Consider the following 144,179-nt stretch of genomic DNA (forward strand, 5'->3'; position numbering starts at 1 on the left):
AAAGGGAAAATGACAGGACAGATCCTGACACTCCAGCCAGAGACCTGTGCTTGTGAAACAAACAGGAAGAGATGGGACTGTGCTGACATCAGAAGGTTGCCGCAGCACACTATGTCACTTGAGATGATTGACTATCCTTGCTGTCCTCTGGTAAAAAAGATTGCAGCAGATCCCTTTTTTCAACCTAACATTAGCACTCAGCCTGATATCCCCTCTCACCATCTTCTCTAGCTCCTCTGCACCAATAAATACCTCTGTTTCTGTGGAAGAGCTACATCTGTGTGCCTACAGTCAAAGGCATCTTTACTGTACTTCACTTTACAGTACATCTTTATTCCTGACCTGGATAGCTACACAAGCAGTTGCACAAACTATTCAAGCACTGATGTTTCTATATGTGTGTTTACTACAGGTCACCTGCCTTTTTATTAAAGAATACCACTGCGCAATGTTGCTTGCTCCAAGTATCCAGAACACTCTGATACCCTGTATCTTGACAGCCCATGACCAAATATGGGACTCTTCAAACTTTCCTGATGACTTTGCTCCACACTTTTCAAGCTGGGCTCTAATCCTTAAGCAAGAGTACTTGCCAAACTACAATCACCAGGAAAACCAAGCCAGAGGTGCAACAGAGCAGAGAAGAGATGCCATCGATTTACAGGGATGCACGCAAAAAGGAGAATTGCCGTTGGCTGGAGGTGGAGATGTCAGAGCACACACCATCTCTCTATGCAGCCAAAGCAATACCTTTGGCAAAGTCACTTCTCTCCTCTCTGTCTTGCTTGTCCTAACACTAGCTGCCCTAGCCTATTTATCTATACTGGGACTATACCAGTTCTTATCATGTGTCTCTACACCACAGTGAAATAGCAAAATAAGGTCCTGTGTATCACAGGATAATAGTGCAGATGCAATGATCACGTGCTGAAAACTGAATTGGATGCACTCATCATTCCTTTAACTGCGACTTCCAGAGGTCCGCCCAACTTTAAATCTAGCATCTAAGGAAAAACAGCCTCGAAGGAGTGGGAGGCTCAGACGTCTGGTACATATAAATTCCCACAAGAACTACTCACTTTACAAAACATAGTTTCCTGCAGACAGTGATTACCCTTGACCTTTCTGAGAGCAGGGAGAGGAGCCTAGTACTCCTCTGCACCATGGTGCAAATCAATTCACCTGCCATTGAACAAATCCAGCTCCATCTTCTCCCAGCTTGGTCCGGAGATGTCTCTGCCCCAGAGACCTGCAGGAGAAAGAGTTTAATCCAATTCACTCACACAGACCAATACTGAGGAGCCCTTTGAACACTTTACAATGCTCCCTTTGAAGCAGGAGAGGGAAATGTTGCAATCAAGCATTAGGTAAAGAAAATTCAGCTACAAACAGCTTTTATCCATGCTTGTACATCGGCTGCAGGATGAACAAAAGCTTTTTCCATTATGGTCAGGTCACACCTGGACACAGCTGGCTCCGTGGCAAAACAGGGACCAAGCCTGCATTTGAGACCAACAGCATGGCTGCTTTCAGGGTTGAGAAGGGAACTGGAGAGGATCTGGGCTGTTCTCAAGCGTATTTGTATTTTTCAATAGTCGTATGGATGGAAACAGCTGAAATGGGACGATGCAGAAATGTAATACTAATGGACATGTTAATGAGCCTCATTAATGAGGGATAATGATATTTTTAAAAGGGAAGCGAACCAAACCTGCACAGTGTAGGGGAGAGCTTCCAGTGAAGATGAATGTATCAACAACTCTGAGAGTTGTTGATGTCAGTAGAGATCATGAGTAGAGAAACTCCTCTAAGAAAGAAACATCTCCAGAGTGGAGACTTTTGACACAAAGTGGGAAGGCTTCTTGGAGAAAGGACCTCTCCATACTTCTGTTTCTTTGTATAAGTGTCTGCAGCCCTTGTTTGGGAGAAGATAACCAACTAACAGACCTCCAGGCTAATCTGGAATGAACTCTTCATCAGAATCCTTGCCTTCCAGGTGCAGTGTTTTTTCACCTTTTTTTCAGTGTTGTATCTGATGACAGATAGAAATCCTGCTGCCTCCTTTCCAGACTTCTGAAAGAACCTTTTCTATCAACCTATCAAATTAGGAGCTCTGCCTAAAGATTGGAGTACAGCACACTCAACACTGCACGTAGGCAATGGAAAACACCCAGGCTATCGTCTTACCTGCAGTCAAGCCAATAGTAAACATGCCTTAGAGCACAGTGAAGACAAGACCAATTCTAAAGTGGAAGAGGCAACGATTCACAATTTATGCATTTATCATAGATACTTCATGCCTAACTGAATTAGTATCTTTCCTTAATCACTTATTTTCAAGACAAAGGAAATGCACTAGTGTTCCTTTGTCTGGATTTCAGTGAAACATTAATCAGCTGCCAGATACAAAACTTTTACTTAGGATGGGGAGAATGAGAATTACCAAAAAAAGCTGGAGTTCTGGAGACAACTGGCAAAAATAAGACAAGAGCAAATAGCACTGAAAGAAATGAGCTTGAGGGATACTGAACACCTGAAGTAATTTCAGGGAAATGACATCCACCACACTGATGCTGCTGTGTGACACAAGGTTTCCAGTACAAAAAAGTTTGTTCCATGGCTGGGAAAAGACAGTGTGGGGAGAATAAGTTTCTTGAATGTGTTTCTGGTGTCTAATCAAGGGCTGAGTATAAAATATTTTTTTTCTATTGGCAGTGACTTGCCACTCTCTCTAACTGAGACAGACATTTTACTAAAACTTTACAGCAATCTTTACTTGAGACTTCTGTCCTTTTATAAACTTGGCTGAAATCAGCTGACAGGTTCAAAATTTTGGAAGGGAATAGAAAAACTGGTATCTTTTTTCTGCACACCCACACTCATTATTCCATAGCCTTTTCCTTCTAGAAAGTCTTGTTTAAAATATTCGTCTATATATAAATAATGTCTTAAATTATTTATAATGTAGCACATTTAATTATAATTAAATATTAATTATAATACTAAAAAGAAGCAGGCTAAAAAGAACATTCGAAGCACCAGAAGTGTAAAGCATTAAACAAGGTTGTCACAAAGTGATGTTCTGCATTGCTACTAGGTGTTCAGATCTCCCACATATCAACTCTTTCAGCTTCCAAGCCTATTGTTTGATACTAAATTTGCAAACTCCCTTCTCTGAAGGACAGTGGAAAAAAAGACCAGGTGAGCTGGCCTGGAGATGTTGTCTGCTGTTATTGCTTACAGTGTTGAATCTGCTTTGAAGATAGAATAAGACAAACATACGAAGGGACAAGGAAAGCCAAAGTACAACAGAAAATACAGCTTCTGTGGCTTAGCACCAAGTGTCCAATGTTGCAGATCCTCTGTGCTGGTGGAGGACAAAACCAGTACCTGTGCAGTCTCAGGCTCTGCATAAGATTGCTATCCTCACATGCAGTCCTAAAGATAATTAAATTAACTACAAACTTAGCCAGGAACAAGCTGTGTTGATTGCACAGCCTCTGTCAAGCAGAGGACAGATATTAAACAGTGTTTTGATAGCAGAAGCAAGCCCTCTGTACCTGTACTTTGTGGAAGATGCAGAACAACTTTTACCCCAAAGGTATCTAATCACGTGGGCAAACCTAAGCCCAAATCAGTATGATCTACAGCAGGGTACATCATCTACAGCTTAGGTACCATTGAGAGTAAAGAGGGAAAATGGAGGTGGAGAGAAAGGTAGCGAAGCCAGGTGGCTCGAAGTAATTTCTCACTTTCCCCAGTTACTAGTCCAGGCTATCTAATCTACTGCATCTTCTGTAGTCAGAAATTATTATTTTAGGACAAGGAAAAAAAAAGGAGAGAAAAAAAGATAAAGCCTTAGTTGTGTTTCTTCTGCTGAAAGATTGGACTCCTAACAACAAATTCTGTAATCCTGGGGGTTCAGTAGTTTCCCTGGTTCAGTGAGATAACTAGAGGACCTCATTGTCCATGTGAGGAGGAGGGTACTCTATTCAACTAAAATGTTTCATGAGTTTGGTAGCATATTTTGGCAAGGATGAAACCACACTTTATGACGGGAATCAAATGGTGCAGAATGTACCTGTCTTGCTTTTGAAACAACTGACAACATGCTCAGATACAGAGAAAGTATACCTCTTGTAGGGCTTTCAGCTTCACCTAGAGATTTAATTTATCTTCCTGGTCTACTCTCCTGCTCCCTTGGTAGTATATTCACTCTCATCTCACAGTCCCTCTCCTGTCCTGTTCCTTTTCAGGAGAGGAACTAGGTTTTAATCCAGCTGAATGGAATCCTCTTCTTAACAGGAACTTCTAGGGGCTTGCATAAAGCCAATAATTAATAAATAATAATTATGCCCACAGCACACAACCATGGTGGCAAGGTTCACCTTCGCATTTCCTGTCTTTCAAGTGCCCACCCATGCAACATTTATACCCTTTTAACACAGGTTTTCTGGGGAAGTTTGAAATTGTTTGTGAAGCACTTTATGCATGAAAAGCCTCTCTTTAAATGACACATATTTATTATTAATAGTAATAATGCATGTGTAGCAGCAGGCAAGACCAATTGCCTTTTTGAGGAGCACAGATGCTTCCCACCAATAAGAACAAAAAAGCCTTTCAAGCTCTAGCTTCAACAGAAATATACATAACCCCTTAGGTACCAAATTCTTGGATTAACATTAAATAAAGTACAAGGAAGCCAGAGTGGCATGAAGGACAGTTAAGCAGTGACAAGATGCTGGCTAATGTCCTGTACACTTGGGACACTCAGTGATCCATGACAAAGAAAGCCTCCTAGCACTTAAATGGGAAACAGATTTTCTAGGTCCCTGCGCACTGTGAAATAAAAGAGACTCTAGGATGTATGTTATTTCAGCTGGCACAAATAAAAGCAGCAACAGCCTCTAGCACAAGCTAACAAGCAGCATGTCAGTCCCCTGTCTGTTAATCCAGTCAAGATCTACACTTCTTCCCTTTGTCCCAGGAAGCAACATGTGAGAGGCACCTATACTAGAGACATGTCAACAAGGTCTCCCTCTTCTTATCCTGCTCAACAGGGAAAACAGTGTAATCTCCTGAATTTTTCCTGTACTTCTGCACAGCCTCAGCCAACTGCTGAAGTAAGCAGACAAAGAAGAGTCCAGGTATCTATACAATCCCTCACCCCATGCTGGTCCAGTGAAGGGCAAAGTTGGCTTCTGTTCCCCTTCCTGGTCCTTGTATCTCACCTGAGCAACCTTAGGAAAAATAATGCAAAGGCAGCAAATGTCATCAGTGCTTAACTTCCAGGCAAGGCAGTGGCATTAGTCCCTCCTCTGAAGAGTCTGAAAGGAAACAAACAGGGACCACCATGTACCACACAGCCACTGGAGCAGCAGGGCTCAGGGCTAGGACTGGACCATCGGATTACTCAGCTAGCCATGTTACTGGTCAACTGGCATCAGATAGCCTCCTTCCCTTCCAGAGGGCTACAGATCAAATCTTTGACTTAATGGCTTAATTTGGCAAGCCACAGCTAGACAAGCTCTGACAGACTAGAGGGGAGTTTGTTTCATCAAGTCCTATTTTAGTTTCAAGCCCTGTTCTGTCCTGGCATACCACCCTCCTTCAGAAATTGCTCCCGCAGAAGCTCTTGCTCAAGACTCCAGTTACATGGAGGGTAGTTGCATGCATGTGGGTAGTTCCTGAAGACAATAGAGTGAATATTAAACAGTGTTCATCCCTGTATTACTGATTAGTTTTCCACTCCTGTGCTTGTCTAAATTAGACTTCAAATTATACGCAGACATTCACACTTTCCTGCCTTCCCCTCCCCTGGATATCTAAATTCAGACTCATGGGCATATCCCTCCTCCTCTCTGCATTGGTAAAGATGCCAATGTGACTGCTGCCTGCTTGATGGCAAGTTGCATAGTGCATCTACACCTGCCTCAAGCCAAAAATCACCAGCAGTATTTGATATAGCTCCAGATTGTTCTGGGGCTGCCAAGTTAAAAACTGACTGGCATCTGCAAAAAAATGCATGACAAAACTCCTTCCAGGACTTTGCATAACAACTTCTCTTGGTGCCCTGGCAGGAAAAGCTAGCCAGCAACCACGCTTGAGGAGAATGGCACTCAGAGAAGGAAAGTGGTCTCAGTTATGCACCATCTTCCACCTGCTCCCCACTCTGAAGTTCTGTGGGGATGCAAGGAAATAAAAAACCTGCAGGTCCAACGCTGTTCCCACAAGCCAAATGGGTACAGGAGATGCTGGCAAAGCTACAGCACTGCTCACTTACTCCTGCTTTACCAAGGACTAATAGAAAGCTGTGACTGGACAAAATGCGAAAGGACAGGTCTCCTCCCATTTCAAGAAGACTCCATCTCCACCTCACCCTAGAGAGCTTGTACAGGCTCTGTCTGAAGAGTGAAACACCTGAACACTGACAGGCTGGTATTGATTACTTACATGGGATCCAGAGTCCCACTGGGGAGCAATCACAGATCACCACAACCATTAAGGGCATAAACACAGTATTAGAGGTCTGAACCGCAACGACTCCAACTCCAAGCCCATAGAAGTCAGCCAGAATTTTTCTAATGACTTCCACACACTCTGAAATTTGAAAGAATAAACAATTCTGATCACTATTTTGTTAACAGAGTTAGCCATAGCTAAATATGTAACAGCCATGTAGTTAAATAGATAACACAGTAATAGCTATATAGCTACTACTTGAATCTATATCAGCTGTTAGTTATGCTCATAAGCCCTGATATATTCTCCTTAAGGTGGACTTAAGTGATGAAGCTTCTTTCTGGTTTTGGAACCAAAACCTGCAATTTTTTTACCCAAGAACGCTAATTCAGATTGTCTTAGTTGTGAACACTGTTGCATAAATTTCAGCAGCATGAAGGCATTAGCATACAAAGGGCAGCATTAAACAGCGGTGAATTAAGTCTGATGGCAATACTAGTCAAAAGAACCAGGTTGCGAGTCAGATATCTTGTATCATTTTATTAATGAGCTGGAAGACGAGGATCAACAGCACGCTAGTTAAATTCACAGAAACACTAAATTTGGAAGTGTTATTACCATCCCTGGGGTCTCAGAAGTGGTATGAAACACAGACAGGAAAAATAAATGCATGGTTCACTTGGAAAATACCACATTCCTGCGTCTGAGAAAAAGATACAACTCTTCTGTGGAGAGAGAAGATATTTCCTTGAGGGCACATAATTAATAAATAATAGCTTGTCTTCTTTACAAAATGAGCTTTAGTGGGGTTTGAACATAATTATTGTGCTTAATTTGCACCCTGAGAAATGCTTAGGGGTTTTATGTCTTTGTTTTGGGTGTTGGATTTTTTTTAGTTAATTTTGCTTTGTTTTGCTTTTAAAGCTGTAACTAACCTTTCTTACAACAGCCAAAAGCCAGGTCACATTCTTTGTTAGGGGGGAACAATCCAGAGCTCAGTGAATTCCGCCTTACACTGAAAGCAAAAGCAGACACAAGGATGAAAAAACAATTTTAAACTTCAAATTTTCAATTTTGTGTCATTATAAACACTTGGCCTCCCTGTCATTCCCGTGGTAACTTTTATGACACCTCCTGCTTACTAAACAAAAAGTCAGAAATACCATTAAGGCCCCACTTTCACAAAAAATCTGAAAATCAAGATCAGGTGAGCTTTTACCCTTCTGCTCCGCAGGAGATTTCCATCTTCCCTAGACTCACCCTCAGAGACTGTATTTTGGTTTGACAGGTATACTGCCCTAGCGTGATTCCCCACCTGACACTGTCCTCTGGCACTTGGAGCTGTAAGTCCTGCACTACTGCGGGTCACACTTTCATGTAAGCCGAGTGGCCTGGCAGGGAACAATTTTGGCTTGTGCTGTCAAGAGTTAGCTGGGCCGTTCTTTAAAGTATAAGCAAACTAAAAGGAATCAAGTGACAGTGACTTTCTGTTGGCTTTTGGAGTCCCATCCTTCCTTGGCCTGCTCTCCTGGAATTATATGGGGAATTGCTGCAGAGCAGATCTGCCAGCACACCATCAAAATGACATCCCTCAGAGGTCTGGTGTCACATCAAAACACAGCAGAGCCTGTATGGACATAATAGACCAGGGTAACCTGCTCCTTTCTTTCATTAATTCTCAGGAGGTCAGCCCAGAATACACAGCTAATGGTAACCTTTGGCAGAAGACACAGTGTTTAGTGAAGCTCTTTCCTTTGCAGACTTCCCTTTGCAAGACTGCTGCAAGTATTCTTAGATGGACAGCCAGGACCATGATAGTCCCTTCCACCAGAGATTTGCCTTCAGGGTCTTCAGAGCTGTTAGCCTGCAGGAGGATTCCTCACCTGTCTCTGACATGCTGCAGCCTCCACATCCTTTGACCTTCAGCCATAGCTTCCCAAGAGCAGAACAAAGAAATAGACACTATGCATATGTCTTGCACAGCTTTTTCTCTCATTAGGACCTTTCTTGCTGCAGCAGCCCCATTCTCTTGGTCTGCCTTCATTTCTTCTTCCACTCACTGAAGAAAGGTTTTCTCCTTCTCCTTTGGCACTCAGACATGTTCTCCAGTCCTAGGGACAGCTTCACTGTTCCACAGGAGTCTCCCAGTACTTCTCTTTCACGTTTTCCTGATAACAGGCTCCTCCACAACTTGGCCTGCCCTGCAGTACCCTCTCAGAGATTGGTTCCCACCAGATAGGCTTTGCATCCAAGCATTTTTCACAAAGTCTCCATCAACCTCTTTCTTTTCCAACCTAGGGATCTCCTCTTGTATACAATCTCGTGATTCTTCCAACTGCCTTCACTGTTCTGCGCTTCTCCTCCAAGTTCTTTTTTCGGCAAGTGTCTGTCTGTTCCTAGTCGTCCTCTTGGCAATTAACAACTCCTTCACTCATTTTGATCCCACCTCCCTTATGACACTCATGACTAGGCAAAAAATTCACTCTGGAGTTGCACATCCTGCATCAGAAATATGGTGTGCACTCAACAGCACACACATATATACCATATGAAACAAGTCAAACTTGTGGGGATTGCCTATACTGTGTCTTAATATATTTACAATACAAAATCATCAAAGCTCCACCCGGGAAAAACATGACTCAGTTGCTGACATGAACAGTACATGAATTATATTTACAAACCAGTGGGTCATAAAATCATAGAATCACCTAGGTTGGAGGGGACTTTTCAGATCTTCTAGTCCAACCATCAGTGTAACTCTGACAGAAACCATCACTAAACCATATCACTAAGCACTATGCCTACCCATCTTATAAATGCCTCCAGGGATGGTGCCTCAACCACTTTCCTGGGCAGCCTGTTCCAATGCTTAATAACCCTTTCCGTGTAAAAGTTGTTCCTAATATCCAGTCTACGCCTCCCCTGTTGCAACTTGAGGCCATTTCCCACACTTGGGAGACAAGACCGACCCCCACCTGGCTACAACCTCCTTTCAGGTAGTTGTAGAGAGCCATAAGGTCTCCCCTCAGCCTCCTTTTCTCCAGGCTAAACAATCCCAGCTCCCTCAGCTGCTCCTCATAAGACTCATTCTCCAGACCCCCCACCAGCTTCGTTGCCATCTCTGGACCTGCTCCAGCACCTCAATGTCTTTTTTGTAGTGAGGGGCCCAAAACTGGACACAGTACTCGAGGTGGGGCCTCACCAGTGCTGAGTACAGGGGGACGATCACTTCCCTAGTCCTACTCACCACACTGTTCCTGATACAGACCAGGATGCTGCTGGCCTTCTTGGCCACCTGGGCACACTGCTGGCTCATATTCATCCGGCTGTTGACCAACACCCCCAGGTCCTTTTCTGCCAGGCAGCTCTATAGCCACTCTGCCCCAAGCTTGTAATGCTGCATGGGGTTGTTGTGACATGCGGTAGACAGAATTTTAGGGTAAATTTCAGTGTCTAGAGTTAGACATTAACAGTGCTGAATCAGCACTGCAATAACCATGAACAGCAAGTGCCACAACACTGGACATCTCCTAAAAACACCATTTATAGAAATTCCCATTCGCCACATGGGGAACCAGAAGATATCTTTCTCCCTGGGCATAAGTTGACAGATCTGTTGTAGTAAACATTTCAGTTTGCTTGCAGTTCATGAACATTCAGGCTTGTCAATCAGCAACAGGAGCAACCATCTACCTGCCCGCCCAGCATAGCAAATACTGAAAACACCATCCACAGGAATGCATTCAGACAAGCAGACACAGTGGGCAGGTAACTTTGTGCTTTGTACTTGGAGAATGAGGTGGTGACGTGGGCATTGATCTAGTGAAACAGGGAGCTAGATTCTGCTTTCTCCCACCACTGCACAGCCTCAAGAACTTTCTTTTATAGGCTCAACTTCTAACTATTCCCCCGCACAGTATACCCCCACTATACCAAAATGGTCAGCTGGAAGCAGGGACAAACTGCCTTCACTCTTGTGTTGAAGTTGACATAAGCCACCTCCAGCAGTTCGGGAACCATGTAGCCACATCAGTACAGGTTTATTAGCTGACGAGGTTGTCTTATTTCAAAGTCTGATGGTATACTGTTAAACCGAGTGAAGTTAGCTTGTATCTCTTTGACTAATGCTCCCAGCAGAGGTCTGACGATATTTTCTCACTGTTTGTTCAGTTACTATAGCCTCACAGCAGACAAAGTATTTGCCTTTTCCCTCTGCTTTTGCTTTGCCTGGAAACGGACTCTTCAAGGATGAACACATAAGCCAACAGCACAGCAGAAAAGCTTCTCTAGGCACCTCAGAATTACAAGGCGCACACATTTCTGCACAGCAAGGAAATTTGTAACCTGTGGAAGTAACTGCACTGTGGGGAAAAATAAAACCTCCCAATTGGTTCAGTGCAGGTTTGCCTGAAGTACAAGGGGACCTGACAGAAGAACAACCACGGGAAACAAGACCTGTAGGCTCAGTTTGTTGTGTGTGATTTACAGAGTAATATCTGAAAGTTAAAGCAAGTTCAAGCATCAGCTTTCTGGTACTGAAATGTTTGTCTTCACAAACTTTTTTAGTATAACAGCCAGAATCCAACGGTCAGATTTTCCATATATATTTTATCTGCTAATCATAAATAAGGGCCTCTTTTCTGCTCCAGACTAAGTTTATCAGAGTATTTTTCATTTGAACTTGGCAATGACATTTAATTTCCCCCAGTCACATGGCAATTATTAAAAATCTTACAATTGTAAGTTGATGTATCATGATTAGAGCAGGACTTCTGTCTCACCACAGAGACCTGTAATCCACGTATCCATACATTTTTCTTCGTACTGATCTCTCAGCAGCAGCAAAAAGCTCAATTACTGCTAAGATCTACTTGCAGCTTCTACATGCAGGGGTGAAATTCAGACCAACTAACGTTGTTCCACTCCCTCCTCTGTTTCAAGCACAATGAAGACGTGCAATCAGAGGACAAACCCCCTTTCAGCCACGCAGCTGCCATGCTGGAGAGTAGAAATGGGCCACAACTCTAAAGGTGTGCTGCCTGTGCTGCCTAAGGGAAAGGGAATTGGGGTCATGTGGAAAAGGGACAGCAGTATCTGCTGCCAGTATGCAAAGCAGGAATTTATAATTCTAAGGCTGAGAGGGTAGGAAAGAGGCACTCCACACCAAGATGAAAGAGCTAGCAGCAGAATATATAGATGTTGGCAGACATTATTTTCATAAGCCAGTCCAGGAAGCAGACAATTCTCCTGAACTACCTGTTACAACTACCCTAAGCAGAGCTCATCAAAATGCGCCTGACTGAAAAACACTGTTGATCCAGGACAGAAACAAAAAGCAATTGTACAGGCATGAGTCATTTGGCAGTGCTCTCTGCAAAATAAAAAACTGTGCTAGATTCTCTCCCTTCCTTCTATCAGCAGAGGATCCACTTGCGGAACTCTCTGCAGACAGAGATCTTACTTGGTTTGCTTTGGAGAAATAAATTCAGCCCTTGGTGGGGGTGACCCAGCTTTCTTTTCTGAGAGCAAAAGAGCTAAATGCAGGTTTTCGTTACTCAGTTCAGCCCGAAGCTATCTTCAGGCTCAGAATAGATTTCAGAAAAAAAGGCAGAGTTAATCTCTTCCCCACCCTCCCTTATCTCCTCTGTTCAAAACTGTCTCTTCTCTTTGTTACCCAAAACAGGGCCATATTATGTTGAAGGCTTTGGTACCCCTTGTGGCCTAGGTACAGAATTGTCACTTGCCATCAGCATTGACTACTGTGACTTGCTCAGCAGCTGTTCATGCCTGTTGCCCTCCTGAAGAGACTGAACCCTGCACAACCATCCTGTGTTGTCTACAATCAAAATTTCCCACTATCTCTAAAGGTAGGATGAGGAATAAGTACATTAAGAGAAAGGGCTTGCCCACATCAGAACTAACTCAGAAGACAGCATTTCAGTCCTAACTCCCAGTCCCATTCTCATCTGCTTGCATCCAAACTGCTCTTATCATGGGTGTTTTAGTGGTTCAGCCTTAGCCAGCAACAAAGAACCACTAAGCTGTTCTCTCGCCTCCCCCGCCAGCCATGGAGGGGAATCGAAGAAAAAGGCAAAAGTCGTGGGTTGAGACAAAGGCGGTTTAACAGAACAGCAAAGGGAACAGGAAAATACCAACAATAACACTGACAGAGGAATATACAAACACGATTACAGAACCACCGCTCACCCACCGGACCTGGGAAGTCCCAGCCAGCTCCCAGCGGAGACTTCCCGCCCCCTCCCCTGGCAGCTCCAGGCTCCTGCCTGGGCATGGCTCCATGGGATGGAATACCTGTGTCCCTGCCGGAGCCTGGGGAGAACTAACCCTATCCCCGCCAGAACCAGGCCAAGAAATTATCTTTGTGGGTTTAAGTGGATTGTGCTGATCACACAGCAAACTCAAATGGGAAACCCCAGTTAGCCAGGAATTCTGGAAGTGATCATGGACTGGCCAGAAGGCAAAAATTTAGGAATATCACCAGAGGAGGAGGTGACACATGTGAAAGAGGCCCCGCCATATAATAATCTACCAGTATATGACAAGAAATATGCTCTGATGGGTCCTGCTGGACTGTGGGAAAGCATTGAAAGTGGAAGGCTCCTGTGTGGAGGCCTAAACGACGAGTTGCAGAAGCCACTGAAGGATAAGGAGAATCAAGTCAGTTTGCGGAGCTGAAAGCCATCCAGCTGGCTCTAGACATTGCCAAAAGAGGAAAATGGCCAGTACTTTATCCCTATACTGGTTCATGGATGGCGACAAATGCTCTGTGGGGGTGGTTAAAGCAATGGAAATAGAGCACCTGGCCATGCAGAGGTGAATCCATCTGGCCTGCCGAACTGTGTCAAGACATTGCTGCCCAGATAGATAATCTGATTGTGAAAGTATGCCTTGTAGATGCCCATATACCCAAGAGTCAGGACACTGCGGAACAATAAAACAATCAGCAGGTGGATCGGGCCGCAGGATCACAATTCCCTGCAGTGTAGCCTTGCTTTCTGGTGAGTTCTGCCCAGACTCAATGCAGAGAAACATCATAGTGACAGACAACATGGCTTCACTAAGGGCAAATTGTACCTGAAAAAATTTGGTGGCCGTCTGTTATGGAGTTACAGCAATGCTGGATAAGGGAAGAGCAACTGACATCATCTATCTGGACTTGGCAAAGCATTTGACACTGTCCTGTAAAACATCCTTGTCTCTAAATTGGAGAGACATGGATGTGATGGATGGACCATTCGGTGGATAAGAAATTGTCTGGATGTACACGCCCAAAGAGTTATGGTCAATGGCTTGATGTTCAAGTGGTGACCAGTGACGAGTGCCATTCCTCAGCGGTCAGTACTGCAACCAGTGTTGTTTAACACCTTTGTCGGTGGGATTAAATGCACCCTCAGCAAGTTTGCTGATGACACCACACTGCATGGCACAGTTGACACAGTGGACGGGAGGCATATCATCCAGAGGGTCCTGGACAGGCTTGAGAGGTGAGCCTGTGTAAACCTCAGGAAGTTCCACAAGGCCAAATGCAAACTCCTGCACATGAGTCAGGGCAATCCCAAGCACAAATACAGGCTATGTGGAGAATGGATTGAGAGCAGCCCTGTGGAGAAGGACTTGGGGTTGTTGGTTGAAGAGAAGCTCAACTTGAGCCGGCAATGCGTGCTTGCAGCCCAGAAAGCCAGGGACAGGTTGTCCAGGGAAGTTGTGGATGCCCCATCCCTGGAAGTGTTCAAGGCCAGGTTGGTCGAGGCTTTGGGCAACCTGGTCTAGTGGAGGTGTCCCTGCCCATGGCAGGAGGGTTGGAATTAGAGATCTTGAAAGTCCTTTCCAACTCTAACCATTCTATCATTTTATGTGAGCATTGGCACAAGAATAAGCACAACAAGCACTTTATGGCAGTCACATAACTCAAAGTGGGAATGGGAAAGGAGGTTAAGTCATTGCTTAATTTAATTTATTTCTGAAGTACGTCAACAAAATTTCAAATTCGCTGGATCTTTTTCCATTCAGAATCATGGTTTTGTTACCAACAGTCAGTCTCAGTGAGCAAAACATAGGAATTTTCAATCACTCACTATAAAACACAAAGAACTATTTAAAGGCATTTGAAAATAAGTTATTGGGAGAATTAGATCTGCACTGCAACTTTTTAGACTGTCTTCTCAAATCAAAAAGCTAGCAGAGAGACCTGTGTTTCATCTCATTGTTATTCAAAAGAGTTCAAATCAATGAAGCTATCAAAAATTAGAATGGGTTCCCCGTATTAAAATTATCAGTCAAGTGTTGATTTTTAGTGCTTCATTACATTGTATAAGCACTTCACGTTGCTTAACTGATTCAATATAAAGTCATAGAACTGGTGAAATGCCGAGAATAACACATCATCTAACAACAGATTCCAGGCTCTGAATGCAAAATACCTGTAACCAAGAGCTGCAGTTGTGGATCTGTCATTTGGTAGAGAGGTTTCCACAGGTCATACAGTAATTTGGATCAAATCTCTTTTTCAAGAGATAGAGATACATATGGAAATTCATTCAAATCCTACCAATTCCTCATCTGATTTAAGCCAAGAGATTTGAGGTCCCGTTTGATTTTCTCTGGTGCATTTTTCCACTGATTTATTTATATACTACTTCTCCTCTGGTCTTCAGATTGTCAGTTCAACAAATCAGGCAGCCCCTGCTAATAACAAGATGGTTTGGATGCATTAGTCAATTAGGTGGTAAAGTGCAAATATCCAGCATTTCCAGAGGGTCATACACACCACTTGTTCTCTGAATTTACTGTTGATTTCATAAATATAAAAGTATTTATTAAGCCAAGAGAGAAGATGTACAATTGTATCAACACTTGATTAACACTAAAAAATAAAGCTGGTCACTGTAGAGGTCTATTTTCCCGTTCCCAGCCCAATTTGTTTTTCACAGCTCTGCCAGTGGCATTGCCCCACCTATAAACAACTGCTAAAGTCAAGAATTATGTATGAAGAAAACTCCCCGATGCAGTATCGTAATGAGACCACAATGATTAAGACAGATCCTGAACGGTGGCAAAGAAAATCCTATGAATAGTGGTTTACCTAGAATCTTTTGTCTTCCAACTTCATATTCATTCATTTTCACACACCTTATTGTGTAGAAAGATCTCTGGGAAGCAAGCCATTTTGTGTGGATATTTGTAACTCTGTGGCAGACTTTCAGCAAAGTACGTATGTGGTAGTCAATGATCTCACCTGGAGCACCCCAGCATCCTCCAGAGCTGCACTCTGTCACCACTCTGCACGTGCTGACTCACACACAGGGCTTTGGGAAAATTATTGTGAGCAGAAAATATTATTTTGCCATTATTTCAAGCTGCTGTTTCCTGATGTTCCTAGCCTTGTTGGCAAATTACACAGTGTTGGTAAGTGATCCAGTTGACGTATCAGTTTCTTTACCCATGAAGCAGGTGCAGTACTATTCAGCCTTGTGTTATGACTGCAGTGGGCAGAAGACAATGCCAAAGTTTGACCAATTATTTTCCCCATGGTGCTTTATCCACCTTGGGATGTACTGAGTTTTCAGAGCATTAAATATATGCCTATACCGGAAATGGAGTTAGGGATGTGTTTCTGGAGCAAGGCTCCCACAGCACCGTAACGCTGCATTTCAGGATCCCATCCACCGTTTGCACACCACACCATTAAGATACTGAACATATCTCTCAGACTGCCCTGACCACACCTCCTGCATGTCCCATCCCTTCTAATCAATGCATATTTTCACTCCTGCTGTCCCACTCTTTCTCTCATCTCTGTGAGTACATCTATCCTCTCTGTCTGTGCACATCTCTAGACCTTAAAGGAGCAGGAATATGCTTTCCTCTAAATTGGTATAGCACTTAATACCTTACAGAAATTGCCAGGAATAAGTCAACATCAGTTAGGAGGAAAAAAATAGCAATGTTAGCTGAAAAGGCAGGACCACACGGTTTGCTGCTGCATATTTGGGGAGGTACAACAAATTCCTTGTTAAGGTTGAAGGAGTACCTGTGCACAGCAATGACCAAGGTCCCTTTTTTCACCAGTCCTTACTTTCTTTCATAGGCCTGGAAAAGTCAAGTAACATATTGAAGTAGCTGTTCATGCTGAACCTTTGGCTTCCTATTTCATCAATGTTCTGCTTAGTTTGTCCTGGTACCTTCCCTAAATTTCAACAGGCACACAAATCTCCGATGCTGGAGAAGAAACATGAAGTGAATTTGGATTATTTTATATTTTTGGAGCACTACATTAAAAGAAGCCTCAAAACAAGCATTGTTGGGACCTGTGGTCTCACTCTGGCAAAAATTTAGCCAATTACAGCATTAGTTAAAGTAGTTCATATAAAGTGAAGACCTATGTCCCATTAGCAAAACAAACCTCCACGTTCATTTTTCTTCTTAATGGGAAACTAGGCAAAGCATATGATCATATCGCTAGTTATGTTGGGACTTTCAGTCGATAAAATAAAATTTCACTAACAATCCTAATTAACACAGTTTTATGGCTATTTTGTCACTAGGCAATGTATAAAAATCTCCTGTTTGAATTTCTAGAATCGTATGACTGATTTACATCCCACTAAACATAGAACACACTGGAACTAGAAACACCTGAAATAACCTGGAAATTCCAGTTTCTCAGCCTCTCTCCCTGAGTAGTCCTGGACTCAAATGTATTCAGGTAGGAAGCTGTGGGGTTATTCTGTAGATTAAACTGGGAAACTGAGTACCCATATCACTTGTATGTTGCCAAATTCGTGGATATATTCAGGGCAAAACTGCAAGAAACCGTCAAATCTCACTTAAGTACACCAGAAAATTTGGGTCCTATGCTTTGTTCTGTAGTTGAAGTACACCATCAAATTCAAGCACAGACAATTTCAGCTGGAAAAGAGATTTTTGAAGAGAGCATGGATTCAGAGGACTCAGCTCTGATTTCTTGTAGCAGACTGACAGTGAAGTGAATCTTCATGAGCAAAACTATAATGGCTTACCTCCTGGATGTTGTGCAAGGATTAATCAAATAAATCTCCTGGCTTTTAGGAGCATGTGCAGAATTTAAGTTTGCATTAGCTATATCATACAGACACTAGTGCACACAATTTTTTCGTGTAGTCTAAGAAGGCAATGGAAGGCAACAGGTTACACTTAGAACATGTCTGGAAAAGGAAGTAACAAATTGATAATAGCCGATAACCATATTCTTTTATGTTTTTTTATTTCTATTGCATTTAGTCAGCAGTAAAGTTGAGACTGGGCACTAGAGATCAGAGGCCAAGAAGCAGCAAGCCGTGAAATCATGCAATGTAAACTGAAAACAGATAGAACTTTCTTTTTAGTTTCGAGACTCTAATACTTGTTTAAACTTTTTTTTAGAAGACACACAAAACAAAACCAACAAAGAAACCCCAAAATATACAACCAAAACTACAGGCCCACATCCACTGAATCTCTTTGGTGAGAGAAGGATTTTACAAGTAAAGCTATCAATTTGGAAAACTAGGGTATTCACTTTAGCATCTAAATGGAGTCAAGCACACGTGAAAATGGGAAACTACTTTGTAAGAGGATATGGTAGGAGACAGCATCTGCTCCTTTAAGGGTACCTGATAAAGGACCTTTTCAATGCAAAGCACGATAATAAGAAAAAGGAGAAGTCATAAACAAGAACATTTAGAGACACAAATTTGACCAACAAATCGTAAGAGAGAGAGTAACAAGAAACAAACCTGTTCAGTCACAAATTGATAAAGGTGTGTGGAATGTGGGAATGATTATTTCTGTGAGATAGTCTGACTGAGAACCTTGTCAAACGGGATCATAAGGAAAAGGGGAAAACAAAAAGTGAAACATACAGAGACACAAACCTGCAAGACAAACTTAATTGCGACAAAGACAAGAAACAAACCTGGTCAGTCACACCAGCTGATGGGCTATCAAGAAACTGCAGGCAAATTTGGAACTTTGTAATGGGTAAGGATGCAAACCTCAGGGTCCAGGATGTTGGAGCAGGAAAGTGGGACTATGCCAGCCAAGGAGGAAACGTGCAGGGGAAGAGGGAGCGGGGATGAACAAAGAGGTGGGGTAGACAGACAAGGGTACAATGAGGCCAGTGTCCTGTAAACTGTGGCTGGTCAGTGTGCTTGTCCAGCTGAGCCCTGCGCCTGGTCACTGCAGTCTGTCCTGTCTGTTCTTAACTATTTTGTGTAATCTCACTCTCTATCCCAAGTGTGTGAGTGCTGTGAGGAATCAGTGCCAGCTGCTGGGGGACTGGTGTGAGAGGAATGATCCTGGCCTAGTAGAACCAGCTTTTAAGGTTCAAATTTCTTCCTGTCTTGCTGTCTTTTCTCATCTGCTATGAAGCCCAAGCTTGGCTTTTCCTCCTATTTCCAGTGTCTCAGATCAGAACTACCTCCTTTTAACGTGCCATCTCTACCACCTGTCTAAGGCATTTCTTTCACCTTTTACGTACCTTCATCAGCACGGAGTTAAGCTAGAAGCTATAATATACATGCAGGGGAGAAATCCACATACTAAAATCTTGATCCTTGAACTTGGATGCATTCCCTTAGGACCCAGATGTGTCTGAAGAAGCTGGTGTAAAATGCAGGTACCTCAGGGCACAGTAAGGTCCAGGGCCACTGTGTCTTGAGGTGCTTTCTGAAAAGAAAACAGTTCACAGTGCGGAGCTGCTCTCCACTTCATGACTCAGGACAGAGTCCTTCTGTCACCATCAGCCTCACAACGGCTCTTCACATTCACCCAGCAACATTGGTAAGAGGGGACCACTCCAAATGACTCCCCAGAAACTTTGGCATCTCTAAAGGATACAAATTATATTGTGTGCTTAAGACAGACCCAGAACTATTAAAACTTAACAGGACTTCACACACAGGGTGACAGCCAGGAGGTGTCCTGCCAATCTTCTTCTTTCCAGTCCGTTCCTGGGGACTCTGCTCAGTGTTCAAGACAGTTTCCGGAGTTTGGTGGTTGTGACTTTGTCCCCGCTGTCTGGAGAAGACAACCAGCTGAATAACCTGGTGCCTCAGTACCAGATAATTCCACCATGGTGCACAATCAGAAAGCCAAGGAATATCAGTATGAAACCATTACCGGGGCTGGGACCCTGATTTGCTTTGAGAGTCATAACATAAGTTCACCTAGCAGGTCAGACACACAGATCCATGACAGTTCTGTCTGTGCTCCCTTACTTGAGTCACTTTACATCCAAAAAAAGTTCTTATCTGAGAACAATAATAAATTTATCTTTGCTAGGATGCCGAAAGGGGTGGGGGTTGGGGGGGGAAGTCTGTTTATTCCATAAAAATCTTCTCTGCTGAACCTTTAAAATTCAAGTTCTTCAAGTCTAAACTAGGAATAGTTCTACAGCTCTCCATTCATATTCCAGAGGTCTTCCCATGAAAGAGGGGGAGGCAGGGGAAGAGTTGACTTCCAGAAGCATGAGGAGCACCAACACCCAGGTGTTAGCTGCTAATAACTGGGGCTGACAAAGCCTGAAACATGGAAACCTGTGGTTAGGAGACTGCTCCAAGTTTTCACATAATCTATCACAGTGCACAGTCAGTGCAGCCCTGGGCAGAAGGTGGCAGTGGTAACCACATTGCATCTGTACACAACTCCCATGGGACTCTCCCAAAAGCATGCATTCCATTTTGTCTCACTGCTGGCAGTCTTTGACAGAAAAGCCAGAAAGATCCATTTAGAGTTGAAAGTAATGAACTGTGACAAGGTTACAGCACAAGTGAACAAGGACTACAGTGCTCTACAACACATATCTAAAGTACTAATTACCTCATAGGAAGGGGAAAGTATTCAGAGTAGCACAAAGAAATGGAAAAAAAGGAGAGAAAGGATCCAGGGAAAGATTCAGGGTGTTATCAGGAACTTCACCTTGTCAGTACCAAGTCTGCGAGTCAATTTTAGTTGGAAGTAGGAAAGACTGCACAGAGACATCAGACACACCAATAAACTGGACCCTGAAATACAGCGCAATTAATTGTTGTACCTAAAGCAAGCAGAGAAGTAGAGGATTAACTCATCATATCTTACATGTACACTCCTTGTCATCCCTGAGCCTTTCCTGTCTGTCAGATGACCAAGAGACACCCACTGACCTTTAGCAGAAAGCTACTCAATGTAGCAAGTGCTTCCCAAAAAATACCTCTTGCCCCAACTCTCCGGAGAGCTTTTCCAAGGAAAGGTGAGCAGACTTCTCAGATAACAGTATTTGCTGGACCTTGCAGGAAGTTTATCATCAAACTTTACTTCTTTTTTTCTTTTTTTTTTTGGACACAGTTCAAGCACAGACACCTCAGGAACTAGCTTGTCTCACAAGGCATTGCCAAAACCACCTCAGAATGAGAAGACCAGACCTCATAAGCCCTTCAATAACTTTATTTTTCACTGTCATCAGTGAGAAAACAAGACTTTATAACAAAATAATAAACCCCCTAAATATCTAAAATGTTTATTATAATAATTAAATAAATATATACATACCGGTTTTTTTTAATAACAAGAAATGTCTAAATACCTAAATACCTCTGAAGGCACAACTGAAACTAGAATCTCAGCCCATTATACACTGCCTACTTGTACCTCCTATTTCAGCACCCCAGAGCAGAAAAAGGGTCTCGCCACCTCTCCCACGTGTCACCTAACGTGCAGTGCTTGTATCATACAACTGAGCTGGTTGCTGCCTCCAGGTGACCTAAGGGTGTGGGATCGAAACTACAGTAGCACACACAAAAATGCCAGGGGAAGTTTCTGATAATCTGAAAAAGCAGTCACCTACTCCATGGTGTGAACTTGCCAGAAGCCTCCTTTAATTGGTGTATTGCATGTAACAGGCATTTGACTCCATGCACTGTCAGGTGCAAGGAAATCCTATAGACAGACATAACTGGAATTGCTAATCTGCAGCCATAGCAACTGGTATGTTCCTGCTGAAACACAACAGGCTTGGGACTGGCCCCAGTGGGGGACGATGGCTTCTCCGAGAAACTCCCCTTATCCTTTGGTTGGCAGCCACATGAGAATTTCTGAGATATATTCAGTTCTATTTAAAAAGCAAAAATCTTCTGCATCAATTAGGAGTTTTTGTTTTTGTTTTTGTTTTTTTTACCACATTGTCAGCAGGTCTTAATGGATCTTCTTTTCAAGAAAGAGGGCTTCTCTGAAGGACATCTACACAATATGTAAAAAAACACCAAAGCCCTCTGATAAGAATCCCTTTGTCTTAAACCTGGTAGCTTAGGAAAGGATGGAGGCCTTGGAGTTGACTGCTACCTCCCAGCTCATCACAAAAGATGATTAACTCAGGTAGGAGAGACTCCTGCTCTGGGATCACAGCACACTTTGTTTCAACTGTGCCAGGACTCCCATTACAGGACTTTATCCCACACACTAGGAAGGGCTCGCAAAGCTGCGTCAAGAAAAATCGGTGCTGCAGAAGATGCAGGGGGTCTCCAGGTCCCTCTGGGGAGGGTGGCCTTCACAAGGTGGAGGAAATGCATATACCTGCCTCGGCTCTGTCAAGTCAGAGTGAGGGTGCTGGAGGGAGAAGACAAGACCAATGACAGGACTAGAAAAATCACAGTAGCCTCCCACCTTGAGAACTAACAGCTTGGGGTCTACCTCTATCTTACCATTTCCATCACCCCATCCTCCTGAGAGGAACTGTCAGATCAGGTTACCCTAAAATGTTCAGCAATGTCCCTGAAGCCAGCTAAACCAGAGGAAAAAAATGTCTTGTTTGGAAAAAAGCATTCTTCTTTTTCTCCTCCATGACTATTTAAAAATCTGCTTTGTAATTTCAGCTTGACAAAGTGCTATGAATCATCACTTGTTGACAATTAATTTCTGAGGAGTGTGGAAAACAGACACTTCCTGTTAGCTAAGGAATTAGGAAATCCTTGGTCCTTTTGCCAGTTGAAGTACAGAGCTCTTGACTCAAGATGCAGTGGACAGTATTCCCTAAGTACACTTTGTATTTTAAGAAGCTAAGGAACAAAGCATAGATTGGAACTAGAACGCATTGTGTCTGCCCTGAGTATTTTTAGTTAGATCATGATCCAAACACAAATGGAAAGACTTGTGTTTAATGTAAACTGTGCCCTGAACGAATACGTAAGAATAGTTCTTTCCTCTTCCTAAACTTTTCAAAGACTGTGGTTTTATTTGACCCAACCACCAACAAGAGAATAGCACCATCAGAAACTACTTTGTAAACCCCAAAGCTACTATAGAGGCATCCTTCTCTTGTCAAAGGATGGTGATTAAGATAGCAAAAAGGAAAGTTATAAAAGAACTGTATTAAACTAACAATAAAAAAAAAATATGTAGTATCACTGGCAAGTGATATCACAATAAACAAGACCACTGGCAAAAGCAAAATATCTCAGTCCCTGGGAAAGAAGGACTCAAGCATTAGCATTTTCTTCTTTCTGCTTTCAATGCCATTCCATGCTTAAACACACAAGCTTAAAAGCACTCGAACAGGCATAAATTGATGCTCAATGAAATAACAAAGTTATCCAGAAAGCCGTTCCTGGAGGGGATGTTTTGGTGGTTCTGACAAGAGATTAATTTCCACTTGATAATCAACAATCACTTCTCTCAGTGCTGGCTGCTGTGCAGGCCTTTGGACAAGAGATTCTCTTCCCTTCAGAAGAGAAGCATTTTTCTCCTCTTCTTGCAGAGCTGATATGATAAGGCCCACTGGGCTTGTTAGTTATTTCTTTGCATTTAAGAAATAACTATCTTTCACCTGTTTCCAAACACAACGAAGTTCCTACATCTTTCAAGCAAAACCTGTAAGATCTTTCTCAAAATCTCTTGCAACAGTCAGTCACAGGGAAAAGGGACTCTTTCAGGGTAATCTTCTCCCAAAAGGAAACTCCTTCTAAAGCACACATGCTGAAGAAACAACTCTCTCACAGAGCAGGTGCAGAGGAGACCAAGAAGATGCAGGTACACCGGAACATAAACTGCACATCAGGCTACTTGAGAACCAAGTGAATCACAGAAAAATTAAAGTTGGAAGAGACCTCTGGAAGTCTATAGTCCCACTATCTTGTCAAATCAAGGTTGATTTCAAAGCTAGATCAGGTTGCCCAAGCGTTTTGTCTAGATGAGGGTTGATGTCCCCTGTCTCTACAGCCCCTGCCCTGTTGCCGCACCATTCTTATGGGGAAGTAGTTTTTACTTACACACAAACAGAATTTATACTTTTGCAACTTGTGTCTTTTGCCTCTTTTCCTTTCACTGTGAAGAGCTTGACTCTGTCATCTCTGTAGGTCACTGCAGGTAGTGGAAGACACAATTAAATCCTTCCAAGCCTTCTTTTCTTCAGGCTAAAAGAAACACATTTCCCTCAGTCTCGTCTTGAACATGAAGTGCACATGCTCTCTAATCATTTGATGACAGATTGCGCTGGACCCACTCCATTTTCCCAATATCTGTCTTGTAACGGGGAGACCAAACCTGGACACGTTTCTCCAAATGCAGCCTCAGAAATGCTTAATACAGGGAAATAGTCATCCACCTCAGCCAGCTGCTTATACTTCACTAATACAGCCCACCACAGGATGGGCCTTCCTTGCTGTAAGGATATACTGCTTACTTGGGCATTATCAGTGATTGGAGCTCCAAAGAAGACCAGAGGTAAGACCTGCACAGCTGAGCTAAAGTAAAATACCTTTTTTGTGAACGGGAAACCTGGAGCTTAGATTAAAAGCAGACTGGGCTTTTTCTGCCCTGAGAAACACACATTTTGTGAATCATTCAGAGAAAGCGCTCTACTGCATCATACACTTGCAGCCCGTGCATGGGAAGGCCAACAACAAACATCTGATGGCACCTGTATTTCAGCAAGATTTCCTGCTAGGCTCATTCTCACTGAAGTCCACAAGACCTACCCAGCCTGTACCTGTACACAGGTAAACCTGTGCTGCTGCTCTTCCAAAAGCCAAATAAAAGATACTTGCTTTACAGTCACTTCACCTAAGATTCCGGTGCAGGAGAAGAAGGACGAGGCAAAATGAGACATCACCTCTGCTACATGGTGATGCACAGACTACAACAGGGTCAGAATCACCCTTTCCAGGTGACTTTTCATTCTGAACTAGGAAAAGAATGAACTCCAACATGAGACCAGACCAAATGAGCAAAGGTTCTCAATTCTTGATCATCAAGGGAGAACCAAAGTTGCCCCACAAGCAGAGGAAACCAAACTAGCCAAAAAGAAATTCTCTTAGAGCGAGATACCAATCTTTCCTTGTGTTTATACTCATCATAGGGCAAATATCCATTTTTGGAGAAAGGAGAGCACCTGTCCTAAGGCCAGAGAGAAATATCAAAATAAACAGTACCTTAAAAAGAAATATTCTATAAGGGACCACTTCTCCAGTCTACTGCTGTTATCTGTGACAACAAAAAACCAAAAACTTATTCTGCTCACCACTCTGATTCACACAACACCAAGTGGATGGCCACTCTGAACAGGTTTCTCCATTTGGCCAGGCAGGTATAAACTCTCTTACTGATGTGGACACCTGAGTAGTGAGTACAATGAACACACATATGTCCCTCACACATCTGCAAATGTGTAAGAAGCCAAAAGAAAACACCAGAAAATGGTGAGGTTTTGTCTTATTGTGATGCATCCAGGAAAGGGTAGCAAGACCACATGCATGGAGAAAAAGTCGAGCAAGATTCCCGCACATTCCTATAATTCCCTTAAGACATCCCATAGTATGTTTGCACGGTTCCACAAGCTCACTCAAACATCTCGTAATAAGTTTTCTCATTCCTAGGAGACCCTAGATAGTCTTGTTTCCCCCTCTTTCATTAATTGGAAAGTTCTAGTTGAAGGTCTGCTGGACCTAACAGCTCTGGCCAACATATGAAGGCTTGTGTATCCACCTATTTATTAATTTTCCTACCTCTTGAATTTGTCTCTTATGCTGAATAGTCCTTAAATGGATATCACTATAAACCAGATATCCTTATGTTCCACACATGTTAATTAGAGTGCTGTGTGCTGATAGTGCTGTTGTAATACTGTGAATCATGCAGATAATCGTGTAGACCTTGTACCCATGGCAAGAAGCAAAATTCTGCACCAAGAGAGGTTGGTAGTTCAATTGTGGATAACAGGTATAATAGTATGGCAATTGGTTTCTGCTCATGAGTGTTTCCCCAGGATCACTGCTATGAAAACGGCCCAAACTGCCAGAAGGCTTCTGAAGACAGAGCCTGCTGCTAGAAACAGCTCTGTATTGATGAAGAGCCAGTTTTTCTCTGCTTCTTTCATCTCAATTCATAATTTCATTATACAAAGTTACAAAAAATTAAATACATCCAATTACAGAATTTCAAAATGCATTCAGAAATAGGAAGGGGGCAAGCCCACAATTAGCACAGTCCTTAATGCAGTTTCGTAAAGCTTATAGCAATTAAGTTGCAAAGTACTGTAATTTACATAAACAAACAAAAACAGGGGTGGGTGTAGAAATGTTTGCTTCAGAAACAAAATAGATGTCACAAACAGCTCTAATACAAGACTTTACAACAGGCTACAGCATGGATAACATTGCCTAGTGATTCTGGCTGCTGCCTGCACAGACTCAGCTTCCTTCCAGATGGGACAGCATTTGAGAAAGAGAGGCTGGAAAAGGATGCAGTGTTTCTATCAGAGGTTCCCACTCCAGGCACAACAGCTAAAATATGCCAAGAGCTACAGGACAGCTAAGAAAAATCTCTTCTACATCAGTGTCTGGCTCCAGAAAGAGCATCAAAGAACCAAGATGCAAAACGGGAACATCACCCCTTATTTTAAGTGACAGCCTGTGACCACACTCCTGAAACTTCAGCAGGAATATTAAAAATCTCAGCATTTTCACTTTTTGCTGGACAGCAAATCACTACATTGAAAGGGTGCTCACAGGAGCCCTACAAATGCCAGCCCTCCCCTGTACCCACCGCCGTGGTAAGAGGTGTCTGGACCCCATAAGAAGAGGGAAGCATAAATCACTTTCTGAAGCCCTTTTTCGGGAATAACAACCCTTAACTTAATTGGGAAAAGCTACTCTGCGCCGTCATCAAATAGATTGTCAAACGCCCGATTAGCATTTTGGCTGCTCAAGACAATGGGACCAGTTAATCTCAAAGCTCCCTTACAGCCTGTGGGCCATGCTGTCTAATTTGAGTGCGTAGAGGTCAGTCCTGGCCCCAGTGGCCAGTTTTCCTATGAACAACTGGTCTTTCAGGAGATAAAGAGAACATGCCAGTCCTGCAGACTCCTTTTCAGCTAACTACCTGACAGGCAGGGGCTCTGGGGCTTCCAGTTTACTTAAGGCATGCTGCTGAAAACTAGGAGAAACTTGTCTCAAAAGTATATTCATAGGCTGCAAGAGAAAAGTGTCAGTTCCCCTCTGCGTAAGAGTGAAAAATCAGTGGAAATGTCACAATATCCCCAAAGGACAGAAATCGCAGTTTTAACCAGCTCACCACTGAAATTTGTCAGCATTCTGGTGCCCTTGCTGCCACTCCAGAGAAAACAAGCGCATCTCATCTTTCCCATCTGTGCATGCAAGCCACAAGAGGCTGGAGAGGGGAATTACAAAGTGGTTCCATCTCCTATCTCTTCAGCCTCCTCTCATTAAAACTTTAGCAGATCACAGAAAGAGTACAACAGCATCAACCGCAAGGAAGGCTTTTACTGGTTAAAAAGTGTGAATATTGGTATTTAAGAATAGTAAATGGCCTTTAGAAGAATTAAATTCCCCAACAATTTCACTGCTTAAAAATCATAAAAAATTCAGTTCTGCTATAATTCTGTAAATGTCACATCAGCAATTTCAAAAATGTATTCCAGCTGTTTTCCTCACAGAACTGTAAATACCCTACATTTTAAGTAATATTATGCAATCAAAGGCCTGAAACACTTGCAGATGTCATGCTTCCTCAAAAGGGTCAAAATATTCCAGGGAAATGGTTTAATTATTTTAAGTCCTGTATAATTTCTCAACAGTTTTCAAAAACATGCATTGTGAGTGGTGAATGACACAGGACATGCCTGACCAGCTTCCCTATTCTGCTGGTCCCATGCATTTCGTACAGGAATCATCCACCACTGCTAAGCAGCCCTTCTGAGCAGAGGAAAAGGCATGGTGGCACTGAGGAGCACTGTCACTTTTCACGCACAGAAAAACTGCTTCAGTTTAGGATGAAAAAGGGGCTCTACTTTAAACTACAGATAGTTTTTAGGGTAACATCAAGAAAATACCAAGCAATTTTGCCAAGGTGTTTTATGCTCAATGTCTTCTCTGCACTTAATTCTGCTGCTGCGCTCTTCAAGAAGTTGGATGTGTACATGCAGCGAGTCTAATATTTCTGCTTGCATCCACAGCCGGAAATATCTATACCTTATGCACACTAATACCTGCTTCCATTAAATTCTATCAAAAACCTTTCTGTTGGGGAAAAGGTTCCTTTCTAACTTTCATGGATGCAAAGAAATGTGGGTGCCCTATTTGGTCTTCCTGGGGTTGCAAGAAAACCTTCACACTTCCATAGGTTTTGCAACTTGAAGACCATTGCTTTAGGCTTACCACCACCACTTACAGCAGTGCTGGTCCCACAGGGATAGTCTGTCCAGGGGTTGAACACTGGGCCCACAGTATGACTGGAGATGACTGGACCATAGAAAACAGTTGTTACGGTATGGCTAAAAATCCCTAAATGCACACATATACACTCATTCATTCTTCTAAAAGGGAATGTTGGGAGTCACCTATATTTATCACTCACAGCGTCTTCTGGAAGAGACTATGAATAGCCAAAACACAGACCTGCTTTGCTGAGTCTGATCTGTCAGGTCATTTGAACTCTGTTGTTTTTAGCTCCCTTACCGCAGCCTTTGTGGGAGGCACATCTGTTGACCTAAATCATAAAAGCCAGCAGCAACCAAGTTCCTCCACCCCTGCCTTGCTAGTGCAGCTGTTAATCTGCTGTAGGTCAGGACAAACCTGCCTTTACACTACCATTATTGCATTGTCAAACAAACAAAAGGCAAATCAACCGTGTACCTTCTCCCCATCTAAGACAACAGCTAGCTGTGCACTTCTTCTCCTGTTGTGTGCCAGAGGACCATCCAACAGGACTTCAGCCAGTCAATCTCTAAACAAGAAAAACTTATCCTAACTGGGATTACCACAGCATGTTCAACATGTTCCCAGTTGCTCTATATGTTAGCCATGGTCACTGTCAAGGGAGACAGCATAGGTGTTCTCTCTGTGCTCTGAGTCACCAGGCCCACGGCCTGAGTGGTGCCTGTCCTCCAGTGGTGTATCCGACCATCACTGTCCTGACCGCATGGCTCCCTCAGCAGCTATCACATTCCCTTGGGGGATGTCCACCATAGTGCATTCACAACTCACTCTTAAATCTGAGGAGCAACATGGGGGCCTCACTGCCAAATCCTACTGGGAGCACCCAAGAGCTGGTCCCAAAGGAGAGTTTGCCTGGTAACACACTTCTCTGGAAGACAGCTTACAATTAGAAAGTTAGAAGCCATTTGGAATCTAGCTGGAGGTGTCTCCCTCACAGCTCTTCACACATCAACACCTTCATACATCCTCTCAGAGAAGCAGCTGGGTCCCAGCTGACATTAACGGGCACAAATTTCCATCCTGTTCCTGGCACTGCCATCTGCTGAGTAGAAGTACCATGCCAGCACATGCCAACCCAGCTCAACCAAAACCAGAGTACCAGTAAGGATCTTATAAATCCTTAGAATTATTCTCGTCTCCTTCCCTTCCCTTCCCTTCCCTTCCCTTCCCTTCCCTTCCCTTCCCTTCCCTTCCCTTCCCTTCCCTTCCCTTCCCTTCCCTTCCCTTCCCTTCCCTTCCCTTCCCTTCCCTTCCCTTCCCTTCCCTTCCCTTCCCTTCCCTTCCCTTCCCTTCCCTTCCCTTCCCTTCCCTTCCCTTCCCCCCGTGCACTGGTTGGAAGTCATTGTAAAAATGTAATGCTCTGAAAGGTTAGAAAAGGTCAAAATAATTTAAAAGGAAATCACAGACTTAGAACAGGCTACAAAGCCCTGTGGACTGACATCTCTGGCAGGAAACACAGCTATGGAAATCACAGTTGTACTGGCCATGGAAACAACTGAAAACTAAGACAAATATTTGGGATTTTTATCTTTAAAACACTTCAGGGGCATTAAAACAGTCAGAAAAGTAAATTTCCTGGGCAGGCCTGTACCTCCTTACTGCATAGTCAGTGCAAATCCAGTGGCAAAAGAACTGACCTCCTCCCTGATAGCATTTTGACTCCTTGCGAGAGGTAGAATTCCTGGCAACTTAGGCAGTGGATGGACATTGCTGTAGGATTTGATGTGCCATTGGCATGCATGGAGTACATTGTTGTATCCACTGGCATGTTTAAGCAGTTCTGCTGAGGCAGTTGTGTATCAGCCTGTATCTCACTCCTGCAAGATTTCACACATCTGCTGAGTGTGGCAGCTCGAAAGACACTCCACAGCACCTCCTATCAACGAATCAGCTGCATTCACACTTGGTGCCTGTGAACCTTCCCTCCTCAGTGTGGAATAGAACTTTTTTAATCTAGAGTTACTAATCTTGAGAAAATTCATAGCCCTCAATGGACTGAGTATCTACAGTTTCAAACCTGACGTCCTTGGCACTGCACTACTTTCAGGTAGTTACCAGTTTGCTAGCAAGATTCCTATTTATGGAAACTTTTCCTGGGCACAAATCAGGTAAGAGGCTACTAAGCCTTTCACAATCTTTAAAAGCATGGTTACATGTGAATGTAGTTGTTCATACAGTCTGGCGCTCCTGCTGTACTGGTTAATTTGAGTTATTTGGGAATTTTGTTTTGCATTTAGCCACAAGACTTGGGATTGTGCAATGTTGTATCTAAACTACTAGTAGTACCACATGCTGGTTTGATTGGATTTTTTAAACTTCTCAGATTTATTTGTCTCATTTGGGGCTGAAGTTTTCTGTGATTCATTTCATTCCCAAGGTGGTCTGAGAAAAGAAAAGAAATCTGATTATGGTTGTTTCTGAATTCTGCTTCCATAAAAGCTATAGCTTTTCTTCATGGGTTTCAACCGCAAACTGGTAACTCAATAGCTAAAACACTACAAACTATTTACTTTTTAGTTCTCCTGTATGCCACGGACCAAGCTAAGACCCCTCCATTAAACACTGGAGGTTATTAGAGAGCATAACGAATATGCTTTTCACTATTTTCAATTGACTGAACAGCAAGTTTGCTAAACTGCTCCAGTACCACCTATCCATACACTATCTGGGGCCAATAGCAACACCTCCGTATGAAAATTTTGAGGTCTGTGTTGCTGTTTAACCTCTAGCTTGCTCTGACTGCAGATTCTGTGGTCCTTAGGATACACTAGAAAGTTTGTAACAGCTCGTATGGGAGAAGCTGGGGACTTGGGTCTCCGTGGGTATGAGGCGCCTTGGATATGAATACTTATGTTTCACCAGCTGAGGAAGGAGAGACTTCACAGGCTCCTAGTTCTGTTCCTTTTAGGGAATTTCTATCCAAAACTCTTCTCTGAATTATTTTGTTAAATCTAGAGTTAAAAATCAGGAAATGCATCATTAGAAGAGAAAGATATGGATTAAATCAACACATGTACAATGTATCTACAACCTACTTTATTCACTGCCTCAAAATTTGATAGAGTCTTCAGAAAAGAGGCACGGAGAAGGTTCCACAGTCCTGAGGCTGCTGGGTTAAACAAAAATTCTCTTCTAATGTCTCTGAAACAGAAACTGTACCTTCACACATAATAGAAGACCAATGAAGAACAAAGCCACAAGCCAAGCATCTTTTTTCCACTCCAGTGCACTTTTGGATAAAAGGAAATCAACAGTAGCTGTGAGATTCACAAGAAATCAGCTTATTGAGGTGTGAGCACAGCTCCCCAACACCCTGAGGATGTCTGTGACATCCCTAGGAGCAGGTCAGCCTGGCCCGAGGGCAAGTGACACCAGCCTTTGATCTCTGATAAATTGAAGTCTTGGCGAAAGCAGGGGAAAGGGATGCATATAGCTTTGTTATTTGCTATAACTAAGGAACCTGCTTTTAAATTCCTTTCTGTGCAGCAAAACTCAGAGAAGATTTTCTTTTTCTAGCTTTCTTTGAATTGCAAAATTCATTTTTCTGCTTGAGAGATTTTCCTTCTTACAGTAGAATGGGGATATCTTCCTTAGGAGACGTGTCTCAGTATATTTATGTACACTGAGCAATATAGTATAATTATGTTTACCAAGGTACTCTAAATTGCTGAATCACGCATATTTGGATTTCTGTCCTGCAGTGAAGTCCCAAAGCAGAGGCCAGACCTTTGCAGCAAACACGGGCAGCTCTGCAAGGCACCTGCTGACATGTGGATGTCACTGTTGGCCTGCTGCCACAGCACCCACGGACATGCCCACTGAGAAACTCGCTAGAAGGTGGAGCCTGGGAACCAAGATGACATGTCTGACACATGAGGTGTCAGACTTCGAGAAGGTACTCTGTCCTTCACAAGACTGCACTAAATTGCAAAGATAAGGAACTGGAACACACCTTGCCCAACTGTGCATGAGAGCTAGAGACACAAATGCTGCTCATATTACGCATACCAAACTGGGACCATCCTTTCTCAAAGATTTGACTGCTTAGAAGAATATTTTACACTATAGAGCCAGACAGACTGTCATCTTCACTCACTTTACTGGCACAAGCATTGCCAACTGCCAGCAGCTCTTCCTTGTCATACTTCTGGGTTAGAAAAAATGCCAATTCACTTCAAAAATCTATTTTCAGATCCAAACATAATATGAATCCAAGCTCAACTCCATCTCTGATCCACGGATACCAAATGCTGCCTAAGATACTTGGCATACCAAACTAGGAGACTGAACTGGAGGGAGACTGAGACATCTTCCTGTCCCCAGACTGCCTGAATTTTCTTTCAGAAAAGGAAGTACTTCCAATTTTACAGTGGAATTGCTCACAAACAGAGACTGTGAAACACAAACACCTGGGCAGGGCTTTGAACAGAGTATACACAGCCATTAATATCTGTTACTTTTCTCTCCCTTCAGTTTCCAGAGTTCTCTCCCTGAACAAATGGTGCACATCCTGAAGATGTTCTCCCCATGACCAATTTAGCTGTGACAGCAGTGTTGATTCTGTCAAGCTTTTTTACATTTTATTTGGAAATTTATCTCATAGACTGTAAAGTTGCAAGCACAAGCACTGACATAAATTTTGCTGCAATATAAAATAGATTGCATAAGAAATAAACAGAAGCTTAAAAAAGTAGTACTGAAGCTTAAAAAGCTTTTTTTAAGCTACTGAAGCTTAAAAAGCTTCAGTAGCTTAAAAAAAGAGTACTGAGTACTTAGTACTGAGAGACTCACATCAGCATTAAGGCACGCTAACTGCATTGGTAAACACTGTAATAAGCAAGAGACAGTATAATTATTTTTACCAAGGTACTCTAAATTGCTGAAATCTTCACTGTCTGTCCATAAAATGTTGCAGCCTTTGCTTTAGGTTATAGAAATATCACCTAGAAGAAACTGACTGAGACTATTCATAAACAACCTGTCGGAAAGCAGGCAGAGGAACATTCTTCTATTCCCTTATGTCTAGGAATCAAAGATTCCTATTGATTGATTCAATCCCAAAAATTCCCCCGAAATCTGGGGAATTACAGTATTTTTTCAAATGTTCATTAACAGAGAAATTGCAAGACAAAAGAAACATCCCTTACCAAGTACATAATGAATGGATTTAGAAAAACATGTGTTGTTCACAATGCTCTTGTATAAAATTTGACCTGCTGGGGCACAAGAATAGTCTTTAGTTATAAGTGTATGTCTACACCTATTCTCTGCCAAATACCAGACACCAGAACTTCAACCGAATGAGAATGGGAAAACTTTACACATGCTCTAACCTCCCTCTAACCCTTTAAAATCCTGGAGGCTCTGAAGAAAACATTTCCAGAATGATACACACATTTCCTGGGGAAATCTCTGTACAACCCCTCATAGGCCTTTTATGCCTTTTTTGTGTGTAGTACATGACGAAAGACACACCAGTTCAGAGGTGCTGTCTTGTCTCAGCATACATCTAATAGGTAAACTAAAATATTTTTTAAAATAAAGTGAGAGAAGAATGTACAATTTGGGGTTAGGATGGACCACTTCTTAGCAGAGATCTTTGTCCTTTGGTACAGGAGGGATAGAGTTTACTGGTAAAGGCAGGAATAACTTCACCAGTGTAAGCTATCTCAGAAATCTAGATGTGGAAACAGGGACCACATAACTGAGCGTAACGCCTCTCTCACAGCTTCATACCCTAAAGCCATCTGCTTGCTTAAGAGTGCACTGTTGTGGTTTGGGCCGGGTTGGTCAATGACAAGACGGTAGATGCTCTCCCCCACCTCTCACTCCAAATAAAGGAAGAAGAGAGATGAAGAGATTTCTGAGTTTAGAAAAAAACTAAACTATATTAATGACATATTAATAATAATAATATAAAAAATGAAATAGTGAAATAGACACAATATATACAAATATACACAAAACTGTACCAAGCTCACAAGGGAGATATCACTGGCAGGCACTGGGGAAGTTCCAGACTGGATTCAGTGAAAAATGGGAACTGGAACGCACTGACCGGGATCAAAAGGCAGATTAGCTGACAGGGTCCTCCTCAGACATCAGTCACTGAAGAAAGAGAGACATTGAAGAAGCAGTCCATTGAAGAAGAGCCACTGGAGAACAGCCAGTGAAGAAGAACCCACATGGCACAAGGCAGACCCATCCAAAACATAAAATTCAGGGAAAAAGTAAACACCAAATAATTGCAAATGATGATGGTGAGGAATCTCCTCAGATCCTGATGAGGAAATTGGTGCAAGTCTCAAAGACCAATGACAGATTAATGGACAACTGCATCAACTAGCCAAAGGGTAAATACCAAAGAACTAGTCTCATAGGATCAGTCAACCAAACACAAGGGTTGGAATGAACAATGGATCCTGAAGAAGGATAAATAAACCCAAGAATAGTCATCAGACTGCACCCTGTAGAAAAAGATTCATTTCTGCCAATGGTCCCCACAAAGACTTGTTAAGAAAACAGGAGGTTTAACATTTTTCTTTGTTTTAAAAATGTTTGTAGCTCAGTTTTGGTACCAAATTCACTTCTTTTGAAATGCATGTGTGCAGAGGCTGATGGTTTCTTTCTTTTCTATTTTCAGTCCACAGTTTATTTTTAGACCTAACCTTTTGTTCTGATCCAGCAGGGGAAAAGAAATAAAGCAGTGAAAAATCCCACAAGGCAGAAAAAAAAAAAAAGGTGTTGCAGAATACCAATTTTTGAGGAAGACCTAGAGTGACCTCAGCCCTTCATCAAGCCCGCATGAGATTATCCCTCTGACTTTGCCTGTGGCACTATTTTAGCCCCGTCTCCTTCCCCGTGGAGTGCTATAGCCCTGCCCTTCAGAAGACTTCCTCTTGACCACATCACACACGATTTCTATCTGTTCCCAAGACCATTGCAGGTTGCTGCAATGTGCAAAAGCTCTATAGCAGGCAGGCCAGCTCAAACATTGCCTACCTAAAATCACCATAATTTCATAGATCAGTGGAGACTGGCACAGTACATTAGAAAATTGAATTGTGTAGAAAACACTGTAATCTCAAAACATCACTTTAGTGACATAGAGAAAGGGGGAAATATTTGACAGAAATAATACCAAATAAAGAAATCTGCTTTACACAAAATCCACTCAAGCACTTCTGTGTACAATTGATGTCACTGCTGACAAGTTAATCTGTTTATACTACATGGGGAAAAAATGAAAGCAGGTTTTCACTTGCAACTGGAGTTCAGCTTGATTCCAGGATAGTATGGACACAACAAGTTTTTCATTTTTGCTTCCTTAGTCTCATTGCATAAAACATTTTTCACAAGCAGACTGATGTGAAAAGTCTTAGTCACTCTTCGTTCACAGTGCAACAGGCATGTATAAATTTTGCAGGGCAACAGGTGCTGGCATTAGAAAGCTAGACTTTGGGTTTTATCAAAATTTGAATATGCATAACTGCTCTAAATCACAACCTGCTTTGGCCTTCCAGTTTCCCTTCAAACCCAGAAACTGCACCAAGAGCCACTTACTGCCACACAGTTGAGAAACAAAATTGACTCTGAAGCACTTACCCAGCATGGTTTGAAGGAAGCAACATTGGCTAGGGATGGACAAAAGCACGCACTGCACATGGACTGTGATTATTCAAGTCCTTTCACTTGAAAAAACAGCATTTTTAACAGTCTCAGCTCTTTCACAAAGGTCCTGCCTAGCTGATAAGGTCAGTAAACTCATTTATTGCTTTGTACAGGCTGACTTAAAGCCTTCATAAACACGGGGGTTTGGCAGAGCAGCAAATGCTGGTTGCTAAACAGCATGTCTTTCCTCTAACACACTAACAGGGGAAACAGCTGCGTGAGTGGAGCAGCCCATTGCTCTCCCTCCTCTCCAAAAGATCTCACACAGTCCTCACAGGCAGCCAGCATGGGAAGGTACCCTCTCAAGGGCAGCTCCCAGGGAATACTGTATTGCAGGCCATAATGTGATCCCAAAAGATCAAAAACCTGATGAGAAGCAGCATCCGTTTTCTTGATAGTGAGCAGCCTAAGATGACAGGTTCCACTGCTGTGCTACCAGAACAGCAAAACAACCAACTAAGTCATCTTCTAAGTGAGGAAAATTCGTCCAGCAGAGACAGACTGAAGAAAAGTGTTTGCAAACACTGTTTTTCTAGCAGAGGGACAGCCATGTCTCCAGCCATGTTCCCAACCACTTTCAGTGGCTTTCCCAGCTGAAAGAGTCCTACAGGGTCTCCAGAAACATCTATCTCTGTCCCTGGCCCTCTTAAGGTTGTCCAGTTTCCTCAACCAGCTGCACACTGAAACTCTCCGCACAGTCAAATGGAGCCCTTACTGCCCATCTGCTGGAAAAGCACCGTTTTAATGTAGGAACACCCATGCTGAATTTTGCAAATACTTTTTTCTTCTCACATATAATCAAGCAAGCTGAGCATATGGACAAGGCAGTTTAAGTGTGTTGCAGTCAGGGCCAGGAGATGGCATTTGTTTCCATTCTGTGCAAAGTTCTGTCAACAGAGAGCCAGGAGATTTTGTTACTAGAAAGCACCATGTCTGTGGGCTGTTTCTCCTATGGCACAACCTGACAGCTCCTGGTTCACAGTTTTCAGACATATTAGGAGACATTCCAGCTCCTGGCATCTAGACACAATGAAGCTTCTGAAGAAGGATTTCTCAGTGTGTTGCTGAAACTTGCTGCCTGTTATCCATCATCATCTGTTTTTTCATCTACACTAGAAGTAGGCTCCGAATCCTTTTACCAGTTCTTTCATATGGTTTATATGAATTTCAGAAAGCTTTGGGAAATGCATAATTTTTTTTCCATTGATACATACACAGCTGAAAAGTTGTTTTCCAAACAACTCCAATTATTTTTTTTCAAGTGGCATAAGACACAGGATGGCTCAAAAGACCAGACTCATTCTCCATGGTGACTCCTACTCTATAACACTCTTGTGCAGATACAGGTTTTGCACTTTGGTTGGCTTTCTTCCTATGGTTTCAAAGATTCCCAGTTTCCATTTGATTAAAGCATGGAAGAGGCCAGAGGCGGGTTTTTTTCTAAGTATTAGATGGTGTATCTTTGAAAGGACTTATAATCTTCTCCCAATTTACAGACTCCATTGGCTGGGTGCATGCACCACAACAGTTTTTCTTTATAATCTCTTCTCACCTCTGCAGCATTTGCCCTTTTCTTTGTGTCAAAACAACAGAGGATGATTTATACTGCTCATGTGAGCACTGCAAGAAGAGCAATAAGGCCATTCGGAATCACATGCCTGGTAATTCAAATCAAAACTAGAGCACAGTGCAATACAGTTCTTAAAACAAGGGAGATGAAGAGGCATGCCAAATCCAGTGCATTTCTACATCTGTTTCCAGGATGTCATAGGGCTTTGTCATGAGGAGAGTAATGGAAACTGTGAACCTGACTACTGTAGAGGTCCCTAGGAAGAATTGTGGTTCAGCTTATTAACTCTCAGAGGCTTGGGAATTGCAAAAGAGCGGATACTGTCATGAAAAGGCTGTGACTGTGAATTCATCATAGCAGTACCACTACCCATCCAACAACTTTAGAGAAAGCCAATTCTACTCTATGGATAAGAACAATGTGGTGCCTAAAAATTCATATGTTGAGCTCTAAGTATGAGTTTTGGGGGAGGGAAGGAAATCTTAATATATCTGTACATGTACACTGTTCATTTAATGAATATGCAAAGGAAAGATTTACATCTCTTTTTCAGTCACCTAAAGGAAAATGCCTTTGTTACTATCAGACAAGCACTGCTGAAAACTGAGCAGAAAAGTACGGAATCAGCAATAACAGCTTTGGAGAGGGTTGAAATCACAGCATTACATTTTAGAACTTTGGAAGCCTTTACGATCTGGATAGAAGGTTGCCATTTTTCTATTATATCAACACAGAAATGATCACAAGATATTGAACACTAAATGCATCTCTAGGCCATAAGGTTTTCAAAGTAGCAATCATTACTTTTTTCCTGTCTCTTATAGCCTCTAGAATAATGAAGCCTTCGCTCTATTAGTCACACCTAAAATTATAACTTTCTGCTATTACTACTGATGATTGTACTAGGCTTTTGGCCAAGTTCTGTACTATGAGAAAAGTTTAATGTCATATTCTTGGGGCAAGAATGTTACAGGAAGTTTTCACACAAGATGTACTGTTTCCTGAACAGCAGCTGCTGGAAGCTACCCTGGAGGCCAATAACAACCCAGGCAGTCTTAGGGCAGATGGGACATGCCCTCATGATGAGCAAAGGTGAATGCAAAAACTGCTCTTGATGCAACTCTGCAATTAATAGCCAAGTCACATCTCCTAAGCATGTGTTTGCTTATGCACAGGGAGACAATTAGCTATACAAACAAAAGCTTGCACTGCCATGAATCTTTTTTTTTTTTTTAATTTGCCACAGTAGTTCTTCACCTATAAAACACCACCACAACTTGGGATAAATATCCCTACCACTGTGAGTCTATCGTCAATGGTCCTTTGCCAAAGCCACTAACTTTGCTATGTGACTTTATGCTGCTGCTTCTCTTATTTATAAATCATTAACAAGGAGGTGGAAATTTTCCTAGTTTTTCCACTTTCTGCATTAATTTAGCCAAATGTCAGGCTATGGATACCTGTGTGCCCTTCCCAAAAAACCAGCATTCTCTCACTAGTTCTCCTATTATCCCTAAACATCTTCACCTAAGTTCCTCCATGTAACATTTGTCTTTGCTCTTCTGCCATTCCTAGCAGAGAGCTGAAAGGTACTCTGTTCCTTTTTGCCAAAAGCTCTAATAGACAATGAAGAGCCTACGTGGCTGCTTCTCCCTCTTTTATTTTCCAGCGTGTGCACAGATAAATCTGTATTTACCTGATGTAGTTAACATGTCCAGACTCTGCTGCTGACTAGCAACCTCTCTAGAGACCACCAGGTCACCAACAGACAGAGTCATGAGATCTGGGGAGCCACAGACCTCCAAGCATGCTGTCTGTATCAGGTAAATTAGCAGAAAGCCTTCTAGTGAGCAGAGCTGGTAGGCACATGTAAAAATCAGAGATACTGATGGTGGGTCATAGTGGTGTTTGTGAAAGAAAGCGGTACCTTACAAACCTTGAAACAGTTTTGATGGCTCTCAACACAGCCCTTAAGAGACTTGAATCTACCATGGGATAACAGGTTAAAGTCCTCATACAGCCTTAAACACATGGTTAAAATTGAAGAGATGGAGAGTAGGAGAAAGCAGTAATTTCTTTCCAACAGAAGAAAATCCCCAGAGAGGTGCGCGTTAGTGACCTTTGCTGTTCAGCACAGCCTCAAATAAGCTGTAAAAGGTCAGGAGAGAAGTAGGAAGGCCAGAGACTTCACTAGCCTCATCAGAGTTATCCAGACAAGAGCTGGCTTTGCATAAGTTGTTAATATTGAGTGACTAGGCAATAAAACTGCAGATCAAATTCCATGTAGATAAGCATAAAGTGATGCACATGGGTGGGGGAAAAAACACCATCAATTTTATGTATAACATTAGGGCATCTGAGCTAATCATGACTGCACAGGAATGAGATCTTGGGTGCTGATACATCAAAAACTCCAGCTCTGTGCTCAGCAGTAGTCAAAAACATCACATATTCAGAATTATTACAAAAGGAGTAGAAGACCCTGTAGAGAACATCATAATTATCTTCCTGTATAAGTGAATAAAGCTTGAATGCTCTGTGCAAAGTTTTTTTCACTCAAGAAAATATATTGGATTTACAAAAGGTGCCAAGAGAGCAAGAGCAATGATCAAGTGTCCAAGACAGCTTCTGCCTCAGGAATGTCATCCAAAAATGGTCGGAACAGAGGGAGGGGTGTAAGACATTGGTTACAGAGTGTTACGATACTGAACCAAGAAAGGGGAAGCTACATGAAATGACAAGAAGCTCAGAGAGAGTGAAGTTCAGCTGTGTCCTCTGGTAAGAAGTTGGGAACATCAGATGAATCTATCTGTCATAAGTTCAAAACAAATGAAAGGAAGTTACTTTTGAAACATGTAGTTCATCTATGTGACTCCCTGCTGCAGGATGCTAGAGTTTTACGCAAGTTCCAAGAGAAACCTGGAGAAATTTACTGATAAAAGTTAGTCCAGGACAGCTAACTTAGATGTGCCATCTGCAAGAGAGTGCTAGGAAAGGATCATGCTTGATCCATTCTTATACATGTCTCTTAGCATCAGCTGCTGACGAGGATACTGGGTCAGGGCCAGACATTTGGTCTAATTTAGGTCAGTTGAAATTACCTTCTTAGGTTCTTATGCTGACAAAACTGTAAAGCTTCTATGAGAAGAAAAGCATTACCATCCTTAGCAACAGGACAAGGGCTTTGGGTCTGCCAGAGCTTGTTAGCAAGTTCCAAATGGTTCTCTCTGTTCTTATGTCCCATCTAAAGCTGAAGTTGAAATTGTTTTAACTGGTGGATAAGCACAAGTTGCAATGGTAACTCACTACAGCTATAAACCTGTAGTTTATAAGTATATAACTATATAACTATAGATAAGTATATAACTATAAAACTATAGTCTAACTATAGACAATAACTTGCTTCCCTGACCTGTTAAATGTTGTCATTGCATTTATTCGTTATGCATCAGCATAGCACAGTATCTTAGAGAAGGGGTTACAGAACATAAAGGAAGTAGTTAATAGCTGCGGGAAAGTGGAGTTTACAGGGTTAAATAACTTTGGTAACACTGAAGTCATTCTTTGCAGCATGTTTTCTAGGCCGTGTGCAAACCTATCTAATTATAGATTATAATTATAAAGCCTACCACTCTGGAATACTAGCACCTGCCAAAATCAATAATGTCAAAAGGTGCACATAATTAAAAACAATATAATTGTGATCCTGCCAAGAATCAGCGCTGGCACACTATTCTAAACAACTCGGAACAGACCTGTTCCACTGGGTTCATCAACATCCTAACTAAGTTATAGCCATTTTCTAAGGTTTGTAATTACTGCAATCAAGTAATGCTCTTTTCCTCTTATTCATGCTTTCCTCTAAAGAAAAAAGTGTTCAATTCCATTTAACCTCAAAGTGCTCATGTTCCATGTCTTATGAGTAATTTCTGGCTGTAGTCTGACCACAAATCACACTGTCTTCCCCCTTGCCCTGCACCTCATTTCCACTAAAAGTTTCAAGGTCTTCCATTTGGATTGTTTCAACTTGTTCCAGAGGCAGGCCTAAAGCAGAAGTGGATGCTGTGAGCAGCTCTCTTGAGCTGTCTCTCCATCTCTTTTATTTCTGTTTTCAGGTGCCTTTAGTGCTGCCTTGTGTTAGTAGTGATGGACCAATCATAGCATATGTTATCCTATTGTGAGGGAGGCTGAAATCTTTACTTCTTCCATCTGAACCAGAGAAATTTCCTTTTCTCCTTCTCAGAGTTTCTACCTTCCAGAGGTGGGAGGGAAGCAGAGCTCATCAGCATGATGGCAAACTAAATTCACTTGCCAAAAAGAAGAATCACAAAGCTGCACAGGCTAAATGACAAGGCATCTTCTGAAGCCCCTCTGCAGAGTAACCAGTGAAATCTGTAATTATTTGCCCTCATCCATAACACGTGTGCCTTGCACACACACATTGTTCGATGAACCTGAGAGATCAGACTGCTGCATTAGGGTCCTTGTGTAGGGAGGGGAAAAAGTTTGCTTATTGAAGTTCTTTCCTGTTGATATGGCTATCAAGATTTCCAACTAGCCTTCTGTCCACCTCCCCTTGCCGCGTTCCAGGAAATCCATCCCAGGCAGCCCTCTCCAACTTCTTGGTCCTAGGAGCATTACACATGCAGAATAGAGCTACTGGTGACTAACCAAAACGTTTGCAAGACGGATCATACAGCTTATGGCTCCAACTGTTAGGCTGCATACCAAGCATCTTTCCAGGTTACGTTCTTATGAACTGTTCTTTTGGACCATGATGTAATCTGTTACCCATTGAGGCAGGGAAGCAAACAGCCAGAGCCCTGCAACAGCTTCCTCAGAAACATCTTCCCAGCTTCTGGCTCCAAGACTGGTCTGCAGACCTGAAGAATACTAATGGCAGCCATGTCTCCATAAGGCTGCTTCTGTAGAAGATGTAAGCTAACAGCTTACAACAACATCAGCATGGCGAGGGGAGGAGTGGCGGGGGAGGGGAGGTGAAATTTTAAACCAATGAGAACTTAGTGCAGTGTTAGTGTCCGACACTTTGTCCCCCAGCCTGCAGACCTTGGAAGGATTTAATTCTGTACCAGCCCAAAGGGACACAGCTTGCTTACTGTGTGTGACAAATCTTCTATGGATTCAGAGCAAAGAAGCAACTCATGTTTTAGCACAGCTAGACCCAAAGGATGTTCCTCCTCGGCTCTCCCCCAAATGACCCCACTGGGATCAATTTCCCTAGCCAGAGTTTGTGACATGCCCAGCTATTCCTGCAGCAAGGCTTTTCCGTGATGTGAAAACAACCTTGCTGTCTTTCTGGAGATGGAGTAAGAGGATGCTGGCATGCCCCACTGCAGATTGCTGCGGGTTTGGCCACAATGATCAGCCAAGGCTGAGATCACTGAATTGCTCTCTTAGCCAAAAGCCATGTCAGGACTTCAGCTGCTCCAAGCCAAGGATCCATTGGGCAATAGCCAATGAAGTGTGAAATACAGTATTTTGCTCAGAGCCAGCCCATATGATAAGACGCAACCGTAAAATTCATGCACTGTTGAAGGAAATTTGCAGATGTGTGACAGGGCTATCACTTCCCCGTAACTTCTGAATTTAGTCTGTCATAATGATACTCTCTCACTCTTCCCCCAGCAGAGAGCTGTCAACAGCTCAAACACTCGTCCCCCATAAATCCTCCCTGGGACCAATCTTTTTACTCATTTCTCTGGTGAGGAAAGGAAACAGGGCTCCGAACAAAAGCTTGTAAAACTCTTCATCACTATTTACTGAGTTTGCAAACTTAGTAAATAGTGGTTACTTCTGTCCCAAATCAGCCTAAGGAGAAAAGGAGAGAAGATATTTCCTTCCCATCTCTGAGCTTCTTTCTTTGTCCAGGCTGAGATCAAGACAAGCTCCACAGACAATGTGAGGATCCCATCCACTCTATTGCAAATTCCCTGCAAGAACACAGAATTGAAGACAAACACTATTCCTAGCCAGAGAACAATGTATTTTATCTGTAAGTCTGCAAACAGTATGTTTTAGTTCAAAGTCTAGTGTAATTTTTTGTAAAAAACAGATATTTCCATTCATTTTCTAGAGCTTGGCAGTACATTAAAAAATTACCTATTCTGATACTCAGTTTTTCCAAGGCATATAACAGCAACAAATCACAGACAAATACGAAAAAAAATAAATATGTAGTGGTACTGTCCCCTGTACAAAATCATTTGCATGACTTCCTTAGTCTTGATAGGTTAAAAAGTTTAATTAAAGAAGAGCAGACTTATCAGACCACTTGCAGAAAACTCATTTAGCATAAATTTCAAGGTAGAACCTGGCTCTCCTGGGGCAACTCTAATTCACTTTTTTGACCTGACTTCTGGAAGTCGACTACGCAAAGCAAAGGTATAAAGGAGTTACGCTGAAGAAGATAGCTGGAAAATGTGCAGTGACATTCTCTGCATTAATAAAGCAATGAGACAAAGACTCGCACTCTCAAAAAAAAAAAAAAAGATAAATACACAACAAGTTTGCAGGAATGCAAATTAAGTCTAGATTAAGACATTTTATTCTGCGTTGAATTAACAGATATTTTAGTACATTCCATAGCACTACTCTGAACAAATGTTTTTGGAATATTTATAAGGGTGAGGGGTTTTTATTATTATTATTATTATTATTATGTTATTGTTATTGTTGTTCTTGCTGTTGTTATTATTACTATTACTATTATTATCACCCACCCCAATGACATTACTGCAGTTTGACTTTCAGCCTGCGGTCTGCAAAATTAAGTAACGGAATTGGAGCGCGGAACAGAGCCTCGGATCGATGCCGAGCCAGTTTTCGCTGAAGTACTTGCGGCAGTTTCGCCAGCTGGACGGCCTCTCGGTGTAAATCAGCGGCAACCGGCGGCAGCCATCCGGCAGGCGAGCTGGAGTTTCCCCCCAGCCGACGGGCGAGCGGGGGCTGGCAGGGCGGCGGCGGACCCGCGGGCTGCCGGCTCTCCGCACGGGGGCGCGCTGGCGGCCGCGGCGGCGCCTGGTGTCGCCGTTGGGGCTGTCGGGCAGCCGGGATCAGGCAGGGTCTGACCTTCCCTCTCGGAAGGCGCTCGCTTCCAACCTTCTCGGTGGGAAGGGGCTGGCTGGGGGTGCTAAAATTCCAATCAAGCGCCGGGATTTTGTCAAACCTTGAAGTTGTCAATTTTGCGGTGGTGCAGGGTGGTTGCCGGGGGCGGGTTGGAGAAGGAGGCGGGGGGGTCTTGTGAGAAAGTAGACTTGTTCCAGCGTGGCGGAGAAAGTCCGAGATTGCGGGATTCCCCCAGAACTGGGCGAGGTGATTCCTGTAAAACAACTTTGCTTTGTGCCAACGTTGCCTTAAACGCCTCGTGCGCCGAAAATGCGTCATCCGAAGTAGGTTGTATGGAAGTGAAAAGTTAAGTGTGAGTCACTGCACTGCCATTATACACGTATTTAATTAAATAAACCACTCTCCCAAGAGGAGGTATGAGGGTTCTTATGAGAACTGTAAGGGATGGATATGTAGCAAGAAAGACCAAAGTTTTTGAAAAAGCTAAAAGCTAAGCTAATAGCTAAAAGCTAAGCTAATAACTAAAAGCTAAATTATTAACTTTCTCTTTTGCACCACCTTTTTGCTTAACGAAAGGTGTTTTATTTAATAAGAATGTGATCCAAAAGAGGAGGATCGTTTTTTGGAGACTCAATATGTTACCCAGAAATGCTTATGTCATTTGCTTTGTCTTAATTTAAAAGCTTAATTTAAAAGCTGTTTGGTTGGTGACCTATCAGTTTCAGTTGCCTTTCTAAAAGAAATCTAATATGATTTTTTTTGTTCAAATAACCCATGACAATACTACAGCAGATCTGAATCAATGAAATGGCCCAGAAACCAAGATCAAAAAAAGGTGCTCATGCCAATGATACATCAGAGTTATTAGGACTGATTTACCTGTCCACCTCTACACACTCGGAGAGAAACGCTAGCCAGCATGCGCAGGGACACAGTCTGAAAAACACAGACAGTCTGCAGGGAATGAAGAAGGTGCAAATCTGTAGTGACAGAGGAGGGGTTTTATTCAGCTTTCCACCAGCAGCACCTGCCTGCTGGCCAGGCCCTGGAGGTCCCTGCACGGTGACATTGGCTGCTGATAGCACCAAGCTGCTGGGCAACTGCACAGACACTCAAGTCAAAGGCCTGTTTTCTGCTGAAAAACTAAAATAGCCACATGCCAGTCAGCTTATCAAAGCACGGTATTGCCTAGAGCATAGCTGTCTAAAAGACAAGGCAAAGGATGGAAAAGTAAAAAAGACAATTATTTCTGCAATTTAGCAAACTTCGGTTACCTCAAAAAAGTGCTGCCGTAAGTGTCCTCTGAAACACTAAGAAATACAGTAGGTGACTTCACAGTTCAAAAGCTGTGCTGTGGTCAAGCTACTGTGTGCCTTCCCTCTGGAGGCATGTGTTGGTTGTTTACCATCAAGCTACAGGGCAAGATCAAACAGGTAGTGGTCAGAGCTGACATGGAAATGCCTGTTTGGTGTTTGATCACTCTGGGGAAAGCTAAGTCTCCTCTCAGTGGCCCACAGTAGGAGAAGCTGTGAAATAAACGTTCCCTGGGGCTGAAGCAGAATATCACTCTCTCTCTCTGAGAGAATCTAAGTCAATGTCCGATGCCTTGCAAATTTTGCTGTGCCATGTTGCATCTCTCGTATAGTAGTACTGGACAGCACCACCAGATCACCATGCAAAAAAATAAATACATCTTTAATTTTGCAGGTGTCAGTCCCTTGAAAGCATTCCTGATGTTTTTGTAAAGATGAAAAGGCTTTCCGGAAGATCTGAAGCCTTAAGAGAAAAACCTGGGATGTTCATATGCCATCTCTGTGTTCTAGGTTCTGAAACAGGAAAAGCCTTTCAAAGGCACGGCAGGAAGGAATATTCTGAATTATCTGAGCTTTGGAAGAGGTTCTGAAGGGCAAGAAGTGGGTGAAAACTGTGATTCATTCTTTCTGCAATTTTTACATGCCTTTTGCTAAAGCTTGTATAGAAGTCACACACATCCCTCCAGAGCATTCTGGTTCAGAGTTTGTGTAGTGACACATAAAGGTAACTCGCAGCCTTGGCGGTTAGGACTCCATCCCTGTCCCATCAGATTATCTGTCTGTGAATTTGCCTTTTTGGGCGCTGCACAGCAGACTTGACTTCTCATTGCTTTCAAACAGTGCCACTTCCCGGTTTAGTTGAACCACTGCACTTCTGCAACCACTCATTTGTAAGAAAAGCTGGGATGTGGACTAGACCTGTTGTCCTAGGCAGGAATCGGACCAGGAACCCAGCTTGCATTACTGTAACAGGCTAAAGTCCTAGGTCTGGAAGTGAAGGTGCTTGACCCAGAAGAAAGTCTGATATTCTCCTTTCAAAGTTTGCTCATATCCCGAGGAAAGTTTCAGTAACTTCTGGGAGTACCCCAACCAGTCCCAAATTCTCCATTTACTCTTCCTAACTAAATTTGCTTAATGATCACCAAGCTACAGCATGCTTCAAATGTCCCCAGCCAGCTCCCCAGGACAGATGGGAGAATCTCTACTCATTACAGAGCTAATTACAAAGCCTGCTGAATTTTACACCCTTTTACTATCTTCTCATCACTTCAAATATTCCTCTGGAAAGTTAAATAAAATTCACAACTATGAAATACCCAGGAATTGCTGCTGGCTTCCCATAGCTGAGTGCACTGCAGACATCTGAATTGAATGTTTCCTGGTGCCAACAGCTAATATGCTTCAGATATTAACTATGAAATCTCACAGAATCCAGCAGTCCTCCAATGTCTCTTTCAGGCAGGCAGTGGTCAAGCTTAAAAAAGAAATATTTGAATGTGAAGGGACACAGAGAATATTTAATCACTTGCATGCAGTGCTTCTTAGGGTACTACAAATATTTGGAGAACGTAATCTCTGTCTTTCTCCAAATGTAAGATAGATGGTTGTAATGAAACTGCAGTGGGTGGGTATTAAAAATACCTCCCTGAAGAGATTTTTAGAAGTAGTTTATGTGACTTTCATGCAGCTTCCTCTAGTAGTGTTTATAACCAGCCCAGCCATCTGAGGTGCCCTTGAAATATTTCATTATGTCAGCATGTAGCATTCTGCAGACACTGCTGGTTCCCACAGGCACAATGCACTTAAAAGACATCTTCCTGCAAAGAATGCATATTTTTCAGCTTATGGCTATGTTCCAGGAAGCCCATGAAAGCCTGGAAGGAGCTCCAAAATTATCCAGAACTCCAGGACTAACCTGACTTAGACCTACAATCAGTTTCTATTGTGGAGTTGGATAAGCTCAGCTTCACTTTACCTCCAAGCTTACTGCCAAGTATCAGACCACGAGAGCTCTGCTTGTTCTGGCCTCAGTCCCATTCATTCTGTCCAATACTGTAATCGGTGAGCCAAGCTCATTGAAGTACCTTCATGCTCACACGCTGCACGAAAATAGCATGGCTGGATGAGGGACGTTTTACAAAATGGTAAGCATAATGCAAGGCTGACCGGCCTGAAGGGAAGACATCAAACACCACATTAAACGGAGCTCAGCTTTTGTTGCACTCCCTGCACTGGGATGTGTCCCACTGAACCTACAATTAGCTCAAGAAAATTGGCTTTTGAGAGCCCCAGAATGAAACTGAGTATGACCTCACCTCAAAGGGAGGGGGGAAGGAATGAGCATGTGCAACACATCGGGAAGATCAGCTGTTATATTAAAAACGGATGTGATCTGCAGTGTACTAGTCTCTGATTCTGATGACAACCAGGAGCTGAACTGATGAGGTATTTCTATCGTACGTCAGTTGACACCAAGCGGGGCAAGTACACGTCAGAGTCCGATGGAGGTACAGCATAAAAACAGCCATTAGTTTGAGTGCTCTCTAAACGACAACCCTACCTGCTGCCACACAACACAAACAGTCCACCCCTGACTGTCACCCCACTTCCAGGCCGTCTAAAAAGCCTGCCACTTTGAAAAGCCATCAGGTAGCTGCCACGCTGCTGTTAGTGCACTCAGGGCCTGTGGGCAGCTCAGCATGTGCTTACTTTGCCAGCTATAATCCATTATTCTTGCTATGGAGAAATAGATTCCACACCCAGCAAAGCCGAACACATGAGGAGAGGAATCTGTGCAAAGCACTTATGAAACGTCAGGATGATAACCTATAGAGGCTTTCCAGAAAGTATTATTCTTCCTGCAGCAGTGAGCACCACCACCACATTATAGAGAATTAAGCCATCACAGTACCTCTCACTGGTGCACCTGTATCACCCCACTTCACTGTATATCCTCCTGGCAAGACACTTACAACCAACCCAGAAGCATTCAAGTTTTTTTTTCTTTTTCCAAGACTTAAAACACAGTCTTTTGTTTCTATTTTGAGGAACGCTCCCTCTGCTGGAGGCCTGCAAGTTACAGAGCTGAGGAGCACAGAAACCCTGACCTCAGATACTTAACAAGTGAGGAGGAAGGTGTCAAAAACCTAAGGGAGTCCCAGGCAGCATCATTGGGGTTCAGTGATCCAAACAGGTATCCAGAGTAATTTGATAGAAAAGATGGATGGGACAAACACAGACAAAAGGCCAGCCATCCCACCTAAGCCCTCAGCTCTGCTTGAGCCATTCAGCTCAGATTGTGCCAGTCACGGTCCTCTGGTGAGGACCAGTTTGAGATCTCTCCATTGGAGGGTATGACTTTAGCCGTAGGAGAGACACCTCTGGCAGCAAGCCAACAAGCTTCACTCCAGTATTTAAAGGGCAGGGGAATACGGCAGGTCGACAGCTAGGATTCTTGTATTTAGAGTTCACAGGTCTCCAGAGCAATATTTTATTGAGCTATTTCCAAAATGCTGTTACATTAACACAGAAAAGGCAACTTAGTAGAGAAAGAGAGATGAGGAAAATATCCTTCTACTGCACTGCACCACATGAAAAGACAGCAGTGGTTTGTCCAAGGTGCCTGGATCTGAGCTCTGTTTTAGCAGGTTTAATCCAGAGTTACACATATGTGAACTTTCTTGATGCTTTTTACAACCTTTAATGTTGCTTCTGCTACAATATCTGTCCCAGTTCACTGGAGCTGTATTAAACCCTCGTGAATAAAAGCTTACATGCTTTTCCTCCTGGGTATTTGTCCACTTACTCCTCTGCTAAAGACCTATTCCCACCATGAGTAAAGCAGACTGGCCGGAGGAGAGTGTTTTCCAGACTGGATTCCCTATCAGGTTTTCATTCAGGTCATAAAAACTTTACATCCACTACCCACCCCAGCCCCTGCCAGTAAAATGTCACCTACACTCTTCTAGCTGTGGCCATCAGGGTTTCATCTTTGCAGAACAGCTAAAATGGGTAGGGATGCAGAGTGGAGTTCACAGTACTGGCAATGAAAGTGATACTTACCGCGTATGTTTGTTTTCCCGGTAGAGCTCAGCTGCATCAACAGGCCTCCTCAGTGAGACCGAGGGAAACACTGATGGAGTATTTGGAAAACTACAACAGTCACTTGTTTGGGGGAAAGAATCTTTAACACTGACTAGTCTGTGATAGGTGGAAATAAATTTAATCTACAGGTTCCTGAGGAGCTAAAAAGAAATGTTGCATGCCAATCGAGACTGGAACCAGAAAAGCCATTAATACCCTAAAACCTGAATGCCACAGAAATGCACCACAGAAGGAAGTGCCAGGTAAACCGAGAAACAGCACCCCTCGTCCCGCCACCAGGCAGTTTACTCAGCTGTGAGCTCCTCTGAGCAGCTGTGTTCCAGTGCCCAGTGTCCCGCACACAGCCTTGCCGTTATGAAGCATTATCCACAGCTTTCTCTCCAAGGCTTTTCTTGCCTTGCAAGAAAGAAGAATTGCATTTAGGTGACGGCAAATAGATTTCTTCAAAGTGCTTCAGGACCTCAAAAGCAGGCAGGCACCCTGCCAAATTATTTCACAGGAAGTATTTAACACAGGCATGCCCAGGAGAGTTTCATTCTCTTGTGTGAACAAAAAGAAGTAAAAAAGTGGTGTACTTCCCATTCCCTGCAAAGTAGGTGGGGGCTTTAAACAGAGTTCATTCAAAATGTCTTGGAAATCTCATAATCTAGTTCCAAAATAAATAACTTTTTTAAGCGGGGGGAAAAAAAGCTACTTGATTTAAGGATTAGTGATAAAAACAATACTAAAGCTGAGGGAACTTGGTGGTGCTTGAGCCGTTAGACAAAATACATGTTCCCATAGGGCCAGCAGCATGTTTGTGACGCAGCGCCTCCCTGCCCAGACCTCACTTCTCTGCCAAATTTATAAGCGTCAGGGTCACAGGTGCAAAACAAGACGATAGTTTATTCAAAATGGCATCAGGCAGCACAAAAAAACAGGTGGTGGTGTGTTCCTAGCACCATGACAAATGGTGACAGTAAAGTAATTGTCCAATTGACAAAGGAAATGGGCTCCATCCCTGGCTCTGGCGCTTCCTGTCTGTGGTCACCTAGCTGATTGTCCTCAGATACAAGCCAGGCAAGTGCCTTGTTCACAAAACACAAAGATGTGTGACAGGTGGTTAATCCCATGTTGGCAGACATCACCTCTGCAGAATAACCACCAAGTCTGACTGCCACACATGAAGCTGAGCTGAGAACGTGCTTCATCATCATCCACGTGAGTATGACTTGGCAGCAGTGAGCATCCTGTCTGATCTTTCCAACGTGAGAAGTGGGCGAGGCCTGCAACCATCTCTCCTCTCCTGCTATTCTGTATGTGCACAACAGCAAAACTGAATCACTTTTGCACCAGGAGGATTTTTTTTTCATCTCTATTTCATTCTGAACAGAGCCAAGCAAATACCCCTTGGAGGATATTTACTTGCTGTTGGATGTATGGATTCATCCATCCAAGTCCTATGGATGCCTGCAGGCAAAGGAACTCATTAGTAGACATTTCATTTGAATTACTGCTCCTTAAAAATAAATAAGCTGGTGGATGGCAGTAGGAGCAAAGGAACAGGAATGGAGAGGGTTTTTTTGTACTGTAGTTAAACATTATAGTTTGGCATTTGACACCGTCATTTGAGCATTTCAATCATATCACAGCTGTCCCAGGGAGCCTTGAGCAAGATGGCATTCTCTAAGCTAGGTCTAGTGGGACAAATAAGCAACCTGTGGGACCACAAGATCCCATGCAACTCTGCCGTGCTTGCACACCCCTTGTGAGACCTGCTAATACAGCCCATCTTATACTCCACCAGTATTCTACTGTGTCAGGAAGATGCCTCTTATGTCAGATGCACATTGCGCAAGACTGGCAAGACCCTGACACTGACACATGGGCCGGACCTCGCACCTCAGTCTTTGCATGTCACTTCGCCTAACACATCATTGTTAGGTTACGTGCTTATAGCTTTAGCTCATACACACAACCACAAAGGTGCACAGAAAGACACTGGCAGGGGGCAAACAGTACGCTGTTGAGCTGCTCCCAGGCCCACCATAGGAGCCACCAGACCACAAAAGGCCCATGTCCACAAGCCCAGAGGAACACAGGGGCACAGTGGCAGGCAAATGAAGGACTCCTGGGGAGCCTTGTCCAGTCCCTTCCAGGGCTGTCCCAGGAGAACCATCAGCCCAATGTCCAGGTGTGATACCTACCATGATGAGTCACGAGGAGCAGCTCTCCAGATCAGGTGTCTGAGGGGGTTTGCTGTGTAGTGCTGTGGGACATACTACGGGATGCAGGGGAAAAGCAGTTTTGGATTGCACAGGACTCATTATGTGATGTTCAAGGGAGGAACCGAAGGCAGGAAAAGGGGGAGGCTTAGGTGATTTGGGGAGGAAAAAAACATAGGAAAAAAGAGGAGTAATGGGATTAAAAGGTCCAGTTTTGTGTAAAATAGTTGACTCGTCAGTAACGATGTCTAACCATCCCCTGCGGAAGATCAGCACCTGTCCTGTCTTCATAGTGAATTCCTTTCTAATGCCTTCCTGGGTGGGGGGTTCTCTTCTGTGTGCATGTGTCTCCACGGGGGCCTGAGTGACAGCAACTGCAAGTCAGACCATGGGCTGGAGGGCATGGTGTGCCGGCAGCTGCAGCAAGCATGGCTGTGCGAGTGAGTGTGTGAGAACTAGCGAAGGTCAAGCCCCACAAGATGGTCAATAGAAGTGGCCCAGGACAAGGGGTTGAGTGGGTCTGCAAGGGCCATCTCCCTGCATGAGAGTGCCTGTGTGTGTCTAGGAGTGAGACCACAGAGGGGTCATCTGTGGGACCAGGGGAGTCCTGGCCAGCTGTGTGTGCGCGATGAGCAACTGTATGAGCAACTGAAGTGGAGCTGTGGCCTCAAAGGCATGTCTGTCCAAGCGAGAGCAACGGGGGAGACTGAGATCCAGGGGCCAGCTACTGGGCGGACCGGGAGTCTGAGTCCAGCTGTTGGAGGGACCCACCTTGTACCAATTAAATTTTCCTGTGAATGACTATATGTGAAGTTCAGAGGCCCCAGCACACACAGACATACACAAGCATGTCCATTCTGCACCTTTTGTTACCGTTGCCAGTTCTGAGCTTTTGTTTCGTCTTTGGCTTCTAGATAGAAGAGCCTGTGTTTCTCAAAACTTTGCTCTTCCTTAGATCCCTCAACACCAATACTGTAAATCTGTTCATTGACTAACAAAGCAAACTAAAATCCGTGACTTCATCCACTTTCTGCTCTGTCAAGCATATGCATCTCACTTGGTGCTGTCAGACCACAACCTCTTCCCTTGGAACAGAGTTCTGGGAATTGGGTACAGCTTTGTATGTTGGACTGCACTGGTTAATTTAGGGGCAGATTAAGAAAGATGAGGGTAAACAGTGACTAACCCCAAAGCAGGACTGAATGTGGAAGTTAAAGAAAGGCATCTAAAGACAGCTTTTCTGCAGTATTGACAGACAGAGGAAGCTGACAGTATTCAACAAGCTTCACTGCGACTGAAATCTGGCTGTGCTACATGGAAGCAACATTGAAAACAAACACACTTTTGTGAGCAGAGTGCCGTTCAGCATCTGGTTCTTTTGCGACATAGTATGGATGTCTTTTGCTGTTCTAAAGCAAGCTGCCAATGGATCACCAGCTGGCAAGGAACACAGTTTTGGAATAGAAACCCTTTGCAAAGTAAGAGAAAAAACAGATGCATGATCATCAAGGGAAGCCAATAGCTCATATAGATCAGCATTCCTGCCTGTTAAGCAAAAAGCTGGGCTTAAGCATGGTGGAGGACAAAACCAAGAGGCTTCCTGAATTACAATTATTATGGTGAAAAGATGTATTAGCATACAACCCAGCGTACGTGGGACAAAATTAACTGTCACTAGAATGCATCAGATTATCCGCAGACACTGCCCACCCCATCCACTTCTCTGCAGATGCCTAGACTCAACAGTTATAAAGAAATATATAACTGCTTCCATGCTGCAGTTCAGATTAGAAATCCACCATGCCTTGGTCCAACTACGTGCTCCCAGGGTGGTGGGGTTTTTTGTCATCTGAGCGGTCCAAGACTGTCCTGTCTAGCATTAATAATTCCTGAATGAACCAGACAAAAAAAAAATACCAACATTGTAAAGGAGCTGCCATTGTGTGTTACAAGATTCCCTAAAGCAAAACAGAAGGAGACACGAGAAATCCAGACAAAGTGTTCTTTGATAGATAAAGAAAGAAAAATTGCAGCTAAGGCATGAAAATCCAGTTCTAAAATAAGCAGACCCATTTCTGGATTCCAAGACTAAGAAGGCTTATAAAAGGTGGAATGAGCAAGGACCCTGAACATGGTCTAAACCTATGATGACTTTGAATGCAGGAACTGAGACTAATATTAATTGCGTAACAGTGGCTGTCCTTTCAGATCCACAGCCACAATAATTATATTTCGTATTTTCCAGTCTGTTAGTCTACACACAGTTGCAACTTCTTTTTGTGAACTGTCGATAAAGTTCGTAAGTAAAAAAACCAGCCTCTGCTCTCAATTCCAATCACAAAAAACAGATGACTGTACATAATTTGTACCATCATCAGTACCTATGTACGCAATTTGTACAAACAAAACTGATCATGACTAGCTTTCCTGCACCTCACTGCCTCTTCTTCCCAAACACCCTATCACTTATAGCAGTCAGTTGTATGGGCCATCCTCTGTCCCACAGCTACTCAGAATCCCACAAGACGTATTCATTCAGCATCTGTTCAGCAGCAGGATGCTTATTCCCCACTGCCCTTGGGGAAATTGAGCGGAGCTGCTGCTTGGCGGCACAAGCCTGCAGGTTGCACTCCAGTGTGACCAGGGAGATCTTTGCCTTGAAGCCAGGCAGTGGCTGAAGCAAAGACACACACTTGGATGCCTGACCCTGCTCTAACCAGGCATTGCATGACAGCTGGCACCTGTGCTAGGAAGATGTCTGTTTTCCCTGGGACAGTCACAGAAGCAGATTAAACTTCACCCCTAGCAATCAAAATCTACAGGAACATGCCGGTGTTCTGGCCAGCAAGGACAGATGCACCCCAGAGACCAGCCATGCACCGGGTGATTGCTGCGCTGTGCCAGAAACACACGTTTGTGCTTAAGATGCCTCTGCATCTCACATCCCCTCTGCAGTGTTGGGCATCCCCGTCACAGCAGGGCACCAGCACTTCCCATGCCAAGAGCCACTGCGCCAAGCACCTCCGTCTCCCAGCGCGAAGGAGAAAGCTGAACTGCTTAGCTGTGCTTCATACAGAAGTTCTCTCGTTTCCCTATTTTTCTCTCTAAGCATGCCCATGTGAATGCATGGCTTATGCAACTCTGATTTAACTTAACCCAGGCACTGTTAAACACCCAGCAGTCAAACTCAGCTTTTCCAGCAGCTGCTGTTGTTTCCTTGGCTTTGCTATTTTGCCTAGCATGACAAAGTTTAAAAGGGCCTGCACTGCTCCCAGTTAATGCTCCAGTACGTGCTCCGTTTCAATAGTAAACAAGGAATACACAGCAGCTTTGCCAACAGTTGGAACCTGTTCTCCTGAACACAGAAAGACTTTGTTTACAGCTGTGCCTGCCATTCAGACCATGTCAGTTCCAGGGAAAAGTACAGCTTCTATTGCTCAAGACAATACAGAGAGCATACCAGACAGAGATTTCCAGTTGCAGTCATCAACTCTAAGAAAGCAAAACGTGCGGCCAGACTCATGTTCACCTGGTCCGTTAGCCTCATTAGTAATTTCAGCTTCATTCAGTCTCCCAGATATCTAGCTCCTTTTCCTCTCACCCTGTCTCCTCTCGTCTCTTCTTATTTCCTGGTCGCATAACCATGATAGACCTACAGGCAGGCCTGCTTTGCAGCCATGTTTCACATGTTCTCTCCCCAATGCCATCCTGTGAATCATAAATGGGGGTGGATATGTTTGCAAAATTACATCACCATGCCCAGTGCGGGGAGCACTGGACTAGCAACTTGTACAGCTTTCTTCACCCCAAAACAGCATCAAGAGCGCTGGTGCACGTTAGGTCTGGCAAAGGAGCTCGCTGGTCTCAACCTTTAAGCCTACTACTCTTTTGACAAAGAGAAGGACAAGTTCAGATATGGTTGTCACCTTGCCCCCTTCAAAACATCACCAGGATGCACAGCTCAGATATCTAGGCTGTGTGTATACCTGCAGCTGGACTTGTCATCTCGCAGGAGCAGGAAGCTGCTTTGCGGAGCAGACAGCAGCAGAACCGTTTCCTTTTTCCCTCCTCTAGGTGGAGTGAGTGAAGCAGCAGGAAAGTCAAGCGTAGAACCAGTTACAGCTCACTAGAGCTTCCTGCACAAGAAGGCCCTGAAGGCGAGAGCCTGGTGACAGGGAAGACCCTGCTGAAGCAGAAAGCGGGTCATACTCTTCTGCCTCCTTGACTGTAGCTTGGGTCTAGGATACTGCTAAGGTGATGGCAGGGATGAGCTCAGCAGATGCCTCCACTTGCACCAGGAGGTAGAGGGGCAGATGGAACCAGCACAGAAAGAGGTTTCCCTACAGATGTAGTAATATTTTCACACCTCAGAGCCTGAACGAGCAGCTGCCTGTGGAAAAGTGGAGAAGGGCACTTTGCTGCCATACCTCACAATGAGGGAGCAAGACTGCAGTCCCAAGACCCCCAACCCAAACCGGCTGCTTGTAAGAGTTTCTCATGTGCTATAACATTCAAGAAGCCTGAAAAAGACAGACAGGTGAATTCACTTGAAAGTACACAGCAGAAGTGCTGGTGACCCTGTCACTGGATCTAGAACAGCTTCACCACAAGACTGTCACCTCTAATAAACGTCCACGTGCTAAGACCGCAACATCAAAAAGACCATGGATCAGGGTAAGTGACCAGGGAAAGATGAAGAAAGTTGATGAGGCCTTCTCATACCCAGCAAGAAGAGCTACCTCACCAGAGACAAATCCAGTCAACCCATCAAAGCCAAGAAGGAAGCAGGAGGAGAAGGCCCAAGGCAAGTTGAAAGCACACTTTGCTAAGGAGGACCTCAGAGATCTGGCCAATGATACTGAGATGCCAGTCAGCTATGGAAAATGCTGAAGAAAGGCGCCATCTAGTATCTCAGAACTGTGAAATTTCTGCAGGGCAATGTGATATATATCACAGTTGCCCATCACAGAACCCAAACTCCCCTGCTAGCAACTCTTCACTTATTTAACCTCCACCATTCTGGCTAAAACTAGCAAAGTTCCTATAAGACTTTGTGAACCAGAGTAGAACTATGTAAACCTTGTCTGAACATGAGGATCCTCTAATTCAGAAAGCTCTTGAAGAAAGCAATGGTGAAGCAGTCCCTGTCATATAAAAATACATGCAGACTTGGGACTGCTTGTTTTCCAGGGAGAGGGAAGAGGAGACCGTTTCTCCAGAATGAGAAGTCAGTTGTCTCTCAAGTCAGGACACACAAGATCTGTTGAGATGCCAATGGGACAGGGTCCAGAAACAACTACTCAGTGTCTTTGGTTCAAACCAGCATTATCACCATTTTCAAGCAATGCACACTACTGCAATAAAATCCAGAGACAGCCTCAAAGCTGAGCAGAGGGAACAGTCGAAACCATCAGGTCTCAGATGTTGCAGCTGTAGACCATTAGGCTGAAATGAAGCAGAGAAAGGAATCTTTTCCAAAGGATGTGAAGGCAGGACCAGGGCATACGTTCTACTTGACATCCATGTTCACCACTGTACTACCAGTCTGTTTCAAGGCACTCCCAGAAATCAGCAAAACACATTTAAAATAATAATCCAAGTAATGCTGCTATAATCCACTGCAGCGGGTTACAAAGACATTGCTTAAGTGGGAAATCAAAAGCATTTAGAGAATACAGTGTATTATGAATTACACCGAAGCAGAATTTTTGCTCTGCAGCCTCCTGAGAACCAGCGGAAGAGCCCAGAAGCAGAGGCACTATTTGCTGCTTCAGCAGTCAGCATTTTTCACGACAGCAATGGAGATCTTCATATGGTGCAGCCTTAGAGAATCCATAATCAAATGCTTTGTAGTGTCTTGAATGGAGGAGTCAAAATTCGGGCAAGGGACAGTGAGCTTTGCATCAAAGGAGAAAATAAGTGAACGGCCTTAAAGACTTTAATGAAAATGCAGCTTCCCTTCCCCCGTGTGTGTGAAGGAACAATTACATGCTATAGGCAGAGGCGGAAAACAAGCAGCAAGGCTGCATTCCCTCATGGAAATCACCCCGTCAGCCTTCCTACTGAAGCCAGTTGCTTGGATTTTTGTTCTGTTCTTGTTTTCACAGGTATGGTGTATGCTTGGATACACCAACATACAATCATTACACACAACATAGAAAGCGTAAACATGCCTAACTCAAATCCATCAATACAACACCTCTACACAGTGACAGCACAAGTCCAAGAATACAGTCATGTGAAAGACTGTTTAGATTGTTGTGGCCCACATTTTATTTTTAATACTGAATCTCTCAGAGTACTCTTGTGAATTTTTTTTTCTCCACTAAGGAGAAAAAGGAGAAGTTCACTGCTTGAGTTTCTCACTGAAAAGCTAACCAAAAGGAAGCTTGAAGAAAAAAAATATTCGAGAAAAGAAAAAGCTAAATGAGGCACCTGTTAGAAGTTAAAGACACCCAGGGACTTTTTTCATAAAGATGCAATTCAGACGTGGTACTGAACTAAGCTTAACTGAGCTGAGATCAGTTTAATTTGGAGTGACAATGTCTACACCAGCGTTTAAACAGCTGCATTTATCTTAAATTTACATATTCAATTAGTATGGATTACTTTTTCTGACTGCTCCAACCTCAAGGGCACCCCAAGGAAGTTAATGCACAAAAGAGAGATATTCCACTTGTAAGTACTGGTTTTTATAGCAGAATACTCAATCGGTGGCACCAGAAAATATCAGTTACATATAAAGCAAGAAATACCAGTTAGAGCTTTGTCATGTTTAATTACCTCTGGGGGAAAAAACACAGTTGGCTCCTACTAGCTGCATGGCCGATTTATGCTTTCAGGGCTAGCTAACACAACTATTAGCACAATTTCTTGTTGGGCATTTTGGGGATTTCAGTCAAACTGGAATTGGTTTTGCTCTTAGTTATTAGATTAGCAACATGTTCAGGCAATGAGGGGAGTTAGTTCAGTTTCATCACATATTTCTGTTGTTTAGGTTTTGCAGTCTAGTTTTAAATGATTCATTTCAAACTAACATAAAGTAATGGTAATAAAAGATAAAACATCAAAGAAGTTATTTCTTCTGTCCAAATCAAAGGCAGAGAACGGTCTGAATTTCTACAAGTGTATTTTACATGGAACAATACAAAACAATTTTTGCCACAACCATTTCAAAGGTCACATCCACAACAAGATGCTGATGGTGATGCTTTAATCATTCCTGAAGTGAGGTATACACGTAAGTCGTTCCTCCTGCAAACCTGAGCAATTTCTTCATGATGTATGTGCCAATTAAAGAGACCACAACTTGTGTACAGCACCAAGTGACTACGTACTTCTGCTTGCAGAGGAGAAGAAAGCTTCTGTCATCTCTTAACTACTCCAGCATTTACGGAGGTCAGAAAATCTGTAATCACACTCCCATGAAACAGAACCCCTCTATTTGAGCACATTTTCTCTAGGCTCCTGTAATAGCTGCTGAAAATGCAAGAAGGAAAGAAGCAGGCTGAGCCAGGCCCATCACTGGTTAGTTCACAGATAGATGGAAGCAACCAGTGGTACAAAGTTTAGGGAAGCGCTAGAACCATTAATGAGAGCATGGAAAATTTACCAATGTAACACTTGCTCAATTGGTGACAACATTTATTCACTTTTAAGTGACTATACGGAGGCAAAGGGACCTTTCTGCAGTAAGTCTCTCATGCTGGTATTTAAATGAAGCTAGTAAATGGCAAATGCCCGGCTTCCGCAGGACAATTATACGTGGGTACCATCAGTGCAAATAAGAAATATGTGTATGAATAAACACCTGACTTCACTGACTTGGCAGTTCCTAACAAGCCAATAGCAGGAATAAAAGCCCTTCCTGCCCTCTCAGTATGTACAGAGCAGTTCACAAGCGATAAATTTGCATTACTGCATGTAAATACTGCAAGAAAATCAACTATTGTAGCATCCGCTTTGCAGTTTTACTGTATTATCTCAACTAGGCACTTCAATTACCTAAAAATTCCCCCATACCTTTGATCTGTTCAGGTATTAAAATACATCTCAAGGATCTTAAAGGAAAAAATCTCCTGAAGTTACAAAGAGGGCAGGAACCAATGTTTGCCAATAACCATAAAATACCATTTTTTTTGAAGGCAAAACATATTCAGTTCATTAATCAATGCTTCCTATAAGTAAGAGACTTTGTTCCCCCCCCATCAGCTTACCAAAGTAACATAACACAAAATCAGAATGTGTGTAGATATGTTTTTCAGTTTGGCATGGGTCTAAGTGACTGTGTTGCAAAATGCTGCAGTTGTCCCCTGTGCATCAACATCACCAGTTAAGGGTAAGACTGAAAATAACACAAACAGGTCGCGTCAGTTCTTTTCTATCGGGACGCATGAAGAAATGAGGGAAACTGCGTTTCTCCTGTCTGTAGCTGAAGCTATTTAGTTTCTTAACTGGCAGTTACTTGCCACAGAAATCTTGCCATTCCGTGCAGTGGAACAATACTTTGGGCCACACTTGTGTTTTGAGTAAAAGGCTGATTATGACAATGCAATGCTACACCACGACTGTTTCGGTCATGCTGTGTGTGTTCAGTGCTATGACATTATGGCGGCTAGCTCCTTATCTTCTTGGGGAAAAATGGTACAATAACTTCCAGCCTGACAGTATTTCAGTTAGTTTCTCTGCTTTTATTAACAAGCATATAATATTAATTGGCAAAACACTGGATACAAGCTTCACTATCATAAAATCAAAACATTAAGCAATAATCCCAAAAGGCTTATTCAGACAAAACTAGCCACCAATAGTACAAAAATTACACAGCAACACAAAGCATAAAAAATTGTAAACTTTCAAATGAAGCTAAGCCAAAAATATGGTTTTACACTGTGACAGTTCCAGAATCTTTATTATGCCACATACGAGGATAGAGGCTTAGTGGTTGCACTGGCTTATTGTCCCTTAACTGTAAAATAATCTTGTTGCAGAAGGAAAGAACAAACTCTCCTTTTGTCCCGATAAGTAATTTGAATTCAAGATTGCATTAAACCAATGCTTTGACTTTCAAATAAAAATATTTAAAAAAAAATAGTGGAACATCAGTATTCAGAAATCAGGGCTCCTTCCTTCAGCCACACCTAACCCTTTGCATGAATGGTCCCGTTGGTTTATGTGTGTTTCCAGATTAGTGAGGTTCAGTTCATTGTTCATAGTGTTTATAGAACTGGACGTTTAGTTCTTACCCTACCACTAGGATCCAGACAGGTCATTGTGGCTTTGAAAGATTTCCCGGAAGCCCTAAGGATTATCGAACATGGATCAAATAGCAGGACCAGAGCTTTAACTTCTATATAAATAAAGCATAACTCCACAGTAAAACATTACTGTTGACTTGCCCACAAGACGCAAGCTCCTAGAAAGAGTTTGCACTGATGGCAATTTTTGATTAAAGCAGAGACTGAAGCATTGTTATATGTTCCTTAACGTTGTTCTCTCTGCAACTTTTTACTTCAACAATGGATCTCAACATGTTAGTTACAGTTAATTACATCTTACATAGAGATTCTAGTGTATGGGACAATTTTTTGCCCTGTTATCAACTTTAGGCAGACTAACTGAAGTGTAGGTTGCATTAACATTTCCAGTGAAACAACCAAAACGAAGTAATTACCTGAGGAAATACAGAAACTTGATTGTTCTGTACAAAATGCTTTTTAAATACTTATTAAGAATCATCTTGCTGATGTACAGGTTGGCTTTTTCCTATTATATTTAGCTCAACAGTAAGATGCATAATGCTGTAAAATAGGCTAGTTGTATGGTTATATTTATCATCCAGTAGAAAAAAATGCAATGAATCTCCTAGGACTGTGTTGTTATAAAGACAATAAGAGCCAGATAAGCTTTCAAAGGCTCATAGCCTATTGGAAAAAAATAGCACCATCATAGTTGTAGTCTGATATTTTTTATGATTCCATATCCCCACAAGTGATAGTGTTGTGTACACTATTGCACAACCATTAAAAATAAATATTCCCAGGTTTGATGGTACACAAATATACCAGACATAACAATGGCACAAAAAATTTTCAGATAGGCTGCAAGTCTTGCCCATTGCTTCCACAATTCACATTAAGGTTTCTTGCAAGATCATTTATTTTAAAATATTGCTGACAGATAGTTCTTGTACACAAATTTAAATCCCACACTTCACTCTTAAAATAAAAAAAAGAAAAAGAATAAATCAAAAAACAACCCCCCCAAATAACAGCCCCAAATAAACACCCATTTGAACAAGTGAGAAAAGCCATCTAGATTCCTTTTAAATTTAACGGTAAGCAGACGCTACATTTACAATTTAAAAATATGCCTAATAAATGCATGTTTCAAACCTATTGCACAAAAGCATAAGTAATGCTCTTTATCCGTACAAACGAAAACATACAAATAAAAGCTACTCAAACTCAATGTAAAAGGAAGAAGCTTGTAAAAACATCTTACAATTTCATTTTATATGCCCGTAAATAAAGCTGGAGCACTGAAACCAAAAATACTTCGATGGTAAAATAAGACAGAAAGCTTAAAATAGAATAAATAATTTTATAAAGTTAAAATTTAAAACCCCAAATCTTATTTAAATTCAATATTATATATTCTATCTGAATTCTCTATTTTAATGAAACTATATTTAATGAGACTCTGAGCCTGGGTGATTCATCAGTCTCATTGCTGCTGAGGATAATGAGGATAACAAGATAGTTCTTCACTGCAATTATTTACCAGCTTAAGTAATTGTGAAAACTACTTCACAGTAACAGCATCTTCACGAAAGTCAAAGTAAACTAACATGATCTCACTAGAACCAAGAGATATCTATGCTGAGTCCAACTTTTAGTCCAACTTTGAACAGTAACAGCGTTATTTTACCCAATATAATCTTGATATAAATTAACTGTCTCTTAAGCTTCACAGAAGTGAAACAAGGCTGTGACTCAAAGAAAATCTGCCTCTCACCTCAATTCAATTGCATTGCAGTCTTTTAGTAAGGCTAAAGGCAATAAATGTATGGTTCAGACATCCCTTCTGAGGGAAACAGTTTCTGTAGTGAAGATGTTGTGACCTGTGATTTAGAAAAATAACTGGGTGGTTTTGTATTTGGTTGAGGTTTTTTCTTCCTTTTTACTGGTGAGGTTTTATCAGATAAGGACATTGCAAAAGCAGATATATACAATTATGAGCAAAAAACCCAGCTGTATGCATTAATACTGTTGTGATTTTATGTAACCATATAGGTATAAACAGAGTTTTCAATATATTGATAGCACCATAACAAATTCAAGTGATTCTAAAGATGGTTATAAACTTATAAATATATGTTCTGTACTGTAGATTGTAGATTGCTACTCTTACTGTAGCAAGAGATAGATTTGAAAGGCTTCTGGATTTGCTTGTTCATAACTCATTTCTCAAATGCACAAGTACACAGGAAAGTACTAATATCCCAATGTCCTTTAACAGCACTGCATCAACATCTAGTCGTACAAAAAGTTTCTGCAGTACACACACTCTGAGGTAGACAGATCTCACTTTTTTTTTTTAAATGTATATTTATACCCTGATTAAGGTGATTAATCAGAATGCTGTCTGGCAGCCTTAATGTCTACATCAGGTACAGCCAGTGTCTGTATACTCAGGGTGCACAGAGGGTGGACACATAATAGCACTGTTCATATTTGCAGTGCCTCAGTGGCTAGAGCCAGTCCCTTATTTACACTAAGACAGCAACAACCACATATGCAGCTCCAGAAAGGCCCAGTATGTCAGTTTGTGTACACATCCATACCATCTGCATTTGCCGTTTCATGAAAAAAAATCATAAGAATGGTAGACCCATGATCTCATTTGTTGTTTTCTGCCAGTTCAAGTAATGTTAAAGACAGAAAAAAAACCCCTAAAATACATATATTTGAGTCTACAAACAGCATGAGAAAAACAGAGCCAAGTTTGATTCCATTGCTCATATGCATGCATGCACAGACACACACACCCCCCTCCCATGCAAACCCAGCCATCCAGTCCTGATGTGGAGTTCTACCTAACCCAAACATACAAATGCAGCTATCTTATGACCTCATCTGCAAGGACAGCAGCAATTTTTGGCCTTTGTGTGGCTTTCCTTTCCACCTCCACAGCTCAGTAGGCTCCCTTTCATTCTCTGCTGCCATACTTTTTGATTTCCTCCCCGTTCACACCTGTGACTGGAACCCTCTTTTCAAAGGTAAACCCAAGTTGGAGCATCACTTCTGCAGCAGCAGAGCTGAGAACAGAGGGCTGGAGACTCCAAAGAAGGAAATTTTGGGACACACGCTGAGGAATGTGGTGCTTTGAAAACTCAAGAAGAGGAAGAGGATTTAAAACGCTTGTATAAATCTCTTGTAGTATCAGCTTCCTATTATCGAGTAACAAGTAAAACTCTATAGCAGAAGAGGGGAAGGAGCACAGTTAGACGAAGCAGGGCAGTTACAGGCAAACTTTTTTTCTTATCCAAAGACAATTCATCAAAAAATAACAGGGTTTAATAAGAAGAACAGCAACTAGCATTTTCAGCTGACTGGAAAACTCTTCCAAAAATTAGAAGGTTAACTATTTTCAGCTGCCAGTAATATGTCATAGCCTGTTTTCAATGACTTGACACCCACGCCAGACAAATACTCTCACAGTCATACTATATGTGCTATTCTGTATACAGCTTGCAGAAATCACTTTCAACTACTGTTGTTAAAAAGCCAACTATTTCAAAAAGCCTTATAAAAAGTGCAGTGAACCCTGCTAAGTGCTAGTGTGGGTGCATTCAAAAACACATATAGTTATATGTGTGTCTAGATGTATGCACACATACATACAACGCACGTGTATTACCTTGCATCCATTACAGCTGATGCAAGCAAAATTATCAGTTAAGGCAAGAAGGTGCTAAAATAATCCCCCCCTGCCTCCTCCCTCAAGACAGCTAGGAATTGCGCTAAAGAAAATGTTATGGTTTCATAAGAAAACAGGTGAAGGAAATATAAAGCTGCACATAATGATCTGAGTAATTTTTAATCAGAGAAATGAAAACTGTGCAATATCACTGAAAGTTGCCCAAGGACAGTGTTTCAATAGCTAGTGAGAGCAAATTCTCTCCACATTAAAAACTGATTTCTGCAAGCCACAACTACATAAGAAATGTTTATTTTTTAAAAAGTTCACAAATCTAGCACTTATGAGTATTTGCCATTATGTGGTGCAATTTATGCCACAGCACAGCATCAGGGCACATTAAAATAAAATTAAATGATTTCTATTAATCTTACCAAATCTACATGCATAGGGGAGTAGCAAAACTACTAAAACACAAAGTGAGGGAGAGCAGTAATTGAGCAAAAATGACAAACTTATTGGTTTCCCAGATTTTCAGAAGTTTTCAATGCAGCATAATAAATTATCACCAGTCACTATATCATTAGGTACGTTCAATGCTCTACAGAGTAACTTGAATAAAGCCAATGCAATCAGGCATACTATATAAGACAGTAACAATTTGCAAAAATATAGTTTTTAAAGATTCAGAATGTGAGAACTAACTAAATGCAACTTGGTGTCAAAAGTAACATTTTTAAATCACCCCACAACATTCTAACTTATTTCTGTGTAACTGTAAGAGATAAATCAGGCTAAGATATATGGAACTGTGAAGTGTTTTCAGTATCTGTAAACTTAGTGCTGGTAGTGTCTTGTTGAGTTGCGACTTCTTTCTTCCATACAAAAAAAGTATAAATATTTTCTGTCCAGAAATCTAGGCAGCACATCCCTAGAAGAAATACTCAGAAGGACAGTCCACTATGAAAGCCCTACAGTCTTCCAAAATTATTCGGCTGGTTTGTGTCATGTAATTAGTGATGCACTAAGAAGGTGCCAGATGATAGTCTCTGCAAAAAACTCTGTCCAGAAGGACAATAAAGTTCTACAGCAAGTCCATTTTGGGTCTGTAATGTAGCAGTAGAGGTGCTTTCTGCAAGACAGAAACATCAGGTAAGTTAAGAAACAAAACCAGAACTAAAACTGTTCAGTAGGCAAAACTTTTGTTAGGTAAACTAAAGCATAAAATGTACTATCAGAGTAACTATGTGATCTGCCAAAATTTCACCAAGGCAAAGATAAGATGCAATTTCACCTGTGAAACTCCAACAAGAGATGAAAAATCCTTTCCCTTTTCTCTCAGGAGCTGATCAACTTAAGATCAGTTCTACCAGATCTGTTTAACTTGGAAAACCCACTCCCAGTAAGGGAGAAATGCAGATGTCAAAAAAGCAGCATAAGAGGATGTGGTACTTCATATTTAACAGCTCCCACTTGATTCCCCTTCTATAAATGTACTCATTGCCTTTTTATGGATAAGTGAACTTCTAACATCCACAACATCCTGCACCAAGGAGTTCTGTGTCTCATGTAAAGAATTGCTCGCTCTTCTTTGTTCTAAATCTCACACCTCCTAGTTTCATTTTACATCCCCCACCTCTTTCACTTGAGCAGTTTACAGTTCCCTTTTCCATGTGATTCACAATTGCATAAATTTCCATGATAAAGGTGAATAGTACACTTGTACAGATGCACATCGATTTGATGCTCGTTTGGTTCTCTTTCCCCCTGCCCATACAAATCCCTAACATTTGCTTTGTGTCCTTTTATATTTACCTACATCGAACTTAAGGTGTTCATTAATCACCTGTAGTCAGAACTGTAAAGGCTTGCTTCAGTTCCTTCTGATCAATCTGTCTTCACTATCCTAAGTAACCACAATGTTGTCAGTGCACTGTTACTGCACTGCACTCTAATCCCTTTCCAGGTCATTCAGGAACATCATACAAAACAGATTCCGGTAGGATTCCACTCATAACCTCTCTGCATTTCAAAGACTGCACATAAACTTCTATCCTGTGACTCTTATGCAAGTGAATTATTTTTCTACACAGACAGTAAAACGCTTCCCTACTGCTACCTGCACCTCTTCTAGACATGCAAGCCAAAGCCATCAAGTGTTTCTACCTCAGTGTACACTGTAAGCTTGGACTGTGTTGCTTGTCCATTACAATCACTAACTCCTAGTTCAAATATCCCCAGATACACATACACTGACTCTGTAGGTGTGACTTTTCTCCTAAATGTTTGATTTTGCAATTAATTCTTACACCCACTTCACTTGAGCTGCCATTACTAATATGATAGTAGTCAGAATGAATGGCCCACTGTTTACTACTGAGTTTCAAGGAAGTTGTTTAAATAAACCACAATAAGCAAGTCAAAGATGTACTACGACATTTTTAGCAAGCCTTGTTTATGCTTACTAAATGCCGATACAAGTTTCCTTAACTAAGGCAGAGAAGCATTGCAATTATTGCCTCTCCTTTAGAGGTAAAAAATCTTTCTTGAGCTACAGAAGAGAACTACGTTGAAAATTTCTGCCTTTTCTGCATCACAATCAATTTCTCACCCACATGGATTAAAACCAGTTTTACCTGAAATAGCTAAAATACTTTCTTGTGTCTTCTACTTCCTTTGCTAGACTTAATATCAATTTGACAATTGATGCAGTGTTCCCTTTTTCCTTGCAATTAATACTTAATGGACCTGTCCTTCATTTCCTTGGAAACAAAATTAATACTTGATGCTTAAGGATGCTGTATTAGCTATTTATCAAAGTATCTTTTTATCGAGTTTGCAGTTACTGCAGTATAGTTCCAAATGATGCCAATTTTATGAACATTTTATTTGGACACTTCATGATTTACTTGGAATCGCTGTGTCATACCTTAAATCTCCATCTAGTAACAACTACAAACTTGAGCGTGTGATCCTTGCCAAGAATCTCTTCGTTGCATAATATGTCCAGCTGACAAAACAAAGACGACAGTTAATTTAGTGGGACACAGTACACGATACAACATATTTCAGATAATACTACAAATGTCTGACAATATTTCTTTTCTCTGAAGACACAGGAACCGTTCATCTTGCAGTTGCTCTGCAGACAAAAATAGTACCAGGAAAGAAAAGGTACTTTCTCAATATAAAGTGCTGAAAGACCATGTCTGTGCCTACCTAGGAAATATTGCATGAACTGGACTTAGCTGTTTATCTTCCCAAGCAGTATTAATGCCCTTTCCTGAAAGCTTTACATGTTTTTAAAAAGGCCCAATAAAACAATCAAAGCAAAACAACTCACAAGTGACAAAGATAGCTATGCTATTTACTATACTATGAATTTTTTTTACTTAACACCAGCCAGGTGTCTTTCTGCTACAATTATACATTTTTTTAAAAAAACCTGTCTGCCACCTTCCTCATATACTATATTTATGGGGTTTTTTGCACATACTCAATAGCTATTTTTACTTTCTTATCTCAGTGCTGAAAGATCTTGGTATTATAAACAGTGAGGATATAAACATAAAAACATGAGGATCATATGACTACTAATCAGCAGAACTACAACAGCTGAACATGAACTAAAAGACGGAACATGCATGACAACAGAAAGTTCCACCAAGTGGCTTATATTAACAACGTTTTAGCACACAACCCAGAAAGGCCTGAATGGACACACAGCCCACTTTCATGGCTTATCTAATTGGCAATAACTCAAACCTGCAACACTCTACGGCAATCAACTAAGTGCCCACAAGTTTAAATCCTTCTACTAACTGTACCCATTACACTGATTACATCCAGTACACTTATTACACCACAATTTATGTACACTTAAGAAGATAGGGCGGGATAGCAAAAGAATGAACAGTACTCCTGGAAGTTTGTTCCTTCGGTAAAAGCCAAGAAGGTTGTTAAGTCACAGACTGGCACAGTGGAATGGAGGGATTAAACACACACAAACACACACACAACCCCTTTCAAACAGTGATGGTAGCTATGTTGCTGCTGGGCTACTGCCAGGGGTCAACGACTTCCAAGCCAGCTGAGGACATGACAGGAGATACAGAGCAGAATTTGGGGACATACTCCAATGATAAGACAGTCTGTTGGTTTGAAGTGTACAGAAGCTAGGAAGGAACAGTGATACAAACGTAAATTGACTGTTGAAAAGTTTGAGCAGAAAGGTGTTGCCACATTGGACTGGAAAGCAGATGATTTGATTTGCATGACAAATGTAAATGAGATTCAGTGAATAGGTGTCTGGAGACTGCAATAGAAACCCACCAAAGTGGTAAACAGAGGCTGCATTCATAGGTTCGCCACTGTTAATTTCAAATCTGAATTTGGAGAAGTGCAAAGAATTGCCTTTCTTTGTGTACCTTTCATCATAAATTCTTCCCACGATTCCAAGTATTCCCTGCAAAGGAAGTGAAAAGTACGTATCTGATAACACCCTCCTCATGGTAGGCAGCAACTTTAGGTTGAGCTTCACTGAGAGCACACAAAGGAACAAAATATTTGTGATGCTTTCTCTTAATCTGGGCTTCAGTAGCGTTTGTTGCTGCCTGTCCCCTCCAAGGAGTGTGAAATCTCTGAAAGGGTGGGGTATACCTGACTGCAAGCTGACAAACAAAGCACGTTGCCAGGGTCCATTTCAACACATGTGGAAGCACATAACCAAGGCTTTTGGGTCAACTATTTATACACGGACATGAAAAGATGCACTGCAAACTAAGTGACAAGTCCTGTGTAGACCCAAGAAAGGACAAGAAAATAGCTAGAAAAGACATTCATTTGCAAAGGAACAATCCCACACTTTTCATAAGGTATTTATATCTGCAAAATAATTTTAAAAAATTAAAATATTACCTCATTAAAAGAAGAAAGGTTAAGCTTTTTGGCAATGAATTTCTTTAGATGCAAGACTGTTGCTTGTGCTGAGCAGCGAATCCATTTCCGTTTCAATCCACGCAATTTGCTGCTATTGCATTCCAAGCAGATGCTTACCTTCAAGAAAAAGCAAGCTGTCAGGGTTGGCTGGAACAATTATCTGCAGTCCTTATTATGTATTCCATATGCAGTCTTTATTAATACATCAAAGTGAAAGAAGTACAGTACCAGTATTCCTTAAACTCAAACGCCTGTAGACCTATTAAAAAAGAAATTCTAACATCTTGTCAGTTTAGTGATAAGCATTACTGCAACCAAAACAGATCTCAACAAAGAAGTTTAAGAAAAATTTTTTTTATGTTGGAACAAGGCTGCTCCAGTCCAAATTCACAGCTGCCAATAGCTCAAGAGGATCCTATGTCAAAAGGTAGAGTAAGATAAACACTAAGAACACTATTGCCAATTTTTAATGATTGCTTCTAACATAACTTCTTGCTTTTAATGCAACTGCTAAATCCAGTTTAAAACAGAATTTTAACATACGTTTAAATGAGAATTTAAAGTTTAGAAAGAATGGATACAAATGGCATAACAAATTTTTAAAATTCTAAGAATTATCTCCCAAAAAGTCCCTCTAACTTCTGTTCTTCAATTCTCACTTCTTTTCTCATACAGCTCTTCATTACTTAGTCTTTGTGATGATTTACTTTGTGCACCAAGAGGATCTAATGCTAGGTACAATCTCTTTGAAAGTTCCCTTGCATTACAGTTGAAAAGAAAATTAATCCAAGTTTAATTTGCTCCAGACACACATAACAGCAAAACATAGAAGGGATGGCTTGTTTACCATAAAAGGAGGTTTCACTTTCAAACGTGTTTTGTGTTTGAAACTTAATGGTGAACTACCTGGCCTTCAAACTACTTTTATGGTCAAGGGCTAACACTGTCTTAGTATTAGACGTTTAAAACAAAACAAATAGTAAGTTAGTAAAAGAGTAAAAGGTTTTATTCACAATTATTGATACGCATTCAGCTCAGAATATAACAATAACACTAGGATACATGCCTTCAGAAGGGAAGCCACATAACCTGAATTTATTTTGAGAGAAAATATATACACTGGAAACTCATAAACAGTCAGAACTATCAAATCTTCATGCAAATGTCTTTAGTGTATTCTCCATTCCTGCCAAAACCCAAAGGTGAAACTCATGCTTACACAAAAGCATTGGACAATGCTGCATCTTGTTTGTGTCACAGGACAGAAAAAAATACTTTGAGATAGCTATTTTTCTTCTCTGTTAGCTTAACAAAGCACTAAAGCTAAAATAAAAGCTAAAATTAAAACATGCCTTATGAGCTCACCTGTTCGTCACTTCGGTGGTAGTCATTATCTTCTTCCTGTTTTTCCTCAGAAGTTTCTTTGTTTGCATTTTCATCTGGTTTAGTTTCACCTTAGATAAAAAACCAGATACATGGGATAACACTGAGCAGCAGCTTGTCATGCTAATATGATTTAAACTGCACGGTTCAGGACTGCAATACAGAACAAACTTTGCTTTTCCCAAATTATGCTTATCTACTCAGGCAACACTGGCTGCCAACAGCCCCACAGATGAAAGAGAGGAATACATACAGAGCACAACCTTCAGTCCAACTGCGAGCAGCCCAGAAGCTGGGTAACTTCACAGAGTCCCCATGTAGGCACTACTATGGAGGTCTCCTTTGCCAAGAGTAATATGCTAGGACTGGCTAAACAGAAAGATGCTGTGCACAAATAAGGGACGAAGCAACAATCCTACACTTCGCACTGTATTGTGCAGTGTTATAAAACAATTGTGATGGTAATAAACCAACTAGGCACGTATCTCCAATAGGTCTGTTCATCAATGTACTAGCCATCACCCTCCCAAGACAGAATAAATAAAGGACCATTTACCATTTCGATGGGAATCTAGGTGCTGTTTTGTAGAACAAGTCTCCCCTTTGATGTCCCCTGGAACTTCCATGCCCAGTTTGTGATAAAATTCTCTTTGCTTTTTCATTTCCGCTGTTTAAAATTGTAAATATTAATCCCTGTAATAAAGTTCTAATGCAATATTTACGAAGTTATTCCAAATCCCTTCCCTCTTAAGTGAAAAAGGCTTGCCAACAAACAGTGGTACTGCCATGATTTATTGCTCTTCTATCTCTGGTCTTGTATGAAGTCATGCCTCATCTTATTTTTCAGAGTTAGAATGCTGCAAAGTCATCCATATAGCTACTATTATAACAGTCTATTAGAATGACATAGCATTTAAAACACTGTACCTTATTTTGAATCCCTCCCATGGTATTTCAGTCAAACCATTGTTTTTGAATTTTTATTTGTAGTTCTGATTTCCAATATGCTAGAAATATTTTTAAATAATCTATTTAATCTTATTGATGTTTGAGAATGTTCTGGGTTTGCAGTTTAAATGGATTAAAAATACTCAATTTAAATTAATGTTGTAACATAGATTAAGACAAGAATTACTGAGAAGTTACTATGAGGTCCTTCTTTAGTTCAACAGATCCAGTCTCAAAGAGGATTATAAAAACCCAAATTGAAAGTTACCTGCTAAGAAAGGACTTACACAGTAGCAGAAACTTCACTGAAACTAAAAGCTGTTCTACATTACAATCTACCTCTGAGAATTCTAGAAAGCTGGCACAACAGATTTAAGTACACAGTTTAAAAAGAACAAGTGACAGTTACAGTGTGCCACCATTCAAAAGCTAAACTACTATTCTGCTTTATATAATAATACGTTTTGAAGAAATAGCCCATCTTTCCTCCCATTGCTCCCACCCCCAATTGCTGCTAGTACAGTTATGAAATTAACCTAAACACTAGGAATAACACAAATGAAGGAATATGGTTTTCCATTGTATTTTCACCAGTTCCACCCCCTCCCAGTTTAGCTTTTTTTTTTTTTCCCTCAAGTGTTAAGGAAACATGTGCAAAACTATCTCTAAAAAAGGTGATACCACCACTTACCTTCTTGGAGGCCTGGCACAAGTTTGTAAACAATATCTTGCATTGTTCTATCATGACTAGCAAGAAAAAAATGAAATAAAAACTTTAGGTCAATCATCTTGATTAAAAGTATTTCTCTTTAAAAAGTTCCAGGACAAAATTCATGTAAAATCTCCAAATTTACCTAAGAATAATTTCAATTCTCCCATCAGTATTTATATCAAACAAGAGAGGACAATAACACGTAACAAATTATGAAGTAGTACAGGGTAGCACAGAAACGCAATGGAAGTTTGAAGGAGAATAGTCCTGGACATGAGGAAGACGATGACCCATGGAACATGGCCTCCTACATCAAAGCAAGCATGTCATTAATAATGTCAAAATTTGACAACTTTGAGGTAAACTCATTTTTATTACAAAAGAATCAAGCATCGCCTGTTTCTTACCTCTACAGACTCATCTCTTAGATTTCTAGATCACTTAGTTACCTTTACTGTGCTTTTCCAAAAATGCGAGAAAACAGTTCACAGGAAAAGATCACAAGAATAAAATTTTACTTTCCTCTTAAAAGCCAACATTTTAACTGTGACCAACATCATGTAGCTCAGAAGCCTGTATAGGTAGTGTGGCTCAGGTAAAAGAAGGGCAATAGTCCCACTGCAACTGGAGCAGTAGGACTCATTAAGATTCTAAACTAATTCCAGCTCACCTAGACAAAATTCCATTTTAGTCTAACATAAGTCACTGTCTGAAAGAAACAAAGTTCCCCAAGTACCCTAAGAAACAAAGTACCCTAAGTTCCAATTGATAAGTAAAATCAGAAACTTTTCAAATGTCTGCCTCAGCTGCTGCAAGGTCCTTACCCCAACAGAGCTTGCAATACAAAATCCTGAATCTGACTTAAATAGGAGATGAGGCTTACAAGAGTAGTTTCAGGCTTTTGATCACCTGACATGAGCACTTCACAGCAGCGGAGACTAGTGAACATGTACATAAATGTTGACAAGTCAAGAGATTTAAAAATCAACCATTACAATCTTTTAATGTATCACTAGAAGAAGAATCGAAGTATCTTTAATTCTAAATTCATGTCATTTCAACTAGTAGCAATCCCATTTGCACAGGCTGGGCTTTTCAAATGTCAAATATGGATTGAGGTCAAGGGAAGTGATTTTGCCGCTCTACCTGGAGTGCGGTGTCCAGCTCTGGGGCCCCAACATAAGGAGGACATGGAATTATTGGAGTGACTCCAGAGGAGGGCCACAAAGATGATCAGAGGGCTGGAGCACCTCTGCTATGAGGACAGGCTGAGAGAGTTGGGGTTGTTCAGCCTGGAGAAGAGAAGGCTCCGGGGAGACCTTATAGCAGCCTTCCAGTACCTAAAGGGGGCCTACAGGAAAGATGGAGAGGAACTCTTTATTGAGGAGTGTAGGGATAGGATAAAGGGTAATGGTTTTAAACTGAAAGAGTATATATTTAGGTTAGATATTCGGAAGAAATTCTTTACTCTGGGGGTGGTGAGACACTGGAAGAGGCTGCCCAGGGAAGTTGTGGATTCCCCATCCCTGGAATTGTTCGAGGCCAGGCTGGATGGGGCTTTGAGCAACCTGGTCTAGCAGAAGGTGTCCCTGCCTACAGCAAGAATTGGAAATGGATGATCTCAAATGTCCCTTCTGACTCTAACCATTCTATGATTCTACAGTTCTAAGTGTCTTTTATTCATTCTTGCCTATTGGCATCTACTTGTCCCTTCAAAGTATACACTCATATAGGGAATTATCAGTGTATCATATAATGTATTATCAGTGTACACTATTATTCTTCAAATGCAGAGATGGTATAACTAGTTTCAGGCGCCTGAATCAGGATCAGCTTGAGCAATATAAATGTATATAGAACATCAACAGTTTTCAGTAAAAGTGAAGACAAACCAGACTCATTTTCTACAAGCATTGCTTCAGAAGTTGTTAGAAAACTGAGAAAGGCACATTGAAACTGCCAGAAATGAAAGCAAACTCTTACAAAGGTAGGCAAAACACTACTTGATATGCAACAGCTCATGCAAACACACTGCCACAATGGATTTCCATCAGCAAAACATACCACAAATCAGTAAAATTAAAGGAAAGCACTGAAGGAAAAGAAAGGGAATGTCTTTTCTGGAAACAAAAGAAAGAAGAAAAAAAACACCAAAAACACATATTAAAAAAAAGGAAACTGATGAACAATACTACATTCATGTTAGGTCAGAAAGTGAGAGCAGTCTGTGTGGGGATCAAAATAGAATGAAGGATAAGATTGCTCCATTCTAGAGATTAAAAGATACTTGTCTAATATTTTTGTTGCCATATTCTTACCTGTTCCTACGAACTAAAAAGACCTTTGAAAGATTAACTGAACAATAATACTGACAGTTATTTCTCTGATTACTCTGTCAGACACTGAAAAGCACTGTTCAACAGACTAATTATTTTGAGGGTTTTGTAAAAGTACAATTTCTACAAATGTTTCATTTATGTAACTTTTATGACTCAAGAACACAAAATGAGGAATGACTAAATCCCATTAAAACTCACACAGAAATTAAACAGTAAAGCGCACACTTTGCTTGCTTTTAAGTCTGAAAGAAGCTAACAGAAGTGAAGGATTTGCAAATTCATAGCAAAGTTTGATCCTATGTCTCCTTAATCACCTTCAACCTTCTTTTTAAAGGTTTAACATGCTGATAAGGAAGTAGGAAAATTTAGGAAAAGTTGTACTATATTAAAGAGGCTGAAACAATCTGGAGTGAACCTTGTTGCACTTTTTGATTTCATACTTACCCAATATACTGTAATGGGTGGCTCTGATGTATAACAATTCTACAGGTTGGACAGGTGTTGTTTTCCTCCAAATATTTCACTAGGCAGCTTCTACAGACTGATAACAAGGACATTCATAGTTATAAAGAAATAAAAGAAGCAGAATGAAAAAAAAGAGTTTGTCACAGAAATGCACCTTACTAAAATTTACACAAAGTTAATTTTTTACACCCTGTAAGCGTGATGTCTAATCATGCAGAATAGTTTCCAACATTTTTGTCGTGGTTTTGGCCAAATTGGCCAATGGCCGGCAACAGATGCTCCCCCCCCAGCCTCTTATACACAGAGAGGAGAGATACAGAGATTTACAAGTTTAGAAGAAACTAAACTACTTTAATGAAATATTAATAATAAAATTAAAAGGAAAATAATTAAATAGATACAGTATATATAAAACCATATTAAGCTCCCACGATGACATCAGGCACTGGGGAAGTGCCAGACTGGGCTCAGTGACAGGTGGGAACTGGGTTCCAGAAACACTGATCCCTTTGATCCCTCAGCTTTTATAGTGAGTGTGGGGCAGATGGGATAGAATACCCCTGTTGGTCAATTTTGGGTCACCTGTCCCATCCGCTCCTGCCTGCAGGTGGGACCCCTCTATGCTTTTCCGTTTCCAATCCTCCAACTGGGCAAACAACAAAATTAGCTGACCTTGGTTGTTACAGCAATAAGTACAATCAAGGGCCTCTCTGCATACGCTGTTAATTTCAGAGAGTTAGAAGAGGCCTGGCTAAGAAATAAAATTACTGAACAGAAAGCTGGTTCTGTTTTACTTCAAACCAGGACAATCTTTCAGTAATGTTCTTGATAGAGCGAATTGATGCAATAGAATTAAGGCATCTGTACCTAGCCAGAGTCTTCCTAGTAAAGCATACAACACACAATTCCACTCTGGAATTTACTAGAACAGCAATTTCTAGCAGCTCGACATCATACTGCTTGCACCATTCAGCTTGCACAGATGATATAACAGGAACTATATACCATTAAGATAATAAGCCTATTCGCTTTAACCATGGCCATATACAGAAGTAAAGTGTATGGTGGCAATGACCCTAAGACAAAAAAATTATTCCAAAGTTGGGTACTTTCTAAAAGAACAGAAAAACTTTCCAAAAGTGGATATCTATGTGCTATTTTAATTCTAACTTTCACAGAGTACACAGCAGTTAAAATTACATGGGCACAGACCTCCAGTATTTATAAAATGTGCTGGCAGAAGCCACTAAAAAAAGTTGTTCACTATAAAGCTGCATGGTTTTGAACTGTTTCCGTATGCATCCACACCATAATCTGTATCTCATTCAAAGTAAAATATTTACATTTCCTCACCCCACCTCTCCAGAAACAGTACTCATAAAGACACTACTACGTGATATCCTGACTCATTTGAAGTTACAACTCAAAAATGTAGGGGGAAAAAAAAAAAAAAAAGAGGGGAGGAAATAGCTTTTATTCAAAGAGCAGCAGTTCATGTAATCTTGGTATTAATGCACTCATTCTTATCACATAAAATGAAACAATTTCTGTAACTACAGTGTCATCTACCTCTCAGACCATATGACAGTACAATTAAACAAACACCTGTTGATACCAAAAAAATTAGCAGCCGTCAATGAAGCATAGCAAGTTTGCATTCTAGATTGCATTTACATGTTTAGGATGACAGTACCGTTGCTGGTAGAGGTTAGACCAAGCCTCACGGCTTTGCACACTAAGCACAAATCTCACACAGCAGTCTGCTCCATTGCAGCACCAGAGCAGTAGATCCATTTGCAAAACTGAAGCCAAACCCCAGTCTTACCAAGTCAATGAAAGCAGAACCTGACAATGGAAGCAGGGACATGTATCCTGGGAAGAGTATAGGGACGCTGCCCAGTTGTGTAGGGATGAGGTCAGGAAGACCAAGGCGCAGCTAGAGCTGAATTTCCAAGGGACGCAAAGAATAATAAGGGCTTCTACAGGTATGTTAGCCAGAAAAGTAAGGTCAAAGAAAACATACCCCTCTGATGAACACAAGTGGCAAACCGGTAACAATGGATGAGAAGGCTGAGGTACTCAACAACTTTTTTGCCTCAGTCTTCACCAGCAACCTCTCTCCCCACACCTCTCCAGTGTATGGACCACAAGGCAGGGACTGCAGGAGAAAAGTCCCTCCCACTATAAGAGAAGATCAAGGTTCGTGACCAACTGAAGAACCTGAAAAGACATAAGTTTATGGGACTTGACGAGATGCATCCCAGAGTCCTGAGGGAACTGGCCGATGTAGTTGCCAAGCCACTCACATCGATATTTGAAAAGTCGTGGCCGTCAGGTGAAGTCCCTGATGACTGGAAAAAGGGAAACATTGTACCCATTTTTAAAAATGGTAGAAAGGAGGACCCTGGGAACTACCACCCTGTCAGCCTCACCTCCGTGCCTGTGAAGATCATGGAAGAGCCTCCTAGAAGCCATGGTAAGGCACATGAAGGACAGGGAGGTGATTCAAGACAGACAGCATGGGTTCACCAAGGGCAAGTCTTTCCTGACCAACCTAGTGGTGTTCTAGTGGAGTGACTACATCAGTGGACAAGGGAAGAGCTATAGACGTCACCTATCTGGACTTCTGTAAGGCCTTTGACACAGTCTCCCACAACATCCTCCTCCCCAAGTTGGAGAGATATGGATTTGATGGGTGGACTATTCAGTGGATAAGGAATTGGCTGAATGGTTGCATCCAGAGGGTAGTGGTCAACAGCTCAAAGTCCAGATGGAGATCAGTGACAAGTGCTGTCCCTGAAGGAACCGTATTGGGACCAGTACTGTTCAATATCTCCATCAACAGCCCAGACAATAGGATCAAGTACACCCTCAGCAAGTTTGCAGATGACATCAAGCTGAGTGGTGCCACCTGAGGGACAGGATGCCGTTCAGTGGGACCTAGACAGACGCAAGAAATGGGCCCACGCAAACCTCATGAATCTCAACAAGGCCAAGCACAGGGTCCTGCACCAGCGCCGGGCCAAAGTCCAGTATCAGTAAAGGCTGGGGAATAAAGGGATTGAGAGCACCCCTGCCAAGGAGGACTTGGGGGCACTAGTGGATAAATAGGTGGACATAAGCCAGCAATGTGCACTTACAGCACAGAACTGTATCCTGGGCTGCATCAAAAGAAGTGTGGCCAGCAGGTCAAGGGAGGTGATTCTGCCCCTCTACTCTGCTCTTGTGAGACCCCACCTGGAGTACTGCGTTCACCTTTGTAGTCCTCAGCACAACAAAGACATGGACACATTGAAGCAGGTCCAGAGGAGGTCCACAAAAATGATCAGAGGGCTGGAGCACCTCTCCTATGAAGGCAGGCTGAGAGAGTTGGAGTTGTTCAGCCTGGAGAAGAGAAGGCTTTGGGGAAACCTTATAGTGGCTTTTCAATACTTAAAGGAGGCTTATGATAAAGACAGGTACATACTTTTTGGTAGGGCCTGTAGTGACAGAACAAGGGATAATGGTTTTAAACTAAAAGAGGGTAGATTTAGACTAGATATAAGGAAGACAGTTTTTATGGTGAGGGTGGTGGAACACTGGAAGAGGTTGCCTAGAGAGGTGGTAGATGCCCCATTCCTGGAAACATTCAAGGTCAGGCTGGATGGGGCTCTGAGCAACCTGATCTAGTTGCAGATGTCCCTGTGCATTGCAGGAATGTTTGGACTAGATGACCTTTAAAGGTCCCTTCCAACCCAAACCATTCTATGATACCTTCTGAAAAAATATCTCATTTCAGTACATCTTCCAGTTTGGACTAGGTATACACTAACTCCTCCTAAACTGAACTTGTCACAAGTCGGCTCAGGTTCTTTATCAGGTTCGTTAGTCTAAGCACAGCATCTAAATAAATGCAACTACATAGCTTATGGAGGGTGGTGGAGTCTTCTATATTGGTTATTTTTTCACAGGGTCAAGTTGGGGTTAATAAAACTCTCCTGAAACTGCAAGTCCCACAAGTATAGGACAGTTGATATAGGAACCCTTCTAGGGTCTGAAACAATAATATGTCTACAGTTTTTTCATTATCTAGCATTTCCAAAGTCTCCAATCTCCATTTATGCAGATACTTGGGCACTGACTGTAAGCCTGAACTGAGCTGTACATTTTTTGGTTACTTCTACAGTACACTTAAGCATATCAGAGAACTTTCATTAGAAAAGGAACAAGTAAGGTTAATCCTCACTCACTTTTTAATCTAAATGGTTTCATTCCTCTTGCCTTTTTTCATTTCCGTATCTAGTTCAAGAATACAGTTGGTCTTTCATTGTTCTCATGAACCCACAAAAGGATACCTCTCATAACATAACAAAAATAACACAGGGCTTTCCCTTTCAAAACATACAAGGAGAGCTTTAACATGTAAACACTACTGAAAATCAAATTACAAATGTAAAAGTTTAAGAAGATCTGCATGTATCTGCTAACCCATAATTCTAATCAAGAAACAGATGTAACTAGAAAAGATTTAACACTGAGTTAATACTAATGAAGGTTTTATCTACTGAATAAAAGGCCTGTCTGGTCCCAACAAACTAAAGATACAGTAGAGAAACAAGTAGGAAATAGAGCAAAAAAGCTTGTTTTCCACTGAATTGTGTTTTACAAAAGAAGTTGGCCCTGTCCCTCCAAAGGGCTGGCCCTGATCCTCTAAGTGACTCTCACCAAAGGACTACTCAAGAACCACATTTCCTACTGAAGTAAAGAGTCTCTGAGTGTCTGAAGGACAGGAAGTTAGAGAAAAATGAAGAAAGGTAAGAGAACTGTGCAGTTCCAAGTAGAAACAGAGAGAAAGAAAGCGGTGTAATTCAGCAGGGAATTCATTATCTCATCTGACAGGGCACTTTCAGGGCAGATTTTGCAAGGATGGTTTTCCAGGAACATATATTATTAACAAGCACAATACAAACAATGCCAACACATGTGAAGTTTTTTTAAGAAGACAGGGCTGTATGCTTCTTCTCAGAAAACTGTAATTCTACGTGACACACAGCAAAGTAGTATTCTGAAAATATAACCAGCCAAAATAAGGAAGGGACAAGCCACAAGAAGAAAACAATACAACAGAAAAAAAAAAAGCTCCTGGGTGGCAAGGATGCGTTGGTAAATTGCAGGGACTCTGAAGACACAGCTAGAAAAAATACTTTTGGTAAAACTCTAATGTAAGGTGTGAAGCCATCTATGTGGCTGCTACAGAGGATATTTAATGTCATTACAGCAGATCTTCTGGACCTAATTCCTCCGCCGACACCTACCTTGGCAAAAGAATATGTTTTGATCCTCAGTTTCAAGACAGAAAATAGTTTTGGAGTTACCACTTTGGACTATAAGGGTGCTTCTCCTCAGAAGGAATCTTTCTGCATCTTTAGTTGGAACTGTTCTAATATGCAAGTTTTTCATCAGAATATTGCGAAACCCTACCACTTCTCTATCCCATGATGGCAACAACAGAGATGCTGGGATGGACTCACACCTTCAGTTTTCCTGAAGCCCAAGGCTTTGCAAGGTATTAGGACATACTTCACCTATGTGAAACTACAAATTTGCAAAGTAACGTAACAATAAACAACTACTTCATGACAACATTTCAGAACAAAAGCTTATTTCTAGGGTACAATGCCATATATTTATTCTATATCGATAAACTATGGTGACTTTTTGCAGAGGAACAGGAGAACAAGAAACACTTGAAAGGCTCCACGTGGAAAATGTATGCTATGTCAACTGTCACAGAAAAAAGAACTAGGTGTTCCACATTCCTTTAGGACAGACTGCATTCACGAATGAATACATTACCACTAATTGTATATGGCTTCAATTTTAATGTTCTCTTCATTTGCTTTGTTAAAAAAGCAAATAATCTGTTAAAAAAGCAGTGCCTAGTAAAGCATGCATTATTTTGGCTGATGTACAACAGATTTTTTAATTTCAACTAAAAACCATTAAAACATGTTGCAAATCAACTTTAAAAAAATAAAACCAAAACCAAAAACATTTTCTTTAATTTAATTATACTTCTACTTACAAGTATGTAAGCATTCTGTTACAGTAGTAGCATCAATCAGGTATCCATTGCACAGACGACAGGTTATATGGGCATTAATGTCCCAAAGCTTAATCTTTCTTGTTAGCATCTTTGGTGTCTGCAGAAAAGACATATTGTAAAGTAACACAGCTGTAGTGATCAGATAAAAGTCATTTGGGAATAAATTATTAACTAGAATTAACCCTAAAGATATGTTTATACAGCTTTAGGATTTCATTTACTGTATATGCACGTGCTCACACACACGCACAATACTAACTTTTAACAGACTTCACAGAAGTGAAACAAAGCAAAACACGTGCTATTTTGCAAGTCAAAATATCAATGGCATAGAAAACAGTCTCTCCAGCATGCTATTAATAAGTTCCTTCACCAACCAAGAGACTCAGACTTGAGGTGAAAACCTACTATTCTAATGATCTAAGTCATCACATTCAGCCTAGTAATGGGGAAAAATTCACAAAGATTTGGAGAAAATCCTCAAAGCAATTTGAGAATTGAAAACATTTGATAATTGAAAAGTCAAAATAACTGATTTGGCATAGTAGGGTTAACCACACTTTTGCTTTGTGCCAGTATGTTTAAAGCGTAATTTTGAAGTTGTGTTTCAACAATGGAGCTGAAGAGGATGGCATAACCACCATTAAAAGGAATAAAAATCAGAAATTATAAATGAAATAGCTCGTTTAACTTTTTTTTGCAACAACCCCGATTGCTTTTAGAGAAAAGATCACACAAAGCCCATGTCTTAACAAACTGATACCGTTTAAATATAGCTATATTTTATTTTTCAAAATATATTGAAAAGAAAATTGTACTGTTACCATAACTTGACAGCATTCAAGTTAACCACCAGAGCAGGCTAAACTGGCTTACAACCTATTACATTTGGTTCCCACACTGCTGAAGTCACCAAATTACATTGTTTCCATTAAAGTGACTTTACTTTTCCTGGATCACAACTACTAGTTTTCATTTAGCTCAGCTTGGAAAACATTTCAGAATTTGAGAAGTGACACGTTCCCCAAATTGCACATAGGAATATGTTAATAAGGTTGTCTGATCTTCAATTTAATTTGTTTTCTAAGTTCAATGAAGTGGTACTAAGCAAAAAGAACTATCAAAAGGTAGGCTTTCACAGTAATCTGAACTATACCCGCACTGAAGAAGTACTTTATGTTCCATTATAACCTACAGATACGCAAGTGCAACACCCACCCATTAAAATCTGCATTGTCCTATACAAAAATGACTAGCAAGACTTCCAGTTCTCATGGCTAAGAAGTAAATGACACAAAAATCAAACTTATTTTATGGTATTTGAGATTTCTTAATTAGTGACTACCTAGTGACTAGCCATTACAGAACAAGGAAAGCATAACTTGGTTTTGTAGTGCACAAGGGAGGTCAGAATCTACGCTAGGAAACTAAGTTACTTTTCTAAATTGTATTTTATCAATTTATTTCTAACCAACTGAAAACCAGCCACATATTAAATCCTTGGAAGTTAGTACATGAGGTCTCTGAGTAAAGAAGCTACTGCATGAAGTAAGTACATTTCCATGGCACACGAGAAGAGCTATTCAACATCACTCTTTAGGAGGAGCTCAGGAGACAGCTTAAAATCACCAGTTAAATAGGAAGTCAACACATTGGAAAACATAATTCATGACAGACAAAAGAGAAATTAAGCTACAAGGATACCTAAAAAGGCAGTATCAATACAACTCCAGTTATTTGCTTAGGCAGGAATTCAGAAAAAGGTGTTCAGGATCACCACAGACTGAATCCAAGCACTAATAAGGCAGAAGAGCCAAAGATATTATGCTGAAAACTGAAGCAAATAAATTATATATTTTCTTGAAAGAGCACAACAATTTTTCCCCACTACAGTAGAGACAAGCACTGCTGCTAGGAAAAAAAAAAAATCCACAACAAATAAAAAAACAGTTCAGATGGGGTATAATATTATGAGAACAATGAATGAACCATACAATGAAGAAAGTAAAAATACTACAAAATGGTAATAAAGGCCATTGTGCCATAAAAAGAGGATAGCAAAGACAATATACACTTCACTGATGGAATGGAAAAAATCATACACTTTTTGGCAATGTAAAAATACATGTCTTCTAGAATATCCAGAGCAAGCCTGTCAAATCAACCTTATGAAAATTTTATAGACCTTTCAACAATGACACAAAACCCCCCTCATTATACTTTTGAGGAATAGAAACTGGGAACTACTGGAAGAAGCAACCAAACGGGAACACATTTTTCCAGGGCATTAGACACCTCAGTTTCAAAACCACACAAAACCTGAAGTAGGAGAGTTCTCCAGCTTCTTGCAGCTGCTGGAACAAGAGAATGATCTCTTCTCTGCATATGCAAAGGCCCAGAGATGGTAGCTTCAAAACAGTTTGAATCTTCAATAAGCAATGCAACTTTGAAGTCTGTAAACAAGCTGTGAGTGTCAGACTCAACTTTACCCTGCATCTTGTGCAACTGAGACCCATGACATCTGGTCTCAAGAAAAAGAAGAAAATTGGAATGCCTCTCTCATTTTTCAAAACAGTTAACCTGTAACAACAGGAGGCCTTATTAAAAATATATTTAAAAAAAAAAAAAAAGGGCAAGCCAGGACAGTTCATATCCATTTAGAAAGGAAGGGAGAAACTAGCAATGAAATGCTTGATTACCCAGATGTCAGTTCAGTTAGACTACATATTTAAAGACACCTTGAATTACTTCCCAGACGGAAAGAGGCAAAAATAAAAATTAGCAAAACTACTGAGATATATAAAGAAGAAATAGAAGGACTAGTATTACAGCCTCACAAAGGAAATTAAATTCATTAATAGCAGCAACAGATTAAAAACATAAAGTAATTCCACATTCATCACCTGTCTGTTTTATATCGCTTCAGAGAAAACTAAATAACATAATTGCAAATTTCACCATCAACTACTTTTTTATCATTATTAATGTATTTGAAAAGAATACACAGTCATACTACAAAATATGAAGCTAAGCCACCATTCACAATACTCAGGAAGAAACTCTCAATGTGTGCAGATGGTTAATATAGGACGTTTTGCCATGTTCATATATGAAATATGTTAACAACTACTAACTTAGAAGGGGTACTAGTCTATTTGAACCTTTGAACCACACATCTGCTCTTGGGAAGTAGTCCCAACACTCTCATGTTCCTACAACCTACTACCAAACAAAAGTTAACAGACACTTTCATCATGTAAGACAGCCAATTTCTTATCACCACACCAAAAAAACACACCAAACATACTTTTCAAGTAACCATACGTACACTGAAGTACACTGCTGCAGGGGAAAAAACGTCGATTAGATCTGAAGATTAGAAGCAAACAGAAGGTACAAAAAATTTCCAAAGACATTAATGCTGACAAGCATGTCATAAATATATTCCCAAGCCCTATTTCTATGTCATCTTAACTCCACCTTAATTATTATAAGGACTACCTGTTATTTCAGCATTGTGAGTACAGTAATAAATTAAAAATCTATTTATTACAAAATTAAGATTTTACATCACTCTAATCAGCTTGCAAGTTCCAGCTTAAATATTATTTGGGTTTATCAATAAAGCAACTTAAAACCTAGTTAATTTTTAACCTGCTGGGCTCCTGTGAAAGCAAGATGACATCTACCTTGATAAAAACTAGGTATCCTTCAGAAGTCTCAGCATCTGTTTTTGCTATTTACGTAGCACTCTCAAAGAGCAGCTTTTACCATACTAACATACAGTCACACAAAGAAAGGAGGAAAAGCATGTTTACCAGCTCCTGGATTTCTTTGAGCACTTCTGAATGAACTGACATCGTTCTGCTTAGACTACTGACACTTCCTGCACGTAGAATTAATCCATGTCAGTAATCTCATACAAACTGCATCTGAACAGCAAGACTGCACGATGTCCAAAGCATGAAGTTTTACTAAGAACCACCAAGATTAGCCAGCTTGCTTTAACAAACCTATTTTTCTATTTTCTAGGCAAATCCAGGTTTCCTTTTAATACATTCCCTTTGAAAAGGGGAACGACATTTTTCCAAATCTGAACTCCAGGTCCAACCTTCCACAAATCTCATCATACCATTTCTCAAACAGTGATAGGTTGAAAAAAAAAAAAAAAAAAAAAAAAGCTAAAAGTGAATGCAGAAACTTCCAGAACAAGTGATCTAACTTTAAGAAGAAATAGAACAAAAGTCCAAAACCATCTCTAAATTCACAATCCCAAACGAGCTTGCAGGTTAAGAACACGGAAGTGTTCAGACAACTGGATAAAGCACTGAGCAACCTGGTCTGATCTCATAGCTTACTCTTGCTTTGAGCGGCTGGATTACATGATCTCCTGATGTCTTTTCCAATCTGAATTATCCTATGATCCTATGAACTTGCTATCCTATTACACTCCCTTCATCTATCCATGCGATAGACGAGCTGAATTTCTTAACTGTTTTGACTGCTCTCAGACTGCTCATCCAGTACTTCAAGGAACTGTTGTCCTATCATAATCACATAGACATCAACTCCAATGAAGTTAGCATGAGCTCAACATTTAAAATTGGTTGCTTTAAAAAATAAAACTGGCAGAATCAGGTCAAGGTTGAAGTCACACACAATAGCTTCAAGTAATAATAGGAGGGGATGATAAGTTTACTTTTCCAAAGCACCACTTAGGCTGATGTCTTCTTGCATAAGTTTTAAAAATCAAAACAAAACAAAATGTACCTCTAAATTGAGACTTCTTTGTTACGGAGACTTTACAAACTCACTAGACTGCATGGGAGCTAGTATGAAAAGCAAACTTCTATAATAAACTGAGAATACTTGAATTTGCCTTATTTTACAATGTGACCAATCAGTCACTGCATAGATGCATGCTCAAGAGGTTCTGAGTCTTTCACAGGATCACAGCCCAGTTCAGAAGCAGAAGACTCAAAGAAAGTTATCATCCCATATCAAAGCAGACAACTTCAGAGGGCAGACCAGAATCTGAATGTTCACAACGTAGTTTTCTGAACCAACTTTTTCCACAGTTGAACACTGCAAAACTTAGGCTGTCATCAAACCTCTAAGGCAGTCAGCAAACAACAGAAATATCATACCGTACTTTAGTTTTTAGGAAGCCAAAGCCAAGGAAGGTAAATTGGTAGGACACAGCGGTTCATTAGGTCTTCTGCACAGTTACCTTCTTAAACAGTCACTTACTACAGCAAGCAATCTCAAATAAACTGTAAGAACCGTAGAAAACTTTCAGAGACTCTCAATCCACTGAGTGTACAGTGGCATTTGATGAAAAAATTAAGTTTCTCACTCTTTACCTAGCCAACAAGTGAACATTAGAGCCAAAGCATGATCTTTCTCCCTTAAAATCATGCTGCTGAAATAGGAAGTTGTTACTCTAACTTCTCAGTTCTATAATCACAAAACACTTCTCAGCTACAGATGTTTCTTTAAAAAAATAAAAAAAAACACAAACAAAAACACAACAAGACACACCAACCTGAGTCTCACCTGTTTTTACAGGAAATGTAAAACACACACAAAAAAAATGGCCCCTCAGCAGGTTATACAGGTTTATAGGATGATGTAGATTAGAAGTAACCTCCAAAACTTGCACTCAAAGTAGGCCCACTTAAAATGAGTTGCTGTGGGCCTATTCCTGCCACATTCAGAAAACCTTCAAGAATGGAGATTCCACAGCCTCTCTAGGCAACCTGCTTCAGGGTCTGACCACCCTTACTGCCAAAAAGTGCTCTTATTGTCTCATAAGAATGTCCGGTGTTGCAACCTGTGTGCAGTGCCTCTCATCCTACAAGAATAGCCCAGCACCATCTTCTTTATTTATGTCCACAGGTATGCTGAAAATAGCAATAATATCTTCCCTTATTTTTAGCATCATTTTCTTTAGGACCTTTGTAAACACAGCATAAAAACCAGCAACACCAGAATCTCACTCAATAGCCGAAGAGCCACTTTTAACCCAAGTTGTTAGTACTTCACAGTATAGGAATTATTTTTGAGTCAGAACAAAACAAATCAGGACTGTACTGCTTTAGAGAAACAGGAAACGTTCTAAAGTTTCAGAGACCTGAATCATGCCTAAAAAAGAATTAAGAGGTCCTGTTAAAAAAAAAAAATGAAAACAAGGAGAGCCCTGAAAAGACTGGGTGAAACCAATCTTTCTCTTAGAAAGACAAATAAAGCCTACTTTCCTAAAATTTGCCACTTATGAATCCTGAAATGGATGGGAGACACAACAAAAGAGCTGTTCAATCCAATTTTGAAAAGACTGCTTTCTTAACAGCTGTAAAACAATGAATTATTCAGAAATGACATACCAACAAGAGAGAAGAGGCAGTCTCCTTAAGTGCTGGAGCATGAAGCCCCAAACAAACACAGAAAATGTTCGAAATATCCAGCTAATACACAAAAACGATCACAAAACTATTAGTATTTCTTCAGCTTGGTTCCAATTGACATTATTCTATACCACACTGTTAGCATGATGTCAGCCTCCCACTGTCTGCTAAATCTTACATCACACCAGGAAGAAGTGACCGAAGACAATTACAAAGGCAGTTGGACTATATTCCCAATTGAAAAACAAGCAAACAACCAACCCCCCACACAGAGTCAGGAGAGGCTGGCAGGGGATATGCACACGTCAGATAGTCAGCAGATTTTCTCCATGCTATACTTCATCCACTAAGGCAGTATTGTATTAAGATTATCAAGCAAAAAGGTAAGCAGGGTATGTAGATCTCCCTACTAAAACTGTGTCACCATTAAGACAAGCCTGAGTGTCGCTTTACAAGCTTTCCCCTTTCAGAGAGATTTCAGCACTGAAAACTAATATTAATGCAAGTTTACGAGAGGACTTAGAAATATGGCCTTATCATTTATATATACACTAGTCAGGAATATTTTGGCCTACATGAGGCATACCTCTTAAAACAGCATTTCTTTTCAGGGTCTGCCATCCAGAGACCTGAAAAGACAGAAAAATAGTCTGAAAGTTAACATCCAAAATTCCTCAAAATTCAAGTAGTCCTGTCATCATGTGATGGCGAAATGAAAAGAACTTCATTATCTTCACAAATAACAGGGAAAAGAACCAAATAAATAAGCAGAAACCTTGAATCACAACCTATGGACTAGATAGTGATCAGTCTGTAAGAAAAGATTTTAGACTGAAGATCCACAGCCAGATGAGTATTACTCTCATTTTTCAAGCTGTATTTGCAAGTAATCTGCTCTTTGTATCTTAAGTTTCAAAAAATATTTTCAATAAAATAATTAATATTTTCCAGAATGTCTAGATATTTTCCAAAATAAAATTATATTTTAAAAAAACAACACCTTTCCATCACCTTTGGCCAGAGGATAATCTCAAGTGAGCAGATAAGTTTGACAGAAGAACGCAGTTTTTCTTCTTAACTTGATTCACACAGGAAATGCTCAGATCCTAAAGAGACAGGCATAGAGTACTACTACTTCCACCTTCCTGCTCCAAAATATCAAAAGCATATCCTGTAGTTACCGATTTTACTGTTATATTGCTAAGGGAATTATAAATACAATGATACAATAAGATATAAATGATAACACTAGGTGAGAACTTAGTACAATGCAAATAAAGATCTCTTAGCCATTCCACTGTGAACTTCTTTGACTGCATTCAGAGGAAAAAAATTACTACTAACTGAAAGCAATGCAGACTTGCATGAGACATTCTTTTGTTAGAACCCACAAAAACAGTCCTCACTGAGGACAGAAAGACCTCATATGGACAGGAGAAGACGCTTCAGAAGGCATTTGCCACAAAAAAAGATCTATTTCTGCAGCAAAATGTGGAGAACAGAGCAGTCACTGCTCCCGAAAAAAACAAGTCAGAGGCTTATCACCATTTCAAGAGCACATCACAACATAAACTTCTGAGTAACAATCTTTCGAAGGAATTGTCATGTATCTTCTCTCACTGCTACTGGAAGAGGACAAGGTAACACTTTGTTTCAGCTGGAAAAAGGAAGTGGCACTCAACTAGCGAGGAAAAAGCCAACAAAACAAGTCAGTCCTAAATCACCACCATATTCTTCTTGTTCTGGGTACAGGAAGATAGTGATGTACTACAAAAACTAAAGACATGGAAATTCAGTTCATTTTTGTATCTAGACAGTCATTAGAGACTAGGCAAGTCGATCCCTCTACTGATCCTGCACACTAACAACTCAGAAACACGTACTAATATTACAAAATGGATTTTCTTTAAAGGATGGTTCAAATGCTATGACTGCTCTTGATGACTTAATAGATTATCAAACTGTAATTCTCATTCGTACCACTAAGTTTTGCAAAGCAAAACAGGAAGTTATTCTTACCAGGTACAAATCCAGAACGACAGTGAATGCCTGAAGGATTTGCAAACCACTACAACCTTGCTCTATTTCATAAGGATAAGCACATATATTTTTTCTTTTGCTGAAGTACAGCGTAATAACGTTACTTCATTAAAAAGCAGAAGTATAGTGCTAACGGTGGAAAAAGCCTAAAAATAAAAAGCTGTATGTGGCAGATGCTAGTAATTTTGCTGAATATTACTGAAGTGTACTAAGCTCATACGAGACTGTACACTGAATGACAACGGTAATAAAAGCAGCAGGTATACCTCAATTCACAAGGACGGTGTCATTAAAGTGAAAGTCACAGCTCTAAGAACAAAACTTTACAACAATGGTGCTTTGCTCAGACCCAAAACTTAAGTGTGGCAAAGAAAATTTTGAAATCTGATGCTCATGATGGCCTGGCTTATGCCAGGCATAAGCGTTACACGCTTTTGTTAGTAGCTGCATGCAGATGAAACCCAGTAGACAAACCTAGGTGGACAATGAGCTGAATTAAACTGCAGAAAAAAAAAAAAAACCCAACAGAAAAACCAACAAAACAAACCAGTCCTTGTATGGCTGCCAATTAATTATTCTCAAAGATGTTCAATAAACATTGATAAATTAACTATTTAAATATTAATTTAAATATTAAATACTACTAAACATATTTAACAACTGTTTCCATCTAATTCCACAATCTACATTAGCTGAACAGGCCTGCAAACACCTCATTCCATCAAGACAGAATCCAAAAAAGGCTCCTGACATTGTGAACATAAGCATGTAAATAGAAAACTAGTGCCTAGTTAAAAGGGAAGTCTAATTCATACTTCCATTATGATGCAACTGAAGGCAGTGTTGTGTGGTCACGAGGTTAGAGATTATGAAGAAATACCAGTACAGAATCTGTGCCTCTTCAACTAGCTGGATTAAAACATAAAAATAGCCTGTTATTGTAATCAGTTGGAATAGGAAGATATAAATTGTTAATGGCTGAACAGACAGTCCTCTGTCCCTAAGGAAATTTATTTAGTAGTAACATATTAGAATAATATCATGGTGACGTGCAACAGATCAAAAGAATAATGGCTAACTGAAATGAATTAAAAAAGCTCACCAGCTTAATATGAAGTACCTTGCACTTATGCAAATCTTGCCATCACAGGGCAAGAAATCTCGTATTTATCAGTCAGAAATTTATTTCAAGAAAACTGTAGCCAATACAGCCTGTACAGTACCCCAGAGAATGATGAGCATATTACCTCAGGTGAACAACTTAAGATGCAGGACAGCTTTTTTAAAAGATGTAAGGATAATGAAAACCATATTTGTGGTTGCTTTGGCTTCACATATCTCAGTTGTTTATATCCACTGTTCACAGGTTTACATTGTTGAATTTTTACTTTCAGATTCAATGTATCAGCCACTTAAAAAAAAAAAAGAGAACAGTAGCTTCAAACATACTTGCAATGAGAAGGTTGTACTGGGTTTAGCAAACTGCAGTAACAGAAGAAAACTTCAACAAAATTCTTTATGTTGTGTTTGCAAAACACCACTTAATAAAAGAAACTACTAGAAATAAACCTTTTTTTCATTGAGCAGAAAGAAATATGGTTAAAGACTTAAATTTCCTTTAGCAAGTCAAGTTATGATTAACAGCCCATGTGCAGCCTTTTATGACTTACTTCAACTGCATAATTGTATGTTAAGGCAGCAAATGTACCCGTGTACTCTTTTTAGTGTCATGCCACAAATTTCTCACATCTCACTGGAACTTCTCACAAGCCGTTTTTCCCATTTCCGGCAAGATATTAACACCGCCAGATGGCACCAGTGCCCTAACTTCAATAAAACAAGTATACATCTTCGCAACTCAACATGGAAAAAGAAGCCCCCGTCCCAAAAACAGAAAAACAAATGAAAAACAGCCTTTACACATTTGTTGTCTCCATCAAAGATCTACTTTTGTCTCCAACAAAGATCTACTAAGCACAAACACAGCATGCAGTTAATTCGAATCAGTACATAGTATTCTGACATTATTGTGAAACCAGCACTACCCCCAGAATACAGAAAGCAGCATGCGTCCTGATGCATTTGTTCAGAGGGTTTTGTTAACATTTTAAGTTTACCTTATGTTGATTGGAATACTGTATTTCAGTTCTGTGCCCATTTCACAGGCGTCCTGAGCAATTTGCAGAGATCACAGCAAATACAAACTAACTGACAGGTCAGGTTTCTTCAGTTCCAGTGGAAATTAAGGTATTAACTTTTCATCATCTCAGAAAAAACAGAGATGTCCTGCACAAATACTACACTACATTTTCCACTTTTCTGAGTATTTGCCTCACTGTTACATTTGCCTGCACGTGTACTGACCAGTCAACAACACATGCCTGGCCTTCTAAATCTCCCTGCTCCTCTGTTTCCCCATGTTTGTTCCTTCCTGAATCACCCAAATACCTCCCTTCCCCTGCCTTTGGCTCCTCCCCAAAACAACCCTTAAGTCTTCTGCAGTCCCCTGCACCCTAGATGTCCCATACCCCTGGCAGTAACATCTCCAGCCCCCAGTCCAAAAGGTGTTCCAGCATTGCGTCATTGTCATGGGTGTCATGTCTGGACAACGGGGATGATGGCTCTCTAGGGAAAGCCCTGGTTAGGCTACACACATGACGGGGTACACCCTCCTCTGAGTCCTTAATTTGGGTTCCTTGCCTGCTCCTGTGCTCTTCTGGGCTTGTGAAGATGGGCCTTTGATAAGCCCATGGCTCCTGTGATGGGCCTGGAAGAAGTTAGGCAGTGTACGATTATCCCATTTCCCCTGACATTGTCTCGTTGCGCTCCTTTGCAGGTGTGCAGATGAGGTTTACCATGTAACCTAACAGATCTCTCTAAATATGTTCGCAGAAGCATGTTCCAACTAAATTAGATGAGTTTGACACACAGACTGCTGGATGGATAAGGAACTGGCCAGATGGCCACCTCCAGTGACTTACAGTCAATGGCTCAATGTCGAAGAGGAAACCAGTAAAGAGTGGTGTCCCTCAAGGATACATATCGGGACCTGTAGTATTTGATATCTTCGTCACTCACATAGTGGGACTGAGCGCACTCTCATCAAGTTTGTGGCTGACACCAAGATGAGTGGTGTGGTTGACATGCTTAACAGAAGGGATGTCATCCAGAGTGACCTTGATACGTTTGAGGAGTGGGCTAAATGGAACCTTGTGAAGTTCTAAAAGGCTACGTACAAGGTCCTGCACCTGGGTTGGGGCAATCCTCCATATCAATACAGGCTAGGGGATGAATAGATTGAGAGCAGCCCTGAGGAGAAAGACTTGGTGATCCAGGTGAGCAAAAATTGGACATGAGCTGGCAACATGTGGATGCAGTCCAGAAAGTCAACTGTACCCTGGGATGCATAAAAAGAAGTGTGGCCAGCAGACCAAGGGAGGTGATGCTCCCCCTTCTACTCTGCTCTCATGACACCTCACCTGGAGTATGTTCACAGAGTTTATTTCTTCACAGAGTTCACCTGTGTGTCCTCCAGTACAAGAAAGACTGGACTTGTTAAAGCAGGTCCAAAGCAGGGCCACAAAAAGTGATCAGAGGGATGGAACACCTCTCCTATGAAGAAGGGCTGAGTACGTTGGGGTTGTTCAGCCTGGAGAAGAGACATCTCTGGGGAAACCTTATTGTGGCCTTTCAATACTGAAAAAGAGAGAAAGATGAGAAAGATGAAGAGAAACTTGTTACCAGGGCCTATAGTGACAGGACAAGGCACAATGGTTTTAAACTGAAAGAGGGGAGATTTAGACTGGGTAAGGAAGAAAGTTTTTACAACAAGGGTGGTGAGACACTGGAACAGGTTGCCTACAGACACTGTGGATGCCCCATTGCTGGAAGAGTGCAGGGTCAGGGGCTGGAGCAACCTGATCTAGTGAACGATGTCCCTGCCAATGGCAGGGGGATTGGACTAGATGATATTTGAAGTTCCACTCCAACCCAAACCATTCTATGGTTCTATGATGCTAAGCAAAATAAATGTTAAGCTGCTCTTCAGTCCTGCAAAATGGGAATTAAATAGTTATGGGGGTATGATGATTGATCTATAGCTATATTTGCATATTGACCACAGTACTGCTATTGCTCAAGTTAGCCCTTGGCTATTGTGTTGTTATCTGTCTCACCTTTGAGACTTTTTTTTTTTAATCTCTAGTCTTGGTTCCACAACTAGACAAATGAGTGAGATGTTTTTTCACTCCCTCCGTGCAACCAAAATAAGCTCTGCCTGAATACTTATGTAGTAAAATTGCCTGTACATAGTAAGTATAACTCAACCTTCAACATCACTCACCAAGGGACTGTGTTAGTACTGGGTTTAATGCTAGTCAGATTCTTAAGTCAGAAATTCTTACTATTCACTACTCATTACACATTACTCTTAAGATTTTAACAATTTATTCATGATCAAAATTCAAAGAGTAGTACACGACAAGTCAAGCAAAGTATACATAATGTGATCTTTAGCTAACTAACTTGACACAAAGTCTGTTATTTTAGAGAATTTAGATCATGATTAATAGTAATGTCAGCCACCAGGTAATAAAAAACAAAGAAGAGACTCTAGTATCACATGGAAACATCCTCTGAAAGTGACCAGGTACTACTCATTTCTTTCATCTATTATGAAATTCGGTCTTCTTTGGAGGAGACTTGACTAACAGGTTGAAGAGAAACTACTTAGGGTGTAGTCACATCATTACTAATAGTTACACTAGGGTGGCTTAAGAAATGTCTACCCCAAAGCAAAATACATTCACTTTTATAAGGGTCTCATTCATTTCAATGCAAAGTAAGACACCACTGTTAATAAATGACATGTAAAAACTGACACAAATGTTTGAGATAAAGTAAAAGTAATAATAAGGACATAGTAGCATTAAATCTACCTATTTAATCCTTATTCACTCCACATACTTACCTTTTATGGTACAATGACAGACTGATGTGTCTGATACTTTTCCATAAAACACTTGTTTCTGTCTACACAAAATGAAATATGCTCTGCAGTAAGTTGTCAAAACAGCGAAGATGACTGTCCAATTTTTCTGTCTTGCATGTTATTAGTAAAAGATGTAAGGAGGGGAAAAAAAGTCAGAGGAAATAGCAATGCAGTTGAAGACAACTGAATGACTCAAAATTGGGTCTTATGCCCCTTCACACAAATTTTGGTAACTTATTTTCTGTCATTTCACTTTGCAGAGAGGGATGAGAAACATCAAACACCACCTCCTCACAGATGTTAGAGGAATCAACTTTCTTACAAGAATCACAAAATGTAAGTACTACCAAAATGTTAAACATATTTTAAAAAAATAATAAAATAGACCCATTCAATCTCAGTTTGGCATCTAATCATAAAAAGCTCGAAGTTACTCAACACATGTTTAATACCAGGGCTGGACATTAAGACATTTTAAAATATGGTTTATTTAAATATTTTCTCTTACACATTGCTTAGACTTGGAGTCTGTATTAAAACTGACTATATTAGAGTCCTGAACAATCAAACAACTACTACCCGCTTGCTAAATTTTAGCTAAAAATGGTAACACAACCGATCTCTCAAAGGGTCTGCAGCCAAAGAGATATACAAACACCCAAATTATGGAAGTTAGTTCTTTTCTTTAACTTTTCATCTGACAACAGATGATTATAAAGCACCAAATTAAGGAAGACACTTTAAAAATCAAGTAAATAATTAACTGTTATTCCTATAATAAAATCAACTAAATATGATAAATACCAGTTTGTCAGTTAAAAGGCAAAAGACTAGAGTTGTATTATGCAGTATTTTACTGTACTTTAAGAACTAACTCATCTACATCTTTGTCTACCCATTAGCATAACAGAACACTGCAAAGAAAATGGACACCCTCCCTGCCTTAAGATTTCTATTTCATTTTCAGTAAATGTTGAGTTTTATTATATTCCTAGTAGATCTGAATTCATAGTCACCATGACTTAGAAACATAAAATCCCCCATTAATAGTGCCTTCCATCCAAACATATGAAAGCACAAGTTTCAAACATTAGCAATATTTACTGCAGACATAATCAGATATATATATTAACCCAGAATGTGTCATGGGTCAATTTCAATAGCCACAGTCTGCTGCCAGTGCAATTTTGTACGACACTGGTGAAAGATCTGAAATAATGTTAATTCTAATTCTACTTGAACGCATTAAGGAAGAATGGCATGAAACTGGACCAAGTAGCAGGAAAGGTTATCACAATTAGGAGAACACAGAGCATGAATGAAAAAAAAACTCTGTCTATCCCACCTTCACCTATCACATCCTGCTCTGAGAGTGCAGTATGACTGGTACTTTTAAGGACAAAGCAGAAAGAGTTACTTAAGCTAAAAATATATGATAGAAATGAAAAACACATGTATAAACTATCTCAGAGTTAAGTTTAGGAGGACTTTAGAAAAATGTTCCCAAATATCCGTAATAGTCTTACATGTCAGTTAATGTAGGTAATCAGGAACCTCATTTACTTAACTAGAGACAATGGGAGATGGTGGAGACATTAACGAAGTTAACTAGACGATCCAGCCAATATTTCAGATTTATATTGTTTCTCTAAGATGGAGCCCCTGATATAGCAAGGTCACAGCAAACTCAGGAAGATGCCAATACATACACATTTTTCCTTTTCAGTATTGCAACTGCAGATCAACAAATGCAAACTACGTCATACCTTAAACTTTTTGATTTTCAGTGCATCCATTATTAACCCCCTCTTGTAAAGGCTACCTGTAACCTCTTACAATCTTTCTTGTGGAAGCCCACTACAGAGTTTTGTTGAAAATGAAAGCGCGTTTAAAATGTAAAAATGTGACTTCAAAACAGCACAGAAGTTAAGCACTCTGCTTCTATCAAGCTGGAGACAGACTTTGGCATTAGCTACCTTCAGCTCTGAAGGTGAAAGCAAACACAGTGCAAAGAAATGCACGACTAAGGTTTTCCTGATTTCAAGCAATGATGATTGAAAATTGCCTTATATGAATACGCATAATGCATTAATACTAAATGGGAGCTGGCATTTTAAAAGGTTCTATTTAGGGAAAAAAGCAGTAAGAGTAAAAAGTAAGAGAACAGCAAATTTTTTAAAGTAAGCAAAATGTATATACACACTAAATGCAACCTAGCCTACTTACTTGAGCACTTCCCACCTATCATCACAACTGTCAGCCCCAGTGTGTTATTCCCCATATCCTTCCTCCTCCACTCTTTCCACTGTCTCAACTCCTCTTACAGAGTCAGGCAAGGGATAAATATGTATTACATCCACACAAGACACACTGGCAAGTGCCATTTCGGAAGAGATCACATTGCCGTAATTCAGCAATAGGAGGCTTTTCAAGTTGCAACAGACGGCAGGCATCTCTTATCAGAAATAAAACATGATCAGGAACATAAAAGAATACATGATGTGAGAATTTGTTTATAGTTAGTTTCAACTTTCTTTTAATCAGAGTATTACCTTAAAAAGCTATCGTTACTGCAGTTACAGTGATCTATTTTGAGCTTACAGATTTTGATACAGATTTCATTGTATAATGATGTGTTATCTTCAAATCAATACTCAGAAGTCATTGGAACTAATCCAAAAGACTGCTGCTATGCTACAAAAGAAAAAGGGGAGGGGAAAAAAGTAAAATATAAAAATGAAAAAAAAAAAAAAAAGGAAGAAGGAGCTGACCAGTGGCAAAAGCACTCATCCTAGAGAAAGAAACATTAATTACAAAAATTATGCATTCATGTAACTAGCCAAGAATGTACAAAACATAAGATTAATCCAATTCTCAGAATACTTTAAGAGTGGCTAAAAATAATTTTCTGATCTTTTCTTGAAGTATAATAAGATATTAGGGTGGGTTTTTTTTGTTTTTATGGTGGTTTGGGTTTTTTTTTCCTCAAATAAAAGTAGCCATCTCAAAAGTAGTATACTACAGTCAGGGTTGTTAAGTTGTATTGGCGTCGTGTATTAATACCATAAAATTACCCTGTAAACTTCAGAAAGAAAAAAAAAAAAAAAAACATTGACTGAACTTCACTAGGTTTCTTGAAAGGACATTAAAATCGCAGTGAATCTATTACCACAAAAATACAGGGACATTTAGAATCATGACTCTGAATCATTTAAGACAGAACAAAGTTAATTGATTTTTCACATATACATGAATTGTCATTTCCAATTCTTTGCCGAGCAGAACCTTTAGCATAAATGAAATATTAAGAACTTAAGTATTTTTAAAAGAAAATTGATCTTCAGTATGCTTATGACAGTAGAGAATAATATTTGAAGTGGCCAATTCTATCTTTTCAGGTGCTTTTACAGAGGAATCTACAATACTTCATATATTGATCTCACTTTTAATGCCTTACAAGATAAATACATTGTGAAAAAATTATTTTGATCACAACAGTAGCATGGAACTTTTAAAATCCTACCATGAAGCTCCTAACCAGAACTGTGTCACCTAACTTGAAGCCAAGCTACGCTGGTGCTTGTTTGCTATCTTCCTCTCTCACTCCCCTTCCACCAGTGGTAGTCATACTAAAATACCAAGAGGAAATCATCACTTATTAGAGAGGGAACAGCATCGGCTCCTATTCTAGCAGGCCCTTATTTAGTGTCAGCGTATATAAGCCTCCTGCAGCATGCATAATTCTCTTGGTAAGTCTTTCATTCAAGTATCATCATTACATGTGACAAACTTCCCTTGAAAGGCAGTGGACAGCCAGCCACTATGCTGAAGACCCAAACGGCATTTCCATTGACCTGCAACGGAGCAGCTGGAGCAGCTGAACCGTCAAGACACTGCAAGGCCCTCTATTCCACAGCTGTGCAAAGAACCCTCAGGGCCACTTGCGCTCTGTAGAATCAAGGTCAAGAATAAGCACTTGTCAATCCTACAAAGGCAGGGAAAAAACAGCAACCTGGACACAGTAAGATTGCTCAGCAGAACACTCCTTTTCTCCTGTGGTACCCATGTGAATTGCGCTCAAACTGACTGAGAAATAGGCTTCAATCGTAAGCAGCACTTAAAATGAAACTGCCATCAGAGTGACAAAAGCACATATGCCTGTAGTAGAAGAATGAATAGTTGAGAGGAATCAGGAAAGAAATGGCATGTTCAACAGGTAACAGAAATGAAAGTGAAAAATAGTTTGAACTATTTTAGGAGGAATAAAAGGAAAGTTATTCTCCAGGAAGACAAAGAAAATTAAACACCAAAGTGTTATCTAGTTTACTGTGTGGGTTTTTTTAAATTCCCATTTATAGTGAAATAAGCTACAAAGACAGGGAGAAAACCTGCACTCATGCAATAAGCATAAAAAAAAAATTCCTCCAATACAGTAATTCTAGCTTTTTCAGCTCTTGGCTTATTTTGACTTGCTGACCGTACCACCATTACTATACTAAAACTAAACAAGAACATAAAGAGCAACCCCAAACCACTGATATTCTAACCCAGCCACCTTAACAGGTTTTCTATCTTTACAGCTTTTCAACAGTTAAGCGCAATAACTTTATCCATGAGAAGCAGCAGACAGCACAAAGGTTTGATAGTATCTTTTACCAAAACACAGACAACATTCATAACTACATTTCAACAGCCGTGTTTCTCATGGGCCATATGTTCTGAACTCATCTTAAGATGTTTGTACTGGGGATCAGTCACACCGCATAAAGGAAAGATTGCACCTCACACCTTTAGCAGACTTAATGAAAGCTTTAGTGACATAAGCTTCATATCTCTGAAATGTCTTTAAATTGCTATGTGTTCTCATGTAAAACAAGCACTACATTTTCAAGTCAGAATGCAGAAAACAGCATTCTCAAGTACCTGCCCAACTGACCGCAGATATTTTTTGTCTTTGAAGAACTGAACCAACCATCTTTCCCCAACCCAACTGCAAATGGTTGAAGATTGCTCCAAATTTCCAATTTCAAAAAGGTTCACAACATTCTTAGCAGGGTAAGTGTTTGAAAACTTACACCTGTAGAAAGAATTATACCTTTAAAGCCCTCACATTCCATTTATTTTCATTTCCTCGTCATTATTAGACCTACTGTTCTGCATGTGTGTAGGAAGGGAGGTAAGAAGTTAAATATCTTGCAATATGAAAACATGCATTATCTTCCACAAAGAAATGACACTTCACAGAAAAGATACCTGCAATTATCAAAACTTGTTTTATTTTGTTGGGCATTGGTTTGTTTGTTTGTGTTGTGTTGTTTGGTGGAGGTTTTTTTTGCTTTATGTTTCACTGGCCATGTTGCAGTAAGGAAAGACTTTCAAAATTCAACTGTTAAGATATTTTTTTGCTGCATAACCTAATAAAGTTCAAGAAAACCTTATAGAACACATGGAATATCATTCAATCATTCTAAACTTTGCATTAAAGTCATTATTAACAGATAGTTCTGCAAACTCTGACCAAAAAGCAGAGCAACACCATTACAACATCACTATCTTGTCCATCAGTCCTAACGCTGAGGCATGACACTGGTTTAAGGGACAAGGACTCTTGACAAGAAAAATCCAGTGGAAAACAATAACGTGAGAGGATTCAGCACTTATAAAACTGCATTCTTTGCTGTGACCTAATCACTGCTGTGACCTGTGACCTGACTTTTGCTGTTTTATTTAAAACAGAGACAATTTTGTCAGCGGTAGGCAGAAGCTGAAAGGTCTTAATTATTAACACAATAAAATAATCTCACCATGAGACTAGTTTAACTTGTGTAAGGGCTTTGACAGCCTCCTTTCTGTGGTTTTAGAAATTACTGGCTGCAACAGTTCAACCCCCCTTACAGAAGCAAAAATTCCTTACACATTGGGTTCTTGTTTTAACAGCATAGAATCTTAGCACAAACCACTGATAAAGTACCAGCTCGATGTAGCAGAAGAGCAAGCGGAAACTCTTCAGGAAAAAAGGCAGATGAAATGAGAGCTGGTATAGATGCACCAACTCACCTGTCAGCCATAATTCTCAGGTGCTCTTCTTACAGCATAGATTAGTAAAATCTCCCAAAAATGATACTCTGTATTTCCCTCCTTATGTTCAGTAAACCTGACACTTTAATAAGGAGTAGACACGAAAACTTTCTCTAAATTGTCAAATACCAACAGCTTAACCGAATCTCAGAAAAAGTAAGCAATTACCAGTTTTCCTTAAGACAACATACTCAGCACATGCTGCAGCTCTTACACAAGCTTCACATATTACAGCTAACAACAGAAATAACAACCTCTTGAACAGAAGTTTCCCTTTCCAGCCCTGCATATAGTCGTTTTGTCACATGCTCCAGTCTGTCTCTATACAGCCAGAAGTATAGAAAACACATCTTTGAACAGTACAAAAGTTAAATTCCTCTTCCTTACCCAGTCATGGCAATGATACTCCGCATCCTCTGGGATAGTTTAGTTTTAGTCCGTACACAAGTTGAAGACATGCTCTGCATTTAGATCCTTGCACAAAGGCAAGGCATAGATGCCAGCTTTTATAGGTAAGTGAAGATTGTTGGTGAAAATAAAAACGTTGCAACAGAAAACCAACAGCTAAACAGCTAGTTCTTTCCAACTTCAAGTAAACAAAGACAGCACTAGCAACCAGATAAAACAAAGCAATAGACTTAGTAAAAAATAAAATCAGAAGAAGAATGGATCAGTAGAGCAACTTTTTTTTTTTTTTCTTTTGGTAAAAGAGACATCTATGTGGAAAACTAGTATGAAAGCAGACAAATAACCATTAAATGGCTTTTATGCTGTGAGGAGTCAGGCAATCACAACAGCATTTCACATGGACATAATGATTCTATGATACGCTGGAGAACCTTTATATTCCACAACAGCAGGAAAGCAGTGGCAAGACATCTATGATCTGAAGCTTTTTATATCAATCTTTACTCATTCAACAGGTAAAGGCATCCACCATTAAAAACGTCACTGAATTTACTGAATTATCACAGAATTGATCATTAGCTTCCAAAGAGATGGCTGTTACCAACAAAACTCTTCAGCCAAACGTCAATACAAACTACTCAAAAACTGTAGGAAGAAAATATTCTCTGAAAAGGTTCAGCCTAAGCAGGGTCTGACAGTCCATGCAAGGAATAAATAAGTAAATAAATAAACACTAACTTGGCTTTGCATCGCAGTAATTCCATTCCAGGTATACCCCAAATCTCCCCCCAGGAATTTTCAAAAGCAAAACCACTTTCGTAGACACTTATTGTTTCCTAGAACAAATTTCAAACACTAGATGAATGTGTGACATGTACAGTAAAAAGGGAAGAATCAGTCTTTCAGTGCAAGGTGTTAACTACTGCAGCCTGCTATCAGTATCTACAGGCTTGAATTTGATTCCTCTCTGCAATCCAACAAAAATTGCTTTTGGAGATTGAACTATGCCATAAGGGACAATCAAAATAACTTACAAACACAGGTGATTAAATAGATGACATCTTCACTGACACGGGCTCCATCCATTCTTTCGAACACAAGTTAATAAAATACCTCACAAGAAACATGTATCATCAAAAGTTTGGCTGACAAGGGCAGAAGGGACTCTACCTCACAGTGATCTCCACACAGCAAATCCTGGGCATCTGAAGGACTTTTTGTCTCAGGCCGTACCATGTGTAGATCTCTTCACACATTATGAGCATTTTAAAAAGTAATTTCAGAGGAAAGAGAATTCATTCCTTTGGTTTTGGATTAAAGCTGGCAGAATAGAGTGCTGATGTATTTTATTTTCCCTTTGCATGCTAAAATTGTCAATGTCTGCAGATGGCAATAATGGATGACTAACTCAAAAAAAGGTTACTTATCGTGGGAACCAGTAAGTGGCTAAGGAATCTGGGGGAGATGCAAAAGCAGCTCGTTTTTCCCTTGTCTTCGCTCTTCTAGTGAATGTATCTTACAGCAACATCAGATCTAATAATGGAGGTTACAGAAGAGGAATCCAGAATCTTTTAACTTATCTTTATACTCTGTATTCCCACATTCTAAAGACAAAACAAATCTCCATGACGCTTCCCAATCACCTCCAAAAATCCAATTCAGTGTCAGCTCATGCTTGTGATTGCTGAAGAAATGCCCTGAAAGAGTAGTGGCTTTGGAAGTCTACCTCAGGTTCCACTAGGCCAGTATTTGGTGGAGCAATGGAGCTGAAACATGGGGACAGAATGTACTTTCCCTTCCCAAAGGGAAGTAGCAAAAATACTTCATGTGAAGACCATAATCCATTTACATACTTGACCACAGAATGGCTTGTATAGAGAGTTAGTCCCATTGCATTGTTAATTTCAGTAAAAAAGAAAAAAGGTCAAGGTAAAATACCTTTTTGTCAACAACAAAACAAAACAAGGCATTATCCTCTCTGTATCTGTAACACTTTGTCCGAATCCAAGCCATTTTTAGTCATAAAATCTTATTCACACAAACTATTATCACCCGGGCAAGACAACCACAAATAACTAGGGTAACCATTACACATTAGAGCAAACATATTCCTGATAAACAATTTCTGGTGGTAGCATCTAAGATTATGCCTAAAAAACTGCATTAAAAATGTCTGCAATTAATACTGTACCTTCTACATCTACATATTTCAAAGGCATTCATAAAGTGAAACCTTCAAGTACCAAGATTCATTTCATACCACGTGGATCAATATACACAGACTACTTCTGCTAAATTCTATCAAATCTTGAAACGCTCTGCCAAGCGAGAAAGTGAACTGAAGAAAATTAGCTCCACTGGCTACCCAGAAGCCTTTTTATCTGGTCCGGTGCCATTTATACTACCTCAGATGTAAGTCTATACAAATCTAGACTAGTTTTCTTGTCATCAATGGTTGAAAAAAGAAGTCTGAATGAAGCATTTTATGAATATAAACACAAGACTTTTCTGAAATTGTTACAGAATGACCCGATCTTGGGAGGGCTTTCTACTTCATTCTAGCCAGTCAAGAAGTAGAAGTACAAGATTCGAAACATAAAATAAATAAATTGGAATGCAGATAAAATACTCACTCTGGTGCCACCAAGCATAATGCTGATACTAACAAGGATAAATGATACTTAAAAGCACCTTTCAATTAAATTGCTCCTGCTCAATAATAGTTAGATTGAAACTTTTGGTAAAATGAGGTATTATCACAGTTTTTCAAATAACTAGATTTTCTATTTCATTGCAGGAACAGACATGGATTGTAGCACTGAACTTCAGAATATGAAGTACAGATTTCAAGGTAAGGTAACGCCAATTTATCAAATCCAAACACATTGAGAAAAGAAGGTTGGGAAGGAAAACATATACATGGATTTTCCAGGAAGAAAATGCAGAAATATTGGGCTTCTCTTTGCAATTCGTCTAAGAACAGTATAAGCACAAATCAAAGAACTTCATTTTACCAAGATTTTAACTAAACAGGTGAATTAATCATCACCTTCTGGCAACCCAATACAAAAAGCATGATCTTAAGGCATACATTGATTTAAGATGCAAGGCTACTTTGCAATTAGTCTTAGGAAACTGCTACAGGAAAAGGCAGTTTAGTTACTTATTTTATTCAACAGATGAAATAAATCCATGCAGCTATTCCTTAAAAAGGTAAATGTTTATCTCTAAACTGGATGGATTTCACTCACAGAGTATAATTTTCTACTACACTGTTTCCACGCCAACACAAAAAAACTTTTCCTTCCATGAGTGCAGACTTTTGCACAGGGCAAGAGCAACTTGCACTTGTGGATAAGAAATTCTAAGTGAGCATTTAACAAGTGGTGTTATGCTTGCTCTTCCCTGAGAAAGAGTTGGTAAGGCTTGAAAAACAGTCAGTAAACAACCAACTAGTATAATGCTAAAGCAAGAAAGACTAAGGGAGTCACTCGCTGCAGCACCACAAATGGGGAGCTTTCATAAGTGCAGCCAAAACCAATCAGGCAAACACTGTCACTGATTTAGGGTCCACGCTTCAGAATAAAGGAATAATTCAAAGATGGAAAGAAAAAAGCATTCCAAGCATTAAGAGGACTGATTTCACTACGATATGTTAACAGTCTCTTAAAGTGAGGAAACAGTATTAGAAATATCTTTAACAGATCTGGGTTTAAGAAAAGTTACCAGTTTAAAATAGAAATAATTTGATTTAGAAACAGGAGCGCATGTGTTTTCAGCAGTGTGCATGATTAGTTACTTAAACAAGCACATAAAAAGTTCCCTTACCTCTTGCCTATTTTGAATCCTCAAATCAAGATTGGAGTCCCTGTATCTAGAACATACTTTATATTTTAGGAAAAATTTACAAACGAAAGAAAACTCAGTTATTATCACAATGGAACAGTATGAAATACAGTAACCTGAAACATACAGATTATTGTTGAAATAAGAAGTTAAGATAAGTTTAAGGTAAGATCCCAGTCCATTTTGACCTTGGCCCCAAGATATAAATTTAACTTCCAAATGTCTCTATGTCCGAATGATTTTGGGGAAAAAAGCATGCCACTATGTTAAGTAAGAAAAAAAAATAATCCCATTCCTCAAATATATTCTACTGATTGCCACTGCTTAGTACACCAAATAAATTTGTTATAATACAAATAAACATTTTGTCTAGTAAATTAAAATAAATTCAGCAATGTCCTTCAACTAAATGAACAACTGACCCATAGCTTTCATTTATGCCAATCTGTGTACTCACACTAATAGTTCAGATACAACAAGAAATGTCAGGGACTATTATTCATAAATAGAGAATATATAATTTAGACAGCTGTATTGTACCTTTCAGCTTGTTCTTTTAGGTGACAAACTAGAAAAACTGGCACAGCACATTACCTGAAAAAAATCAGCGAACACTGCACTGACAATACTTATATATTTTCATTAATAAATGACATTTATGGTTACAAACATTGTATTAATGTCTGCATTAATATAATGCACCTGTTCCAGCATAACACCACATATAATTCACACCAGATTTGCACTATACCTGGTAATATCACAATGATTATATAATAATTGAATAAAGATAGTATCATACACTGACTGTCTCGTTATACACAGGGTGAAGAGAAAGTTCTTCACTAAAACAGAAAAACTTGATAAGACAGCCATTTGCAAGTCAGCAAATAACATTCTCGCAACCTGAAAAAATAACCTTCCTCTCTTAATTAAGCAAATACTGCACAGCACATTCTCACCCACATGCAACATACACAGAACGTTTCCTACCTTAAATCAAAATGAATTTATGCTATTCACAAAGCAAACATATCCTCAGTTTCCAACAACAAGGATAGCCTCAGTTTCAAACAAGGAGGATCCTTATTGCCGCCAGAACACAAGCACTTTTAATGTAGACAAGAGTTCTACGTTACTGTCAGTCACAAGGACAGAATACGAAATAGTTATCTGCTAACGTCAAACTAAATATATGTCTGTATGGATAATAATAAGTCTCCTTCTTGCCACTTTGCAGAGAGATGGAAAATAATGGTAGAGATAGTTTAAATAAGTTCTTCCACTAGCAGCAAAACTACAAAAAGCCTGGTTTTCTTCACACTTGCATATTTTTTCCTTACAATCTTACCCTGCATTGTAGTAATGCCAACACACGCCTCAATTATCTCCAGTTCTCCCCCCCACCCCCTCAAGTTCCCCCCCCAGCTCCATCAACTTATAACTGTGATTTCAAAAAGAGGCAATCACAAGTGTGAGAGCAGTCATCTTTGGGCACAAAGAACAAGTAACTTGAGCTCACCATACTTTGCCATTCCCCCTACTTTTGAATGATCTGTACTTCCCCCTAATTTTGAATAATACCTGCCGTGTTTGACAAAGTAATAAAAAAGACTCTTAAGTTCCTAAGTATAGTATGAAGTTCCTAGTATAAAGTCCTGTTTCTGATTAAGGGGAAAAAAAGAAGGGAAAAAAAAGGGAAAATAGTATCATTGATCAACTCACTGCTGTTTTATTCCTTCCTACAACACTGGCTGTGCAATGTGATTGCAAGACTCCAGGTCCCTGAGTAGCAAAGTTCAATTAAACTTTCAATAGCAAACAAGGCTTTCAGTCTCACTAGTTCTCACCGCACTGAGTATTTCATTTTCATAGTCTGTTGATTTAAATATAGATGCATGTATTTAGTAAAATTAACTTGAGAGAATCTCAGTCAGACAACAGAAGCAAGTTTTTTCTTGGCTCTTTAGAGCAATTGTAGAACAAACCTCTGCTTACAGTATGTCTTCAGTTAGCAACAAAACTGTGTTACGTATCACAAAACCAATCACTGCTTTTAGTGCAGCATAACCCCTTTCTCTCTTCCCTTTTACTGTATTTATGGCTTTGACATATTAACTAAATTTACAGTCTAATACAGCCAGCTTGCATTTTGTTATGGCTTAACCCCAGCCAGCAGCTAGGACCATGCAGCTGCTCACTTACCCGCCCCTCTCCCCCTCCCAAGAAGTAGTTTCAGACATCATTAAAACATCTTTACTAGCAATGACCAGAAGAGAACAGGGTTTAAACTACTAAACACTCAAGGATGCCAACAGTTTTAAACCCCCTTGCATCTCCAAACACCATTATGAATGCAAGCTTCCATTTAATAACTCTACTTCTACATGCGTACCAATTGGACAATAATTCCAAAACAAAAAATAGAGTAAATGTTTATCTTATAACATAAAAGATCTCATTAAACTTTCTTGTAAACTGGCATCATCTCTTAAGACAGTACCTGTATTAAAGAAAAGTGAAACACTATCAGCATGCATGCTTTTCAAAACATCATGCCCACATGCACTTCTTAGGTCATATGTAGCTTAAAGATTCAATGGAAATGCTTCTACTTCTTACAGAGTTTCCCAGAGAGTTCAGGAAGTTAATCTGGAATTATTTCAGTCCTGGGAGATCATTACCTGACAAAAACCTGGTCAGACTCACCTCTGTGCCTGACAAAATCATGGAGCAGATCCTCTTGGAAACTATGCTGAGGCACATGGAAAATAAGGAGGTGATTGGTGACAGCCAACATGGCTTGACTAACGGCAAATCACGCCTGACAAATGTGGTGACCTTCTACAATGGGGTTACAGTGCTGATGGATAAGGGAAGAGCAACAGAAATCATCTACCTGGATTTGGGCAAAGCATTTGACACTGTCCCACACAACATCCTTGTCTCTAAATTGGAGAGACATGGATCTGACAGATGGACCACTCAGTTGATAAGGAATTGGCTGTACGGTCACACTCAAAGAGTTGCAGTCAATGGCTCGATGTCCAAGTGGAAAACAGTGACAAGTGACATTCCTCAGGGGTCAGCACTGGAACCAGTGCTGTTTAACATCTTTATTGCAACACAGATAGTTGGACTGAGAGCACCCTCAGCAAGTCTGACAATGACATCAGGCTCTGGGGAGCATTCAACTTGCTGTAGTGAAGGGATGCCATCCAGAGGGACCTGGACAGGCTTGAGAGGTGGGCCTGTGTGAACGTCAGGAAGCTCAACAAGGCCAAGTACAAGGTCCTGCACCTGGGTCAGGGCAATCCCATGCACAAATACAGACTGGGTGGAGAATGGATTGAGAGCAGCCCTACAGAGAAGGATTTGGGCTGTTTGTTGATGAGAAGCTCAACATGACACAGCAATGTGTGCTAGCAGCCAAGAAAGGCAATAATATCCTGGGCTGCATCAAAAGAAGCACGGCCTACAGGTTGAAGGTGGTGATTCTTCCCCTCTACTCCACCCTGGTGAGACCCCACCTGGAGTACTGCGTCCAGCTCTAGGGCCCCAATGTAAGGAGGACATGGACCTCTTGGAGTGGGTCCAGAGGAGGGCCACGAAGATGATCAGAGGGCTGGAACACCTCTCCTATGAAAACAGGCTGAAAGAGTTGGGGTTGTTCAGCCTGGAGAAGAGAAGGCTCCGGGGAGACCTTATAGCAGCCTTCCAGTACCTAATGGGGGACTACGGGAAAGATGGGGAGGGACTCTTTATCAGGAGTGTAGCAACAGGACACGGGGTAACGATGTCAAACTGAAAGAGGGTAGATTTAGATTAGATATTGGGAAGAAATTCTTTACTGTGAGGGTGGTGAGACACTGGAACAAGTTTCCCAGAGAAGGTGTCGATGTCCCATCCCTGGAAGCGTTCGGGGCCAGCCTGGATGGGGCTTTGAACGACCTGGTCTAGTGGGAGGTGTCCCTGCCCATGGCAGGGGGGTTGGAACTAGATGATCTTTAAGGTCCCTTCAAACACAAACCATTCTATGATTCTATGAAAAGCCAAAATGGACACCTAGATTAAACAGTTATATGGGAAAAATGAAACGGAAGCTATTAATGCAAATGTAGAACAGTTCTTGGCAAGAAAGCTTACCTGTATCTCAAATATAAAGCTTAGAGATTACCTCCTCTTAAACACGTAAAAGTCAACAGAAGTAAGAGCAGGTTGGGCAGCTGCAGCAACTATAAGCTGTACTTTACGGTCTTGTGGTAGCTGAAGTCCTTCATAGCATAATTAATTTCTCTCATTCTAGGGACTAGTATTTGGCTAGCACAGTTACAAACTCTCAGTCAACTTTAATACATTTACAAGTGTTCAGTCTTTACTTTCTATGGTGACAGCAGAGTAACAAGATCAAGCTGGCTAGATCATTCCACAGAAGGAAATCAACATATTTTCCTTGAAAAGTGGTTTACAAAATGCTTTAAAATTTATTTTTTTCCAAGCTTTCTGTAGTTGCACCCATACCCATCTCTTTAGAAAGCCCGCTGACCATCTTCTCACGCATCCTACATGATCTCACCAAGTACCTTCAGTTCTGCACAGGTTCTGTATTCTCTTAAACACATTATAAAATACCTACAATTTAAATTGAAATAGTAAAGCTACTGGAAGGATACAAGCTTTCTATTTCTATACACCTTGTCACCAACCAAAGAACTTTACAAATTTAAATGCACCTTTATGAGACACATGATAAGTATCACAGTCTAGATTCTCATCTGACCTGCCACTAAAAGAAGAAACATAACATTCACAAGTATCCTACACAACAACAATCAAGAACATTTTTTAAAAAACACACTACCTAGCACTAAAAATATTTGTAACAACATATTTGGCATATGCCCAATTTACAATGGAAGATACGTACACAGGATGCTCCTTAAGCACAAGGTTCATCTAATTTTTTAATTTTTTTTTATATTCAAACCTTTTAATCGACAAACTTAATTCTTCTGTGAAACTCAGGAAGACAACTATGTAGGATTATTTTGAAAAATACCAAACATAGTATTTCCAGAAGAACATTCCAGGGCGCATACAGATACTAAAACAGAATTTCTTGAACTGGTTTCTCAGAGGGATGCATTTCATACAGAAGGCAGGAAACAGATGAACTGATTTGACACAAAGCATACATAGAGTGATAGTTTTGCAACAATTAAAAAAAAAAATCCAAGCACGTGAAGTAACAAAAGAACATTCAAGTACTTCATAAACCATTATAATCAAACCTCCTGTGAGCCTTATTAACTTCAGGACATGCTAAACTTTCCACGCAGAACGCTCTGAAGTAATACCCGACAGACTAAAAGAGACCAACTTAATAAATCTGACAGCACCACAACTCACTAAAACTCAGTGGCTGAGAAAACAATCAGAATTTTGTACTATCAAATATATACATATATGTAGGTGTGTGTGTGTGTACGTATATCTTTAGACCTTAAAACAACTCAAGACACAAGCATTCTATATTTTTACCTACGAGCACCGCTTCCTTTCCTATTTCTCACAAGACTTGAAATCCGATGCGCCACTAGATACACAGCACTAAAGCCACGTACCTGCAGAGCTGAGGTCGTACACCCAAAGGACATGTCCCCCCTACACTCCAGCTTACTGGAAACGGTTCCTCCACCACTACCAACCCCCACCCCACCCCTCAAAGCGGCCTCTTCTCCCAAAGCCATAGGGCTGGGGCCCTGCAAACCCATCCCTGAAGGGGAGGAAGGACTCACGGACAACTCGGCAGAGCTCCATCCACCCCCGCTCCCCGTCGGCAGCACCGCCTCGCCCACAGCTGAGCTGCCACGGGCCCCTCCACACCACAGGCAATTCCCTCGGGGGTAGGAAGGGGTAGACTGGGGGGTGTCAGGGTTGCCCTTCCGCCAGAAGACACGGGCCACCTTCCCCTCGGGCGGGGGGTAGCTGTCCAGACAGACAGACGGACAGGGACAGAAGCTCCCCTGGCCCACAGAAGATCCCCTGCTCCGGGGAAGGGTGTTAGGGAGGGGAACACCACACAAAGTCCTGTCGTCCTCCCCCTCCCCGAGAACACAGTGTGTTCGCTGCGGCACAGAAAGTTCAAGCACAGCCCCCCCCGCCCGAACCCGGACACCTCGGGGGCAGAAGGCCCGCTCCTCCGCAGAGCGCCACCCCCTCGGGGAGAGAACAGCCTCACCCCGCACCCTCCGCCCGTCCCGAGCACACCCGTGCCGGGAGTCCCCCCCGCAGCCCCCTTCGGCGAACATCTCGGAGGGAAGGGAGGGGGGCCGGAGAGGGTGTCAGGCCCGCCCCGCCCCCGAGACCATCGCCTAGCCTCACACGGCCCGCGGCCCCCACAGCGGGGCCGGGGAAGGCCTGGACTTCGGCCCCGCCACCGGCGGACCCCCCCATTGCCACCCCACGCCGCCCCACGGCCCCGGACTAACCTGACGGAGGAGGGGCGCGGTCGCCTCCCGGGGCTGGCGGGGGGTTTTCCTCCCCGCCACCGACCCTCCGCTACCCGGCCCGTCCTTCCCCGGGCGCCACCACAGAGAGAAAGGCGAGGACGCGAGCTAGGTGACGCGAGACGGAGGGAAACACCGGCCCCTCTTCCCCCTCCCCCACCAAAAAAATTAACAACAAAAAGAAAGGGGAGAGAGGGATAAAATTAAAAGGCTCGGCCCGGAGTTTAAAACAAAGAGACGGAAATAGCCGAGCGCGGCCCGAGCGGAGCCGAGCGGGGGCGCCGCGCTCACGGCGCATGCGCGCGAGGCGCACGTCCGGGTACGGCTCCGGCCGCCCCCTCCCCCCGAGGAGCCGGGGTGGCCCACGCGCCCGCCCGCGCCCCCGCCGCGTGTGGGTGTCGCCGCCGGCAGGCCCCGGCCCGGCCCGACGACAGGGCGTCCGCGTTCCCGGTGTGCCCGGCCACGGAGAATCGGTGGCACCTGTGAGGTTAATGAAGGTGATTGGCTTCTCGACAGGGTAAGGGCCTGTCGTTGCTCCAAGCTGTCTTGTGTCTCAAGGTTTTTCCTCAAAAGTCTTCTGTCACCGGCGAAGGCGGGAGGTTGGACAGGAGGTGGGAGGACTGGCGGCAGGAGGCACAGCGTGGTGACAGACTGCAGGGGACTCAAGCGTACCAACTGATGAAATGAAGATTTTGTCTTCCCGAAAGTCAAGAGGTGTGAGGTTCCCTGGTCAAGAAGCAGCATGGGTAAAGCTTGGGACGCCCGTGGTTCAGCTTCACACCGCGCGGCTGGATGCCAAGGTTGCAAAGACACGTACTTAAAAATTCACCTGTCCAAAGTCTAAGACACCAGAGCAAGCTTTACATTCCCAATTATGCGTATATTTAGAATGCAGTGCTTTAAAATACCTACATGTTTCCCTCTTTCTTTCCTCCCTGCCAACTGAAAATGAGCCACAAAACAGTCTTCCTCCTTGGCTCAGAACGCAACTGGAAATGGCCTGCCTGACGTGGCACAGCCCTAGAAGATGTTTTCCTCCTTGTTCAACAAATTACTAAGCCTTTATTGCGTACCAAGACTTCAGGGTCTGCGCTTGGCTCTAGGAGCTGTGTTGTCCAGATGCTAAGCCTGTGTTAGCAGAAAATATGCCAGCTACCGTAGATTTGCTCTGTTTAACTTCAAGGGTTGTGTGGTTAAATGGATGCATCTTTTCTGTCGGAAACTTAAATTCTGATTTCAGTTTGACCACAAATGACTTTGCATGGGCCTTTGCTTGCAGAGATACATTTTAGAAAGTAGTAGGGCCACCTGCCTGACTTCTGGAATTGGAGTTCAAGTAGCCAGTAGCATAAGTAACAAACTATAAGAATATGCAGGAATCATAGAATCATAGAATGTGTTGAGTTGGAGGGGACCTTTAAAGGTCATCTAGTCAAACCCCCCTGCAGGAAGCAGGGACATCTTTAACTAGATCAGGTTGCTCAGAGCCTCATCAAGCCTGGCCTTGAATGTCTCCAGGGATGGGGCCTCCGCCACCTCTCTGGGCAACCTGTGCCAGTGTCTCACCACCCTCATTGTAAAGAACTTCTTCCTAATGTCTAATCTAAACCTACCCTGCTCTAGTTTAAAACCATTACCCATCGCCCTATCGCTGCTTGCGAACGGCCCCTCCCCAGGTTTCTTGTAGGCCCCCTTCAGGTACTGGAAGGCCGCTATAAGGTCTCCCCGGAGCTTTCTCTTTTCCAGGCTGAACAACCCCAACTCTCTCAGCCTGTCTTCATAGGAGAGGTGCTCCAGCCCTCTGATCGTCTTCCTGGCCCTCCTCTGGACCCACTCCAAGAGGTTCATGTCCTTCTTGTGCTGAGGGCTCCAGAGCTGGACGCAGTGCTTCAGGTGGGGTCTCACGAGAGCAGAGTAGAGAGGGAGACTCACCTCCCTGGATCTGCTGGCCGCCTACTTTTTCTTTTTTGTGCCTATCGTTTCCAGAGCCAAGCACTGCAGATGGGGAAAACCATTGAGACTGGAGTCTGTGGTTTTTGTTTTTCTCTTACTATAGATATTTTCCGAAGAGTGTACCTGAAGCCAGGTGATATGGCCATGGCTACTCAAACTTTAATGTACCCCTTGTGACAAGACTGTTGTGACCTTCAGAGAGCTAAGGCAATGGTTTGCTCTCTTTTCAACCTCATTACCTTAACATCTGTTCTAACGCCTTCGGCAATGCCATTAAAGAGTGCGTTAGCCCATAAGTGATGTTTCTGAAATACAAGCTTACCCAGATCATAACTGGGTAGATATGAGTGCCTTGTCTGAACTGCAGCACTCAGTATTAGAAGTTAAACTTTTTCTTAGCATTGCAGTTAGTGAGCTGTGATCGAGCTACAGAAGTTCAGAAAATGACTTGGGGTGGGGAGGGTTGGGGGGAGAACAGGGGATGGAAGATAAAAAGCATTTAAGGGATTCTTTCTGTTAGTTTTACGTGCGTTAGTCCTCACAGTTTTTACAGAAACAAAAGCATAATGTGAACACAGGTAAATTGAAGCTCTAGGTTCTGAAAGCATGTATTTCCTAGTGGTTTAAGCTGTTTCATGGTTTCATGTATTTCCTTCTTGGTTTCAGCTGGGATAGAGTTAATTTTCTTTCTAGTGGTTGCTGTGTTTTGCCATTTGGTATGAAAGGAAGGTCAGTAATTCATAATGTTTTAGTTGTTGCCAGGTGATGCTCGTATTTTTCAAGGACTTTTTTTCAGCTTCCCATAGAAGCTGAGGAGTACAGACAGAACAATAGAGTGGCCAATGGAATATTCCATACCGTAGATGTCATGCTTGGTATATACATGTAGTTAGCCATTAGCCAGGGACAGGGGGAAGCAGTGCTTGTGATCACTGCTCGGGATGGTGCCAACTCACCAGTTTACCAGGTAATAAGGGTGACTTGTGTCTTGTGTATTCTTTTACCAATTTTATTATTGTTACTGTTTTTTCCTTTTCTAATATGATTCTATTAGACTGTCTATCTCAACCCATGAGGCTTTTTTCTTTTCCCTTTCCCCTCCTTTTCTTCCTCTCCTCCCCACCCATCTGTGGGAGAAGGGGGAGTGAGCAAACAGCTGTGCAGTGCTAGTTGCTGTCTGGGATTAAACCATGGCACCTAGCTAAAACAATTAATGGAAGAGAATCTATCTGCGACCACTTGACAGAAAAAAAAACCCCAAACATTTCAGGTAAAAGAAATTCATTGTCTCCTTTATGACTTCTAACAGTGAAAAGGTGTTGGTCAGCATGGGCACATTAATGGTAATGGTATAAACAGGGAAATGGCTAGAAGCCCAACAAAACAGGATATTTTCATGAACAGTAGTAAAGGACAAAGTAGGCAAATACATGACAAAATGGTTCTAGTTTAAGTCTGATCATAATACAGTGTTTACGAACAATAAAGTTGAGAACTAATATTTCCAGTAGTTGCTCATTTTCTTTCCAGAGCAATAGACCTGTATTGATCCTGTAGGCCTGAGGACTAGACTAGTTGCATCCAAGGGTGCTGAGAGAGCCTGTTGATACCATTGCTAGGCTACTCCCTCTCTCTTACCTTTGCAAGATCATGGTGAGCGGGGGAGTCCCTCAGTACCAGAGAATGGTAAATATTTCACTCATCTTTGAAAACAGCAAGCAAGATACTTCAGGGAACTACAGCCTTACTTTGGTCCCTGAGAGAATCGTGGAGCAAGTACACCCATGCCATTTCTGAACACATGAAGGAGAAGAACATGTCTTACCGAAGGTAAATCAGGGTGGACCAACCTGATTGTCTTCTATGATGACATGACTGGTTTTGTGGATACAAGGAATGTGGTGGATATTGTGTACTTAGACTTTAGCAAGGCTTTTGATACACTCTGTCACAATATTCTTGCCTCACATTAGGACATTATGACCTGGATAGGTGAACTACTAGATAGGTGAAATATTGTCTGGATTGTTGGTCTCAATACTGGTTGATGGGTCATGTTCTGTCTGAAGGCTGGTGACAGCATGAAGTTGTTCTTTCCCTGGGACATTTTTAATATCTTTGTCACTGACTTGGACATGCAGAAATAAGTCTGTGGACAGCACCAAACTGGGAGCGCAGTCTGTATGCCTCAGGACAGGGCTGTCATTAGGAGCGACCTAAACAGGCTGTAGGAGTAAAATTCAACTAACGCAAAGTCCTGCACCTGGAACAGGCTTAACTTCCTGCAGTGGTACAGGCTGGGGTGTGACCGACTAGCTTGAAAGCAGGTATGTTGAAAGCGCTTTGTGAATTCTTGGGAGCAGTAGGCTAAACGTGAGTCACCGGTGTACCCTGGCACTGATGAGAATTAACAGCATCTTGGGATGTATTAACAGGGCAGTACATTGGAGGAGGTGATTGTTCCTCTTTATGTGGTACCTGTTAGAATGAGTCTGGCGTAGTGTGTCCAGTTTTGGGTGCATCAAGATACTGACAAACTTAAACCCAACAGAGGTCACCAGAATCATAGTGGGTCTGGAGAACATGTCCTGCAAGGAGAAGCTGAGAGAACTAACTGATAAGCTTGATTGAGTCCGGTAGGGGCCACCAGGATGGTAGAGTCTGGAGAACATGTCCTGCAAGGAGAAGCTGAGGGAACTGGAATAGTTCAGCCTGGAGAAAACATGGCTTCAGGGAGACGAAATAGCAGCCTTCAACGCTTACAAGGAGGTCCCCTACAAAAAGTGGAGCCAGATTCTTTAGTGAGGCAAATGGCAGGAGAATGAAAGACAATGGTTGTAAAGTGAATCAGGGGAGATTCTGATGGGACAGAAAGGGGAAAAAAAAAAAAAAGATCACTGTGAGGATAGTCAATCTTTGAAAGGGGTTTCCCAGAGAGGCTGTGCATTGTGCGTCTTTGGATGTTTTCAAGAGCAGGCTAGACAAAGCCCTGCTTTAAGGGAGAGGTTGTACTAGAGACCTCTGGATGTCCCTTCCCATCTAAATATTTCTGTAAGTCTGGGGTTAATTGTCAATCAGAGAAATCAAAATCATCCAGGAAAATTTAGGCTAACAGAAGAAAGAGTATCTAAAATGGCTGAATTTTCCTGGGAAGACAGAGCAACTTTCTCAAACTGTTCAGGAACAACATTGCCTTTTAGACAATGTATGAGCAGGCTGATCTGGGTGACTAAACTTTGTTAGTGAACTGTTTGCTGCTTTTTCCATGCTTCACCTGGCTGCTATTAGTTCCCAACAGGCCCTTACCAATTACTGCCACTCTGGGTACAGATATTTACCTGATAGTTGCAGCTGAAAACTGGGAGCATTTCTAATCACTACCTTTAACACTCAGTCTTTCCTAGACATAAATCTTCAGTCAGCAGTGTATACATGTAGATTTCTTCATTCAGGTTCAAATGGCAGGCAGCAAGAGAACACTGTAGTAGTAATCAAAGATCTCAGAGCTGGGCTCCAAACAACTTGTAGCCTAAAACCAAAGAACCCAAACATTCACCAGCTTTTGTCTTCTAGATGAATGTACCATGCGCTTATTATTTAAGTAACCTGTTCTTACGCGAAGTATCTAAAAAGATTTGGGCATTAGCAGCACAAAATCATGACTTCATGATGAACACCCAATACATATATTTATATAAGTATAGATATACATAGATATATGTGCAAAACTTGTATTTTGACATCTCCTTTTTTACACCTTTTCCTTTCACGCTATCAGGTTTCTTTTGTGGATATCTCCACACACACGTGTACTGCCAACCCCTCAAATGCATGTATATTACAGGCCTGCATTATATTGCATTATCCTACACTGAACCTTTGCATCAAGAGTATAAAACTTTGCTCATCACCAACTTTTGTAAAGTTAGCATGCATTTAATTTAAAGTTTGGTTCCTGGAGGTGCAAGACACAAGTTTCTGTTCATACAAGAATATTTTACAAACTTGTAGACCATGTAGCTTTAGAGAAATGCTTAGACAATGTAACTATGCTTCAAGTGTTTTAATAACAACTAAATTATGTACAAGTGTCGTTCCAGCATTAAATCAGTCATGATATTTTGGGAATGGAATCAAGTATTTTAAAATCTTGTGGAGACACTACTGACATTTCTGACTGTGGTGTTTCCAGCCACATAAGCCTCCATTCTTCTGCTAATGAACAGATTAGTAATGCAACAGCAATGGTGCACAGCATTTTATGATACTATTGCAGAATGGATGAGCTTGGAAGGGACCTTTGGAGATCACCCATGACAGCCTCCCTGCTCAAAGGAGGATCAGGTAGAGCAGGCTGTCTTGCCTCCTCTGCTTATCACAAGATCAGTGTCTGCCATTCTTACATTGTAGGTTCTGCATGAACATCCTAATGACTGAATGATAACTTCATTCTTGCTCAGAAACCACTGGGAATCTTTCTTCTGAATGTTACTTTTACCGCAAGTAAATTCTGGCTTCAGAGATGTAGTCTGCTAATCCTCTTATTTAAAAGCAAAGCCCTAGAGGTCTGTTACAGGAGGAGATATGATTTAGCATCTCCCAAAGACACAGCTGCATAGGCAACAGGCCCATCAACCTGGATGAAACTGACTAAAGAACATCTGTTGCTTCAACAATGCTGAAGCAGATGAAAGGTACATTTCAGGTAGCCAGTGCCCGCCATGTCATGCAGCTCCAGATGGCTCCGTATGAAATGTTTGCTAAGCTGCCTTTCTGGTACAACCAATAAGTCCCCTTCATATGCTTTACCAGCGATGCTAACCTGAGAAGCTGACTTCCTCCCCTTTTCCCCAACCATTTGCTAGGAAGATGAGGTAGGACCTCATCAAATGAAGGGTGATTTGATCTGCCAAGGGCTATCTGTACTGTGTACTGTGTAAGCTTCTGACAGTTGAGCTGTGAAGACATACAGTGTCTGTCCTCTGAGGTTTTCAAATAGGTTTGACAACCTAGCATTGCTTTGTTGGTCTGACTGTTAGAAAGTATTTCCTCGTGTCTAACCTTGCTCTTTCTGCCATGATTTTAGTAGACAAAACAGTTCCTAGCTTTGCAAATTCTTGTGACATACCTGACATAACCGCCAGTCAGTCTTCTCTTGACTAACTAACCACTTTTCACCTCATTTTGCATCCTAGGTTTTGGGCTTCCAGACTTTTGTGTTTCTTTGCCATAACTTTCCCAGTTATCTACCCCAACAGACCTTTCTTCCTCTTCAAAAGACCAGCCATTTCTTTCCAAGACAGACAGGCATCTTGCCTTCCTTCAGGAGAGCACCTGTAAGATGATCTGCTTTCACCATCTAGATGCTTTGCTATAGTGTGTACAAACCCAGAGAAGCAGTTTGTTGACACAAATCTGACTTGGGACCCACAGTCTCCCAGGAACACTATGGTAAATAAGGGAGTATAGTCTCATACAAATCTTATGCTAGGGAGCTGTAAATCAGAGGCAACTTGGAAGTTCACTGTCCCACAAATTCAGAAACATTCTGAAGTATTAATTAATTTAAGCATAATCTATAACAATTTTTAACTCCGTGACTGCTGTGCAACCTCCTTCGTTTGTAAAGCAGTCTATTTATTTCAATGATCTTTAATCTTTGGGTTTTGGGGAGTTAATATCTTTCTTCCTCTTGTCCCTGATATAGAATTGACAAAGCACGCTGCCTCAGCCTCTAGCTGAACAGTTTTATCCATGTTCTGAGCTGCAGCATTTTTTTATGATTGAAGGGTACCATAAAACCCAGAGAGATTTAAACCCAAGAGACAGGTATTTAACTATATCCTCCATTATTTCAACCCATCTGAGCTCTTCAATCCTCACTATTACTTGGCTTTCTAATTCCTCCATTTCCCACGGCAAAAAAAAATCCCTCATTTTCTCTCTAGTGTCAAACTTAAATAAATCAGGTTCACTAAGCCCTCTAGCCAAATCCACTCAACTGTACAAGACAAACTGATTCAGCAATCATTTGGAAAAGATGAAACGCACTACTTTAGCAAATACTAGCCACTTAATGTAAGTGTAGGCTTACAAATATTCCCACTGGTAAGTGAGAGATTAAGGCTGTTGGCAGAGCATGCCAGAAACTGTTAAATAGCAATTAGAAACTTCTGGTTATGTATTCTTCCTCACCAGAAGACCTCTTACCGCTTCAAAGATGAGCATTAGATAGAAAAGTGGAAACAGAGAGGGATTTAGTGACTTGGGAAATAAATATCTGATTGTTACCACTAACTACTTACATAAACACAGCTTAGATTTCTTCAAGAGTTCTTAGATTTCTTTAAAAAGCCTCAGCCGGATCCTTATTGTTAAATGATGAGATTTACACCGGGGGCAGGGGATGACAGGGAGAAGCAAAACAAAAACACACGCTCTGTTCCCAGGAGTTCTGCATCTGTGATGTTCCATTCTCAGAACTTGGAGCTTGATCCAGTAAGAGGAAAGATGTCAGCAACCTACTGCATTCTGCAAGTCAGTGTGTTGTCCCTTTCGCTATTGGCTGTAGTTACTGCATGAAAGCTGAGGAGGAAGTCACCTTCCTAACTGATGCATTTCTTTATGACCATCAGTTACCATTTGGCTGCTAACATACCAGACTGAATATATACAGAACACTGGTGAGATTTTTGGTTGCCTACACGTGCAGAAACCACTAACGTCACCACTTAAATTCCAGCAATACAGTTTCAGATACACTCACAGACCACCTGTACAAAATCAAAAAGCAGCAATGGAAAACCAGAACTAAATACTGGGAAGAGGAGCAAACTACAGGAGGAAGTGATGGACATTTGGGAAAAAGGCTCAAAAAAATAGTTCTTGAATTACCAGCATGTGCCGCTACTAAATTGCAGTGACAAAGGTTTTTTAAGCAGACAGGCTCCAGGTTATTAGAATGCAATATATGATGTCCTTTCCCTTGGGGATTTTTTTCTCTGTATCTGAGTTGCAGCTTTGGTGTGAAACTGAGGTGCAAGATGCAATGACACTACAATGAAACTTGGCAGAATGCGACCTATTCATTGTGATGGGCCAAGGCACATTTTGCACAAGGTGTGCTTGGCTCACATCTCTTCAGGTTCCTGGCTTCTTTTACCAACAGGCTGCTGTGAGACCAGTGCATAAAAGTGACAGGCTTAGAAACCATGTTAACCAAGTGGTTGCAGCTGTATGTATCCACCCTGCTCACATCTGTCTGCTGCTGTGTTGTCTCATGCATACCTTCAACCCTCACATGTTTTGCAAGTCACAATACTGGTTATAGGACAGTCTGTAATTCATGGTCCACCTGCTACCCCAGGTAGTTTTCTGTATATGATCAGTACTGGCTCTGGATCCTCCAAACAGGGAGAAGTAGACATTGTAAGTTGGATATTGGCCATCCACTGCTGACCAAAACCAACCTATGGTAGAGCTTTACTGATTTTTTGCCATTTTTTTTCTGGGGTAAAATCAGACAGGTTTTTTTTCAGCAGACAGATTTTATTTGATAGAGATTATTCAAGGAAAGAAGGAGGTTCATTTGTCTTCCAACTCAAGCATATCACCTTATATTTAAGATTTGGCTTTTTTCCCATCCTATACATATTGAGATAGAGAAATATTCCTCTGCACAAATTGTGCCATGTACACTGTATATTTATACAGTGAGGTACAGTTACCAGTCACTTCTTGTTCAGTGACCACTAACATTTCTATGGATCCCGACAGATTTCAGGTGTTGGTTCTTAAAAGAGTTGCATTGTCTAAGAAGGGTATGAGATTAGAGGCATATTCAGGTATCTCGTTCTCCCCTTTAAAACACTTGCTTCACAGAATGGAATACCATGAAGACAGCTCAGACCAGCGCTCTTGAGCTGGAATGAATAGTTACAAATGAAGGAGCAGGCAGAACATCAGCGGTAATGTCATCTGAGAATCTCCTGAGTGATTGAATATGTATCCTTTTTTGGTCAACAAAGTTCCTGCAATTATGTCAGACAAGAAGAAAGGAAGGGAGAGAGGGAGGGAGAACAGGTCCATACAAGTGACTAATATGGGAGTGTTGATCCTACCTGTCTGTTTTTTGGGCAGGGCCTCCCCTCAGGACCCCTGAGGAGCCTCTGAAACTGTCTGTAAAGCAAATGAGTGTCTTGGCTGCATGCAGTGAAGGAAGCGAGTACCAGTCAAGTACCTCAGTCAGTGAGAAGAGCCCATTGTCCTGAAAATGGAACTGATGCAGTGGATTCAATGTTAGGGTCTTGTGGGGCCCAGGAAAGGGACACTCAAAGGACTACAGCAACAGATAAGCATTTTGTCTTGGGGGTGGAGATACCATGTTATGCTGAGAAAAAATAAAAGTAAACCTAACTTCACAGTGTGTAAAAAGGGTATGACCTGTAAGTCAGTGATACAGTTTTTCCATATTGTTGGTACTACTGGTCAAGTATCATACTTGAAGAAAGAAATGAGAGAAAGTGCATGAGGATAAACAGGCGTAGAAAATATGAGCTAAGAGGAAAGACTGGTGTAGCATGTGTTTAGTCTAAATGCATTTGTGGAGGACACATCAGAGATAGCTGAAAGTTTTGAGGCATTTGGGGTTATATTTTTCCACCATCCAATTGTGCAGATGCAGGGATGATGTGTAGTTTCTACCCTAGGAGATTAAACAAGCATCTGCCAGGCTGAAAACAAATGTGTCTATTATTCCAGTTGATTTTACCTGGGGGTGGGTAGATTACTTCTGGTAATCTAGCTTCCAGCACAACCTCCAAGGAAACTGTCCTGTTTCAAAAGGGCTTTCATCAGGACTTCACCTTAAGTGAACTTAGTATAACCACAAGTTGTTTCTATGTAGATTTCCAAGACAGGAGTGGTTTAGCGATCATATGGAACTATATTTTGTAGGGTGACAATAGCCCTCACTTCTGAGATTGAGGTAATTTCAGTGATCAATTCAAACCTGTTAGCCTACAGAGAAATCTCTCACAGGTCCCAACCAAGTTTTCCATCTCTTCCTGCATATACAGCAGCTATGTTTGATTCTTGCATCCTGATTTGCTTTTGCAAGCATCTAATTTTAGCTTCGCATTTACTGTGATCGAGTCTCACTGGAATTTCCCTTACTCTAGAGTGAATCACTGCACTGTAGAGGGATTAATGTGTACAGTGCTCCTCTATTTCTACATTTTTTTTATTTCCCTCTTTCTGAGTTCCACTGATTATATAATTCCAGTTATATCTTCTCACTACATTTTTGATCTGCTAAGTGGTTCTCCATTTCTAACGACCGACTTGTTTCAGGTTTCTTAATAGTGTCTTTTAAAACACAACTTTAAAACCAAACCAGCCAATTTTCTTTTGTTAAATCGGCTCAATCAGCACAAACCATTTCTGCTGCTTACTATAATAGTGTCAGACACACCCTATTCAAAAAACTCAGCGTTTCCACAGATTTCCTCTGTCGTTCTGGCTCCATTACTTCTACTGATGTGGATGGTGGGATTGAGTGCACCCTCAGTGAGTTTGCCAATGACACCAAGTGGCGTGGACTGCATCAAAAGAAGCATGCCCAGAAGGCCAAGGGAGGTGATTCTGGCCGTCTACTCTGCTCTGGTGAGACCCCACTGAAGTACTGTGTCCAGCTCTGGGGCCCCAACATAAGAAGGACATGGAACTGTTGGAGCAAGTCCAGAGGAGCGCCACGAAGATGATCAGAGGGCTGGAGCACCTCTCCTGTGAAGACGGGCTGAGAGAGCTGGGATTGTTCAGCCTGGAGAAGAGAAGGCTCCAGGGAGACCTTAGAGCAGCCTTCCAGTACTTAAAGGGAGCTGACAGAAAAGGTGGAGAGGGACTCTGTCAGGGAGTGTAGCAATAGGACAAGGGGTAATGGTTTTAAACTGAAAGAGGGTAGATTTAGATCAGTTATTAGGAAGAAATTCTTTACTGTGAGAGTGGTGAGACACTGGAACAGGTTTCCCAGAGAAGCTGTGGATGCCCCATCTCTGGAAGTGTTCAAGGCCAGGTTGAATGGGGCTTTGAGCAGCCTGGTCTAGTGGGAGGTGTCCTAGATGATCTTTAAGGTCCCTTCCAACTCTAACCGTTCTATGATTCTTGATTCTGTGCCTCCACCTCTCAACTAGATAAGCAGGAGGAAGAGTGATTGATCTTTAATTCAGCCTGTCTGAAGAGACCACGTTGGTCTGATCAAAGGTTTCCAAACGTTTCTGAGGTACTACTAAGCCAGCATGAGGGAGAAGGCTGCATTCTGTTGGTGCAGAATACTAATCTGAAATGGCTTGCATACCACTACTAAGACATATAACATAATTTGGGAACCTGTGAACTACAGAAAGAGGACGAAAGAGGGATTCTGGATTCTTAACGTCTAGCAGTGATATGAACAAATAGTTGCTACCACCTTGAACTCTTACCAGTCAAATCAAGCATCACTCTCTAGCATGCCATTTTTGTCCTAGGCAACATTTTGAAAGTACTTAAATTTTTAGGACTCAGCGTGATTAAAAAAATATGGGCCACAGAGTCAGACCATCCTTGGAATTTTTCAGGGTTGGTGGGGAGGTAAGCAGGAGTCAGGATTCCAGTAATGCCTTCAAAACATTGCAATGAATAATCGCCCCTTCTAAGAGGAAGAATGGTTGGCCAGAGCATCAGAAATTAATTTTTTTTCTGAGCTCACGCAAGAGGTAAAAATCACACCAGCTTAACATTTCACAAAGAAGAAAGTGGATCCCATTTTTTTTTGTAAGTCAGAAAATGCTTCACTCTGTGAAGAATGAGAGGAAAAGAGAAAACATCTGACTACCACAAGGATATACTATATACTGACCGTCCCATCTACCACCTAATCGACCAAGAAAACTAAACAAAAGTGAAGGATAAAAAGAGAATAAAAGTTGCCTTGAAAGTATTAAATACAGTTTAGTTACAGTAGTCTGATTTTCAAGCTGTTACCATTTTACCTCCTTTGTATATCTGCCCAACTCTTTATTTAGCAGTATTACTTCAGACATTAAAATACGTAACAAAAAAACCCCAGTTCTGTCTGTGTCTAGTAGACAAGGCTGGCTCAATGTTATGCATAACCACACAAAAGTTTTTAAAAAATTGTTGTTCTCCTAACAAAGGGCTTTATTGGTACTAAACCTTGGTACCTATTCACAACCTATGCCAACAGTACACATTGCCCACTTTCTGAACAGCTTCTTAGTTTAGGTCAGTACAGTTAGTAAGTGGAGACCAGAAGTGAAAGAGGCATGTCAATCGGCCATCCTTGGTAAGGGGGAAATCACCTCTCGTGCAGAAGCAGCGTCGACAGCTGGAAGGCAGGGTTTGCCACTATTTCATCTGCGTATACCCAGACATCTCCATATTTGCCACCCCTTGCAGAATCTTGTCCTAGGCAGAACCATCTATGCTGTCTGCTTGCTCATGTCAGCCCTGCAGAGAGATACATTACTCAAGGCAACAAGAATCATTAAGCAGTTGTACATTTTCTGTCTGAACCACTGGGAAAATAAGGTCCCACAACCAAGTCATGGACAAGTTTCCTACAGTCTACTCCCTGAAATCAAATAGAAAATGTTGTAAATCAGGCAAAGCCCCTTGTTAACTAACGCACACCTTAAAACCAATCCCACATTTACTCTTCCTCAAGAAGCTTATTTCAAACATTTCTCCTTTCTTCCTAGCTCTTCCCTATTTTCCTCATGCTTAAAACCTCCTTTGAAGGAGGTTTGCAGACCACCCTGTTTTCATCAGGACATGTACAATGACTGGAAACCAAAGGAAATTTAGGTTTATTTAAGACTTTGGTTGCAGCCAGAGCTTTGTTAGGTCCTGCTTGCCGCTGCAACAACACACAGTGTATCCAACAGTTCCTCAAGGATGTTTCAGCTTCAGCCTCAAAAGCAGTTGTGCAGAGTTGACACTTGCTGGTCCTTTTGAATGGGAGCACAATTGTCAGTGGACATGTTAGGTCACAGGTCTGATGCTAGATAAGTTATCTGCTTCAACATAAAATGCTTTTGAAATATTCTTGGCCAGAGGATTGTAGCACAAACCTTTAATCGCCTATGGGCTCAGAGAGATCTCAAGTGATGTCTTTTCCAAACAAGACACAATTTCCCAATTCTCCTCCATTGTATCAGCCTTCCCTCCTTCCTCCAAGAGTCTCAGTTGCCACTTTTTCTGGTGTCAGCATCATTGTACCTGGAAAGATGCTATGAGGAGTCCTCCCTCCTCCCAGCAGGGCAAGTTAGTTTATGCACTATTTCACTTCAGCATATCATCAGTCTTGATGCTTTGTCATACTTATGTCCTGCATTGGCTTGAAAGGACTAGCCAAGCTAACGTATTTGTAGTACTTGATAGACAGGAGTTCAAAGCAGCAAGCTCATTTTCAGGGATGAGCAAACCAAGTTTCTCTTTACCTAGGAGAATTACTGCCCGTATTTCTAATGTGGATGTGCTAATTCTAATTTCTAATGTGGATGTATTCATTGCCCAGGAGGCTGAGGTAAAGCTAGGTCTTTTGCTTCACTGATGCTAAAGAATTCCTGAATGTATATGTGGTATTGGAAAGGCAGAAGGCGGTTAACACTTTCATACATTTCCCTAAGGTAATCCAGCCCAGTCAAGACGAGAATGAAATAGTCTTCACAGAGTGGTGTCAGCTTGCTACGAAACAGTCAGAATCAAGCAGGATTGCCCATAGACATCATGTTCTGTAGTGTCTAGGGGAAGCTGCTGTGATGCCTTTTCCTCTGTGCTTGGCTGTTAGTGCCTAAGGGCTACCTGGGGGGAGCAGGAAGAACCTAAGCAATAGCTGTAAGCATGGAATTATAGTGAATGGGGATAGTGTAGGGGAAGTTTGTTACGTCAAAGAAGGGAGAGCGGACTCCAAGGTGAAGTTCGAACCAGATTTTAGAAGGCAGCTGGTTCCTGGGTGTGCTAGGCTGAGAATTAACAGTGGGAGTGAGGCTCAGCGTGGACGTACCCATGTGGTTAGAGTTGCAGTGCCATGTCAGAATGGGACAGTGACGGGGTCCCACAGCCAACAGGCAAATCAGCAGTCAAGCAGTGAAGTACCAGAAAATGCTGGGTACAAAGGAGAGAAGAGTGCTGAGGAAAGTGTGGAGGACAGCTGTGGTGAAGGAAAAAACAGGAGTGCACAGGGCTGACGGTCCAGTTAAAGGAACTGGGGAAAGGAAGATGCTCAGTGTGACGGTTTGACCTCAGCTGGCTGCCAGGCTCCCATCCAGCTGCTCTCTTGGTCCCTCACACCAACAGGACACAGTGAGAAAAGAAATGGAAAAGCTCATGGGTCAAGATAAGGGCAGAGAATTTGCTTGCTAGTTACTGCCACAGGGAAAACAGACTCAACTTGGTGAAAATTATATGAATTTATTGCCAATTAGAAATAGAGTAGGATGGTGAGAAACATAGACAAGACTAAAACATTTTCCCCTCACCCTACCCCTTCTACTCAGGCTCAACTTCACTTCTTCACTCCCAACTCCTCTACCTCTTCTTACCCCAGATACGCAGGGGAATGGAGGTTCCTCTCTGCCATTTCTTCCTCCGCACACTGTTCCCCTGCTCCAGCACACGGTTACTCCCATGGAATAAAGTCTTTCACAAACTGCTCCAACGTGGGTCCTCTCCACAGGGTACAGGCCTTCAGGAACAGACTGCTCCAGTGTGGGTCCCCCATGGGGTGCAGCTTCTGCCAGAAAACCTGCTCCTGCATGGGGTCCTCTCCACAAGCCACAGCTCCTTCCAGGACCCTCCTCTGGCATGAACTTTCCACAGGCTGTAGCAGCTTCCTTCAGGCATCTCTGCCTGCTGCAATGTGGGGTCCTCCATGGGCTGCAGGGTGGATATCTGCCCCACCGTAGTCCTCCCTGGGCTGCCAGGAGACAACCTGCTCCACTATGGCCTTCTCCATGGGCTCCAGTTTCTGGAGCACCTCCTCCACCTCCTTCACTGACATTGTTGTCTACAGGACTGCTTCTCACTTTTCTTTTTTTCCTTTTGTTCTTTGCCTCTGTGGCACTTTTGCTCTTTCTTAAGTTCTTCTGCCCCGACATGCCACCATCTCGGCTGAGGGGCTCAGCTGTGCCCTTTGCTGGGTCTGGCACAGAGCAGCCCTGGCCTCTCCTCACAAAGGCCCATGCCTACAGCCCTTCTGCTACTGAAACCTTGTCACATAAACCCAATACAAGTGAAAAACTCTGCAGGTTGGGTCTGGGTTTCTCTGTGGGGAGATAAGGAGCACTTGCTAACTAGAAAGAAGGGAGGAAACCTGGAGAGAGGTCAGAGTGCATGGGAGACTCAGCCACTGATGGGGAACAAGACAGAAGGAAAGAAGTGGGCAAAACCACAGAAGACTAAAGAGGAAGGAGGGAAGGAACAAACAATAAGGACTGCAAGAAGGCCGAGAGACAGAAATGTGGAGAAGTGGCAAATTAATGGACCCATGGCTGCAGGAAGTGAGGAGCAATGGCCATGAGCAGGGCAACAGGCTGTGCAAGAGGAGCAAAGGGAGGCTGAGAGATGTGCACCCTGAGATCTACTAGGCAAGCTAGGCAGGTAAAATTAAGCACAAATTAATACTAAGGGAGAGAATAATATTGCAGAGAAGAGGGCAAAGAGTTAATAGAAACTGTTGTTAAAGCCTGTAGGAGGGGAGGAAAGGGAGGAAGAGAGAAAGTGGAGGAGACAGCATATGAGGTTTGAGTTTGTTTTTTAATTAAGTTTTACAGAAAAGGGAGTACCTATACATAAAAGACGATTCCCCATATATCACTTTCCGGTATCCATACCGCAAACACACTCCTTTCTTGTATGCAGCTTGAAAGTATTGGTAGGCAAAATGAAATTTTTAGTCGTCCTTCTGTTTGGTGTGTGACCTGTGACTGAGCCCAGGAGGTTACACAGCAGTGGCACAAGGTTATGTGCCATGACCTAAAGCCACCTGTCTTGTTGGATTTGGATTGTATTTCCAAATTGATGCTAGTGCATTGCTTTCTCTTTCATTTTCCAAGCAAGGTGCACTGCACTAAGGTACAGTTAAAGCTGTGAATTTACATCCAATTTTGAAAGGACATTTTAGCATGTGGGCCACCTTCTAAGAGCCACAACTGTAAAGCCCAGGGATTTCTAGGTTGAGCCTTTCCAGATTTCTTTTAAACAGGTTTAGTTAAGGAATTGACAAGTTGGGGCATTCGGGTAGCCTTTGTCCAGCTCTCTGTACAAAGCCCTGCAATACTTTCAGGCTTATGACTAAGATAACCTTTTAATAGTAGTTTACACTGGAGAATCCTAAGACTTGGATAAAGTCTACTAACCACCTCCTCTTAGTCCCTTTCATGTCTGCAATATCTGTCCTGTTCTGTAACTGCACACTGGGATCTAGAAGAACTATTGACATCAAAACCAAAAATAGAAATAAATCAACTGTCTGAGTGGAAAAAAGTAATTCCTCTGGACATCTGTAATTCCATGTCTAAAAACTCTTCTGTAGTGGTCATGAAGACGTGCAGGAGGAGAATCTGCCTCCCGCTGGCATGTATACTCATTTGGTGTAACAGGAAAAGTGAAGCCCTGAATCCCGTACCCCTTCTTCCACCCAGTGTTAGTAAGGATTGCAACTCTTAGTCTTGAGAGGGCTACAGTAGCATGGTGTCTCTTGACCTGCTATCACAAACCTTCTGAGAGATAGAGACTGAGGTCACTACTTTATTGATGAATTTTTGGAGATTGGCAAAGGAAAACAACAATTTTGGGAAGGCAGAGAAGAGAGAGGGACTGTTTACATAAGCCATGTTTCTTAGGCAAACAAGGATCAAAATGAGAAGACTAAAGCTTAATGTAAGACGTGCAATTTATTTCAATCAAGCATTGCCATAAAGGAGCAAAACTGAATCATGGCTTTGTGGCATACATAGCAGTCATCCACTGATTAACAATGAGTCAGCCAAATCACCCACACATTATGAAAACTACAGATGAAATTTAGAAGTGCTGTCATTGTCCTTGAGGAAAAGGCAGTGCTGATTAATGAATCTTAGTCTGCTGACGTCCCCAGTCATGGACAGGAACATATTCATCCCTTCTGTGAACCCTGAAGGTAATGATATTCACCAGTGACTAATGATTTGGGGTGTTTTAAAGAGGTGCAATACAGGAAGTATTGCATACTCACTCTGAAAGTCAGGCATCCAGTTTTGGTTTCTTAAATAGATACCTTTAGTCCCTTTTGAAATATTTTGGTCTTTAAAATTTATTATTTTTATGAGAAGAAAAATTAAGTTAGCAACCTACTTCCATTCTTAAAACCCATTTTTGGATCCCTAAACTTTTTGGCTTGAATGCAAGAGTGCCGTGTCTCTCTGAGAACAAAGATTGCTAAAGCCACTTGAATAAAACTGCAAGCAGTGCTGAAATACCAACTGTTGTACTAGCTTGCTTTGAAACCCTGGATTTTCCCCTAACATTTTTCTGCCTTCTTTGTTCCTCAAATGCTAGCATATTAGCACCATTTAAATCTTTCTGGAGAGTTAGTCCTCTCTCTCAGCCTGGGGGGAAAACAGGCTGACAGTAAAGGGCTTTGGGAAAGGTGAGCAGTTAACAAGGCTAACACCAATTATATGGCTCCTTTAGCCAGCACTCAGTGAAATTAAGTTCAGCCGGCAATGTCAACCTAAACAGGTTTGTGAATACAAAGTTTTGGACTTAAATCTATGCTTAAGACATTTAAATGAAATTTCCATTATATGTAAAGAGTCAAATCTTCACATTTACCTCCAGTCTCCTGAAGTGCACAGTCTGCTCAATGGGCTGTTGGATGGAGTATGACATTATTGGGACCATCCAAGCACAGGACTACAGCTGTTCTGGCCTCTTCATTTAGAGATGGGGCCCCCCCAGCAGATTCCTACAGCAGGACCTTTCACTCTGGTGAGGTGCAGGCGAGGGTGGGAACAGGTCCCACTGTGGAGCCCAAATCTCTGGCAAAGAGAATTCTGTTGAGTGCTGCAGGTTAGAATTTAGTCCATTACTGAAGGTAAATCTCTAATGGTTAATCTATACCCATTTATTTAAAGATTCAACTTGGCTCATATAACACTGGGTAATGCAAAGATTTGTTGCAAACTACAATATCCAGTTCCCGTATGGGTGCTTTCCTCTTTCCAGACTTCAGTGTGTTATAGCATTTGCATACTGAGCAGCCATCCAGCACTTTGTTAAAGTAGCCTGTTTGGCCAATAATGCCTGCTCAATTACCATATTATCTGAAATACATGTAATGCTCAACTATAGTTAAAAAAAGCAAAAAAAAAAATTCTGCAAGAGCTAAGAGACCTACATTTAAGTAAGTGGTCTTAAAAGTAGTTCCTCCTCATTAGTCCCATATCTAACACCAGACAGATGCTGAAAACCCTGAAACTCTCTGGAATGCAAAACAGTGCGTGATTCTTCTTTGAGGAGGACGCATTCTCTCACAAAGATTTGTGGCACATCCTGATTTGGTAGCATGTGTAGCCTCCGAGTGGTGCAGCATGCAGGAGTTACTGTGCCCTGAAAATAGGAGCTACAAAGAAACAGCTCTGCAGGGAACAGTAGGGAAAGACAGAAGTTACTTCCTTTTGACCTGATCTGATCCTTTTGGGTCCTAAGTCACAGTCTGTGTCAGCAGAAAACACACATGGTTTGACTTCTTTTCCTGACTGTCTTTCCCTCATTAAAAATATTATTTTCAGCCCTACTCATTGCCTTCCTAGAGGTGCTAAAAGTCCATTTCCACTGTGGGTTTCCAGAGGTACTCCTCTGCCTGTGGCCAGAAGACAACCTCTCAAACTGTGCTTCCCTGTCTGGGACAGGACCCAGCCCAGAGGTGGGATGTCACAGCTCTTCCCCATGTTCTCTTCCTCCCATTCACGCCATGAGCCTCCAGTGAGTGGGTGTAAACACTGACGGGGTTCTTGTTCGTCGCCACTCTCCCCCAGTATGTAATCCCCACTGACAGCACAGCTCCATCTGTGCGGCATTTGCAAGCACATGGGGGAGGATCTGCAGGCTGTATAATCATTTCAGTGGCATAAGACTTCCACAAGCTTTTGCAGCCCGGAGTGGGCAAGAGTAAGAGGGCAGGGAAGGGGCTGTCCCATCTTACTCTCTTCTGTCCTCACAAGTTAGCCTCGGTATCAAGGAGCAAACTGCAAACATGGGATAAATCAAGATGCCAGGCTCCTACAAAGCAATGACAGTGATTAATAGTGTGATCATGCCAAGACATTTGTGGGTTAGCTTACTGCAGTTCAGATTTAAAAAAGAAAATTGAGAAATGTTTGTGCACGATGAGAAATGCATGAAAAACTCACAGTGACAGGGTATTTCTATGGTGACCAGTACAGCATCATATTTAGGCTATAGTGATAAGAGATGTTAACGGTACAGTTGTGGCTCCTGAAGAAGCCAGATCTTCAAGGAAGCTAAGTACACTCCAAATGGAGCAAGAAGATATTTCAAATGGATAACAAAACAAAAATACAGATAGAAAGACTGTCCCAGCCATGTAGAAATTTGCAGCTGAGGTATGAGGTCTCTTGGATTCCTAAGTACAGCTCTGCAACTACAACACTGGGTTTTTTTCAGTATTTCTAGTGCAACAGGCAGAAAAGCAGAAACAATGGACATATTTGTGAAGCTGTATACTAGAGGAATACAAAGGCTGTATTTTCAGCTTCTCATTAGAAAAACATCACAGCTCATTTTTTTCAGCATGCACACTAAGGAAGCCAAGGCAAATCATGGGACGCAAGGCTCAGACACAGGAAACAGAAAATAATTCTGAAGTCTATATGTAGATGTAAACCACGCAGTATTTCTTAGAAGAGCTATCTGTAAATGGAAACACATCCCTTAGCTCTGTGCTGATTTTCTCTGAAGGGCCTTCACGTTCTGAGCAAGCCAAACTGATAATATTCCCCTTTTTTAACAAACTGAAACATATACCCATGTTAGATTTCAGCTTTCCTTGCTAAGCCGTTTTTTCCTCAAGTAACACCTTCAGAAACATCTTCTTGATCTACTTTTCTCCCTTGAGTAGACCATTAGCCCTGTCTACGTGCTTGTACCTGGTGCTGCTACTAGATTTTCTACCTTCAACTTTTCTTACTCCTTTCCAGTAGCCAAGGCATCATCTAAGTTTACTTATAGAGGCCCCAGGCTCCCTTTCCTCCTATAGGGCTTTCTTAAAGCTTTATACCTGGATGAATCCCACCTTGGGATTCATGGCTGTAACATGACAAATTAAAAGTCTCTTTTTTAAACCACCATTACCTTCTGAAATCAGGATAAATTTGGGGATCATAGTTTGATGAAGGGCAGGCAGTAGAAATACATTTAGTGACCTGAGGCCACGCCAGCTGTCACCAATACTACAGCTTCAGGGTGAAGAAGCCTCACACCAAATTATCTCCTTTGCCTATATTTGTCCTTCAAGGTGAGGATGCAGCCAGCACACCAAGTACTACTCTTAGCTCTGGAATGCTAACATGTTGCAGAGGATATTTCAGCAAAATGAGAAGATTTGAAACAATGTTCAGGAAACTGTGAGATAGTATTGTAGAATAATTTGATTCACCAGGGACCTCTGGTGGTCTGTGGTCCACCACTTGCCCTATTGCCACCCACGTATCTTAAAGGAGTGCCAGCTGAATCAGGCTGCTGCAGGCCTTGTCCAGCAGAGCTGGGAAGATCCACAGAAGTGGGAGATCCCATGGCTTCTCTGAGTCTCTCTTCCTGGGCCAAGCATTCTTCTGGGGAAGAAAGGGCTCCGTTCGTCTCTGGCAAGTGTTTTTGGTGCTGTCCCTCTGCAACTCTGAAAAGAGTATGGCTTGTTCCTTTCTGTTTCTCCACCCCAAGGAAGTTGAAGATATCCAAAAGATTCGTCCTTTCCCTTCTTGTCTCCAGATTGAACAATGGACTTTCTCTCCACCTCTTTCCAGATGTGCTGTGCTCCAGCACCCTCCTCATCTCTGTGGCATCTGCTGAACTTTTTCCATGGAGTCAATGGCTGCCCTGCTCTGAGGAACACAAACTGGAGACATGTCGCCAGCTGCAGTCAGGCTCAATGGTGCTGATGCAAGGGTAAAGGTCCCTAGGATCGGGATGAGGTGACACAGAAGCAAGTTTGAGTAGCTGAGTCTATTGGGGCTATCCAAAGCAGTGGTCTTAGTCCTCCCTCAGGTTTGAAAGGGGAATTCTTGAGTCAGAAGCTGGTGTGCACAAGATGCTGATTTTTCCAGGAGGGGACAGGAGAGCGTGAATGACAGAGAATAAGGTATATAGAATAGTTCCTTAACGCTGTGTCAGCCCTGCAGGGGAACGCCATTTAACTGTCCTTAAGGGATGCTGGAGTAGATGTGTTCCCTTCTACTGTCTTGTACCTGAAGTTCAGTCTGATTTTCTTTGGCCTCATAAGAGGAAAAGAAGTTATGTATTTAATCTTGTCATCTGTTTTATGCCACAAGACCTACTAAATAATTGCACTTATTCATTTTGTTTTTCATTAGTGGCAAATACTGATGTGCGAAATAGTGATCCAGAGTCTTGCATAGTAAAATGAGTGGTGTTCACTGCCTGTCGGCCCAGGCCAGAGGGTTTTGTTGTCCAACAGAAAAAACTGAAAGGCTGTCTAACACTGCCACCTTGGGACATCTGCGTACACCATACTAATTCTTAAAAGTCACTGAAAGTCTTTTAGTTCAAATTTTTTAAGTGCCTTTCAGAAAATACCCAGAGACTTGTGTCTGCACAGTGATGTAAAAGCTATCAATTTCCATTCAAACAAATTATTTTCAGGCCTAAAGAATATATCTAAAACTATCTTTAAAGCTTTTCTCTCCAAAACACAGATTAAATTTTAGACAGAAAAATGTCTAGAAATTATTTTAGATTCTTTAAATAAGATATTATTTTTGGAGCTTGACTTCAAAAATTATCAGTTACAACTGCATTCTAAGTAGCTTCAGTAAGAACTAAATTTGGAAAACTAAAATCAGCCACTTTAAGAGAGTAAACCCCCATGGTTCAAACTCAGCTCTACTGTAATCATTTTAGGCAGGAGGTATTTGCAAACAACCCTAGAAGAGGAGAAAACAAGACGAGTCCATTCCTGTGAGTGGCAATAGCTTATTGTTCGCAAACCTACAGTGTCAGTTCCCACGTGATGGGGAAGCGAGTAACCACACGTAATTACTGTCTGCAAGGTGTTTAACACTGGCCTGGGAGCCACTACCTGCCTTTAATTGCAGAGCATTTGCAGCCTCTGCTTGATATAAACACTCGCAGCAATTAATTCTGGCCCACTCTCACATCTCACCTGGGCAACTGGCTCTCGGTGGCCCTGCCAGAGCGGGGGGCTTGGACCAGATGACCTCCAGAGGTCCCTGCCAACCTCAGCCAGTCTGTGACTCTGTGATTCTGTGATCCCCACCATGGCAATAAGGAGATGCTGTCAGCAGCCACCCTGAGACAGCCCTCCTCCCCATGCAGGGCAGGGCCCCAGTCAAACCCCAGCTCAGGAGGTCTCAGCTCCTTACTCCTGCCCCTGCTGTACACCAGGGCCCGACAAGACGTCTACCAGCTGCAATGGCAGGCTGAAGAGAAGACAAAGCATTTCCTGTTGGGCTGAAGTCACTTGATAGGAGCTTGCACTGAGAAGAAAGCTGAAGAGGGTGTGGAAATGCTGAGGCGCTCACCTCAGCAGAAGCATGGCGCTGCAGAGCAGAACTGCACCACCGAAGCTGAAACCCCTTGCATTCCCTGGCCTCACCTGAGGGATCAAGGAGACCCCAAAGCTTAGAAGCCCAGGAAACAGAGGCTCCCACCTGAGATGGGATAGGAGTGTCTTTCAGGTGACACAGGCTGCTTCTCTGAAGGCCTGTGCTCACAATGAGGGTAGCTTTACATTGATATGGAAGAAGAGAAACTATGCTTGGCGCTGAAGAAGCAGTTCTTGAGGATTTTGCTTGCTATCACTGTATATAGGAGGAAGACCTTCATACAGATTAAGCTTTCAGCAGACCTCAAAGAAATAGCTCTGGTGGGTTCATGGGACATGTTGGTGAGGCAGGGAAAATAAAAGTCCACAGGCTCACAAGCAGCATGATGCAAGTCCCAGAGGTTCACTGTCATGGCGGGACCATTGATAGGAGTCACAAGTGCAGCCAGTGTGATAAACACAAGAAACCGTCCCAAACACCACGGGCTTTAGGAGCCCTGACTTGCCTTTGTAATAACATTTCCACACTCCAAACGTCCTCCCATACACAACTACAGCAAAATACCAGCAGGAAAAACAGGCTGCACATCAGAGGCAGAACATGCAGTTTGACGTACAAGGAGCTGACATGTCTCTGTTCATTTTCCATACCTTGTAGGACATTGTTAACATGAACAAATACATTCTTGCTCTGAAGTTATTTTAAAGAGCAATTTTGCAGATTGTATGCAGAAATGACCTGAACATGATTGATGTAATTTATTATGATCTTTAATGTTCTTGCAACAAAAAGATCTTGTTGTCGTTCTGCCCTCTATGCAAACTCTGTTCAAAATGATGGTTAAAAAAATATAAGCCTAACAAGACATTCTTGCTGGGTATAATTTGAACAAACATAATTCAGTGGCTGACTCAGGTTAAATAGAAGCAAGAGACAAAATTCTTGAACAGCGATTTAGAGATGTGGGTAGGACAACAATACATTGTCAAGTTTTATGCTAAGCATGAGTCTGGGCAAAAAGACCCACAAGGGAAAATCTATTGAACAATACAGAGACTGCTGCGACCAGGGATTGGAGTTTCCATACCCTATTGTCATCCAGGTCTCTCTGCAATGGGATCTAGTTCTCATGGCACTGAATGACTGTGCCATGAGATACATACATGAGAATGACATACGAATGTCAGATTTTCACTAAAAAGCTCTCTCAAAAATGCAGAAGGAAAATTCCAGTCTTCTGGAAAGAATGTGGAAATCAAATGAGGGAGTCCTAAAAGCTTGGAGACCAGGAGGCAATGATGAAATTCACATTTTATTTCTCTTAAATGAGTGATTTACCATCTGGGTAGCATTGGGGAAGATGGGACAGAGTAGCGTTTAGCTTTTCTTGATTAGCGAATGTTTAGGTCAGGCAAAGGCAGGGCTGACCACTGGACCAAAAGCCTATTCGTGTTTTGCTATTGTTATATTGTCTGAAAAAGGATTTCATGAACCATGTTGTCGTACCAGATGTACTATTGTCTGAAAGTTGCTCTTTTCCCAATTTGCTCAGGACAGAGCAGAGTTTTATAATAGGCATTTTTCCACTTATGGCTCTTCTCATTGGTCTGGCAGGCCTGTAGATTATCTTGTTAGCAGTCTTTTTTTTGGAGGATTTGGTGGAGACAGGTACTTTGCTGTACAAAAGGATTAATTATTTTGAAATGTGCTTTTGCTCCTCATTTTAAATACAAGTCAAACCTTACTGTATGCTCCACAGAGGGGATGCAGCAGCAGATTTGGGAAGCTTTTCTCCCTGTTTCTGAAGCAGTAACCTTGCAGTAGGCTAGAAAACTTAGTTACCAATGTCTGCACGGATAGATGGAAAACACTCCAGCAAAGAGGGAGGCAACTTCCCATCAGAACCCTCTATGGCTTATTTAAAACCAACACACCTGTATCAGATGTTTTCATCTTGGTAAGTGGGCAGATTCCACCAAACATTTTTTCCCAGACATTTAACATGGGCAACATATGGCAAACATGCTAAAATAATGTTCCTTTTCACACTGGCGCAATGGAAAGAATTCTAAAATTTCATGCAAATCAGTTTTAGCTTAGCAGTTGCCCTCCAGTGTGCATGGTGTATATTTCCCTGTGTTATTAGTGAGATTAGTAAAATTGCGATGTGCCTTGGAGCTACAGGTCAAAGGGGAATTGACTGCCAGTATAAGACTGACTCTTATTCCACAGCTGTTCAACCATATTTCCAAGGCGAGCCATTAGTGCACTTGACTCTGGGATCCAGAACAATCCACAGGAGGAGGAAGCATCCAGAAGACAGGCAAAGCATAGCCAACATCACAGCGTGAAAAGTTTTGGTTTGAGCGGAGCTTGTTGTTTGTGCCACATTCACATTCTCAGCAAAGGGCAGTCCATGCTGTTACGTTTTTTCTACTTTCCTCTACCAATGGGCTTCATCATAATATGTATCGCCATTCATGGTTTGTTCACTATTAACTTCAAAATAGTTACTCTAGTTTAAACATTGAACATTATCTAGCACACTTGCTGTTCAGTGATATTATTCTACCTAGTCTTTTATTTCCCTAATTGTTAATATGCTGTCACTTGAAATGGTGCTGGTCTGCCAAATTAGAACCAGATTAAAGAAAAGAGCAGGAACTATTAATATAGGACCTAAATACATGGAGCTTGAAAAGCTCCCTGAGAACTTCAGTGACTGTTTTACTATGAAGTCTTTCATCTACATGAGCCTAGATCTTGAACCTAAATAAAGGTAGAAAAGTTAATTGGACTTTTTACTATAGAATTAACATAATAGGTCTACCTGCTGCTGCCAACTCTGCTATAAAATAGTCAGAGGCCAAACAAGAAAATTAGCTAAGTGTGAATATATGAATGCCTTTGGTTTTAAGAATTATATCAACAAGTCTTATGCAAGATATCTCCCCTTAGGAAAATTAAAATATGGGAGAAAGGTTGTATAGCTAAGTTGCAGAGAGATGGCTTTTTGCCTTCTCAAAGATATTTGAAATGTTTATTCCAATACAGAGGGAAGCCTTATTATTGAACAGTCTTTCCTTTTACACTAAAATATGCAGATTGCTATAGATATAGCAGGGCTTGGGGGAGAAAACCTGGCTTATATGTATTAAAAACCAGATATCAGAACCTAGGGTCTTAACCCCAGCCCTGGGATCTAAATAAATTGTGCCAGTGTCAGAAGTGATGAGCGTACAGAGGCTGACTGCAAGGAATGTTGTCTACCTTGACAAGTGGATGTTGTCTACCTTGACTTCAGCAAGGCTTTCAACACGGTCTCCCACAGCATCCTCATAGGGAAGCTCAGGAAGTGTGGGTTAGATGAATGGACAGTGGAGTGGATTGAAAACTGGTTGAAAGACAGAGCTCAGAGGGTAGTGATTAGGGGCACAGAGTCTAGTTGGAGGTCAGTGATGAGTGCTGTTTCCCAGGGGTCAGTACTGGGTCCAGTCCTCTTCAATATATTCATCAATGACCTGGACGAGGGGATAGAGTGCACCTTCAGCAAGTTCGCTGATGACGCAAAGCTGGGAGGGGTGGCTGACACAGCAGAAGGCTGTGCCGCCATACAGAGAGACCTGGACAGGCTGGAGAGTTGGGCAGAGAGGAACCTTATGAAATTCAACAAGGGCAAGTGTAGGGTGCTGCTCCTGGGGAGGAATAACCCCATGCACCAGTACAGGTTGGGGGCTGACCTGCTGGAGAGCAGCTCTGTGGAAAGAGACCTGGGAGTCCTGGTGGACAACAGGATGACCATGAGCCAGCAATGTGCCCTTGTGGCCAAGAAGGCCAATGGCATCCTGGGGTGCCTCAAGAAGAGTGTGGCCAGCAGGTCGAGGGAGGTCATCCTCCCCCTCTACTCTGCCCTGGTGAGGCCGCACCTGGAGTACTGTGTCCAGTTCTGGGCTCCCCGGTTCAAGAAGGACAGGGAACTGCTGGAGAGGGTGCAGCAAAGGGCTACCAAGATGATTAGGGGACTGGAACACCTCTCATGAAGAAAGACTGAGGGATTTGGGTCTCTTCAGTCTGGAAAAAAGACAGCTGAGGGGGGATCTTATCAATGCTTATAAATACTTAAAGGGTGGGTGTCAGGAGGATGGGGCCAGGCTCTTTTCAGTGGTGCCTAGTGACAGGACAAGAGGTAATGGGCACAAACTTGAGCATAGGAAGTTCCACCTAAACATGAGGAACTTCTTTACTCTGAGGGTGGCAGAGCACTGGAACAGTCTGCCCAGGGAGGTGGTGGAGTCTCTGTCTCTGGAGACATTCAAAACCCACCTGGATGTGTTCCTATGCAACCTGCTCTGGCAGGGGGGTTGGACTAGAAGATCTCCAGAGGTCCCTTCCAACCCCTATCATTCTGTGATTCTGTGAAAGCTTGTTGCATGCTGCGGTGAAGTGCAAGTCCCAGGGAGTCTCTAAGCCTTTCATAGAAAGCAGTCATTTATGGCCCATTGCAGACAACATCTCTGCCCTAGTTGGGGGGCAAGAAATAAAGCAAGTAATGGAGGAGAAAATGAATTTTAAGGTGTAGCCTTCTCCGCTCAGTTTTTTCTGTTGGGCCTCTTTCTAGATTTCAGCGAACAAAATTCCTTGTACCCTGTTGCCTGTTCAGTAACTAGGGAGACTAAACAGTTTTACTGTGGAGCTCATACTCATACTCATACTCATACCCATACTCATACTCATACTGACTGTACTTGGAGACAAAGCAGAGGACAGCAGCTTCATTTATTGCAAGTAGGAAGCTGCATCTTCCACTGTGGGAGTCTGGTGTCGCAGGAAGCAACAGGACCTTCTGCTGTAATTCACAGCGCTTCTGACATGAGAAGGCTAAGGGCACACTTTTTTCCCAACAGCGTTATTCACTTTCTGAGTGCGTAGGTGAAAAGCAAGCAGCCTCACTTTATGAAATGAGATTATACCCTTCCCCATTTACATTAAAAGTACAGGATCTTACTGCAAACTTTTCAGTCAGCAAGAGAGCCCATCTAAAAATGCAGTTGATGGTGTGCTCCATGTGGAAATGCACAGCTGGATTTTAGAGCATTAATGTAGTAAAATTTTAGTAAATTATTTTCATGTAGTTTTTTCTTTGCATCAGTAATGAGTCAGCGTAATATATTGCAAAATCAGTCTGAATGGCTGACTGCATTGGCTTTCCTTTCACAGTTCACATTTGTTTTACAAGCAATCAGTTCTACATTATTATCTTTATTGGCCTCTGTGCTGTGAAGTTTATCCCATGCTCTTGTATGAACAACTCCTTAGGCTGATTCTGTGTAAAGCTGTGTCTCCTGATCACGTGTAAAGGCCATAATGACAGTTAAATCTGAATGAGATTTCTGCTGGAATAAAAAATGCGTTCATGTCTATCACTTGGAAGTTTTGCAGTCTATGCAGTCTGTCAGGTTTTCTAAGTCAAGTGATTATTACAGCTTCCTAGTCTGAAGCTCCAGGATGTACAAACCCCATAATTTTTACAGATGCTAATTACTCCCTAAAAGTATTCAAAATTAGCTGCAACAATTCTGATTTTAAAAACTTGTGCTATTAAGAACATTTAAATGGTGTAATTGGATTTTCAGCTATACTAGCATGTGTGACAGCATGGAATAGAAACCAAATCGGCCTCTGGGTGATTAATTCCTGTTGTGAGTTTAGCTCTAGAGCATCAAGAGAAACTTCAGTGATTCTGCAGGGCCATAAAGGGAATTTAAAATGATAATAATTGGGATCTCTATAAAATAATTCTACCTTCAGATCTGTTAATTATGCATTGAAACAAGAACTGGGTATTTGATTAAGGTAGGAAGCAACTGTGAAGTTCAGCGTGAGAATGCAAAAAAAGTACTTCATGAAATACGATCCTATTCCAATAGATTTAAAGTAAGACTTAAACTCTATCCCACACATTTTCTTGGCAACTCTGTAGTCCTGTAAGCCAAGAATCATTAAGACTGAAAAAAGCACCAAGGAAATAGGCATGTTTTTAAACCAGCTGGTTTTTACTTTCTAGTCTAGTGTAGTAAAAATCCAAACAAATTGTTCTTCCTACAGAAGCTGTATTTAACATGTGTTGCTGTCCAGTGTCCACTCTGCCATACTAATATCTTCTTTTGGTCTCCCTCTAACACCTACAGTGCCTCCCATGACCCTGAGCTGTTTTTGGTGGAGTGGACAGGGGGTCAAGAGGCAGTGTGTGCCGTGGATGGCTTGGAACAGGAATCAGGGCCAACTGCCCAGCTTACCCTTGCTCCTCAGCTTCTGGGGGGCTACCCGGAGGAGAGAATACCTGTGCCTTCCCTTACACATAGTACCAGTGGTGCATCTTCCTAGACAGCAAATTTTAAAAAATTTATAAGACATCAAAGCCATTAGGATTTCCACCCTTCCATCCAGCATGACATGGACCAGATCCAGCAGATCTGAAAGTTATCGTAGAGGGACTAAGAAAATGGATACATGCAGACAGCATGAATGCATAACCCCCTTTTCCAAAGCAAAGTTTTCTTTCCTAAAAAGGCTCAGGACAGCCTCTTGTGCAAGACTATTAAAAGCGCTGGAGAGACCAGTGCTTTAGCAATGAAAAGAAAAAAGAAGATTGTAATTCACAGTAAAACCTCATACAATAAAAAACAAACCCAAAACACATGACATGACATACTCAGAAAGACAAAGCATGCAGTTTCCAGCTAAACAGTACTGTAGCTCTTGTGTCTTGCAGTCAGCACTGAAAAATACATGTGCCTCATGGGGAATAAAAGGAGTGGAGGGGAAAGGAGGAAGTTGTAGTATAAAAAACCCCACATTATGAAATAAGTTGGGGAGGGGCAAGGAACAACAAGAGGAGAACTTCGAATTATTATTTCTTCTGAATAACCTTATATTATATTAAGAAAATACTAAATCCAAAATAGGAAATCTTAACACAACGGAGGTGTGCAAAGTTTGCAAAATGAAGTGCAGCTTTTCCCCCAAAACCCTCCTGTATTTCCTCCGTAAGGATTTTTTTATAATACTGTAGGGATATAGTATACACCGAGTTCAATTTCATTCTGACCTTAAGTAGTAGATTTGTGTCCTAAGTGTCCTGTTTGACTCCTCTCTGTGCAACACTGGTCCCAGTGGTGCGCTCTGGCTGATAGAGTTATCAGTAAATGGCCACTCAAGAGTTACTGATATATTTTCCCCTTGGCAAAGGGCAGGGTCTTCTAGTGCAGCACTTGGGAAACTGTGATTCTTTCCCAAATACTTGCTAGCTCCCATTTTCAGTAGTGTTGAATATATGCATGAAATTATAGTCACCGCGCCATTTCTTATCCTTCTGGGCTAATCCAGGCCCAGTTAGTTCCTTTTATGTTTACTGATCATTTCTGGTCAAAGCCGTTTCAGACACAAGAGGTGGACCGAGACTACTCTTTAAACAGGATAATTACTTCTGGACTTCTCTGAAGTTTTCACATGCCACTTCCTGCAGCCGCTGTGTAATAAAAATACTGAATTGATCTTTTGCAATTACACACACTGACAGCAGAAGGCCAGGAGTAAAGTAAACATGCATGCCTCCATATGTTGCGGGGTGTGGGTGTGTGAACATACCATGTCCTGTTCGTTCTCCTGCAGAGGGATTAAGAAGTCCCATGATGGGGATTTCTAGCGTGCAGGGATAGAGGAAAAATGGAAGAGAGAGAAACATGCTTACAGTCCTTTGCACGGACTTGTCTAGAATCCTCTGTCAGCCCATATACTCCTCACCCAGCCTGTACATTGTAACTGCTCACTACATTGGCAAAGTGGTATAAAGCAGACTGAATACATTAGTGAATATGACTACTGAAAGGCAAAAAAAAAAAAAAAAAAAAAAAAACGGGTTTGAGAAGTTCTCTGTACTTACTAGCAATCGCAAAAGGCAACATTTTCTTTGGTGTTTTAACTGATGTTTGGGAAGGGATTTCCCTTCGTGGTGACTGTCCATCTGAAAGAGTATGAAACAGCGTATGCATCCACTTACATGGTGAATTGCACTGAACAGAATTGCAATTGCCACAAAATAAGTCTTCCAAGCAACAGAAATTGAACTAAGATGACCAAATGTG

The 144,179-nt window shown here is 41.5% G+C and overlaps 1 protein-coding gene across 4 annotated transcripts; it reads right to left on the bottom strand.

Moving 5' to 3' along the window:
• Positions 1-59,272: 59,272 nt before the first annotated feature.
• Positions 59,273-115,663, bottom strand: PCGF3 (polycomb group ring finger 3). Of its 4 annotated transcripts, none has more exons than XM_074570108.1 (10): positions 112,202-112,535; positions 88,935-88,977; positions 81,924-82,041; positions 75,839-75,935; positions 73,035-73,090; positions 71,952-72,062; positions 71,378-71,466; positions 69,992-70,129; positions 68,004-68,084; positions 59,273-66,206 (listed from the first exon to the last, which is right to left on the bottom strand). In XM_074570108.1, exons 3-10 carry the CDS (start codon positions 82,030-82,032, stop codon positions 66,159-66,161), a joined length of 729 nt encoding a protein of 242 aa, XP_074426209.1. In that variant the 5' UTR covers positions 82,033-82,041; positions 88,935-88,977; positions 112,202-112,535; the 3' UTR covers positions 59,273-66,158. The 4 variants fall into 4 exon arrangements, with proteins under 4 accessions (XP_074426209.1, XP_074426210.1, XP_074426208.1 ...); XM_074570109.1 differs by lacking the exon at positions 112,202-112,535 and adding an exon at positions 111,335-111,369; XM_074570107.1 differs by lacking the exon at positions 88,935-88,977 and having other exon boundaries at positions 112,202-115,663.
• Positions 115,664-144,179: the final 28,516 nt, after the last annotated feature.

Source organism: Larus michahellis, chromosome Z (assembly GCF_964199755.1).
Source record: "Larus michahellis chromosome Z, bLarMic1.1, whole genome shotgun sequence".
Lineage (NCBI taxonomy): Eukaryota > Metazoa > Chordata > Aves > Charadriiformes > Laridae > Larus > Larus michahellis.

What these genes read in the sequence shown, in the direction of transcription:
- PCGF3 (XM_074570106.1), bottom strand. Translation starts at nt 82,056, where the DNA reads ATGTCTTTTCTGCAGACACCAAAGATGCTAACAAGAAAGATTAAGCTT. An exon ending in CCTAGATTCCCATCGAAATG is followed by an intron (nt 71,467 to 71,951) that starts GTAAATGGTCCT and finishes TTTTTATCTAAG; the next exon opens with GTGAAACTAAACCAGATGAA. An exon ending in ACCACCGAAGTGACGAACAG is followed by an intron (nt 70,130 to 71,377) that starts GTGAGCTCATAA and finishes TTTTTCTTGAAG; the next exon opens with GTAAGCATCTGCTTGGAATG.